At 42.1% G+C, this 109,685-nt stretch overlaps 3 protein-coding genes across 12 annotated transcripts; all 3 read left to right on the top strand.

Moving 5' to 3' along the window:
* The first annotated feature begins 12,577 nt into the window (after nucleotides 1-12,577).
* Nucleotides 12,578-19,226, top strand: MED7 (mediator complex subunit 7). 2 transcript variants are annotated; one of them, XR_007918516.2, is made up of 3 exons: nucleotides 12,578-13,284; nucleotides 16,989-17,054; nucleotides 19,021-19,226. XR_007918516.2 is itself a non-coding variant. In XM_051843559.2 (2 exons), exon 1 carries the CDS (start codon nucleotides 12,578-12,580, stop codon nucleotides 13,277-13,279), a length of 702 nt encoding a protein of 233 aa, XP_051699519.1. In that variant the 3' UTR covers nucleotides 13,280-13,284; nucleotides 19,021-19,226. The 2 variants fall into 2 exon arrangements, 1 of the variants encoding a protein (XP_051699519.1); XM_051843559.2 differs by lacking the exon at nucleotides 16,989-17,054.
* Nucleotides 13,215-57,727, top strand: HAVCR2 (hepatitis A virus cellular receptor 2). Of its 2 annotated transcripts, XM_008255320.4 has the most exons (9): nucleotides 13,215-13,284; nucleotides 16,989-17,054; nucleotides 32,742-32,804; nucleotides 34,180-34,518; nucleotides 35,386-35,469; nucleotides 41,110-41,150; nucleotides 43,614-43,740; nucleotides 51,618-51,654; nucleotides 54,005-57,727. In XM_008255320.4, exons 3-9 carry the CDS (start codon nucleotides 32,747-32,749, stop codon nucleotides 54,162-54,164), a joined length of 846 nt encoding a protein of 281 aa, XP_008253542.2. In that variant the 5' UTR covers nucleotides 13,215-13,284; nucleotides 16,989-17,054; nucleotides 32,742-32,746; the 3' UTR covers nucleotides 54,165-57,727. The 2 variants fall into 2 exon arrangements, with proteins under 2 accessions (XP_008253542.2, XP_069932482.1); XM_070076381.1 differs by lacking the exon at nucleotides 16,989-17,054 and having other exon boundaries at nucleotides 13,218-13,284.
* Nucleotides 57,728-73,487: 15,760 nt separating this feature from the next.
* HAVCR1 (hepatitis A virus cellular receptor 1) lies at nucleotides 73,488-101,424 on the top strand. Of its 8 annotated transcripts, none has more exons than XM_070076375.1 (10): nucleotides 73,492-73,672; nucleotides 75,903-76,244; nucleotides 79,012-79,101; nucleotides 80,562-80,645; nucleotides 82,064-82,147; nucleotides 85,621-85,728; nucleotides 91,452-91,507; nucleotides 94,921-95,032; nucleotides 97,000-97,036; nucleotides 100,171-101,424. In XM_070076375.1, the coding sequence occupies exons 1-10, from the start codon at nucleotides 73,627-73,629 to the stop codon at nucleotides 100,283-100,285; spliced, it is 1,074 nt and encodes a 357-aa protein (XP_069932476.1). In that variant the 5' UTR covers nucleotides 73,492-73,626; the 3' UTR covers nucleotides 100,286-101,424. The 8 variants fall into 8 exon arrangements, with proteins under 8 accessions (XP_008253537.2, XP_069932479.1, XP_069932476.1 ...); XM_070076377.1 differs by lacking the exon at nucleotides 73,492-73,672 and adding an exon at nucleotides 73,872-73,977; XM_070076380.1 differs by lacking the exon at nucleotides 73,492-73,672 and adding an exon at nucleotides 73,892-73,981.
* The last annotated feature ends 8,261 nt before the right edge of the window (nucleotides 101,425-109,685 follow it).

Genomic DNA, 109,685 nt, shown 5'->3' with positions numbered 1-109,685 from the left:
CATCGAGACAGTGTGATATTGATAAAAGGATGGAAAACAGATCAGTGAAGGAGACTAGAGAGTGCAGAATAGGCTCACACAGATATACTCAAGTGATCTTTGACAAGGGAGCAAAGGCCATTCGATGGGTAAAGGATGGTCTTTCTAACAGTCAGTGCTAGAAAAATCAAACATCAACCACCCAAAAAAGCAGGTCTTCATACAGACCTTATACCTATCACAGAAAGTAGTACAAAACAGATCACAGACCTACGTATAAAGTTCAATATTATCCAAGTCCTAGAGGACAGCATAGGAGAAAATCTCGATGACCTTCAGTTTGGCAATGAGTTTTCAGATAGAACACTAAGAGAAATGACAGATAAGCAGGGCTTCATTAAAATTGAAAGCATTTACTCTGAGAAAGAAACATTCAAGAGAATGATAAGACAAGCAGACTGAGAGAAATATTTACAGAAAACAAATCTAATAAAAGTCTGTTATCTAAAATACACACAGAGACACACCCCAACCTTTTAAAAGTCAACAATAGAGACCAGTGTTGTGGTGCAGTGGGTTAAGCTGCTGCCAGCATCACACGAGCTCCAATTGGAGTCCTGGCTGCTCCACTTCTGATCCAGCTCCCTGCCTACGTGCCTGCGAAAGCAGCAGAAGACTCAAATGCTTGGGCCCCTGCTATCCATATGGGAGACCTGGATGGAGTTGCAGGTGCCTGCCTTTGGTCTGGCCTGGCACAGCCCTGGCTGCTGGGGCCATTTGGGTAGTCAACCAGCAGATGGAAGACTACTGTCTGTCTCTCTCTCTCGCTCTCACTCTGTGTGTGTGATTTTACCTTTCAAATAAATAAATATTCTAAAAATTCAACACTAAGAAAGCAAGCAACATGATTAAAAAACAGGCCAAATGTTTGAACAGACACCTCAGCAAAGAAGATGTATAGCTGGGAACCAAGCACACAAAAATATATTCGGCATCCTGTGTCATTAACATGGTAGAGCAGCAATGAGATGCCACTACATGCCTATTAGAACGGCTAAACTACTGACAACAACATGTGCTTTTCAAGGATTGGAGCAACACTTTCATTCACTGCTGATGAAACTGTAAAATTGTACCATCTCCTTGGAAGACAATTTGGCAGTTTCTTCTAAAGCTAAACCTCCTCTTACCATTTGATCCAGCAATCATACTCCTTGGAATTTACTCAAATGAGATGAAAACTTGTGTCCCCCAAAACCCTTACACATGGATATTTACAGCATCTTTAGTCACAATCGCCAAAACTTGGAAGCAATTAACATGTTATTCCATTGGTAAATAGGTGAATTAACTGCAGTAATATTGCCAGCAGAATATAATGAAATGAAAAGATAAAAGGAGCTACCAAACACACAAAGAAATGAGGGACCTTAGTGCTTATTACGAAGTAAAAAAAAAAAAAATTCTGGAAGAGCTATAGGTTATACGATTGTGACTGTGACATTCTCGAAGAGGCAAGACTATGGAGAAAATAAAAAGGATCAGTGATCTCCAAGGCCTTAAGGGGACCTGGTGGAACCTGGAGGATTTTTAGGGCTGTGAAAATATTTTGTATGATACTACAGTAGTGAGTACATGTCAAAGCTCATAGAATGGACAGCACCAAGAGTGAACCCCAACATGAACTATGGCTGTTAGGTGCCAATGATATTTCAATATTTTGTTGACAGCAAATACACCTCTCTGGTGCAGGATGCTGATGGTAGGGGAGCCTGTGAATTTGAAGGGGAAGGGTGTGTATGCGAACTCCCTTTGCATTGTCCACTCAATTTTACTATTAACTTAAAACTATTCTAAAAGAACTGATTATAGGATCACAGAACTTTTTCTTTAACTCTCTTGGGAGGAAAGCTTTTTTTCTCATTGACATGACTGTTCAAATACTCTTTGAAATCTGTGAAAATACTGTTGCTAATTTGTAAATCATCAATGATATATAAAAAGGGAGATACTGATGTAACCAGTAAAGGTCAAATCTCAAGGAAATTCAGAAATAATAGACCCGGCGGTTTTCAAGCTTTTAGTACAGACTATTTTTTAAAGCATTTTAAAAATCTGAAATGTGAAATGGAACCTAGCAAACCAAAGAGATGAAGTTGAGATTAAAATGGAGTTGGGGTGGTAAGTCTGAAGTCCCATCAGCTTGGTTCCCCCTCTGCTTCAGTGGATACCTGGAAAACATTTTCATGACTTGGAGGTTACTGATTTTGCCCAATATTCTTATTTTCCTGAGAGATGTGGCTTGCCTCAGGTTAGCCAACAGGCTGGTTGAGCTCAAGTTTTTTTAATCTCAGGCCAGAGCTTTCTCTATTCTGTTCCATCTTGATTTATTTGGAAGGGTCCTCAGGCCAGGTTAACAGGAGTTAGAGAACAAAATGGACTCGGAGTCAGAGGAAGACAACAGTCAGACAAGGGAAAGTAGATTGGGAAGAAGAGCCAAATCCTGTGTAAGTCACAGACTGGAGTCTGGGGTAAAGGAACCCATAAAGGTGTGAAATCATCAAATGTGTTTCTATTCTTTGGAGGTCCAAGGATCTAAGAGAGATTCATCATGAATCTTAACCAAGCGAGAAAAGACTTTTGCAGATAATGGCAAAGGAGTAGCACCTGGACTTGTAATGGGTTAGGCAGCATCTAGGACAGGAGCTGACATTTCACAGGTGTGCAGTAAACACTGAGGGAAATGAACGACTTTATTAGACAATGAATGCATCATTACACTCTAAAAAGCTGTCTAAAGAGGCAATGCCCCCCATGCCTTCCAGAAAGTAATTCTGGCCTTTGAATGTTGTATGGAAATATCTCACCTCTTTAAATAATGGGATGTGAAGTACTGATCCTCTCCCTTTATTTTAAAAGGTATCATCTTACCCAGCATGGATTTTCTACCTTACTTTTAATTTTAAAATATGGAATTAAAATATTATTTGACTGCTGAGTTTTGCTCCCTTAATTTTCTACCTGAGGCACAAATCTCACATGCTTCACCTGAGTCTTGGTCCTTATGTGAAATGATATTGAAAACAGAAGGCTGGGACCAGCACTGTGGTGTAGCGGGTAAAGCTGCCGCCTGCAGTGCCGGCATCCCATGTGGGCACTGGTTGGTGTCCCAGCTGCTCCACTTCCAATCTACCTCTGCTATGGCCTGGGAAAGCAGTGGAAGATGGCCCAAGTCCTTGGGGCCCTGCATCCCCATAGGAGACCTGGAAGAAGCTCCTGGCTTCTGATTGGTGCAGCTCCAGCTGCTCTGGCCAACTGGGGAGTGAATCAGCAAATGGGAGACCTCTCTCTTTCTCTCTCTGCCTCTTTGTATAACTCCGAATTTCTTTTTTTTTTTTTTTGACAGGCAGAGTGGACAGTGAGAGAGAGAGACAGAGAGAAAGGTCTTCCTTTGCCGCTGGTTCACCCTCCAATGGCCGCCGCGGCCAGCGCGCTGCGGCCGGCGCACCGCGCTGATCCGATGGCAGGAGCCAGGAGCCAGGTGCTTTTCCTGGTCTCCCATGGGGTGCAGGGCCCAAGCACCTGGGCCATCCTCCACTGCACTCCCTGGCCACAGCAGAGGGCCGGCCTGGAAGAGGGGCAACCGGGACAGAATCCGGCGCCCCGACCGGGACTAGAACCCGGTGTGCCGGTGCCGCTAGGCAGAGGATTAGCCTAGTGAGCCGCGGCGCCGGCCAACTCCGAATTTCAAATAAATAAATCTTAAAAAAAAAAAAACAGAAGGCCAATCTTTGTACATACTCATAATTCGGGACACATGAGTAGGTTTTTCTTCTTTCTCTTGCTTTTTTTCACTACCCATCTTTCAACGGAAATATAGTCAGTATTAGTTATGCGAGAAGGAATGCTGGGGATTGTCATAGTTGACACCCTGAAAAATCAGCAAGTTAACTACAGTCATAGTAGTAAAGTAGGAGCATGATTTCAATTTATGGTAGAGAAATGCTGTAAGAAGTAAAGATGGAACTTAAAGTAGGGACTAAAAATGGCTTAGATATGGCCCAGAACCTTTTGAAACTGCATAGGAAATCAATCAGTTAACCAACCAATCACTGAAATGGGTAGATTTTGTGATGATCCAAAGAATGGGTATGACAATAGCATGACTATTTTTTCTTTGGTTTAATTCCACACAATAATGCAAAAGCAGACTTTAACAATAACCGTAACAATAAATAATTCAAAATGGCTACCTCTCTTTTTGTAGGATTCTAAATCCATTTTAAGTTCTTGAGTCTGCCAGATATAGCTGACACTGAAGGCTGTGGGATCCCATAAGTGAGACACACATCCTTCTGTTAGGAAAATTTAAACTAGGGATACAGTAATCCTCAAGTATGCCAGGGATACTTTTGCCCCCTGCTGGTATGAAAAAATATAGCAGGTACAGCAAACAGGCTTTTTTTTTTTTTTTTTTTTTTTTTTTAAGATTTATTTGTTTATTTGAAAGACAGAATTACAGAGATGGAGGGGAAAATAGAGGTGGGGGGAGAGAGAGAGAGAGAGAGAGAGAAATTTTTCATCGGCTGGTTCACTCCCCAAATGGCCACAATAGCCAGGTCTCAGCCAGGCCAAAGCCGGGAGCCACTAACTCCATTTGCATCTCTCACGATGGTGGCTGTGGCCAAGAACTCGGGCCATCATACATTGCCTTCCCAGGCACATCAGAAGGGAGCTGGATTGGAAATGGCACAACTGGGGCTTGAACCAGTGCCCATATGGGATGCAGGTGTCACAGGCTGTGGCTTAACCCATCTTTCTTGCCTATCTGCTGCACTCAGGTCTGCATTGCTTAGATTACTCTTAGTGAGAAGGTTATCTGTATTGATCAAGCAATATTAACAACAGAAAGACACTGATTAAAAATCGAAACTATACTCCAGAACTTTGATGAAAATGCATTAGTGATAACTTAAACTATATCTTCTTAAACAACTTTTAAAAAGGCTTGTTTATTTAAAGGCAGAGTGACAGGGAGAGTCAGAGAGAGAGAGAGAGAGAGAGAGAGAGAGAGATGTTGTCTTCTCTGGTTCACTCACCAAATGATTATAGTAGCCATATCAGGAGCCAAGAACCTCATCCAGGTCTCCTTTGTGGGTGACAGAAGTGGAGATTTCACTTTTATGAAAATGTAAAGATTATCCACAGATTGGGAGAAAAATGTTTACAGAATATATATCAAATAAAGGACTTATATCAAGGTGTATATGTGTGTGTAGACTCTGACACCTCCAAAGTAAGAAAATGAGCAAATTAAACATTGTGTATTTGAGCTGTTACCCAAGAAAAGTACATTTAGCAAATAAATCCATGAAAAGATCATAACATTAGGGAAATACAGATTGAAGCAATTACCCAGCAATTAGAAGACACAAGTAAGAATAAAAAGGACAATAACAAGTTCAGTATGAGGATGCAGAGCAAAGATAAGTCTCATAGATGCCTGGTAGAAATGAAAAATATAATAGTCTCTTTAGAAAACTATGAGGCGGTTTATTATATGGTCAAAAAATATAATTTTTTTTGACAGGCAGAGTGCACAGTAAGAGAGACAGAGAGAAAGGTCTTCCTTATTCCGTTGGTTCACCCCCAATGGCCGCTATAGCCGGTGTGCTGCAGCCGGCGCACTGCGCTGATCCGAAGCCAGGAGCCAGGTGCTTTTCCTGGTCTCCTATGCGGGTGCAGGGCCCAAGGACTTGGGCCATCCTCCACTGCACTCCCAGGCCACAGCAGAGAGCTGGCCTGGAAGAGGGGCAACCGGGACAGAATCTGGCGCGCCAGCGCCGCAGGCGGAGGATTGTGATTCTATTCCTATGTAATAAACCAAAGGAAATGAAACCATGTGCCTATACAGTGATCTGTATGTAAATGTTTATAACAACTTTATTCATAATTACCCCAAAGTGAAATAACCCAAAGTCTATTAACTGGTGAATGGATCATGGTACATGCATGCAATGGGATACTAGGCACCTATAAAAAGGAACAATATATTGACAATAAACAGCACCGATGGACCTCACAAGTATTATATGAAGTGAAACAAGCCATACAAAGTCTATAAGTTAATTCCATTTGGATGACATTCTGGAAAGGACAAGACTACATGAACAGAAATCAATCAGTGATTACTAGGGGCTGGATGTGAAGGGAAATGATTGAATACAAAATAGCACAAAAGGAATTATTTGGGTTGATGAAAATATTCGATATCTTAAATAGAATATATAAAATTTATATATTTTATATATTTATAAATTATAAATATATATTTATATAATATATAAATTATAAATTTATATATTTATACATATAAATATATAAATAAAATTGGTATAGTAATCAAATTGGTTTTATACCAATCTATAGTCATCAAAACTCATCTAATTAGATATCTGAAATTTATTTTACTCTATGTAAATTATGCCCCAATAAACCTAAATTTAAAAATTAACAGGGTGGATGAAAACTATGTATATTTCTTATTGGCACTTAGGTTCAAGTGATCATCATTATAAAGCGCCAAGAACCTAACCAAGGCATGCTGTCTTTAACTAACAAGTTAACCCCTACCTGTTTGTGCCCACTTATCTTCCCCTACTCATCCTTTGCTGAATACTTACAAAGCATATGGATTCTTTTCCTGTCTCTAACTCAGGAAGATTGTGATGGTCTCAGGCTCCTTGCACTTATTATCTCTGGGATCTCTTGCCCAATTCAGTCTTCAGCATTCATGTCATTTTTCCAAATCTACCTTCTTGTGCCAGGCTGTCCTAGCCACCCACTTATAAATTAGCTTCCTCCAACCCACTGTGCTATCACATCATTCTGTATTTTCTTTTTCCTTATAGCCTTATTTGCTTATCTGTCTCCCCACTAGAGGGTAGGACTCTTGTCTATCTTTTTAACCTTCTAGAAATGTGCCTGGCACAGCAGACACAATATAAACTATTTTGTTAAACTATAGTAGGTATTTTAAAAAATATTTATTTTTATTTATTTGAAAGGCAGAGTTACTGAGAGAGATAGATCTTCCATCCACTGATTCACTATACAAATGGGTGAAAAGACCAGGGCTGTGCCAGGCCAGAAGCCCAGAGCTCCTTCCCTTCTCCTACATGGGTGTGGGGGCCCAAGCAATTGGGCCATCTTTCACTGTTTTCCGAGGCACATTAGCAGAGAGCTGGATCGGAAGTGGAGCAGCTGGGTCTCTAAATGGCACCCACATGGGACGCCAGCTAGCAGGCAGCAGCTTTACCTGCTTTGCCATAATGTCAGCCCCTTTGGCAGGCATCTTTAAGAAACAGACTTTCCACTTAGATTCTGTAAGCACTGCCACATAAATCAATGTTTACTATACAGTATATTTTCTCTAGCCCTTCTCATGATATGTATTGCATCATTTGTAGTTAATTGGAAAGAACACTACCGTGAGAATCAGGAGTTCTAGATTCTAACCCTCACCCTATCAGTAACTATAAGACACTGTACTTTGCAAGCCAGTAGTTCCATCTCTAGACATTTGTCTTAAGGGGTAAACTGGGCTCAAATACAACCATATATGCACTAGGATATTCATTGCCCAGTGTACTTATAATAGAAAAAATTGGGGGGAAATAATTTCAAACGGCAGGAATTTGGCTAAATAGTCTGTGGTATAACTACCAAAGTCACACTGTAAGTTCATTTGAAAATGATGAGTACATTTTGTTCTTTATTCAGTAAACGTGCATTGAATACTTGTCACTGTCAATACTGTTGTGGGTGCTGCACATACAGCAGTGAGTGAAATTGATGCCCTATGCTAATAAACCTTGTGTTTTAATGGAGAAGGAAGACAACAAAAAATCAGATAAATATACTTAATAGGCTGATTTCAGATGGCAAGTTCTATGAATGAAGGGTCAAAAATAGAAGTAAGTATGGGATACCTCCCAAGTGAGTAATTGGCATTGTGCTACTCTATGTGGAGCGGCCAAGGAAGAATTCTCTCAAGTCAAATCTGCCCAGAAACCTGAGTGAAGTGAGGAAGTGAGGCATGGGGACAGCTATGGAAGAGCTCCCAAAAGCAAATGCTGGGAGGCAAGAGGGTGTTTGATAATTGTGAGGGAAATAAAGAAATTCAGTGTAGCTGGAGACGTGGGAGCACGGGAAAAAATGTGGGAAACAACATCTAAGAAGTAGACAATCCCTAGAATGTGCAGAACCTTATGAAGGTCATGTCGAGGACACTGGACTTGATTCTTAATGTGATAGAAAGGCTCAAAGAATTTTGAATAGAGGATCTGACTGGATTTATATTTTAAGACACTGTGGTAATCAAACTAAGGCATGACAAGCTGGTAGCAAGGAAAGCAGCGAGCAGGCTATTTTCGAAGTCCAGACGAGAATCATGGCATAGACCAGGAGCACAGCAGTGGGGATGGCGAAAATTAGTCATATTTGAGACTTTATGTTAAGTATGAGGGCGCTTCAAAAAGTTTGTGGGAAAATGGAATTAAAAGATAAATTTATTTTGGTGCAAAAAGTTTTTTTTTAAATCCATGCATAGTGTTTATACAATACACACCAATTTTTAATGAAAAAACCATACCTGGATTTCAAATTTCTTTTGCACCAAAATAAACTTAGCTTTTAATTTCATTTTCCACAAACTTTTTGAAGTACAAACACATTTCCTTAGATTTGAGCCTTTGCAATCTGGGTGAAAGGCAGTTGAGTAAAGATAGCTAATCCTGTTGGATTCAAGGTCTGAAACACAGAGAAGAGGGTATTCCAGGGCCCAGGTGATTGAAATTCCCTAGAAGTTATGACCCGGATGAAACCTGACTGAGAAGTCGTTCTAGAACTAAGCTCTCGGGCAATCCAAATGATCAAAGGTGCTGAACTGTGCAGACAACTGGAGTACAGTGAGAACTGAGAATGGCCACTGGGTGTCACTGGTTTGGGACATACTGCAGTGAGTAGTGGGGAAAAAGTCTTGATTGGGGTAGGGTCAAAAATGGGTGGATTTCTTCATGAAATAAATTGATGTGTGTGTGGCAGTAAGGTAGAGGGAATCACGATGGAAGAAGTCAACTATAGACTAAAAAAAAAAAAAAATTCAAGGCCACATTGGCCACAGCAGGCATTGTGGGCATTAAGCTGCTGCTTGCGATGCTGGCAAACCATTTCGGAGCACTGGTTTGAGTCCCGCTGCTCTACTCATCCATCTCCTTGCTTATGTGCCTGGGAAAGCAAGGGAAAACAGCTGAAGTGCTTGGATCCCTGCTATTCTCGTGGGACATCTGGATGGAGCTCTGGGCCCCTAGTTTCCGCCTGGATCATCCCCAGATATTGCAGCCTTTTGAGGAGTAAAATCAGCAGATGGAAGATCTTTCTGTCTCTCAACACAGCCTTTCAAATAAATAAATAAATCTAAAATACATACATAAAGGACACATTGGCCAGTAGAAAAAGAAGAGGCTTACTTGGAACCTGAGGCACTCAGAATTCAATTACTGGCCTGATATTTGATATTGTTAAATAATCAATTTATCTTTAAATGAGCGAATGGTTATACTAAAAGGGTCCTTAATCTTTTAGAAATGCACGTGCTGATATAGACACCATTTTTGAAATTGTGTGGTAAGTAAACTGGTTTCTGCAATTTCTTATATGATTGAATTTTCCATAATAAGTTTTTAAATAGTAAAGTCAAATAACTATTTTTAAAGAAGTCTGAATTTTTATCAGCAAAATTATCGTGCATTTTATTTGCAACGTGCTTTTGTAAGACTCCTACGACTTTAGAAATTTGTGACACTTCTTGTGAAAATAGCCCTCCAAAGAAACATTTTTCTCAACTTGGTAACTTGTTGCATAACAGATAAGAGATAACTGCTGCAGAATAGATAATAAATATCCCTGAATTCCCAAGTGAAAATAAAAGTGAACAGATGGTGAAGAAATGGAGATTCAGAATATATTGCTGATTCTCATGTTCACAACACTTCCAGATTTAAAGGCATATCTAAATAGCAGCGTCCAATATCATTTTTAAAATCGTATTTCCGACAGTGGGTTTGGAGTTGGAACGTTTAGAAACATCAGCTTGCCTGTGCTTTCCAACTTTTACTTAAGACATACAGATGCCCTGTTCGATTTCAAGCATTACATTTTAGAAATAAAAATAAGTAAACGGAGAAACCAGCTGCTACTTTTACTGATAAAAAGTACAGAGATCCAACCCCAGCCCGCAGGCCACTAATGGTGGGCGGGTTGTGGGGGTGGGACATACGCAAGCGCAGTACCGAGCTCTAGCTCTGGGGCGGGACTAGAGCCCAGGTGAAACGACAGCTCGAGCAGCCAATCAAGGGCAGCGTCGGTGGCTGCTTCCTGGGGAGGGAGAACGGAAGTCAGATTTCGGTTGCGGTGGCGAAGGTAGATTCTAGCGTCAACCAAGTGCAGAGGTGAGTGGGCGGCGTGGGCTTGGGGCCCCGCGTTCTTGGTTTTTCCTTCCGGACCCCGCTGCTTCCTCTCGGCCGGATTGGGAGTTCGGGAGGCCGTAGGGTCGGCCTACGAGGGCGCTCGCTGGTTTTCCTTTTCTGCGGTCTTCCAGGGCCGTGGCCTGGCTGCCGCGGAAGGTGCCCCGGGGCGGCGGGCTCCGGGTTTCCTCAGTGTGGGGTCGGCGCGGGACTGCAGGTTGGGAGGCGTGGGTTCTGGCCCCGGCGCAGCTGGTTTTCCAAGGTAGGGGCCCCCGGAGAGGCGGTTATCGCTGGCCACTTGTACAGTGAGAGTGCGCCTGTTCCCGTCTCTGAAATCTGCCGAGTTAATGAGGGGAGAGCGAGGGCGGCGGGTCCCAAGCCTCAGAATCGTCACATCCGCCTCGAGAGGTTCTAGAAACTCGGGAGTCCCATTCACGGTAGAGAGAAGAGAACCAAATCCCTGAGGATGGGACCCTAGAATAGCTTCCTTGCTTTGGTGATGTGCAATCTCCCCGCCCCCAGGGACCCCCCCCCCCCCAGCACATTCTAGAAGGTGGCTTTTCAGCCAGAGAACCGGTTTCGACGCTCCGCGCTGATCTTCCTGAAAACAAATAAAACAAACCTCCATTACTTTAGAAAAGTTCTGTCTAGAGAGGTGATACGGAATAAACATAAACATAATGGTGTTAGAGTCCCAAGTGTTTCTTGTACTCTTAGACGGTTCGTGGCTTAAGGATTTGTGATTGAAGAGATTTCGCGGGTTGGAGCTGAAAGGACGTGGGGTAGGAATTGCTGTTGTGCCGTTAGTAGTTATGCGATCTGCAGACACGTGCCCTTAAGACTTGGGATCCTCATCCGAAGAATAGAATTGATCGTGTACTTAGGTCATAGCTTTGGCAGGAAGATGATGTGGAGAGGATGTGAGACAGTGATGCCTCTTAGGGAGTTGACCCTGGAAAGATGCCAGCTGAAGTCGAGGGGTGCGCATCCGCAGAGGCACACGGGTACTTGCCGCCTCCTGACGTCGGAGGGGTGTGTCTTAAAACTGTTCAGATCGGTTTAAAAGAGCACTTGAGAATCTTCAGATTGGATGATAATACCTATGTTTAAAAAGGAGTAAGTAGAAGTGATTGTGGCCATAGAAGCTGTGGGTTTGAATTTGGGTTTCAAGTTTCTATAGTAGATACAGAAAGGTTAGTAAATTGTAGCATAAAATGTAGAAAAAAGATACAGACTTGGATAATCATTTCATCTAGGAGCCTTGGATGATACTGGGTATCTAGATTTTAGTAATGTTAATTTTGTCAAAATGTTTGAGTTATAAGTATTTACTTTGGGAAATCACTTCGTAATAGTAAAAGTGATTGTAGGGGCTGGCATTGTGGCGCAGCAGGTTAAATGGCTCCCTGCAACACCAGTATCCCATATGGGCACTGGTTTAAGTCCTGGTTGTTCCAATTTTATCTGGCTTCCTCTCATATGCCTGAGAAGGCAGTGGAAGATGGCCCAAGTGCCTGGACCCATATCACTCACAAAGGAGATCCGGATGAAGTTCCTGGATTCTACATGGCCCCGGCCCAGCCCCAGTCCTTAGCAGCTATTTGGGGAATGAAAAGGCAGATGGAAGATATCTCTGTTTCTCCTTCTCTCTCTGTAACTCTGCCTTTCAAATCAATAAAGTAAATCTTAAAATCATCTACCTTCTAAAAAAAAAAGTGATTGTGATATGTGTTTGGGCGACAGCATGTGTAGTTTTGCTATAAAGAGATGTGGAGAAATGGGACATAAAAGGTAAGTGGTGTAGAATCCAGAAGACTTTTCTTTATAAATGAAAAGGTACTCCAAGATATTGGGAGAGAAGTATTAACAGGGAAGGAAAAATAATGTGGGTTGTTGAGAATATAGTGCTTAATTAGAAAAGGGTGGCATCCATTCTGAGTTGTAAGTGTTAGCTTTGAAACTACCGGAAGAAAAGGGGAGTGCTCTGTCTGTAAACACTAAATGTGACAGGTTTGTTTTGTAGTTCTTCTGTGAATCTTTGGTTTGTTTTTGTAGGTGCTTGATCTTCCACAATGGGTGAGCCACAGCAAGTGAGTGCACTTCCTCCACCTCCTATGCAGTACATCAAGGAATACACTGATGAAAATATTCAGGAAGGTCTAGCTCCCAAGCCACCCCCTCCAATCAAAGACAGTTATATGATGTTTGGCAACCAGTTCCAATGTGATGATCTTATTATCCGCCCTTTGGAAAGTCAGGGCATCGAAAGGCTTCATCCTATGCAATTTGATCACAAGAAAGAACTGAGGAAACTCAATATGTCTATCCTTATTAATTTCTTGGACCTTTTAGATATCTTGATAAGGAGCCCTGGGAGTATAAAACGAGAAGAGAAGCTGGAAGATCTTAAGCTGCTTTTTGTCCATGTGCATCATCTCATAAATGAATACAGACCCCACCAAGCAAGAGAGACCTTGAGAGTTATGATGGAAGTCCAGAAACGACAGAGGCTTGAAACAGCCGAGAGGTTTCAGAAGCATCTGGAGCGAGTGATTGAGATGATTCAGAATTGCTTGGCCTCTTTGCCTGATGATTTACCCCACTCAGAAGCAGGAATAAAAGTAAAAACTGAACCAATGGATGCTGATGATAGCAACAATTGTACTGGACAGAGTGAGCAGCAAAGAGAAAATTCAGGTCATCGAAGGGACCAGATTATAGAAAAAGATGCTGCCTTGTGTGTCCTAATTGATGAAATGAATGAAAGACCGTGACTCATGTTAGTTTTCTTTTTTCCCTTTTGGTAAATAGTATAATATTACTGGTTTATTTTCTTTTGGGCAGTCTTAAAATGAATAACTAAAAGTTTAAATGGCCTTTTTCTTGACTCTCCAGCTTTTTCACTTACGTAATGCCATAGGCAGCAATTTCAGTATATAACAAGTGTAGGCAAACAGGGACCCGTAAATTAAGAATAGTGACCTGAAAAAGAAAATGTTTGCTGCAGATGTGTGGGGCATTCTTTTTTTTGGAGTTGGAGTAAAAGTTTGACAGTGTCCTTGGTAATAGCAAACTTTCATCCTTAAAAAGTAAATTTGTCATTTGCTTTAAGAATGAGGGATAGATACTCTAAAATGTGAAATTATGTAATATTTAAAAATTTACCTAATCTGCATAAGGTAGTATAGCATTTTAAAAGAGACCCATTTGTTATGAAACAAAAACTTTATTTTTCCTTGTGATTCTTGTAACTCTACTACCTCAGTAGACTCTTTTTCCTTATCTTGAACCTTGGTAGGTCCCATAAATTGGTTTTTCTCAGTCACTTGGGTAGAAAGTCTTTGGTCAGCTTAGTTAGAAATTTTAGATTACAGATTTTAGTAATTAAGAGGATTGAAATTACAGATTTTTAAAAATATTTGTAATTCTTTGAAATTACACATTTTTAAAGCTAAGCTCAGACATGATCAAGGCTGGTAGACTGCAGTGGGAGAAGGGTTTGGTGGGAGCAACTGCTCGATGTCCACCAGTGATTCGCGCTTCTTCTTGCTGAGATATCACTGTTCAGCCAGTGACCACATTTCCCTACTGCCCTATATCTGTGTGAGGCCATGTGACTAAGTTCTGGGAAATGGAGTCTGTGCCCTAAGATTTCTTGCACGATCTTCCATTCTGTTCCCCAGTCGGCTAGGTGTGTGCCCACACCCATGCAAGCCTGGTGACAACAGTTTATAGTAATTTGGTTCTAGAATGTGAAGATTAGGTCCTCTTTTAACTCCATTCTTCCTTCTACAGCTAACTTAATGTGAACAAGAAATAAACTGTCTTGGGTACTGAGATTTTATTTCTGTACTTTCTTTTCTCCTCCCTCCTTCCCCCTCCCGCCCATTGGCCTCATATCAGGATCTTTGCCTGCTACTCTCTGACAGAAGCCAGTGGTTCTCCATTGTCCTTTTGGACCAGCAGCATTAGCATCACTTGGGGATTTGTTAGAAATCAAGCTCCTCTGGCTCCACCCTGGACCTTCTGAACCAGAAACTTGCTGGTGCACAGGGCGTGGCAAGCTTGGTGTTAAGCCTTCCTCCAATTCTGATGCATGCTCAAGATTACCATCTGTAGAGATGGGCCTTTTCCTGGGTGATGTGCTTTTGATTTCTCCCTCATTTCCTGTTTACTAGCATAGGGATTTGCTGCATTAAGGTCTCACCAACTCACTGTAAAATGGTTACAGGCCAATTTCCCTGTGTGAAATATGCATTCTTTGCATTCAGACAGAGGCTGTTTCCAATTAACACTTCTAGCAGACAAGAACTAATTAACAAGTCTCAAATTTAAGGTTTTTTTTTTTTTTTTTTTTTTTTTACCAACTGGAATATGCTTGGTGTAGACCTTGGGACCAGAGACCCCCAAAGGACATTCTGGTTTCCCTTAATTAAATTAAATTTGTTCCACACCTCCTCCCTCATACCTTGGTCAGTGAGCAAGATGGAAATGGCTCTTGAACAACTCAACAACCGTTTCTCTTTTGACTTTTTAAAAAATACATTGCTGTGAGAGGAGTGTTGGGCTGAGGTACAAAACCAATTTGGGACCACTTTGAAAATCCTTGCATGTAAGAAATGAAATCATTTAACATTGTTAAGAGTCACAACAGTTACTTGTAAATTTGTGTGTGTGTGTGTGTGTGTGTGTGCGCATTGAGGGGAGAGGTATTGATGGATTGCAATGCCATAGGTTAGCTTCACTTTAGCCCAGAGCTAATCAAGGAGTTCTGTGCAGTTGCACCTGATGTAACTCTTGATATTATAGTGGAATGAAACGTTAATGTTCTGATAGTTGCTGCAATTTTAAAAGCTTACCATACATGGACTTTTACTCTTGTGAGGATTAAAACACATCTCTGGATGTCTGTTTATGCTGAATATTCCTGAAAGATTGATTTGCCAGGGCCAGTGTTGTAGAGTGGGTTAAGCTGCCGCCTGTAACACTGGCATCCCATACAAATACCAGTTCAAGTGCAGCTGCTCTGCTTGCAATCCAGTTCCCTGCAAATGCGCCTGGGAAAGCAGAGAAAGATAACCCAAGTACTTGGGCCCCTGCAAACCATGTGGGAAATCCAGATGGAGTTCGAAGCTCCTGGCATTGGTGTGGTCCTAGCTGTTGAGGCCCTTTAGGGAGTGAACCAGTGGATGGAAGTGTGCATGCTGTCTCTAACAGCCTTTCAAGTAAAATAATTTTAAAAAATTGATGGAACAAAGTAAAATGTCTGCAAGAATCAACGCAAGTTGTTCTTGAAATGCCTGATGCTCAAACTGCGGAGACATTTAACTTCATTTTATTGAATTGAAGGCCCTGGCATTTTGTTTTTAAATGAATGCTAGAAATTTTTTTAGATACATGTATTCATTTGAAAGAGGAGTAATATGGAGGAGAGAGAGAAAGATCTTTCATCTGCTAGTTTATTTTCCAAATGGTTGCAACAGCTGGGCTGGACCAGGCTGAAGCCAGAAGCCAGGAGCTCCATTTGGGTCTCCCATGTAGTTGGCAGGGACTTAAGTCCTTAAGCCATCATCTGCTGTTTCCTAGGCACATTAACAGTGAGCTGTGGGCTGCCAGTGTCCCCGGTGGTGGCTCAACGCACTGTGCCACTGAGTCCATCGCCTGATGTTGATTTAAAGAAATCTGCAGGTGGTTCTGCACAGTGGTTCAAGAGTTTTATTAATCAGTGTTCTGTTAATTGGTGACAAAATGTTATGCAAGAAGATGAATTTGTTGGAAGGATAATGGGATATGTTACATGACTGAACAAACTGAAGAGGATATGGATGGAATTGAGTTAGTTGCCCTAGAGACCCTCCTGATTAGCTCCATTCTCTGGACAGACCAACTTCTTTAATGATACGGGTGGAGAACATGGCTGCTAACAGGTCCCAAGTGTTAGGTCTTTTTCTGTCTTTCTTGTTAGCTAAGTTTGAGGAATTGGGGTTTGCATACCTGATTCCAACTGGACCAATCAGCTGGGGCCTGGATCCTGTAAAAATGAACAGTCCTCACTATGTCCATGTATGGAGAAAACCATCCATTTTTCAGAGAAAGGAAGTGGTGCTGAGCTGACAAACTGTAGCTGTACATGGCAAATTAAGCACATGCAAAGTTTGATATAAATAGCCAAATTAAACAGATTGTCACAATCATGTTCTTGGGGAGGATAGCTTCCCCCTGTTTCTTCACTCTATTCATTTAATGGATGTTTATTGTGGTTCTCTCTGCCTAACAGTGATTTAGGTTTTGGATGTGTGGGGAGGGAGAAGGAAAATGTAAGATAAATTAAAATTTGAAAGCAGTTTTTGTATTAATTACCCCACCATCACAGTACCCTCAGAAGAACCGTGCTGCTATTTATGTTCCTGTTTTACCTATTCAAAACAACTTGTCCACATTATCTTCATTTTAAGATATATTTGCATGTTCATGTTTGTTTAGGGCTTTGGAAGGCAACTTCAACTCACGTGCTGTGTTGTAGAGAAGATGCCTGTGCCAGGCTCTGAGGTCAGTGGAAATAGCAGATTTTCTGAGAAAGACCTAAAGTTGGTATAATTTGAATGAGAAAAGGTATCATGACTGCCGTATGGTGAGGGAGGAAGTTGGAGATAGAGAAGCAGGTGGATTTAGGTGGCCATGGGAAGGAACTTTTAGTCCTGAATCTGATGGGAAGTCACTTGCAGACACATGCATAGGATGTTGCTAGCATTGTTCTCATCACTACTACACAAGAGTCATTTTATCCTCACAACATCCCAAGGAAATCACTCTTAGGTTTATAGTCCTATTACAGATGAGGAACTGGAGTGCAGAGAAGTTACATAAGATTCCTGGGGCCATGCAACTAGTGAGTGGCAGCCCAGATTTTAGTTTCAAAGCTTAGCACTTGGTCTCCATACTCCATCACACTTCTGTTCCATCGTGTTACCGACAAGTCATAGAGGTGAACACACAGTAAAGTAGACAGTATTCTGACCCTGAAGGCTATGCTTGCACTTACTACATTGATACTGGACTGAAGGAGGAACAGGTTGAAAGGTCGAAATCACGAGTTTCCTTTGAACATGTTAAGACACCCACATCTTAGTTTAGACTTCTATGAGCATCTTTTTTAAAATTATTTTTTAAAGATTTATTTTATTTGAAAGGCAGAGTTACAGAGAGCGAGTGAGAGACAGATCTTCCATCTGCTGGTTCACCACACAAATGGCTGCAGTGGCCAAAGGTGGGCCACACTGAAGCCAGGAGCCAGGCCTTCTATGTGAGTGCAGGGGCCCAACCACTTGGGCCATCTTGCACTGCTTTCCCAGGCACATTAGCAGGGAGCTGGATTGGAAGCAGAGCAGCTGGGAATCGAACCTGTGCCCATAGGAAATGCTATCCATATAGCTCTAAACTTAAAAACCCTTTTGGATTTTGGTGTGGCTCAGTGCATTCAGCTGCTGTCTGTGATGCTGGCATCCCATGTGAGTGCTGGTTAGAGTCCTGGCTGTGCTACTTCTGATCCAGCTCCCTGCTAATGTGTCAGGGAAGGTAGTGGAAGATGGCCCAAGTGCTTGGACCCCTGCCACCCACATGGGAGACCTGGATGGAGTTTCTGGTTCCTGGCTTATCTTGGCCCAGACCAAGGCATTGTGGCCAAATAGAGAATGAAGCAGTGGATAGAATAGTCCCTCCGGCCCCTGGCTTCCTGTTCCTTTCAAATAAGTAAATAAATAGATCTCTAAGAAAAACTCTTCTTAGTCGGTATCCCAAGTTTATTAGTAATGAAAACTGGGGCTTAGGATTTGTAGTTTGCTCAGGTTGAAATTTAGATCGAGAACTGACAACTTTTGTAAATATTCAGTTGGTGAATATGTTAGGCCTTGAGAGCCACACAGTTTATGTTGAAATTATTCAACTGCATGGCTTCAAAGCCCAGTGGAATGGTTTTCTCTTCCTATAGATAATATGTATGCAAGTTATAATGTTGTGTTCTCATATAGCCTTATATATGCATGCTGACATTTGAATTTCAGTAATGTTCACACATGAAGTAGCCTTATGGCTTTGTTTGACTCTTTGAACATGTAACATTCTTAGCTATGGGAATACAACATCAGACAGCAGCAGACTGGATTTAACTGATACCATGTGATCTAGGTAGTTGAAATCTAACCCTGTAGTGTTTTCACAAAGCTACCGATAACTACACACAGTAAAAAAATTTTAGAAGTTTCTTCATAGGATTTTTCTAAGGTTTAAATGACAGACTGGGTATAATATACTTAAGAAAATTCCTAGTACTTGCTAAGCTATCAAAGTTCAGCTAATATCCTTCCTATGGGGTCTTCTGTCTTTTGACTACCACCGAGATTTAGAATTAAATCTAAGGGCTGGTTTGCGGTGTGAGGCAGTTAATACTCTTTTTGAGATGCCTGCATCCCGTATTAGAATGCGTGTATTCAAGTACTGGTTCTACTTCCTGTTCTAGCTTCCTGCTTATGTATGCCATGGGAGGAAACTGATGGCTCAAGTACTTGGGTTCCCGACACTCATGTGGGAGACCTGGATTGTATTCCTGGCCCCTGGCTTCAGTCTTGACCCAACTCTGGAAATTGTGACCTTTTGAAGAGTGAATCAATGGATGGGAGATCTTTGCCTTTCAAATAAAGTGAAAATAAAATTTAAAAATTGCAATGTGAGCAGGCTACCAGTAAGTGGCACTCTTACCTCAAGTTTAAGGGGCTATAGCAGCGGAGAGGATGAAAATGAAGAAACCTGGAGTTACCTCCTAGGGTACTCAAACTTGTGACACCCTAATTCCGAGTACTTTGTGTAAAGCATTAGATTGAGTCATTAGATCCTCATTGGTACCTGTTGTGTCAGAATGGGTTGGTGTTGGAAAACATGTCAGAATGTTGAAATTTGGGCTCCACCAGTTATTAACTGTGTAGCCTTGGTTTGGTGTATTATTGATACACCAAATTGATACACCAATTGATACTTAATTTCTTTAGCTTTGGTAATCACAGTACCCATGTCTAGTGTAGGTAGCATCTAATGTTGAGAATGAAAGAAGAGACTCCCACTAATTCTTTCTGAAGCTCTTTTGCCTCCAAGCCACATGCTCAGGTCTCAAGACTCTCTAATCACCTTTGCAGGAGGGAGGGACAAAGGAAAATCAATAGCAGAAATTAAGGGAGGGGGTTGCTACTATAGATATTGCAGACAGCAGAATAAAAGAATATTATAAATAGCTTTATCCCAATAAATTTGAAAACTTAGACAAAATAAATTCTTACAAAATTACTAAAACTAATTCAATAGGAAGCTGAGTAGTTTTCTAACAACTTAGAAAAAAAGATCAGTACTCAAATTTTTCTTATAATGCAGACCAAACATTGCCAGAAAACACACACTTAAACAATTCTAATCTATACAATCTCTCTTACAGAAGAGAAAAACAGTAAACATTACCCCATTCCTTTATGGGGATTGTGTAAATTAGCAAGTTAAGTCCGAAAATATAAAAAAACTTGAATGTTTCATGGTTTATCTCACAGTGCAGAATAGAAAATTAATGTATTCTATCACTATACTAAAGAAGACAACCAATTCAACAAATGTGCAAAAGGCATTTATAAAATTTAGCATCCACTCATTAAAAAGAAAAAACTCCTAGAACATTGAGTATAGAAGAGAAGGTCCTTAGTATAATAAATTATTCTATACAATTTGTAGCATGTATTATACCCAAATTAGAATGTGAAACCTTGCCTTTGAACTCTGGGAAAGAATGTATACTAGAGTTTCTAAGCAGCATAGCACAAGGAGAAAAATGAGAAGTATGAAAAGGAAGAAACTAAGTTATTAGTTGTAGAAAATAATTGTCAACATAGAAAATTCAATACAATCTCTGATGACTTATTAGAGTTTATGGGTTGCTGAGAAAAAAAACGAATATTCAAAAAATAAATTTCAGTATACAGCAGAAACAGAAAATAAAAATTTTAAAATAAGATACCATTTGAAATAGTATCAGGAATATATATAGTGCCCAGGAATAAATAAAAAAATGAAGACTTTTTGTGGAGAACATTTTTAAATGTTTTTAAGAGATGATAAACCTCAATAGAAAGGAAGACAAAATGTTTATGGGTTGAAATACTTAACATTGAAAGAGGTCAGATTTTGTCCAGACTAATCTATGGATTCAACATAATCTAATCATTTCTGCCAAGTTGTTTTTTTAATTTGATAAGATGATTCCAAAATTGTTGGAGTTACAAAGAACCTACACAGATAACCTCAAAAAAGGACAGAGGGGAAGGATTTTCCCTACATGACATCAACCTCTATTATAATGCTGCTGTGATTAAGACAGTGAGCACGTTTAGAGAATTTGAGTAGAATAGAAGGACAGGAATCAGATCCATGCTTAGATGATTTTTGAAATACAACAGAGATGATGTTACACGGTAGTGGGGAAATGCTGGGATTTTCTAGGAGAGGACATCGAGCCTAGTAGTTAGGAAACTGGCATCCTACACTGGAGTGCCTGAATTCTGTTCCAACTCTGGCTCCTGGTTCCAGCATTCTTGCTAATATAGACCCTGGGAGGCAGTGGTGATGTCTCATGTAACTGGAACACTCCTTGCCTCAGCCCCAGCCCTGGCCATTGCAAACATTTGAGGAATGAACCAGGAGATTCTCTCTGTCTCTCTCTGACTCTCAAATGAAAATACAATAAATGCTGGAACTTTCAATGAAAGGGGCTAGGATACAACATGAGAAATCCATTTCAGGAGGATTAAAACCTAACTGAAAGATAGAAGTACGAAGCTTTTCAGGCTAATGTGGGTAATAATTTCACAATCCTTGAATAAGAGAAAATTTTCTTAGGTAAAATACAAAATGCACTACTTAGAAAAGATTGGTCAATTTCACTACATTGAAATCAAGAAACTGTGTTCAAGAAAACATTCCATAAACAAAGTGAAAAGCAAAAGTGTGAGAGGAACTATTTGCAACAGATGAAACCAGCAGGGTAGTATAACCCAGGATACATAATTATTTGTATAAATCAATAAGAAAAATATCAACCCAGCAAAAAAAAAAAAAAAAAAATAGGCCAAGAAATTAAACAAGCATTTACCCAAGGAAAAAAAAAAATTCTAGGGGCTGGCATTGTGGTATACTGGGTAAAGCCATTGCCTGTGATGCCAGCATCCCATGTAGGCACAGGTTTGAGTCCTGCCTGCTCCTCTTCTGATCCAACTTCCTGCTAGTGCACCTGGAAAACCAGCAGAGAATGTCCCAAGTGCGTGGGCCTGTACATCCACATGGGAGACCCAGCCCTGGCTGTTGCTGCCATTTGGGAAGTGAACCAGTGAATGGGAGATCTCTCTCTGTATCTCCCTTTCTCTCTCTCTAACTCTGCCTTTCTGATAAATAATAAAATAAACCTTTAAAAAAAATCCAAATGATTCATAAACAAAAGAAAAAGTGCTTAGCCTGTTATAACCAGGGCAATGCAAATTAAAGTCAGAGTGAGATGCTACCATATCTTTACCACTTTAGCAAAAATGAACTGCAAAAAATGAAACAGTTAACAAAGTCATCTCTGGCAACGCCAAGTGTTGAAGATGTAGATAAGAAATTCTTACATGCTGCTGGTAGGAGTCTAGGAAACTAATCAGTGTTATTTAAGAAGGTCCAAGTTAGTTATACCCTCTGACTCAGTAATTCTACTCAGAAATATATCCCTGTGAAACTCATACACATGTGCTAGGATCGTCTATGAGAAAGTCCAGAATGGCATTGTTTATGGTAATTGAAATGGAAAATGACATGTCCATTTAGGATAGACTTAACAAAGAATTTGAAATAAATCTATTCTCAGGAAAATTATTTTATCATGTAAATAAGCAACCTACAGAAACACACTGGAGCGTAGATAGATCTCACAAGCTCACTGTCAAGTGCAGCACGTTTTAATTCATGCAGTGTAAAAACCAAGCAGACCGGCGCCGCGGCTCAACAGGCTAATCCTCCACCTAGTGGCGCCAGCACACCGGGTTCTAGTCCCGGTTGGGGCGCCGGATTCTGTCCCGGTTGCTCCTCTTCCAGGCCAGCTCTCTGCTATGGCCAGGAGTGCAGTGGAGGATGGCCCGGGTCCTTGGGCCCTGCACCCCATGGGAGACCAGGAGAAGCACCTGGCTCCTGCCATCGGATCAGCGTGGTGGAGGGTGAACCAACGGCAATGGAAGACCTTTCTCTCTGTCTCTGTCTCTCTCTCTCACTGTCCACTCTATCTGTCAAAAATAAATTAATTAATTAAAAAAAACAAGCAGAACTTTAGATACAATTTTGAGAAGTAAACATGGATGATGAAATTATACTCTATAGATGAACTTACATCTGTCTTTTATTATTAATGCTGTATAACAAATGCCTATACGACAAGGGGAAGGGAGACTGTGTGATTAGCAAGAGGTACCCATTCTTGGGGTGGAGTTGTCAGCACAACTTTAGGAAGCTGGCATCGTTTTATGTTTTGTTTGAGGACTGGTTACTTGAGAGTTTGTTTCAAAAGTATATGTAAGCTCTAAATTTATGTTACTGCGATGTTTGGTATGTCTTGTATTTCTATTAAAAGTTTAACCTTAATGCTATATTATGACATCATCATATTCTGTTGTATTGGGAACAGTTAAAATGTCTCACTAAAAATGAGTATTGTCAAAGACTTGGAGCCTCAGAAGCTCCTAACTGCCAATGGAAGTAGAAGCTGGAATAAGCGTTTTAGACAGAGGCTTAACATTACCCTTTGAAGGGGATGCCGATGAAAAAACAGAAAAATGAGAATGCAGGTCAGAGCTAGAGGGAAAAATAGTAAAATGATATAAAACAAGAAAGGGACCTCCTTGGGACTGATGGTGAGCATGTGAACTAAAGAGGACGATCAGCTGAGCTATGTGAACCCAGAGTAAAAGATGAACAAGAAGGGGCTGGCACTGTGGTGCAGAGGCTTAAGCCACCACCTACAGTGCCAGCATTCCATGTGGGTGCCCGTTTGAGTCCCAGCTACCTCACTTCCAATCCAGCTCCTTACTGCAGATGGCCCAAGTACCTGGGCTCCTGCACCCATGTAGAAGACCTGGAAGAAGCTCCTAGCTCTGGCTTCAGCATGGCCCAGCTCTGGCTGTTGCGGCCATTTAGTGAGTGAACCAGTGCATCTAAGATCTCCCCCACCCCTGTAACTCTGGCTTTTAAATAAACAAACAAATATTTAAAACAACAACAACAACAACAAAAGACCAGAAAACAGAAAGAAAGAAGAGATAGCATGCAGGGGAAGGTACTCTGAAGGAGGGAGGCCATTCATGTGCCCCTCCACCAGCAGGGCTCTTGCAGGGTGCACAGGGCCTGTTCTATCAAGAGAAGCCTGCAGGGGTCAGCGCTGTGGCACAAAAGGTTGAGTCTTTATCTACAGCACAGGCATCCCATGTGGGTGCCAGTTTGGTCCCGCCTGCCCCACTTCCAATCCGGCTCCCTGCGGGTGTGCATGGTAGGGCAGTGGAAGATGGCCCAAGTGCTTGGGCTTCTGCACCCTTGTGGGAGACCTGGAGGAAGCTCCTGGCTACAGCCCGGGCCCTTGTGGTTATTTGGGGAGTGAACCAGCAGATGAAGGATCTCTTCCCCTCCCTTTCTCTCTCTCTTTCTGCACCTCTACCTTTCAACTGAATAAATAAAGCTTAAAAAAAGAAAAGAACAGCCTTATCTGCAGAGCAGCTTTAAAAAAAATAAATAAAAAGAGGAGCCTGCCGAGGGACTTGGCACACTGACTCACCCCTCTGCAGAGTTTCCTTGCTGGTGGACTCCTTTTCTCCCTTTCAGTTTTGCTCACTGAGGGTCCATTTGGACCATTAAGGGTGTTGTTTCCACAGCGTCACTCTTTCCCCTAGCTGGAAGAGGTTTGGTTCCTCACGCAGTGGTGGCACTGCCTTCCTGTGAAAGCCACTTGCTGGGGAACTGTTGTGATGTCTCAGAGCACTGACTTGTCCTTGCTGGGCCGCACCCTTGGTGCTGTGGGGCAAAGAGCCCAGGAGAGGCTCTAAGCTGGCTCTGGCACTGTGTCGAGGGTGACCTTGACCCTCATCCATCTGGCTATCGCTCATGGTTACTAATACAAAAACTCTACAAACACACAAGCTCTTTATCTCTTGTCAGGCTTGTGAAGAACATATCCTGGTAAGCTTAAAACCATTGCATTAGTAAAATGCCATTTTGTTAGTAAGAAAAAGAAAACCTGTCTGGAGGGGCAGGTTTCTTTCCCTATCTCCTCATCTCATCCTTTTCTTGGAGGGAGTCTCTAGTGGTCGATTATTTTTGCTGCCCAGCATCCAGTTCTCTTCCTGCAATGCACTGTACCCTTCTTTCACTTTCAGGACATGAGGTTGGGGCAGATGATCCAGGCCTATGCTTTTTCAACCTTTTGGTGCAGTGACTGTCCAGGAACGAGTCAAGTTGAGCCTTTGAGGATGCATGAACCCCTGAACCTGTGCGAGAATAGCCAAGAGTTGTTCTAGATGTGTGCATGTGAATGCTGTAGGTGTGCAAGAGGGGTCCTCATGGAATCTGAGAAAGTAGCCAGCATTAGACAATCGCGTGCCTATTTCAGCTAGAATCTAGGTCCTCGGTAACTTCACTGGGGCCAGTGAATCAAACCATGATGGAATCTGGATTTTTCAATATTTTCAGCCACTCAATACATTTTATAGAGTTTAAGCTGCTTGCCACTGGGCTTTCTGTTATTTTCAGCATAAATAAATCATTGGGTCTTTGTTGAGACAGTTTACTGGCAAACACACACGCTAATATCCTGGTAAGAACACCCAGAGTCTTACTGTGAGAGAGAGTCAGTAGCAAAGGAGAAATGTATTTGTCTTTGTAAACGTTCTGAAGGCCCTGAGATTTCCTTCCAGGTATGTTCAGGATCTCATGGTCTGAAACACCCTTTACCTTGTGGGGAGGACAAAGGTGTCGAAAGTAACACACCACAAATGAGAGGATCGAGACCACAAAAATAAAATTATTTCCATCTGATGTAGTGTCTACAAACTGACAGAGACTTAATAGGGAATACAAAAATTGTTTTGTACCTTGTCTTGGATGCCTGTGTGTTCATGATGGTCACAGTTGTCTGCAGCTTTTTCTGATAATATACCCTTGGGACATACTGACATTAACAAGGAATGAAACATTTGTGAACATTTGGAGGCCTGTAGAAAAACAGTGGACCTGTTATGTTGAAAGTGGTTATCTCATGGTACTGGCATTATAATCTTTGTTTTATTGCATTTTTTCATATATTTCAGAATGTTCTACAGTATCTGTTACTTACATGATGAATTTTTAAAAATACTGTAGAAACACACCAGGTGATAAGTGCTTTTAAAGGGAAGTAACAAAACTCACTGCAATCTTGAAGTCAGAAGCTCTCTCAGAGTTGCTTAACTTAACCTCTTACCCTTGATAACTAACCTCAGCATTTCCCTCTATAAAATTCTGGGTCTGCTAGTCCATGTAGAATACTGATATATTGTACTTTAACTAATAATGGATTATCAACTCCAATCAAGTACATATACCTCAGTGATCATTGTGGTTACTCCCCAGTACCCACTCTACTGCCCTTCTCCATCACATAGCATAGATTCCAACTGGACTGAGCTTTCCCAGGTAGTCTCATTTATGTCAACCATGTTTTTCTGTCTCCTGACCAAGGTAAAATTCTTTACCTTTGACCTGATGAATTTTGTCAAGTGGTCCCTTAATTATCTATTATTGTGCAGTTCTAATTAGGCATAATTCTCATATTTTCATTCAGAGCATGGAGGCTATATTTAAGGAGTCTGAGATTTCCTCCACTTTTCTTGATGCCTAAAGGGTGGAAAAAAATTAACCTCTACCAAATATCCTTTTAAGTAATTAAAGCCAACATGTAACAAGTGGCCATTCAAAAATTTTGTGATTCAAGTTTCTAAACATAGTTCAGAAGCTAATTAATCATAATAGAAAAGACTTTGTCAGAAACATCCATACTTTCCTTTTTTAAAAAAACTTTTATTTATTTATTTTCATTTTATTTGAAAGGCCGAGAGAGAGAGAGAGAGAGAGAGAGAGAGAGAGATCTACCATCTCCTGGTTCATTACTCAAATGTCTGCAATAGCTGGAGCTGGACTAGGCCAAATCCAGGATCCCAGATCTCTGGATGGCATGGACTAAAGTATTTGAGCCACGGTCTGCTGTCTCTCAGGGTGCATATTCTCAGGAAGCTGGATTAGAAGTGAAGTAGCCAGAATTTGAACCAGGCGTTCTGATACGGTTTGCAGCAACCCCAAGTTTAACCTCTGCACCAAACGTCTGCCCTCAAAGGCTCCTTTCAAAAAGAAAACTCCCACTATGTGTAATTAAAAAACTGTAGACTTTGGTGGATCTTTCAGGATCACCTTTACAAAAAATTGAAGCAGGAAGAGTTCATATGAAAGGGAATTAAAGCTTTGCTATTTTCTCCCAGTGTTTTCCTCCACTGGGATTTTTGTAGGTGTAATAAAGGATGAGGATATTCTATGTGAGCTAAAATATAAAGAATTTAAGATTATAATGTTAAGTTTAAAAAGAAAGTTGCAAGTTGGTCAACCTTGACCTCTGAACATGTGGGGCAATAGGACTATTATGATGAAATATGAAGCACAGGTTACAGCTCTGAGTATTTTTGCCAAAAATTTAAACCTGAAAAGTTAAACCTAAACCTCGAGTGACAAATTTCATTTGCAGGAAATACAAAGAAAAGAATAACAAGGCCAATGACACCACAAGAACAGACAAACCCAGGATGTAGAACATTCCACAGGACAGCTGGTTTGTGTGAGCATAACCACCTGTGGCTGGTGGGTGGCGGGAAGACTGGCTTAGATTAAAAGAGACTCTAGAGACACAACAAATGCCATGTGTGGAGCTTGTTTGGGTCTGGATTTAAACAAACCAATTGAAAAAGGATAATCTGGGCAATTTGATTATGGGCTGCAATATGAGGTGTTGTGAGGGCATCTTTATTAACTCTGTTATGTGATACTGGTATTATGCAGCAGAATTCCACTTTTAAAAAAGAAGATGCACACTAAAGTTTCTAAGACTGAAATAACCTGTCTGGGGTTTTTAAAAAACACATCAGCAAATACAATAGCAAAATAAAACACAAGGTACAAAAAGTGTATGTGGTATACTATTTTGTCTAATAAAAGAGTTAATACAAATACATATTTCACTTTCTTATTTTTGTATTAGGAGTAGACACAAGAGACTTATGAAAACAGAAGCCTCAAGGGCAGGTGGGAGAAATAGGGAGGGGTGAGAGCAGGGCTTCTTAATATTAGCTTTTTATATTGCTCTGTTTTTTTTAGTCATTTGAGCATATTACCTGCTATGCTTTGGAGGTGGTTTGTCTTCCAAAGATTCATGTGTTGGGAGCTTGATATCAGTGTGGAAATATTCAGAGGAGTGGGAACTTTAAAAGGTGAGGCCAAGTAGTAACTGATTAGGCCATAGAAAGCGTTGCCCTTGGAAGGGATGAAGCTAGTTCTCCTGGGATCCAGAGTTTGTTTTCCAGAGGGGGTTATTTGGAGAAATCCTGGCCTCTCCCACACTCTGGTTTCCCGTCTCACCATGGGATCTCTCTCTCTCTCTATCTCGCACATGTTTTCACTGTGATGCCATCTGCCATTGGAAACTCATCAGAGGCTAAATCAATGGGGCTGTCTTTCAAGCTCTGAAACTGTAAACAAAGCAAACTTCTTTGTTAGGTACCAACTCCTAGGTATTTCATTAAAGCAATAGAAAAAGGGACTAATACAGAGAATTGATACCAAGGTGTAAGATTGTTACTACAACTGTTCCAGAAAATGTGCGAGTGGGTTTGGAACTGGTTAATGAGCAGAGGGTGGAAGAGTTTGGGGGAACAAGATAGAAAATGCTATAGATAGAGCATTATGGATGATTCTGCTGAGAGCTCAGGAGATGAGGACAAGGAAGCTACTCTCACGTAGAAATGAGGGTCCATTGGAAATTGGTAAAGGTCATCCTTCTTACATCATTGCCAAGAACTTGACAGAACTGTGTCCACATGCTTGAGCTTTATGGGAAGCTAAATTTAACAATGATGAACTAGTTTATCTGGTGGAGGAATTTCTTTCTTTCTTTTTTTTTTTTTTTTTGAAGATTTCTTTATTTGAAAGTCAGAGTTACAGAGAGAAGAGAGGCAGAGAGAAAAAGAGAGAGAGAGAGAGAGAGGTCTTCCATCCAATGGTTCATTCCCCAATTGGCAGCAACGGCCGGAGCTGTGCTGATCCGAAGCCAGGAGCCAGGAGCTTCTTCTGGGTCTCCCACACGGGTGCAGGGGCCCAAGGATTTGGGCCATCTTCTATTGCTTTCCCAGGCCTTAGCAGAGAGCTGGATCGGAAGTGGAGCAGCCCGGTCTCGAACCAGCGCCCATATGGAATGCCTGCGCTTCAGGCCAGGGCGTTAACCCGCTACGCCACAGCGCCGGCCCCATGGAGGAATTTCTAAACAGCAAATCATCCAGGCAGTGGCAATGGTAACATGGGTGCTTTTAATCAGATGCACAGTGAGACTTGAGATCAAAAGGAAACAGAACAGAAAGACTTGGGAAATTTGCAGGCAGGTCTGTGATGAGGGAAAAGGAAAAGGGTTAATGGATATGGCTGAGTGACCTGTTGCTGAAGAGAATAGTGCAGATAGGAAGGACTCGGTTGCTTTGCATCAGGACAGTGAGAGAGAGGCTCAGGGAGCATCTTGGGAATCTGTGAGATTGCCTTTCCCATCACAGACCGTGAAAGCTCTCGGAGCAGGATAATTTTACGAAAGTGCCCTGAGTGTCCTGCTCAGGCTTGCTGCCCCGGCTGCCTTGGGATTTACCTCTCTTCTTTTGATTGAAGTGCTCTGGGCTTTGGATATGTGATATAACAGGCCCAGGTGCCACTTAATTCAGGTGGCAGAACTTTGTGCTGTCTGTGTTGTGCTGGTTGAAGACAGAATCCAAGAGTTGTAGGGAGATGGCATTTTCTACCACAATTCCAAAGCCACCATGGGAAGCCAGGCAGAAACTGGCTCCAGGGACAGCATCCCTGCGAGATTCCCCACTGGGAGAGTGCCTTCGGGAAGCTCTGGGAGCAGAGCAACAGCAGACACGACAGCAAGGCAGAGCCATCAGCACCGGGCCGTGTCCGCCTCTTGCAAGCACCAGTCACAGAGGAGCTGTGTGGCCTCCAACCTGCAAAGCCACAGAAGCAGGGCTGCCTGAGGCCTTGGGGGCCACCCCACTGCTGCAGTCTGTACAGGATGCCAGACCTGGGACTTTCATATTCAATGTCTACCTTGCTGGGTTTTGGTCTTGCTCTGTGCTGATTCCTCCTTTCTAGTTACCTGTATTTTCCTCTTGGAATACGAATGTGTATCTTATCTGTGGGCTGCCATTGTATCTTAGAAATAGATAACTTGTTTTTCAATTATATAGGAACTCATAGCTGAAAGAGTTTTCCTTGACTGTCAGAGGAGATTTAAAAATTGGACTTTCGAGTGGTGCTGGAACAAGTTTCGACTTTGGGACTGTTGACACAGAAAGAATGCCTTTTGTATTGTGGAGACATGTGCTGTGAGGCCCAGGGATGAGTGCTATGATTTGGTCGTAGTTTGTCTGCCAAAAATTCTTCTTCTAGAAGCATAGTCTCCAGGTGGTGATGTAGTTTGTGAGCCTAGTAGGAGTTGATTAGGCCAGAGGGGACATCACTCCTAGAATGGGTGAAGATAATTCTCATGGGTCTCAGAGTTAGTTCTCAAGAGAGGCTGGTTATAAAGAAGGGAGGCCTGAACTCTTTCCTTCCTTAGTCTTCCTGCCCTACCATGAGGTCTCTCCCTCTCATGTAGACTTCCTTCCCTATGGTGTTATCCATGGTGAGATCATCACCAGAGTCAAGCTAATGCTAGTGCAATGCCCTTGAACAAGGAGCTAAATAAACCTCTTTTTTATTTTATTATTTATTTTACTTGAAAGTCACAGTTACACACACAGAGAGAAGAGAGGCGGAGGGAGAGAGAGAGAGAGACAGACAGAGAGACAGACAGACAGACATGTCTGCCATCTGCTGGTTCACTCCCCAGATGGCCACAACAGCCGGAGCTGTGCAGATCCGAAGCCAGGAGCCAGGAGCTTCTCCCAGGTCTCCCACATGGGTGCAGAGGCCCAAGGCCTTGAGTCATCTTCTACTGCATTCCCAGGCCATAGCAGAGAGCTGGATTGGAAGTGGAGCCACCGGGTCTTGAACCAGTGTCCATTCGGGATGCTGACACTGCAGGGCAGCTTTACCCACTATGCCACAGCGTGGCCCCTAAACCTCTCTGTGAGTTTTTCAGGTGCAGGCATTTTGTTACAATAACGGAAAGTGGGCTAGTACATTACCTGCACAATTTTCTTTTTCTTTTTCTTTTTTTATGGTTTAATTTTTTTTAACTTTTATTTAACGAATATAAATTTCCAAAGTACAGCTTATGGATTAACCTACACAATTTTCAAAAACATGTAAGAAATAGAAATTAACCATCCCTCCCCCACCACACACACAGAAAAAAGAAAGGATTAGAGCAGATCTCTAGGCTCCTTCATATCTACAAGTTAAGGATCAGGAAATCATTAATGTGTTAGAATGCAGCTCTCAGCAGCAATTCCAGAGATGCACAGACAAGAGAGTCATAAAGCCAGAACAAACATAGAAACTGAGGACTGATGCTCTCAAGACCCCTGCCCAAGGCCGTGCAGCTCGTAAATGTCAACCCAACCCCTGTTTAATCCACACTACCTCATACTTCAATATGGGCATGTGATGGTTGTTATTAGTTATGTGAGCAGACAAATTGAGGACAAAATTAAGTTTTGCAACAGTTTATAGTCAGAAAATTTGGAGCTTGGGGACTTGCATTCTATAAAATGGGGCAATTAACTAAGACCTCTTGAATACCTGCCATTCTATGACACTATAAAAGTATGCACTTGGAGCAAGTTCCATATTCATAGTAAATGCATTTAATAGCATAAAGGTGACTGACAAGGAAACTCAGCAAACCCAGACATTGAGAAAGGCCACAGGATTTTCCGAAGCCACTGTCTGTGGACTCACTTCCTTTTGTCAAGAAGCTTTGGCTCTTAAGGTATCCAGATAAAAGTCACCCTCCTTGAGTTAGAAATTTTACCTCAGTATAATGGATACATGGCTGGAAATCAGCGTTTTCTGAATTTCATACCTGAAACCTTCCAGGATGGGGGAAAATGGCCACCTGTGTGCATGAGAGGAAGATGGACATTGAGGTCCCCCCAGCTGCATCCAGGGCAGAGGGAAAGAAGCAGTGCAGAAGGAATACATCTTTCTTTAGATGGAAAGTTTGAGGGTGTAAATGTCAAAGTCAGAAAATGAGAGCTGAGAGGTGTCCATCTTCACCTAACACAATATCCCCATATTATACATGTTATAAATGAGGAACACAGATCTTGCAAGGTTATAGAACACAACCTTACCTGTGTTATCAGGCTCATGACTGGGTGTAGACGGTCAATAAATGTAGGGATGAGGTGCATAGCGGTCATTGCTGCACTTTTGGGCTCCTGGTCCAGGGTCTGGCAGCAAGCAGGTGCTTCCTAGACATTAGCCCACAATCTGCCTGGTGGACTGGCTTGACTGGATCGATGCATGAATGATACAGTCATACTCTGTGTTACCCCTTAGGCGGGTGGGCTGGTCCATTTCAGGCCTATTTCATCTGAGATTTTAGAAGGCTCTTTCTACTTGCCCTCACTAATACATTTCTTCCCCTCCAGTACTGCTTCCTCTTTGTAGACATCTGAGAATAAATATCAGAGTGCATACAGGATGTGTGTGGTGTGGCGTGACATAAAACTGGGGCTTCCCTTTTTTGTGACAGTAGACGTGGCAGCATCAGTACAGGAATCATTGGTGTGCTTGTGGTGATCCTCAAGGGTGACTACTGCTCATACGATTGTGGAGTGGAGACACAGGCAGAGGAAGCACTCAGTTCAAACAGTGCCTAACTAGAGCCATCCTTTGGTGTTTCTTCTGCAGAACCCATGTTTTCACATCTTTGCTTTGACTGTGCCTTGCTGCTGCTGCTGCTGCTACCTACAAGTAAGTATGGGTGTGGATATTTACAACGGGAGAATGGTGTTGTATGGAGTGCACGAGAGAGGGATATAAGCATGGCCATAGAAACACTGTTTGTGATAACAAAAGTTTTAAAGCAGCATAAATATCTGTAAGTGGTAGAGTGAGGAAATACATGTGATATACGTATGATGGGGCAATGAAGTTGACAAAACTTAATGGTATAGAATGTCTCCAAGTCGTATTGTTACTGAAAGAAGCAAAGGACAGACTGATGTTTGTTTTAGGTTTCTGAGTGTGTGTGTGCATGTGTATGTGTGTGTGTGTGCATTTACATCGCAGGGGAGCAGGAATATGTGGACGTTTCCTAATGTGTAGGTTCCAGGAAGAGCAGCTGGGAAATAGGAAAGAGGTGGGAGAGGGGATCACCATTTTTATGCTACTTGAATGGTTTCCTGCATATAGATGTATACATGTTATACTTTTAAAGAAATTGATTTTAAAATTCCAGGCAACTTGTGAGTGGTTTCAAATGTATAAGCTTATTTGGGCAAATGTTTTTACCTGGTGCTTTAAAGAAAAAAGTAAGAGAGAGGGGCGGCTGTTGAGGGATAGTGGGTTAAGCCGTTGCTTGGGATTCCCAAGTATTAGAGTGCCAGTTCGAGTCCTGGATACTCTGCTTTCAAATCCAGCTCCTTGCTCATGTACCTGGGAGGCAGTAATGATGGCCCAAGAACTTGGACCTCCACCACTCATGTAGGAGACCTGGATGGAGTTCCTGGCAGCTTCAGCCTGGGCTGGCCTGGCTATTGGAGCCATGTGGGAAGTGAACCAGTGTATGGAAGATCTCTCTCCCCACCCCCCATCTCTCTCTCTCTCTCTCTCTTATTCTGCCTTTGAAGTAAGTAAGTAAATAAACAGGTTTTTAAAATAAGAGAGCAATTTATGTTAGTGAAAGCACCGTTGGTTGATGAACAGACAAGCCCAGACAGGTGGGCCTTTTTCCTGGCTAACAATGACCCACTGTCTGATTTTCTTTTTCCATAGCCTTGTCCTCTCATGTTCACAGAGCGAGCTCCTAGAACACAGTTCTCTCCTAGGACAATGGTTCTGAAAATGATATTTCATGACCAGCCATATCAGCAACACCTGGGAGCTGTTAGAAATGCAAGTTCTCAGGCTCCACCCTAGACCAACTGGGTAGATGCGGAATCTGCATCTTAACAAGGCTCCCCAGTGCTTCTGATCTCTTGCAGATCACTGCCACAATTAGTCATCCTCCAAACTCACCAGTGGCAGTGGTTTCATCTTCATTCTGTAAAGCATTACCTGCCATTTCCCTGAGATGGGCCCACTTCACACGTTGCAAGGGACTTAATTTCTTTCCCTCTCCCTTCAGGGTCTTTGGAGTTGACAAACATATTCGAGGTGGGTCAGAACGCCCTTCTGCCCTGCAGATACACTCCAGCCTCCTCAGGGGATCTCGTGCCTGTGTGCTGGGGCAGGGGGGTCTGCCCTGTGTTTCAATGCCACGACATGGTGCTCGGCATTGGTGAGAGGAGTGTGAACTATCGGAAGTCCAGCCGATACCACCTAAAGGGAGATTTCCGCAAAGGAGACGTGTCCCTGCTCATAGAGAATGTGACCCCAGCAGACAGCGGAACCTACTGCTGCCGAATACAGTACCCAGGCCCAATGAATGATGGCAAATTAACCCTGGAGTTGGTCATCATACCAGGTGAGTGGGACTTTGCAGCCTTCTTTATGCATAAGATTTACCTATGGATCCTATTAAATATACTGATTATTTTCACCTCTGACCTCTTTAATTATGGCCCTGGGGGTTGGCTTTCAAGACTGAATATTTGACAGGGCCCACCAGGGATGCCCAGTGCTGTTTCATACCTTGCATCCGTTTTGCTGCTCACAGCCAGGATCTATGGAAGAAAGGCCTATACCTATGGTTCAGAACCCCAATTCTTCTATGGAATCACATGTAGAGTGTTTTTTTAAACAACTGCAGATGCCCGGGCCCCACCCTCAATCCAGAGAAATCAGCTTCTCTGCAGGCTGAGTCTGAGAATTAGTGTTATACAAAGTCTGTGCCAGACGCCACCTGGATTGTGAACCACTGGATTGTGCATGTGGGTGGGGGAGTGCATGTGATTGTATGTTTCAAGATTTACAGAGTACCTATTTTGTGCCCAGGTAAGGCAAAATTCAAATTCTGGTGTACCTCTTCCAAGCCATGTAATCTTGGGCAAGTATTTAAACTCTGTTCTCCTCCTTATAAAATATAAAATAAAATTTACCATTGAAGCCACCAGAAAGATTTTGAGATAATTTGTATTCAGGTGTTTTAGCGTAGCCAGGTGTGTGGTTGTTAGTTCTGTTAACAAGGAAACTGTAATAGTGAGGACTGCATCTCACCTCTGCCAAACAGTGGAAATGAGTGACGCCCGCTAGGTGAAGGTGTCTGGGTAGGTTTGGGAGTTGAGGATATGTTTCTCTTTATTTGTTGTCTTCCCGCCTCTCCTTTAATTCCCTGAAACAAGCTCTGTGCTCTCAGAGGAAGCCTCACCTTTATGTTGGCTTCTGTCATTAGCCAAGGTCACCCCTGCTCCGACTGCACAGACAGACCGGACTGCAGCCTTTCCGAGGATGCTCACCACCAAGGAACAAGGCTCAGGTAATAACGCACGGGACATGGGAGGAAGCTTTTAGCTGGTTTCTCAGTTCAGAGGGTTCTAAACATAGGAAAGGGTTGGGAAAACAGTCTAGGAGTCCAAATGTGAATGTTCTCTGTACCTGAGGTATGGCATAGTGTTTGAGGGGAGGGAGATGGTGGAGACGCACCTGTGTTGGGGAAAAGGCTCCGTGGGTTAGCATTCAGAGTTAGCCAGCCATGTGACCTGGGCCAAGGTCTTTCACTTCTCTGGAATACAGCTTCCTCTTCTGTCTAAGGAGTGGGCTCAGAGAGTTTTAAATTTCATGCCCCAGTAAAATTCCCCACTTCCCAAGAAAAAGTTTTGGTAATCTACATGTTTTGCCAAATAAGGGAAAAACAAGTCTTCTTTTCATGAAGCCATCCTTGTGCTAAAATGGACACTCTTTTAGTCATTATTTATGTTTTAACTTAAAACTAAATCAAAAAGCCGGCGCCACAGCTCACTTGGCTAATCCTCCACCTGTGGCGCCGGTACTCTGGGTTCTAGTCCCTGTTGGGGCGCCGGATTCTGTCCCGGTTGCTCCTCTTCCAGGCCAGCTCTCTGCTGTGGCCCAGGAGTGCAGTGGAGAATGGCCCAATTCCTTGGGCTCTGCACCCGCATGGGAGACCAGGAGGCACCTGGCTCCTGGCTTCGGATCGGCGCAGCATGCTGGCCATAGTGGGCACTTGGGGGGTGAACCAACGGAAAAGGAAGACCTTTCTGTCTCTCTCACTGTCTAACTCTGCTTGTCAAAAAAAAAAACAAAAACAAAAAAAAAAAACCCTAAATTAAAAAACAAGTCTTTTTCTTAAATATTAAATACATTTGATTTAGTGAAAAAACTGCTAACATTGCCGTTATCAATGTCTCATTTTCTCCTGGACTGGTGATGTTTTATCATGGATTGGCCCTAGTCTGTGTCTGGAGACTAATATGAGTATTTTTTTCTATATTTTCTTTTCCCCCAAAAGATTTATTTTAATTATTTGAATGGCAGAGTTACAGAGAGAGGGACACACACACACACATACATATTCAGAGAGAGAGAGATCTTACATTTGCTGGTTTACTCCCCAAATGGTCACAACAGCCAGGGTAGGGGCAGACCAAAGCCAGAAGTCAGGGGCTTCTTCCGGGTCTCCCACATGGATGCAGGGGACCAAGCATTTGGGATGTCTTTGGCTGGTTTCCCAGGCACCTTAGCAGGGAGCAGGATCAGAAATGGAGCAGCCATTACTCGAACCATTGCTCATATGGGATGCTGGCATCTCAGGCAGTAGCTTTAACCATTATGCCACAATGCTGTCTCCAAAATGACAGTATTTTAGGAAGTTCTTGGAAAGTAGAATTAAAAGATATATTTATTTTGGTGCAAAAAATTTTGAAATCCACACATGGATTTCTCACAATACACATTTTCATGAACTTTTTGATTCTCACTTCTTCTAACTGGGATAAAGCTCATCAGCTTTTTTGCATTCCCACCTTAGAAGGAGCAGCTGAGTGCTTCATGTAATTCTTTAAGAACATTCCCAGGGAAGAGAAGGGAGAGCAGAAAGGACAGACCTCAGACTCACTCACTGATCAAGGAGGTTAATCTTGAGTTATTTCTGGTCAGAGCCCTGGTCTCTCTGACTCTTTGGAGCTCTTTTTTTTTTCCCCTACAAAATGAGATGATAATTGGTGAGTCTATTAAAACCAATCTCATACGATAAGATTTAAATGCAAAGTTGAAAGTCAAAATTGCTTAGCTCAGGGTATGAGTACAGTGTACACTCAATAACTATCGTCATTAGTGCCATCAGTAAGATGATGAGGCAGAATGAGATTGTGGTTAAGTACTTCTGTAATAAGTGAGCAGGTTCTCAGTTCAGCTCTTCTCATGAGCTCTGTGAACTTAGTAAGGTTTTTTTAAACACTCTGACATCAGTTCCTTTATCTCTACCTTAAAGGGTTTTCCATCCATACTTTCTAAGGTGCTGTAAAAATTCAACATGAGAATGGAGGTGAAGTGCTCAGCAGAGTACCTTGCCCATAGGGAAGCACTCAAATATTAGTTATTGTTATAATAATAACACTTTACTTTTATTTTTAAGAAAGATTTATTTATTTGGAAAGCAGAGTTACAGAGAAGGGGAGAGGCAGAGAGAGGGAGAGAGAGAGAGAGAGAATTTTCCATCTGCTGGTATACTCCCCAGGTAGCTGTAATAGCCAGGGCTGGGCCAGGTGGAAACTAGGAGCCAGGAGCTTCTTCCTGGTCTGCCACGTGGGTTCAGGGACCCACTGCTTTTCCAGGCACATTAGCAGGGAGCTGGATTGGAGTGGAGCAGCTGGGGCTCAAACAGGCACCCATATGGAATACAGGTGCTGCAGGCAATGGATTAACCTACTGTGAAACAGTGCTGGCCCCTTAATTTTTAATTTACAAGGGTTCAGTACTATCTCCTGCCTCACCACCCCAGTGATGGGGAGCCAGCACATCTTACACAGTTGATGAAGTTAATTATGGTGGGAACAGATGATCACTCAGGTTTTGGGCTAATCAAGTCATATCATATTTATAGTATGTCATTGTTATATTTTAAAGAACTTAAATTCACAGGCATAGAAGGGACTTGAGGAGTTGTTTAGTTCCAATTTCCTATCCTGGGCTTCAATGAACTTTGCAACATCAGCAGTGAATTGGTAAATACTACATAATCTCATACATACAGGCATATAGGGATGGGAGTTCACTTCCTCATGGGACAGTACCTTGCCTTGTACTTAAGCATACCACAAACACAAGTCTCCTTCTCTGTAGTTCCTTCACTTCAGGGCAACAAAAATCAGGCTATCTATTGCATACGAGAATATTGGCTTAGTACATAGAGTCTGAACTTTTCAAGGATGTGGTTAAAAAAATATTTAAATAAGTAATGATTCAAAAATAGATAAAAACCGGAAATGAATGAATATTTAATGGCTTGTCTGTAACATGTAACATTATGTCAACTAGTCACCAGCAACTCAACTCTTAGGTAGTTAAATATAATTTTTTTTAAAATGTGGGATGTGGGTGCATCTGATAGGTTTGGTATAAATGCAGTGGAATCTTTAGAGTTCCAAGAGCTGTGGAATCTCCTAAACCCACCTTGAACACAGAACAAACACAGGCATTCTCTGTTTTGCCTGAAGAAGGCAGGACTGGGTCACAGGTGCATCTCCACCTCTGGGACAGAACTGTTCTGAACCCCAATTTTCCAATGAGTAGTTGTATGATCTGGGGCAAAGAAGCTCTCTGAGACTCAGTTTCTTCATCTGAGAAATGTGTGAAATAGTAGTAGGTCCTTATTGTGGTGAGCGTAAAGTTACATTGTGCTTTTATATTGCTAAGCGAAGTGTCTATCATGTAATTAGTTTTGAATGGGTGGCAACTACTAAGTTTTTGCAGTAATTTTATGAGTGTCGCATCCCATAGCCACTGCCTTACCCTAGCCAAGTCTTGCATTCTCTAAGAAAGACATTGCTCTTCCTCTCACTGCCCCATTCAGTGTGGCTGATGGCCAAATGTGTATGAAAGTAACTTGTAACACAACAGCGCTGTGTATTACTGATCAGTTTCATAACAAAGTTAAGTAAAAAAAAAAAAAAAAGCCTTCCCATTTAAACTAAGAGAAATGATTATTGGGAAGTAAGAACTGAAATTCCCTTTGAAATTCTTACTTGTGGTTAAGATTCATGTTTACTTAGAAGTTCTGTCTACATGGTTCCCATGCTTTAAATTTCTTCTGGGTAATAAGAGCAAAGGTAACTGAATCATTACCTCTGCCTTTTTTTTTTTTTTTTTTTGAATAGTTTTAAGTTTGAGACTGTGCCTTTATATGTAAATTATAGTATGCTAACTGAGCATTTGGTTGAACACTTTACACACATTAAAATAATTTAGATTTTAAAGCTTTCAAAAGATGATCCTTACATTTAAGGAGTTACAAATTCTCTGACTTAGCCAGAAAAATGTGTAACCATGTTTAGTTTTCCCAGAGATGACAGTCTATTTATTTTTAGAAGGCAGTATCCACAAGGTCAGGGCCTGTGTCCATCTAGTTTGCTTTTCTGTTCCCTGCGCCTGGCGTAGGGTAGAGAGGTACTGCATAGCCTTTGAATGACTAAGCAGAGGGAGAAATAAATGAACCCAAAGGAAAGATGAGCAGGCACCTGAGCATGGCGAACCTCTGCATAGTGTGACAATGCGAGGGGAACATTGTTGAAGGCAGTTTCGTTTAGAGTACATGTTTAAAGGCACATATGCTCAGTTGGAAGGCTATTTCTGTCACTCACCAAGCTGTGTGACCTTGGGTAAGTCACTTCCCAACTTTCCAGTTCATCTATATAAACGGAGTAAGGATACTGCAGGGTAGTTGTTTTGAATGCTAACTGAGATACTTCATTAAAATGTTTAGCATAATGCCTGACTCCTGGTAAATTACAGTTAGAGTTATTAGATATTATTTCCATTTGTAGGCAACTGAATACTTTCTTCTGATAAGTAACTGGTAAAAATTTTCAAGAAAATAATTTTCTGTTGTCTTTCAAAGTCTAATTTGAATTAATGCCTGAGTATTATCTACATCATTGGGTTTTTGTAGAACTCACACTGGTCCCGTGGGCAGAGCAGATTACATCTTCAACATAGGACTTCCTGACGAAAGTCTCCATTTCATCAAACATGGAACAGGGATCATTATCTAAGTGAAAAAATGTGATCAGACTAAAGTCAAGTCAATTTTGTTGGTCTCCCATGTATTACAGACAGTATGGAGTAAAATGAGTTCTAAATGAGTTATAGACATCTTCAAAAATTTTTTTTTTTTTTTTTTTTTTTGACAGGCAGAGTGGACAGTGAGAGAGAGACAGAGAGAGAAAGGTCTTCCTTTGCCGTTGGTTCACCCTCCAATGGCCGCCGCTGCAGCCGGCGCACCGCGCTGATCCGATGGCAGGAGCCAGGATCCAGGTGCTTTTCCTGGTCTCCCATGGGGTGCAGGGCCCAAGCACCTGGGCCATCCTCCACTGCACTCCCTGGCCATAGCAGAGAGCTGGCCTGGAAGAGGGGCAACCGGGACAGAATCCGGCGCCCCAACCGGGACTAGAACCCGGTGTGCCGGCGCCGCAAGGTGGAGGATTAGCCTATTGAGCCACGGCGCCGGCTTAAAATTTTTCAGATATAAGAAAATATTCTTTTTTTTTATTTTTTGACAGGCAGAGTGGACAGTGAGAGAGAGAGACAGAGAGAAAGGTCTTCCTTTGCCGTTGGTTCACCCTCTAATGGCTGCCGCGGCCGGCGCGCTGCGGCCAGCGCACCGCGCTGATCTGATGGCAGGAGCCAGGAGCCAGGTGCTTTTCCTGGTCTCCCATGGGGTGCAGGGCCCAAGCACCTGGGCCATCCTCCACTGCACTCCCTGGCCACAGCAGAGGGCTGGCCTGGAAGAGGGGCAACCGGGACAGAATCCGGCGCCCCAACCGGGACTAGAACCCGGTGTGCAGGCGCCGCTAGGCGGAGGATTAGCCTAGTGAGCCGTGGCGCCGGCCCAAGAAAATATTCTTAACTATTATTTACTGCTTCTCTCTCTCTCTTGTTGCAGAGACACAGACACTGTTGACTGTCCATGATAGAAATCAAATAGTAAGTAACTCTTTTGCCTGTGAGCCAATATAATGTTCAATTAAAAAAAAATCTGGTTTTAGACTGTCTTCATGCTTGCTGTCTGCTAGGGGCAGAGTCTGAACCTCCCTTAGCCTCAGGTTGCTGGGCTGTAAAGGTGGATGCTGACAGTCCTAACTGCATGGGCCCATCGCAAGGATGGAGCAAGGTTATGTGTGGAAAGTTCTTGTTCCACAGTGAGTGCTGGAAAGCCAGAAACAGGAAGCAGTAGAACTTTGTCCCTGTTCTCCACTTTCACAAAACTGTGTGCCACTGTGGAGGATTCAAAGACTGCTTCTCTGTAAAATACACTTCTTTTTGCTTCCATTGCAATCCAGTAAGAAAGACTGTTTAAAGTTGTTTACTTGCATGTGCTCAACACCAATCAGGAATATTAAAAGCCAAGAATTTGTGTTTTTAACCGTAAAGAAAACAGTACATCAATTAATCATGATTTTAGTGACCCCTACCCTCTCAGAATAAGAGGAAAATCACTAGACAGCAAGCTTGTATCAGTGACTTAAAAAATTCTTTGCAGAATTATCCAGGAAGCCGTATTCACTGGATTCTCTCACCTGCTTGGGTATTCACAACCCATGATCTGTATCTTTTGCTTGTCCCTCCTCTCTTTGTGATCAAAGGCTGCTTTTTAAGTACCTCTGAGTGCCCCCAGTGCTTAATGCACAAAACCTTGCATACAGGACTTCTGCTACTGCAGGGGTAGTATATCTGTGGAATAAATGTGCAAATGCGTTTTGAATAAGTGGAAGATTAAACTACCTTGACTTTTTTGGTTTAAAATTTTTTGAAAATAATATTTGGGAGATAGAGCAGCAGAGAAAGACAAATGAGAGAGGAAACTCCCATCCAGCCGTCCATTCCCCCAAATGTCCTCAGTTGGGTAAAAGCTGGGGGCTGGGAACCTCACCCAGATCTCCTGCATGGGCGGCAGAGACGTGAATACTTGAGCCTTCACCACTGCTTTCCAGGGTCTACGTTCAAAGCAGCTGGAGTGAGAAGCTGTAGCCCGAAATTGAGCCCAAATATTCTAGTGTAGCACACAGACATCGTAACTGCTAAGCTAAATGCCTTCGTCCTACAGATGTTTGCTATTATTGTTTTCAAAGAGAGAAAATGAACTAAAATTTTAGATATAGAAGTTTTTAAAGGTTTATTTAATAATTTGAAGGGCAGAGAGAAGAGAGAGAGAGAGAGAGAGAGGAAGTCCTCCATCTGTTGATTCATTTCCCAGATGGACGCAACGGCCGGAGCTGTGCTGCTCTAAAGCTAGGAGCCAGGAGCTTCCTCTGGGTCTCTCACGTGGGTGTAGGGGCCCAAGGACTTGGGCCATCTTCTACTGCTTTCCCAGACCATAGCAGAGAGCCGGATCGAAAGTGGAGCAGCTGGGACTCGAACCGGCGCCCATATGGGATGCCAGCACTGCAGGTGGCGCTTTACCCACTATGCCACAGCGCCCACCCCAGAAATAAAATTTTGTGTGTGACTTTGAATTATCAGAATATCAAACTGAGGGGCCAGCACTGTGGCACAGCGGGTTAAAGCCCAGGCCTGCAGTGCTGGCATTCCATATGGGCACTAATGGGTATTCTAGCTGCTCCACTTCAGATTCAGATCCCTGCTGACGCACCTGGAAAAGCAGTGGAAGATGGCCCAAGTGCTTTGGCCCCTGCACCCATGTGGGAGACCTAGATGAAGCTCCTGGCTTCTGGCTTCAGATTGGCTCAGCTTCGGCTGTTGCGGTCACTTGGGGAGTGAACCAGAGGATGGAAGGCCTCTCTGTCTCGACCTCTTTCTGTGAATCTGTCTTTCAAATAAATAAAATAAATCTTTTTTTAAGGAAAAAAATCAAACTGAATAGTAGCCATAGTAACTGTCATTTACTTCATCATGTACTATGCCCTGTGCTAAGCATGTTGTACTTTTTGTCATTAATCCTATCAGTAATTCTACAAGGTTCCTGGGCTCATGCTGATAGAACAGGAAGTTCAGCCAAGGACTTTCTGGCTTCAGAGTGTTAGGTCTTAAGTCACTGCTTTTGTGTGAAAATGGAGATTTCGATGTTTAGAGAATAGGCCACTCCAAAACTCTCTATGGAGCTCCAGGACCTCCTGAAAGAACAAGACTGTGCTCCAGCGCCCACCTGTGCTTGGGAAGGAGCAGTCTATTGACTAAATGCTCCATCTCTGTCTGGTGCACAGAAGGGCACGCATTTTTCCCTGCTGACTCCAAAAATTAGAGTAGCCCTTTTCTTAGGGTGGTACTTTGAGGCCTCTCTTCAAGAGAAGAGATCAAGGATGGTTTTAAGGTCCCTGCAATTCTGTGATACTGTGATGATGGTGGCTTAATTCTTAAATCATGAGATTGACTGAGTGTACAACCAATTCCTGGCTTTTTGTTACTTAAGTTCTGTTTATGTCTTAACAGCAAGGATTCACACTGGCTAGTGAATTCCAAGGTTCCAAAGCAACCACCAGGATCCATGTCTACGTTGGAGTAGGAGTCTCTGCTGGGGTGGCTGTCATTCTTGTTGTTGGTGCTTGCATTCTTAAATGTAAGTCATTTGATGTTCCTTCTCTCTCCCTTGATTGGGAACCAATATAAACTTAGATAGAAATACAAGTTTATAGGGATATCGGAGGATGATCAGGCTGAACACCTGTTCATCCTCTAAACCCTAGCAGTAATAATAGCCAGTTTTTATTTCTTTCTTACCATGTGCCAGTCAGGCATTGTGTAAGAATGTTTTACATACATTTTATCCTCATGAGACAGTATTGTTATGCCTGTTTTACAGCAGAGGAAAATAAGGCTTTGAGGCAGTAAGCCGCTTCACTAAGGTTCCGGAATCAGTAGGTGCAAAAGCTGGAGTTCACATTCAGGGTGTGCTTCCAGATCCCACTTTCTTTTATTTGGTTAAGAAAACTGTTTTCCACTCATGACCATGTCTAGGTGTGTTTGGAAATAATAACAGTAATAGCACCCGCTCAGCTCTGGGCATGGGACTGTGATTGTTTCTTAGGCAGAGTTCTTTACGGAGGGGTCCCAAGCTCCTTGAACACTGGGTCATGACCAGGGTTACAGAATTTGTTTTTCTCCATCATGGCACTCTTCACAGACAGCTTGTTCCAAGCCTCTTATTTACATTGAAAAGACCTTTTAAAAGTGTAGTTTACAGATGATAAACCGTACTTTTAAAGTGTGTTTAATGTATGAATTTTGATGGGTGATTACACTGAGAACACCACAACCAAGAGCAAAATATTTCCACTCACACCCATTGACAGTCATGACATACGCTCTTTTCTATCAGGGCAGAGGCTGAGGTCTTTTTTTTTTAATATTTATTTATTTATTTATTTATTTATTTATTTTGACAGGCAGAGTGGATAGAGAGAGACAGAGAGAAAGGTCTTCCTTTACCGTTGGTTCACCCTCCAATGGCTGCCGCGGCTGGCCCACTGTGGCCGGCGCACCGCGCTGATCCAAAGGCAGGAGCCAGGTGCTTCTCCTGGTCTCCCATGGGGTGCAGGGCCCAAGCACTTGGGCCATCCTCCACTGCCTTCCTGGGCCACAGCAGAGAACTGGCCTGGAAGAGGGTCAACTGGGACAGAATCCGGCGCCCCGACTGGGACTACAACCCGGTGTGCCAGCGCCACAAGGTGGAGGATTAGCCTAGTGAGCCGCGGTGCCGGCCGAGGCTGAGGTCTTATACCAGCTTTTCTAGCTAATAAAAAGCAGAAAGCAAAGCAAGGACTGTGAATGTAGATGTACCCACCATCCCCGATTTACCTAGGACTGCAATGGATTTCTAATATATGAGACTCCCAGTGCTGAAAGTGGGGCATTCCAGGGAAAAGTGGGATGAGTTAGGCTGCTTGATTTATCTTGGCTTGAACCTGCCAAGTTCTATATATGCATTGAGTCTTGCATTCACCACATGAGATAGGTACAGAACTTATTCCCATGGAGAACCAACATGTGAAAAGTGAAGTGCCTTGCCCAACTTTACACAGTTGATTGATTGGGTGTAGGATGTGAAACAAGGGCTATGCTGTTTCTCACCACTATGTTTTCTGTCCACAGAAGCTAGTGGAGTTTGTGGATTGGTCATATGAATGTTTTTTGAGAGGTAGTGTTACAGACAGAGAAAAGTCTTTGATCTGTTCACTGGTTCAATCCCCAAATGGTCGCAATGGCCAGAGCCAGGCTGATCTGAAGCCAGGAGCCAGGGGCTTCTTTGGGGTCTCCCACGTGGTTGCAGGAGCCCAAAGACTTGAGCCATCTTCTACTGCCTTCCCAGGCCATAGCAGAGACCTGGATCGGAAGTGCAGGAGCTGGAACTCGAACCGGTGCCTACATGGGATACTGGAACTATAGGTGGAGGCTTAGCCCACTACACCACAGCACTGGCCCCAAATATGCAGTTTAAGGTCTGTTAAGGTGCAATAATAATTTTCTGAAATCTGTGAAGTTCTTCATCTAAGGGACCACCCTAGTTTGTATAATGGATAAGAGGTGTGGGAGAAATCTATCACTTTGTATACACATAGAAGTGGCTGGCCAACCCTGACAGTTCTGCATTTATGGTTTCATCTAATCTCAAATGGAAAATAATTGAAAAAAATTAGCATGTGTACTTAACATATGCAGACTTTGATTACTGGCTGTTATTCCCTAAATGATACAGCACGACAGTTATTTACAGAGCATGTACGTTGCATTAGGTATTTTAAGTAACCTAGAGGTGATTTCAAGTGTACAGGAGAATGGACATGGGTTATATGCAAATATTAGGTCATTTTTTAAAAAGGCATTAGCTACCTGCCAGTTCTGGTGTCCTCTTGAAGTTCTGGAACTAGTTCCCCATGGATACTGAGGAATGACAGTGTATTACTCCCCAAACCTAGCTATTCAAAAGAACAAACATGAAAGTGCTGTTCAGTGTGCAACCTTTCCCCTGCAACCTTCTCTGGAAAATCTTACCAAAAAGCTGATGGGTTTTTAAGTCATGGTCTCAGTACCTGAATGTCCCCCGATAATGCCTGGCAGTTGTGTCGCTTTCTAGTGCACTCCCTGAGATGACCTTCCATACCTCACTGCCAATGCGTGTGTCTCCCTCTACTAATGAGCTCACGTAGGCCTGTGCCATGCCTGTTGTCTCCCTAGAGACTTTGATACTCTTTGTATGCCTTTCTTCTGACTCGTCCATGCCTCCTTTTCTGGTTATGCGGCTTTGGTTAACATAAAATATGTCCTGGTCTGTACGCTTCTCTGCAGCTGCTCCATCTGTCCATGTCCTCCTCAGCCATGCTTCTTGAATGGGTTGTGCCCACTTCCCACCCCTCTGTGCCCTCTGTGCTCTTTGACCACTGTCATCTGGCTTCTATCCCTTTGGCACCATGGACATAGTTTTACTCAAGTTCACTCATGGCTTCCATTTTTGCTAATTCTCAGACATTGTTGTCTTCCTGGTAGCCACCCTTTCATTTTTCTCCCAAGTTGAGTCCCACTCATTCTAGAAAGTCTTTCTTCTCTTGGCTTTAGGAACACTGTTCTCCTGCTTGGTTGGTCATTCCCTTTCAATTATTGTTCTGTTTCCTCTTCTTCTGCCTGATATTTAGATGTCAGTGTTTCTCAGGGCTGGGCCTAGCCCTCTCTTGAAGCCTTCTAGATAATACATATTCCTATGGATTTAGATGTCATCTTTAATTTCTGTCTCCTTCTATTTTTAATTTTCTTTTTAAAAGATTTTATTTATTTGATGGGTGAATTATGGAGAGAAAGGTCTTCCATCTGCTGGTGCACTCACCAGATTGCCACAATGGCCAGAGCTGAGCTCATCCCAAGCCAGGAGCCAGGAGCTACTTCTGGGGCTCCCACATGGGTGCAGCGGCCCAAGCACTTGGGCCATCTTCCACTGCTTTCCCAGGCCATAGCAGAGAGCAGGATAGGAAAGGAACCAGTGCGTATATGGGATTCCAGCGCTGCAGGCGGAGGCTTAGCTCACTATGCCACAGTGCCGGCCCTCTTTTTCTTTTTAATTAACATGTAATGATTGTATATATTTATAGAGTCCGGTGTGATATTCCATGCATATAATGTACACTGGTAAAATCAGAGTAATTAGCATTTCTATCTCCTTACTTGTCTTTATGTTTGGACATTTCAAGCTGCTCTCTTCTACTTTTCCATAAAATATACACAAGTTACTGTGAGATCCTCTGTGTTGTGGAACTTGAGAACTTACTCCTCCATTCAGTTCTATTTTGGTACTTTTTATCCTTCCTCCCTATAGCCTTCGTAGCCTCTAATAATTACTAGTCTACTTTCTTCTATATTGAGATCAAGTTTTAACTTCCACATATGATAGGAAACGTGCAGTATTTGTCTCTGTGTATGAATTATTTCACTTAACATAATGTCTTCTGGATCCATCATTGTTGCTGAAAATGGCCAAATTTCATTGTTTTCTGTGGCTGAATAATATTCTATATTATGCCTGTACTACATCGTCTTTGCCTATCCATCTGTTGATGGGCACCTAGATTGATTCTGTATCTTGGCTGTTGTGGATACAATAAGCACAAGAGTATAGTTATCTCTTTAATATGCTGACTTCCATTTCCTTTGGATATATACCCAGGAGTGGGGTAGCTGGATCATACTGTACATTTATTTTTAGTTTTTTAAGGAGCCCTATGTTTTTCTGTGGTGGCTGTGCTAACATTTCCACCAGCAGTGTATAAAGATTCTCTTACACATTCTCTGCCTTCTCATCAGTGCTTGTCACTTTTTGATAATGGCCATTTGGGCTGAAGCGATGCCTCACTGTGGTTTGATTTGTACTTCCCTGCTGAGTTTTGTTTTCATTTGCTTGGTGATCACTTTCACTTCTTGTGAGATATATCATTCAGATAATTTGCTCATTTTAAACTGGATTATTTAGGCTTCTTCTTTTTTTCTTTCTTTCTTTCTTTTTTTTACTACCTTATATAACCTGGATTCTTTATAAGATGAATAGTTTTCAAACATTCTATTCCACTATATAGATTGTTTATTCGGTTTGTTGAATGTTTTCTTTTTTGAATAGAAGCTCCTTAGTTTACTAAAATCCTTGTCTTTTTTTTTTTTTTTGCTTTTATTGCCTGTGTTTTTGGGAACTTATCAAAAAAAAATACTGTCTATAATAGTGTTTTAGGAGGCAGGCACTGTGGAGTAGCGGATTGGACTTCTGCCTGTGGTGTTGACATCCTGTTTGGAAACTTGTTCAAGTCTGGCTGCTCCACAATTGTTCTAGCTCCCCGCTAATACGCTTGGAGAAGCAGCAGAGGATGGCCCAAGTGCTTGGGCCCTGAACCCACTTGGGAGACCTGGATGAAGCTCCTAGCTTCTGTCTGGCCCAGTTTCAGCCATTGTGTCCATTTTGGGAGTGAACCAGTGTGTAGAAGATCTCTCTATCTCTCCTTCTCTCTGTAACTCTGCTTTTCAAATAAAATAATTCTTTAAAAAAAAAAACAATGTTTTAAAATGTTTTCTCCATGTTTTCTTCGAATAGTTTCATAGTTTCAAGTCTTACTCTTAGGTCTTTTGATCTATTTTGAGTTGATCTGTGTATATGGTGAGAGAGATGGATCTAGTTTCATTCTTCTATTGTGAATATCCAGTTTCCCCAGCACTGTTTATTAAAGAGTCTATCCTTTCTCCAAAATATGTTTTTGGTCCCTGTGTCAGAAATCAGTTGACTGTACATGTGTGGATTTATTTCTGGGATATCTTTTCTGTTCCATTGTTCTTAGGTCGGGTTTTAATGTTTTTTAACTTCTTGGTTACTATAACTCTGCAGTGTTTTTTGACTTCAGGTACTGTAAGTACCACTGGTCGTTTGATGGAAACTACATTGAACCTGTACATTGTCTTCTATAATATGGGCATTTAAAGGTATTTATTTGAAAGGCAGAGAGACACAGAGGGTGAGATATAGACAGTCAGAGAAAGATCTCCCAACTCCTGCTTTGCTTCTCACATGTCTGCAGCAGCCAGACCTGGGCCAGGAGCTCAATATGCGTCACCCACATGGGTTTAAAGGACCCAGCTGAAATTGGAGATGACCCCCTAAAGTCTACATCAAAATGTGGCCCCTTAAAGTTCCCCAGAAGTGCGATCTGGGGTGCCACATATGCAACTGGAATGTGGGGTGCCATACGATTTATTAATAAATCCCCAATATTAATAAGCCCAAGAGGGTTCTTGCCTAATATTAAATACCGGCACAGATAAACGAGGCAGCATGGACATTTTTGGCTTTTATTAAGTGCCAAAGGTGCCTAGGAAAGTGAGGGCTTTAGTTCAGTTTGAAGAGGGGTAAATCTGGGAACTAGGGTAATGTCCATACCAAGCAGAGAGCAGGCCAGAAGCCATGTGCAGCCAGTGCCTTGACCTGCTTTCCACTGCTTATCACCAGCAGAAAGGCAGAGACAGAGCCTTTTGGGATGCTCCTTGCCTTTTTATACATTTTCTTCAGGGGAGTGTCTTGTGGGCAGGTGGGCGCTCAGGTATGGTCAGGTAGAGCCTGATGTCACATGGGGGCGTGGTGAGGGTATCAGGTAGGGTGTTAGGTCACATAGGGGCATGGTGAAGGTGTGGTCTTCCAGCTCACAAACCTAATCAATTTTAGCCTGTATGCCTGCCTACTTCACAACCACTTGAGCCATGATGCGTTGCCTCCTAGGGTGTACGTTAGTCAGAAGTTGGAATTGGGAGTGGAACCAGGATTCAAATCTAGACACTCTGACATAGGATGTAGCATCCCAAGTGTAATCTGACCACTGTGCCAAATATCTACGCCATGGACATTTTAACAGTAGTAATCCTTTCATTCCACAAACAAGGATGGTCTTTCCATTTTTTTCCTGTCCTGTTCAATTTCTTTTAGTTGTGTTTTATAATTTTCATTATAGAGGTCATTGACCTGCTCAGTTAAATGCTTTGTTATGCATTTTTTGTAGCAATTGTGAATGGAATTGCTGTCTTTATTTCTTTTTGAGCAATTTGTTATTGTCGTATAAAAATGCTGCTAGTTTTTGTATTTTGATAATGTATCCTGCCATTTTATTGAATTGGTTTATTTGAATTCTCATTTAGAGAAAATATGGCTGCAACCAGAGACAAAAAGAAATAAAAGCGGAACCCTCCTCCCAACACAGACCTTGAAAAGTGGCTGCTCACAATGAACTAGTGAAGCACTGCCCACTGTTCTCTTGTCTAGGGAGGGAAGATGTCCTACGTTCTGCTTCTGTAACCTCCAGTCATAAACCTGTCCAATAAATCTGCCCTGGTATCTCTTTTACAAACATACCAGGCCCACTGACCTTTGGAAGTGTGGTCCTAAGTCACATGATCTGCAATTTAAACCCACCAATGCTGTAATAGCTAAGGTATGAGGCTGATGAACCTATAAATATTGTAAGGACCTGGGGATTGTTGCTCAGTTCTCAGGAAATGATTCCAGTTGAGCCCACGGGTGTAAATGGATTGTCTCGGGTGCCTGTTTGAATGGAGAGAATTTTCCCACCTCAGATTTCTGTAACACTAACAGTCTTTTGATAGCATCTTCAGATTTTTCTGTACATAATATCATGTTATGTACAAACAAGGATAATTTGATATTCTATGTTCGTTTCTCTTGGCTAATTGCTCTGGCTAAGATGTCCAGTACTGTAGTGACTAAGAGTGGTGAGGTGGACATCCTTGTCTAGTTCTTGATTGTGGCCAAAAACGTACTACAGCATCCTGATCCAGTCCACACCTCAGACCTTCTCTGGGGCCTTTCTCTTATTCTAGCAGTGTTTTCAGTGTCAGACATTCATCAGGATCTTTACTATTGATTGCCCCTATTGGGAGAGCTCTCCCAATAGTTCTTTTCTCTCACAACTGAGCTCAAAAGCCATCTCCTCTGAGAAGTTGTGCCTGACTACCGTCTCTGTGGTCTCTGTGATCTGTTTCAGTGTTTTGTAAATTTCCTTCATAATATATCACCATTAGAAGTTATCTGAGTTTCTTATTTACTGTTTTCTTTTAAAATTCTCATTATCTCTCACTCTCCTCCCTCTGTCTCTTTCAGTAAAATGCAACTGAAGGCTTTCATGAAGTTAGGGCTCACAATTTGCCATTGTGTCCCTCGTGCCTAGAAATCTTCAGAAACATGTATATGTTCCATAATAGTTGTTAAATAAGAAAAATCCATCTTTGTTACTTTCAAGCACCAACCATATAGTCAACTAAGGCATACGAGGGAGTTTGTTTTAAATCAGACTAAGATGAGAGCCAAGTTCCCTAAACAACTTTTGCCTCCAGTGAGTCTGTCTTATTTCTTGTCTCATTTACTTCATGAAGGCATTTGTATTGACTTTTCTTCCCTGTTTTACTTAGGGCATTCTCATAGCAAAAAGAAGTTACAGAATTCAAGGTAAGAATAATGGAATGGGGAAGGGGGATGGGAAGTCTTGAAGGCCCCTACTCTAATATGGCTTTGCTCTGGAAAGTTCTGCTCTGGGGCTTTGGGACCTAAGCTTACACTTGCATTTTGCCCTAGCTCTAATAACAAAATGAAAAATTCAGCATGCTGCTCCAGTTCCTTCTTCATACCCCTAGTGGCCTGAGCCAAGTTAAAGTATAAAATTTATCTCTCTATTAATAAGAAATGCTTATGAATCTGCAATGGCTTTTTCCCAATGAGCTGAACTTTCAGCTGTCTGAGCTGTCTGAGTAGCCAGGAGCTGGGCTGTACTTTGAGGGTAAACAAGAAGCCTAGAATCTGTTCACAGGGTTTTTACAGCTCAACCCGGGTTATTTGCAGCTCTGATTGCCTATTAGGATCACCTGGGCACTTAAGCGTACCTGTGCAGGATCAACCCTAGAACTATTCAGTCAGCGTCTCTGGGCATGAGGCCTGAGTGTAAGTATGGCTCATGAGAGCTCTCTGGGTGATTCTAGTAGACAATCAGTGCTGAGAACCACCAATGTCTTACTCTCTATTCCTGACTCAAAGAGCATAACTTATGTAACTTTGACTAGATTTCAGAGTTTTAGTGACATTTGGTATAGAAATAAAATATAATAGCTTTGGGGGAAAAAAGATCCTGTCCATCAAATTCTATCTAAACCACTGATAATTTTAGACTAATAAAATATGGAATACAGTTAGCCATCTCTATCTGTAGGTTCTTCATCCTTGAATTCAACAAACTGCTCATGAGAAACAAAAGTAATTGTGTCTGTAGAGTACACAGACTTCTTTTCTTGTCTTTATTCCCTAAGCAATCTATATATACAGAATATACAGATTACAAGAGGTGTGATCACTAATCTAGAGATTATTAAAAGTGTTTGAGAGGATATGTATAGATTATATGCAAATACCATGTCATTTACATAAGGGACTTCAGCATCTGTGAAATTTGGTTCATGCAAGTATTCGAAGACAAAGTAATCTGAAGTAAAAGTCAAACAGAGGTGTGGTGTTTAACTGAACAGTTAAGCTGCCAGATAAGATACTCAAGTGGGTTCAGTATCTGCCTCTAGTTCCTGGCTCCAGCTTCCTGCTAATGCAGACCTTGGGAAATACCAATGATGGCTCAAGTTCTGGGGTTACTTCCACCCACTTGGGAGTGCTGGGTTGCATTCTGAGATATCCTGGCTTTGGCCCCTGGCCCTGAGGACGGTGCAGGCATTTGGGGAGTGAACCAGGGGAGTGTGCTTGCTCGCTCTCTCTCTCTCTTGTCTCTTCCCCTCCCTCCCCCTGTCTCTGCATTCCCTGTAACTAAATAAATGGCAACTCAAAGTATTTATTTATCAATGCTTTTAGATTATCTGTGTATTCTTTATTAGAACTGAAACTTGGAACTATGATAACATTCATCAATAACATTTATAAACATTCATTCATTATCCATGAAATCATGGCTGAGGTTCATCTCTAACTATGAATTGTAGAGTCCATAGCATGTCAGAACTGGTGTGCCATGTGAATAACTATCCCCACTACAGTTCTTGGTACTTAGCAGGTGCTTCATCAGTGTGGGTGGTTGAATGAAAAACAACTTGCCAAGCAGTCCCATTAGGCAGGGCTCTCTCTATCCTGTTTGAGAGCTTAACATGTTTACACGCTGTGTCTATGGAGTTTTTGTGTTTTGTTCACTTCTGTATCTCTAGATGCACAAAAGTGTGTACCACACTAAATATTTCTCAATGGACTGAAGGAAAAAAAGAAAACAAAACAGATTTGCCCAAAGTCATATGACTGGCCAATGACAGAGAATTAAAACTCTAAAAAAAAAAAAAAAAAAAAAAAGAGAGAGAGAATTAAAACTCAAGTGTGATTCGATTGAGACATCCATTTCTTTGTCTTTTTCCTTTTGAAATTTCTCAAGCCAAAAAAAGAATTAAAATAACAACAAAGAACAATAGAACATTTTACCTAAAGTCCTCATTTGACATTTGGAGCAACTTGCGTTTTCTAGTTCTCTATGTATATAATTTTTTTTTCTGAACCATTTGTAAGGAAGTTGCAGACACTTGGACACTTCACCTGCAACTCCTAAGAAAAAGGATATGCCATTTTAAAGACTAAGGAAATAAAACTTCCTCAATTGTTTTCAAGTTATGTTATAGCCATTTTACGGCTTTCCCTCTTAGCCAGTTACTGATCATGGTTTGTGCACTGCATTTGGTTGCTCTCTCTTCAAAACCTCTCCTCTTAATCCTATTCTGTGTTACGTGGGAAATACTTAACTCAGCCTCAGCCTTTACTTCCACAGCCCCATCCCCTTGGCCAACGTCCCCCCATCAGGGTTAGCAAATGCAGTGGCAGAAGGCATGCGTGCAGAAGACAACATCTACAGCATTGAGGAGAACGTGTATGAAGTAGAGGATCCTGAGGAGTATTACTGCTATGTCACCAGTGGGGTTCAGTGTTGACTGCTTCTGGGTTGTCACCTTTCACCTCCATCGCATTTAATCACTCCAGTTTTGATCTTGGCATTGTTTTTTTGAAAAAAGATGAGATCCGTCAGCTGACTGATTTTGGAGGTGCCATCTGTCTGAGCAGAATAATCCCATTTTCTGAAGATCGTTAGCTCATGTGCAGATGGGACTGTGTTACCTGCACTGGACTTACACAGGCAAACCATTACCTCTGTATGTAGCCAACAGAGCTATGCAACCCCGGGAATGCTAATCATGGATGTTAAAGGGCAAATGGGCTTTTCATGGATTAGGAATCCTTGATACGAAATCCCTGGAGTTCGAGGAAATTCAAGCACAAAAGCTATCCATGAAGCTGCTGAAAATGTAGGTAAAATTATGTTTTGGAATGTATGCATGTGTTTGTGTGTGTGTGTATGTGTGTGTGTGCAGAAAGATGGAAGAAGCCACTGACTTTCATAGAGACTCGTGCTCCTTAAAAAGTTTAGAGTTGACTGGCACAGGACCACACGATCTTGAAGATTGCCTCTGAATTATGCCTTTTTGAGTGTTGCATCTGCAGCAGTGTGTGCCAGCGCACAGATCTCCTTTGCTTCACTTAAGGACACTGCTCGGCGGGAGTACCTGGAGAAAAGGGAAGTGTGCTTGTTGTATGTTGCTAAGTCTTTTTTGTGTGCTTGAAGAGCAACAATCTCTGTCCAACTTCTCCGTTTGTGGAGAAGACTGGAGCTGTATTTTTCAGAGAAGCAGCAGCAGTGACTGGAACATAAATTCTGTTTCCTGGTGGAAGGAAGGCAAAGGTCTCTAGCAATTTGTATTGCTAGTGTCAGGACCACTGATGGAGACAGTGGTCCCTGAACTTGAATTCTGACACGGTGCAGACAAGTCTGTCCTGCTTGTTGTTGCCTCCCCAGGGCCTGGCGTGGCTTTGACACATATGGAAACTTACTGAATATCTTCAGAGTGAAAAAAATCAGATGAGAAAAAAGGTAGCTTTCTGAGAAGACTTCTTCACTGGCGAGCTCAGACATAGCCTGCCTTTGTAACTTCTTTCTTTGGAGAACTCACAGATAAACTGAAGCTCCCCTCTCTGCTCTTATCCATGCCAAAGTGGCCTTTGATTCTCAGCATCTCCCAGCTTGAGGCCTTGGGAGTCCATTTCCTTGTTCCTGCTGAGCCCTCCTCAGCCCACAAAGAATGAATCAAGAATATGGATCTGTCACTGGCTGAAAACTGCTCAACCCCACATGATGCTGCCTGCAGCAGATGTTGGTCATGGAGGACGCAGGCAGCCTGTTCGTTTCCAGGAGGTTTTTTGCTGTCTTGTTATGTGAGTGGCAGTGTCAGAGCTGCATCTGGATAGTTTTGTAAGACACTGGCTTTTACAGCAGGATAAGTAATGGAGATCATTTCCCAAAGTTAATTATAGGCATCAGCTTCCATTCAGGCTGAGAAATTAATCTCAAGTATTTTGAAGTCATGCAGTTCAACTGAGAGGAACTTCAGAATATATTGTGATCAAATCCATGGTTTCCCTAGGAGGAGATTCTTATCCTACAAAAATCTTTAGGATGATCATTGCAGTAGTGTTTTAAGACTTTTTACATCAGTAGTTGCAGTAGTTGATTGTGTTATGGTATGTCAATACACTGGTGTAGTTAAAAATAATTAGGAAGTTTTGCCAATGAGCTGTTTTGCTAATTCAACAAATACTTAGTAAGTGCTTACCATGTGCCAGCCACTTTGGTGCTGGGACTACAAAGGGGACCCAGTAGACACATCCCTGGTTCCATGGACGTTCTAGTCGATCTGACAAGAAGGAGGATTCATGTACACTCATTCATTCAGCAGACATTTATTGACATCTCTTTTGTACTGGATACTGTTCTAGACTCTGGAAAAGTAGCAGCAATGCTGCAGGCAAAATCCCCGCCAGCAGTGGCTTTCAGCACTGTAGCACAGCCCTGGCCCTGAGTATGCACACGTTAACATGGTTACCCCGTGGGGACAAATGGTTAAGACCAACTTTCATATTTTTCTTTAATATACCTCTGCTTCAGTTTGAATTCTTTACTTTCTTTTATAATTAAAAATTAAATTGAAGAGTTGTAGTGGTGTTTTCCTGTTCACCCTGCTCGTGATAAGAAATGAAGACCTGGATGGGTCATAGTCCAGAGCAGAGCGTGGTGGCAAATGAGAGCTGGAACCCTGGTTTTCAGTGTAGGGGCCGCTCTGCATCAAATATTTGGAATGGGGAAGATGGCAAAGATAGCAAAACAAAATGAGCAACAACAAAACCGAGCAAAGGAAAGTTATTACAACGGGTCCAGGAAACAGCAAATAGTAACCTAACTGAAAACAGTGGTAGGAGTGAATGTGTGATTTGTTCTCCCAAGTACCTTGGGATTTTTCTTCCAGACTTGTCAACAGAGAACACACAGGTTCTGAACAGAGATACAGGAAAGGTACCTGATTTTTTTTTTTTTTTTTAGACTGAGAAAAGTGAAGTCTTACTATGTTTTACCTGCCTATTGCTTCATATAGATTTGGAATTCTCAAGGCAGAAATTCCAAACAATTTAGTTTCTCTCTAATTGGTTCATATAACCTTAATTTATATAAAAAATTAGTTTTTCCCTTTTTTAATGTCATAAAAGGATGGATTTATGAAAATATCTTACTGATTTTTAATCAGAATAGTCATCATTTACATACAATAAAAACACTCATTTTTTTAAGTGTACAATATGAGTTTGACAGATGTGTGCACCTATGTAAATCACTCCAAGCAAGATATAAAGCATTTCCCCATCCCAAAATATGTTTTGAATGTCCAATGTTCTTCATGCCTCCTTTTCCCAAAGGTGATATCTTGATTTAAAACACTAAACTGAACACAAATTAATTTTGTCTCCAGATTTCTATGGAAAAAAATCTGGATTGTTCTGGAAATAAGTGGAGGTGGTCTTAGGGCATTCATTTTCGAAATTCTCTCTTGTGCTTTCCTGGGACTTAGTTGGGAAGAGGGGAGAGGGTAGGGATGGCTGGCTGTTCAGTTGGGAGATTCTCAAGCTTGAGGAAGGCTCAGATTTTGGTCTATGCTTGGTGGGAAACTGCCAAGGGAGCAGTATGAGTCAGATATGTTAGTTTCAGGCTTCTGGATCCTCTTAATCTCATTCTCAACCACACTGACCACAGTAATAAAGGTCATTTCAAGTCCCTCATTTACTCATAGTGGTGAATTTATTTTTTGAATTCTTATTCTAATTCCTTCTGCTTATGGTGTGACTTTCTTTTGCCAAAGAGAGCAGTGAGATTTTAAAAACTGGCTGTTTAAACCACTCATGTACGATTGTGGTGGAGGACATCTGTCTAAATATACACATTATTAAAATAATGTGTTGGGAATGGGTCACCTTTGGGAAATATTTCATTACAGTTTTATATCCCATGTTTGTAATCTGCTTTGTGATGTTATAATTTCTATATTGTGTACTTGTACCTTTTCACTTTACTTTAAACTTAGTGTAAGTAAAATAAAAATACTTTACGTGCCAATGCATTGTTAATTTCTTTTTGTCAGTTTTGAGGGAGCCGTATATCTCCATCTAATCTTTTTTCTTAACTTTGTTATCTACAATTGTACTTGCCATTAAGAATCAAATGCACACTGAATTTATTTCTTCTTAGAAAAACATATAAGAATAACAACTGTATAGATATAGGTGAAATTATTTCACATATTTTTGTTCCAATATTATAGGTTTCTTGTTTCATTTATTTATCCTCATGTTCACTACAACAAGATTTTAGAAAAAATTCTTTTTATGAAAAGTTAGACAGCAATAAGGGAAGCAGAAATCCAACAAGATATGCGTCCTTAAACAGAGACGCTTACTCAGGGCCCAAAGTGCTATAAAGCAAATTCTTTCAAGTTAGCTGTCCCATCCTGTGTCTTCCTTGTATACATATTTGCTGAATTTCCCTGAAATCCCGTCAATTCAGAAAAATCCTGTCTCTTGAAGAGATTAGAGGCAGTTAGGCTTTTGTTTTGGAGTAGGAGTGTTGGAGAGAAAAATGAAAACTGCAGAGAACATCCCTGAGGCCTGGGAAACTGGGAGTTTCTAAAGCTCCTCACAGCGGATCTTCATGTCAACCCTCAGACCTGGTCAATTCTAGGGTCAAAAGATTTTTTTGCTGGGCCAGCACTGTGGTTGAGGCACCCATGTGGATGCTGACATCCCATGTGAATTTCATTTTGAGTCCTGGCTGTTCCAATTCCAATCCAGCTCCCTGCTAATGTGCCTGGGAAGGCAGCAGCAGAAGGCAAGGGGCCCTTGCCACTCACGTGGGAGATCTGTGTGGGGAGCAACTGGGAGCGACTCGGACTAGACTAAGTTACTGGAATTAAGACTTATTTTGTGCATCTGCTCTCCCACAATATGGCGCTGGGAGAGAAGAAAACAGCTTTTACACAGCTGCCTCCAGTTCAGCCAATAAACTGTAGGACTTGCTCCTGATTGGAGGAGAGCAGCGTACTCGGTGTGTGGGCAGCTGAGTTAGGATTGGCGGAGGAGGACTATAAAGGAGGAGAGAGACGGCATGCACCAGGAACATCTAAGAGGAACATCTAAGGGGAACATCTAAGGGAACACCTGTGCAGCCCCCAAGAGAGCCGGCCGGCGGTGTGCCACTCCCCTGCGGAAGTGGGGAAAGTGGCCAGGGGGAACCGCCCTTCCACGGAGGTGGAAGGGACAGTAGCCAACCCGGGAAGAACCAGCAGCAAACCCGGGGAGGGCCGAGCAGACAAAAGAACAGCGCAGGGTCCTGTGTCGTTCCTCCACGAAGAGGGGGAGCGACAATCTGGATGGAATTCCAGGCTCTTGACTTTGTTGTAACCATCTGGGGAGTGAACCATTGAATGGAAGAATAAAAAATAAAAACAAAAGTAATAAAATACAGATGAAATTGATTTTAAGACTATATTTCATTCACTTAGTATAGGTGGGGAAACTTTTTTTCTGCCAAGGGCCATTTGAATATTCATAACATCATTTTCAGGCCGCATAAAATTATCATTTTGGGCGCTAGTGTTCTGGTATAACAGATTAAGCTGCTGCCTATGACACTGGCATCTCATATGAGCACAAGTCAAGTCCTGGCTGCTCCACTTCCAGTCTGGCTCCCTACTTATGTTCCTGGGAAAGTAGTGGAAGATGGTCCAAGTATTTGGGTTCCTGCACTCAGGTGGGAGACTCAGATTTACCTCCTGACTTCAGCTTGGTCCAGCCCTGGCTGTTGTGGCCATTTGGTTAGTACACCAGCAGATGGAAGCACAAACTCTCTGTCTCTCACTCTCTCTCTGTAACTCTGACTTTGAAATAAATAAATCTTTAAAAAATTATTAGCTTTAAAATTAACCTGATAACGATTTATTTAATTTTGATTCCCACTTAAGGTTGCCTTGGCAGGATCAAGCCAAATGATTTTATGGGCTTTACATGGCCTGCTGGTTGGGTGTTCCCCACCCATGAAAAGTAATGTCATCTCTGTGTAGAATAAATATAAAATTGTTAATAAGCATTTATAGTCTTTCTTTTGTTTCATTGTAAATCTCAAGAGTTCATTGTGTGTCAGGATTCTTCAAGTAGTCCATGGAAAATGCTTTTCGTGAAAAAACTATGCATGAATTTTGAAATTGTTTTGCATCAAAATAAGCTTAAGCTAATTGTGAGAACATGTTGGAATGGGATCTGGTCTGAGATACTAAGGATAAGATATTAGTTTGAAAAGAGCCCCCTATCACAGCAATATGAATTCTGCTTTTACAGCAGTATCAGATTTATGGTGAAGAGTAGTTGGAAGAATGTTGAATTTGTTGATGCTTTATGAAAAATTTATAGAGATAACAACCCAAGAAATTAATGGTTTACAAGTAGGTAACTCATTTTTAAAAAGTTTTTATTTATTTTGGAAGTCAGAGTTAACAGAGATAGAATGAGAGAACAAGAGACTGTGATCTTCCATCTGCTGGTTCACTCCCCAGCTGATCACAATAGTCAGTGCTGGGCATTGCTAAAGCCAGAAGCCAGGAGCTTCATCTGGATCTCTCACGTGGGTGGCAGCGCCCAAACACTTGGACCATCTTCAACTGATTTTCCCAGGCCATCAGCAGGGAACTGGATTGGAAGTGAAGCAGCTGGGACATGAACTGGTGCCCAAATGATATGCCAGCATTGTAGGTGGGAGCTTAACCTGCTATGCCACAATACCAGCCCTGACAACTAGTTTTCAAAGGAATAAGACCATTGTGAAGATGAAACCTGCAGTAGTATACCATCCATATCAACCTGTGAGGAAAAAAAATTATCTTCTCTGTGCCCTAATTGAGGAGTACTAAGGAGTAATAGCCAACTGCTCAGCTTGCACAGTCTGGCTGAAAAAGTTGAGCAAACTTTGTTCTTGATGGATGCCAAAACAGTTGTGACCAGGTCAGTTGCAGACAAGAAAAGACCTTTCAAAAGAAATTTGGAAGTGGAATAAAGATCCTGAAGCATTTCTTGGGAGATGTGTAATAGATAAAAGATGGCTTTACCAGTATAATCCTGAAGACAAAGCACAAACAAAGCAATGACTACCAAGAGGTGGAAATTGTCCAGTCTGAGCAAACATAGATTACTGACGAGGAAAGGTCATCACAACAGATTTTTAGGATGCTTAAGGCATTTTGCCTGATGATTTTCTGGAGGGCCAAAGAATGATAATATCTTCTAATTGTGAGAGTGTTTTAGAGAAAGTCAAAGCTTTCACATAAAAATGTCTGAGAGAGCATTAGACACTTTCTCACGCTGACAATGCTCTACTCATTCCTCCCAGTAAACAATGGCAATTTTATGTGAGCTTTGGTGGAAAATCATTAGGTATTCATTTTCAATTCCTTATTGGCTCCTTCTGACTACTTGTTTTCCTAATCTTACAAAAGCTTTAAAGGACACCCATTTTTCTTCAGTTATTTGTGTAAAAAGGACTGCATTGACATGTTTAGGTTTCCAGGACCCTCAAGGTCCTTATGAGATGGGCTAAGTGGCTAGTAGCGTCACTTAGAAAAGTATATCTTAAGAACTAAAGTTTTTATCTTTTATATTTACTTTTAATTCCATTTTCTACAACTTTTTGAAGTACCCTGATATTTTTCACTTATAATACCTCTAAATTATGACCAGTCACATTTCAAGTGCTCAGTAGCCACATGTAGTTAATGGTTACATTTTTAGCACAGTTCTGGGCCATTTTCTCTCCTTTCTCACCCTCTCCCTCTCACGCATTCAGACTGTAACTTCCTTCTTTCTGCTCTCTGTAAAAGATCAGTGATACATGTCACAGTATTTTGGAGAACACACTTTATATAGTTGTGTAGTATTAAGTAGAGCAAATTGTGCACACACTCAGTTCTCTTTTCCATTTCAAATAAGCCAGTGAGGAATATCCTTAAACAAAAACTTGTGTGCAGGTTACTAACCACACCAGCCAATCATGGGCCTCCTGTGGTGAGCCAATGAGGTGGCCCCGCGGGGCACCCTGCAGAGCCTCCATAGTCGCCCCACATGCCATGACCCAGTGTCTTCGCAGCAGGCTGGGCATCGCTGCTCAACGTGGAAGAGGCCCAGGAGACCCGCACCCTGTCTCCTCCAGGAGCTCAGGCTCAGAGTCGGGGACGCCAAGATGTTCTCTCTCAAGAAGTGGAACACGGTGGCCATGTGAAGCTGGGACGTGGAGTGTGATACGTGTGCCATCTGCAGGGTGCAGGTGATGGATGCCTGCATTAGATGTCAAGCCGAAAACAAGCAGGAGGACTGTGTTGTGGTGTGGGGAGAGTGCAACCATTCCTTCCACAACTGCTGCATGTCCCTGTGGGTGAAGCAGAACACTCGCTGCCCGCTCTGCCAGCCGGACTGGGCGGTGCAGAGAATCGGCAAGTGAGCGCACACAGGCCTTCCCAGTGCCTTGTTTGGAGCCCTGCTGGATCTTGTGACCAAGTACCCTACAAAGGCCCGGCGCAGCGGGGGTTAACTCTTCACATGGGAGCCCATGGATCTGTGGGTTGTGGGACTCCTCAAAGGCCCGGGTTCTCATTTTGTCAGGTTCATTTTCAGAAATTTTTGACAGTTAAGAAGATCATTTATTAAAGATGTTCTTCCCTACCTCTGTGGTCTGTGTTGTGCACGATGTTTATAAGTGCTCTCAAAGAGGGGGGAACTCAAAGACCTTTATAACTTACCTGTTGACATACGAGAGGCAATGGACCAGTTCCATTCAGAGCAGAACTGTTTGTGTGCCTGTGGTTGATTGGTTATCAAAAAGAAAATGTTGTTGTTTAGCAAGTGCAGTTTAAAACCTAGCTTTTATCCCTAAAACAACCAAACCAAACAATAACCTGTGTTCATTTCTGCCCTTTCAATGCATAGAGTTCTATACACAAAGTTATTGTGTCCGAAGGTATGTTCTGTTGAAAGTAGGATTATAAAATGAAAATTATGATTCACTTATGGGTGTGTAGCTAAATATACTTATTTTTTTCAAGGCAATCATTTTAGAAACCAAGTTTTTATTCCAGTAAGTTGCTTTCACTAAACATTTATTTCAGTTTTTACTGTTTGAACTTTGACTTAAGAATCAGTTTGAGGTAAAAGCAAGAACAAAAACAAAGCGGAGTGCCTCTCCTGGGGAGTGTTGTTTTGTAACCAGTTATTTTTACTCCAATTCGTCTCTTCCTTCCTTCCTTCCTCCTCTTCTCCCTTCTGAGAAGTAGCTTCCTAACTGGTAGCCTTCTGTCCACTTTCACTCTCCTAGGAGTATATTTATTTATTTATTTATTTTGGTAAAAAATCATCAGTTGGATTCACTCTCTCTGTTGTTTGAGATTTGTTTGCAGCTTCCTGTGGAACTGACTTTCTGCCAACTTCACCTGTCTCTCCTTGCTCTCTGCTTCAGGCCCATTGGCATCGTTTCTGCTTCGAGAACAGCCCTGTTTCTCTGGGTTCCAGCCTCTTGGCAGGGGCTCCTCCCTCTCCCTGGAACACTGCAGAGCTGCCCTTTTCTAGTTTTCCAGTTTTCTAGTTTATATTTCATCTAAGAGATTCCCCCAACCACCCTGTCTAAAGTAACAATCTGCCCATCTCTAGTTCAGTTTATTTCCTGCATATCTGAACTTCTCTGAATTTGTTTTTTAAATATTTTTTTGTAACTTGTCTGACCTAACCCTCAGCTAGAGAGCAAACACTGCCATTCTTGCAGTATCCCAGGGGCTTAGTACAATGCTTGAGTCACAGTGGGTACTCAGTAAGTACCTATAAGTTGACTGAAAGGATGAACATGTGCCTTCTCTGTTGCAAACTCGAGCTGGGATATAGCTGCTGCGGATATAAAGATTCATAAGTGTTTCCTTCCAGGCAGTCAGAGTTCATCAGTCAAGACCAATATCTGAGCAAATAATTATAGTAAAAGGCAATAAGTGTAGAGCAGACCTGCAAATTATTTGATTCTAAATGATACAGAAAAGGAATTTGGGGTGGTATTTCCTTCTTAGCTTTACCACTGACCAAACATATCAAAAATGTCAAATGACTCATAAATAAGGATAGCCTGACTCATGGCAGGTATCTCATAATTATTAACTGATGATTTCATGATGTGACCCAGTTGACAGTGACATATGATCCAACAGTACTGACCTGATGTAGTTCCTGCTTTGTAGATGAACACAGGCTTCACAGTGTTGCCCTTGCATGTTTATTAAAGTATTATTTCAAAATCTTCCATCTTTCTGTCTGCTTGCTGATGTCTGAGTGTAGCTTTAAGCAACTTTTGTTGCTTTCTTTTGTGTCTTTCTGGGATAAAGAAAAGTATGATTGACATCTGGCCATGAAAACTTTATCATTATTATAACATTTCCATTTTTGTAGAAATGCACAGTTTTAGGACTTGTTCTTTTTTGATTTGAAAATTATTTTAAAATATTAATTTATTTGAAAGGCAGAGTGACACACACACACACTCACAAATATCATCCATCCACTGTTTCATTCCCTGAACACCTGCAGCAGCTGGGTCCAGGCCAGACTGAAGCCAGAAACCAGGAACTCCCTCTGGGTCTCCCAGGCAGGTGGCAGAAACACAAGTACTTGAGCCATTTTCTGCTGCCTCACAGCTGAATGAGTAGGAGGCTGAATCAGACGTGGAGGTCAGACCCAATCCCAAGTACTCTACTATGGGATGTGGGTATTCCAAGCAGCAGCTTAACTTGCTGTGCCACAACACCTGCCCCTGTTTGTTTTGTAGTTAAAACATTTTATATACATTATACAATGGCACCATGAAAAATTCATGGAAAAAATTGAACAGTAAGTTTATTTTTTAACAGCAAGAGTTAGACAGAGAGAGACAGAGAGAAAGGTCTTCCTTCCATTGGTTCACCTCCCCAAATGACTGCTATGGCTGGCGTGCTGCTCCAATCCGAAGCCAGGAGCCAGGTGCTTCCTCTTGGTCTCCCATGCGGGTGCAGGGCCCAAGGACTTGGGCCATCCTCCACTGCACTCCCGGACCACAGCAGAGAGCTGGACTGGAAGAGGAACAACCAGGACAGAATCTGGCACCCCAACCGGGACTAGAACCCAGGGTGCCGGTGCCACAGGTGGAGGATTAGCCTATTGAGCTGTGGAGCCAGCCAAAAGTACCCCTTTTCTTAGTTTGCTTCCCACCAAATAGGATACTCTGAAAAGCTTGGTGGGTTCATTCCCATGGCATTTATATATATGTGTGTATGTAAATATATATATATATATATACACACACACATAAATATGCTGTCATTTGTGTTTTGAAATAAGTTGTTATGTGAATTTTTTTCATTTAATATCGGAAATACTTCCATGTTAGTGTCCCAATAAAATGCTGACTTTATAAATTTCTTTTATTTATTTACTTGAGGGGGAGAGAGAGAGAGAGAGAGAGAGAGAGATCTTCCATCTGCTTCTGTCTGATTCACTCTCCAGATGGCTGTAACAGCCAGGGCTGGGCTGAGGTGAGGCCAGGAGCTTCATCCAGGTCTCCAATGTAGGTGGCAGGGGTCCAAGCAGTTGGGCCATCTTCCACTGCTTTTCCCTGGCCAGTTGTAAGGAGCTGGGTCAGAAGTGGAGCAGCTGGGACACAAACCAGTGCCCACATGGGATGCTGGCATCACAGGTGTCTTTACCTGCTATGTCACAATGCCAGCCCCAGAATACTGACATTTTTAATCAACCTGTATTGTTAGTAGAAGAGTCAACGTTGTTCAAAGTCACAGTACACACCACCAGCACAATGCCTTGATGAAAGTTTTTAGCAGAACTCAGTATCGGGGTTGCTGCTAGCATGGACTGTTCAGATTGGTATTGGTACCACTCCTGTGGGGAGTCCAGGTTTGGGAGTGTACAGAGTTCTTTATGAAAACTATGCTAACGCCATCTGACAAAAGCCTAATACTGCTAAATCTCTTTGGCTCGTCTGTCTTCAACAAAATGTGTATTGAAGAGATATATTATCATATTAGTGATAATAAGCAGCAGGGATCACTGGTTAAAAATGAAAGCTTTAAAGGATTACTTGAGAAATCGAGCTTCCATCTACAGGTAGACTACTTAAGTTCCCACAAGAGCGGGAGTTGGACCAGGCTAAAGGTGGAAGCCAGGAAATCAATCCTAGTCTCCTGTGTGGTTGACAGGGAACCAACCACCTGAGCCAACAACACTGCCTCCAAGCATGTGCGTTAGGAGAAAGCTGGACTCAAGAGCGGAGCCACGTATTGAATCTAGGTGCGCTGAAATGGATTGTGCTGTCTCAATTGGCATCTTCACTTCTATGCAAAGCGCCTACTCCAAAAAGTTAAAGTTATAATCCTAAAGCAAACCCATGGTGTCATCTTCAATGTCTTTAAATAGACAATGCACATTGTTTTTATTTATTTTTTATTTTTTTATTTATTTTATTTTATTTTTTATTTTTTTGACAGGCAGAGTGGACAGTGAGAGAGAGAGACAGAGAGAAAGGTCTTCCTTTGCCGTTGGTTCACCCTCCAATGGCCGCCGCGGCCGGCGCGCTGCGGCCAGCGCACCGCGCTGATCCGATGGCAGGAGCCAGGAGCCAGGTGCTTTTCCTGGTCTCCCATGGGGTGCAGGACCCAAGCACCTGGGCCATCCTCCACTGCACTCCCGGGCCACAGCAGAGGGCTGGCCTGGAAGAGGGGCAACCGGGACAGAATCCGGCACCCCGACTGGGACTAGAACCCGGTGTGCCGGCGCCGCTAGGCGGAGGATTAGCCTAGTGAGCCGCGGCGCCGGCCTAATGCACATTGTTTTGATTTCCTGATTCCTTGGGGACACATTCTGCTCTACACGGGGTAGTGCCTGCAGCTGCCTGGAGAGAAAGTGATCACATTCAGTTTCTTAACATCCTTGTCATATATACAATTCAAAATCTAGGAGGTCTTGTGAGCATGTTTATAACATAAATTATGCTGGGGCATCATGTAACTCTGCTTCCATTTTTAAAGATGACAGCTTATTCCCTAAACTTGGGGAGGCAGGAACTGTTGGTTTGTTTCATTTGGTTAGCATGGTCCCTGCTTAGTATGGGGTGCTCTGTAAATACTTGCTGAAACAATGCTTGGTTGAATAGCAAGGATAATGAACTAGAAGTACTGAAGCCTGGCTTTCACTTCTGCATCTGCCCCCGGTGGCTTCAATGGGTCCCATACTTTATTCCTCTTTCTGGACTTGTTTATGCACTTATAAATTAAGGGAGTTGGCCACAGGTGGTTTAAGGTCACTTTGTGTCCTGGAGTCCTAAAATCAAGACCTTGGCTGAATGCGTAGAAATAGTTCAGCAGAGATCAAGTACAATTTCAGCACAGTAATATCACTCTGGAATCTGTTTATGTTGTAAGTGGGTTAAATCTATCAAGAAGATTGACTGGAGGTCTTTGACTCTCAAGGTAGCTTTTTTTTTTTTTAAGATGTATTATTTATTTGAAAGGCAAAGCTACAGACACACACACACGAATGCACACACACACACACACACACACAGAGAGAGAGTCTTCCATCTGCTGATTCATACCCCAGATGGTCACAACTGCCAGATTTGCACCGATCTGAAGCCAGGAGCCAGGAGATTCTTCTGGGTCTCCCACGTGGGTGCAGGGCCCAAGCACTTGGGCCATCTTCCACTGCTTTCCCAGGCACATACATCAGCAGGGAGCTGGTTTGGAAGTAGAGCAGCCAGGACTTGAACTGGCAGCCATATGGGATGGTGGTGCTGCAGGTAGAGGCTCAATATGTTGCACGATAGTGACAGCTTTTGTTGGTTCTATTGGTGGTTTTGTTCTTGGATATTTGTGATTTGTAAAATTGAAATAGCTGTAAAAAATAGCTCATTGTATAAGGTGTCATGATCAGGGAAGGAGGAGCCTAGGTTTGGCTGCTGACTTTTAAAGGTTTAGTGGCTGTCTCTTTGTGTTAGAAACTATGGATCCAGCAAAGATGAGTCTCCGATAGGTTTTATTTGGTTGGGATTTTGTATGTGTAGAGTAGGGAGTGTCTGGCAAGGCTGAGAGGATTTTTCCAGGAAGCTGGAGACCTTCATCTTCATCATCATCATCATCATCCTCTCTCGCTATCTTGACCTCTACCTTAGTGACCTACAAGTGTTACTGGGCCCTGTGGGTCCTGTATTAGTTTTTAGTCCATTTTCTATGTGCAAGCTCTCTTCAAATCCTCCAAAGCTCTTCTCCATAGCCACTGCCAACTTTGGACTGAGTTTCCTGCCTTATTGAAAAAGCGGTCAGTCCAGTGCTTCCCTGGACTAGACGTGTCCACTGATGTGGTATCCCAGGACATGTCTAAGATGAACCCTCTACTTCAGCACTGGCTTCCATCCCTCTGCTGTTCAGCTCATTTTCCTGTCATCAATTTTTCTTCCTCCCTTGTTCATCTCCAGATTGTTCAGAGAAGCTCTTATTTTTACCATTAAAAAAACACAAAACATTTTCTTTACCCTATTCGTCCACCTGCCCCTTCTGCTTTTGCTCTTCATTACAAAATTTCTCGAAAACATTTCTGTTTCCAATTATTTGCTGATTTTCTTTTCCCTTGCAAACTCTTTTCTGGATTATAACATGCTAACGTCACTAATGCTGTCCAGGTTGCTCAGCTCTGTGTGCAGATCTCCTTCCTTGTCTATGTGTTGTTGGACTCAGGGTCATTAGCAGCTAATTTTTAGCTTCCAAGACCCCATTTACCTAATGCTTTACCTCTTGCCTCCTTGGCCCGCTTTTATTTGGGTGTTACAGCCTCTTCAAATTTTAATGGTGGAAGGCCCCAGGATCTAGTCCTTAACCACATTCCTTTCCTTGAGTATCCCATTCAGGCTCAACGCTTAACTTTCCATTTCTTAGTCAGTGACTCCCCAAAATGTATTTTTAGTTCAGATTTCCCTCATGAATTCTAGCATTCTGCACTTGGGTTTAAAACGTGCCACATTTAACATGCTCTAAACCCAGCAATACTTCTGTGGCGCACGCAGCTTTTGCTGTCTAAGTGATGTCTCCAGTCATTCAAATGACTCAAGCCAAACTCCTTGTAGTCTTTTTCAGGTTTCCCCTCCTCCTCACGCTGTCCTGGAAATCCCATCTCTTCTACCTCCTAAGCATGCAGAGCCTGAGCACTGGGTGTTCACTGGTTATGTCTGCTGTCAACCCTCCCCTTCTGGATTCCTAGAATAGGCTCTCAACAAGTCTCCTTGCCTGTCAATCTATCAGGCACAGCAGTGCTTCTCAAAGGACATCGCATTCCATCTCCTTCTGTCTGTGCAGTTCAGCTCCTTTTCAGATGGAGTGGAAGCCCATGTCCTCAAAAAACGGCTCCTGAGCCCCACATGTCTGTCTGTTCCTAGTGCCAGTCTGGGGTTCAGTGTGACTCACCCTGTTCCAGTCACCCTGCCCCACTCCCCCACTCTCTGAACACAACAGGCACCCTGCTGCCTTGAGCCTCTGCCCTCTCAGTTCCCTATTTATCTTTCTGGCATGTGCCAACTGCTTTTTGTGTTCTTTGTGCCGAAATACGTTCTCTCAGAAGTAAGAGTGGGAGATGCTTTCAGCAGACCTGATCATTTGATTGAAAATTGAAATCCACCCTCCTCTCCCTTTTCTTTTTTCTCCCACCAGCACTCAACATCTTGTAATGTGCAAGATGTTGCTTATGTCTTTAAACTTTACATACTTGTCTTCTGGTTACACGTAAGCTACATGAGAGCAGGGATCTTTCAGACATTCCAAATGAATGGAATTACGTCTAACGGATTGCAGATAGTCAAGTATTTGTGAAATGAGTATATTTTTAAAATTGTTTTTATTTATTATGATAAATGTGAGTGCCTTGTAATTTTTATATCTGTATAATGTTAAAAATAGGAGCATCACATGGGGATGCTTCAAAATAGTTGTAGACAAGGCTAGGCCAAACCAGCAGCCAGGAGCTTCTTCCAGGCCTCTCACATGGGGGAAGTGGCCCAAGCACTTGGGCCGGTTTCTGCTACTTTCCCAGGCTCATTAGCAGAGAGCAGCCTGGACTTAAACTGGTGCTCATATTGGATACCCGTGCTGCAGGCAGCAGCTTAACCTGTTATACCACAATGCAGGCCCCAGTTCTTGATTCTTGTTCATCATTTCTTCCACTAACACATTGCTTACCCATTCTTTTCCAACTATTAACCTTACATGCCACTTTTTTAGGGATTTCCTCCTATTCTCTTCACTGGCCAACTCCCATCAATATGAATGGTCTCTTTAGTGTCTTTCTGCTTCTGTTTGTTTCTCTCTTTGATCAGCACTTAAATTGACTTAAAGAAGTTTGTGGCCTCGAGTTGGGTGTTGCTCAACACAGTAGTACGTGTGGAAACTTAATAATTAAAATCAAATTAAATGAAAATAATTCAAAATTTCTAGGATGTACTAGGAGGAAATGAAGTGCTCTGGGATTGCAGGTGGCTAATGGTTACTGTGCTGCACAGTGCCTGTGCTGAACAACTCCATACAGAATAATTCCATAATCAAAGACTGTTCTGTCCAGGAGAGGAGAAAGAGCCTACACCATCTCACTCACACAAATAAACACATTAAAGGAAATAAGACAGTGCTGCATAGAGAATTGAATTGGGGTGATGATAGAGAGAAGCACTGGTTGATTGATTGGATATTTTAGAATTAGGGGTCACAGGAAATATTCCAGAAGTGACATATAAATCAGGGATCAGAAGAAAAGGGAAAAGTGTAAAACAGTAGGATGAGGAAATGGGAAGTGGAAGACACAGCCTAAGTGGCTGTGGCCAGGGTAGAGGGGAGAGAGGGAGAGAAGAAGAAACCTGAGAGGTAGATAGGGGCCATATCACTGGGGTTTCTGAACTCTTGATAAGGAGTTATGTTTTTGGCTTTTTTGTTTCATTTTTGCTTTTGCTGAGAGCAGTGGGAGAGTTGACCATGGTGGTGTGACTTTTTCTGATTATGTATTTACACTTAGCTCATTGTGCTTCAAATTATTAGTTACTTACTTATCTGTGTCTCTCCTGGATTGTACAACCCTGGATTTTTCACATCCTTAGTATATTGAGTCATGCCCTGTTAGCCTCTGTACATTAGTAATAATTTGTAGAATTGAGTTAAATTTAAAACAATTTGTATCATTGGCCTACTGGGATTTGGCCCAGCGTCAGAATAATAAGACAGGATTTAATTCTTTGTGAGCCATTTCAGCATTTGTCACCTAGCCTTGGGGGGTTGACATGGGATTAGTAGTGTCTCTGCCATGCACATGATAGTACTTGTGGAAGTTCATAGGTTGTGGAATCAAAAGATACTGTGCTCAGGTAAAAAAAAAAAAAATTTGAAATCCATGGATAGTTGTTTTATAAAATACATTTTTCATGAACTCATTGAAGTTCTCTTGTATGCATTGATTTAAAAAAATTGTGCACCAAAATAAACTTACCATTTAATTCTACTTTCTATCAGCATTTTGAAAGAGCCTCATATCAAATAGGGGATAAGAAGACAGAAAAATTTCCAGAAACATGCTTATTCTTTGGTAGAACTCATCTTATTATTCAGTTGAATTCAAGAGGCAGGAAGATTTGCTATTTTAAAGCAGAAAGGATTTTTTAATGCCGTGGTCCCACCCCTTCATATTATGGAAGAGCAGAATTTCAGCCAATAGGACGTGGAACAGCCCGTGGGAAGGTTGGTGACAGGAGAATAGCTTGTGTTCAGGATAATGGAGGAATGTCTAAGTCAAGATCCTCCTTCCATCCAAGGCCCAGGTAAGTCCGTGAAGCTCCCAGGTGGAAATAGGGCAAACTGGAAAACTCTAAGTGGGTAGAGTGGTAAGGGCTATGTGTTGTCACCTCATTTTATTTTGCAAAAGATTAAAAATCCAAGTTTCCTGTGAACTCTCTGAAGTTTTAGATTTTGATCATTGATTAAGGAGTACACTTTTAAACACTGTCATATAAAATACTTCTGAAGGTCAAATCCAGTCTTTGAGCCCCTAGTTTGTAGCTTTACGCTTCGTATTCTATGTGTGGAGACTCCTGGAGTCAAGAGTTCCCCCTCTGAAGTGGCGAGTGACTCATGGCCACAGTATGCTAAGACCATCTTCTTCTACATGAAGTGTGACCATCAGGCTGGAACTGGAACACTATTGCCTCCCTGGAAGTTACTGAATCTTTAGGTCAGAAGGGGAGTTAATGAAGTACTAGGCAGGCTTACTCATATTAACATGGATTAATGATTAAGAGCCAATGTTCAAAGCCAGAAGCCTGGAATCTAAGCTCATTTAACCTCTGCAAGCCTCAGTTTCCCCCTGTCACCTGAAATTATGAGGTCTGGCTAAAAAAATAAAAACTGATGTTTATTCAGCTAGTGCAACAGAGGATCTGAATTTGGAAACAAACCAGTCAGTTGCCTGAGTTGGCTGTTCCACAAGCCTGAATTTGATTACAGCTTTTAACCTTTCAGGAAGGGTATATGAATTGAGCAAGGTTTAAACAATACAGATTCATGTGTGGTTATTGGGCACATTGAAAATCGCAGGGATCAAAGGGTGCTCACTGACAATCAAGGAACACATGAAAATAGAAGAGCTGATCCTCAGTTAGGGGGTGCGTTGCATTCCCTCACTCATTCCCACACTGGATGTGTTCTGTATGCAGGGAGAACAAGCAATGGCGTTAATCACTGTTCCTGCAATGATACAAAGACAGAAACCTCGCTCCTTTTATTTTATTTTTTGAAAAACTGTTTACTTTTTACAATATGATATGCAAGTTCATTTTTAATGAACATTCCTAAGGTACAGTAGGTGTTTCTTTGGTCATGGTTTGAGTTAGTTGAAAGGTTGTGTTTCCTGGGAACCAGCTGCAGGACAGTGTCACAGCACAGGACAGTATCCTGACTGACTTAGGCCTCTGCAGTAATCATTCCAGTCTTAAGTCCACACCCCTCCATCAACGGGGTTAGTAACAACAGCACCTCCTTCAGGAGGTCTGTGGGGAGTAAATGCATGTGGGTGCTTGGCGTACCTTGCAGTGTAGTAAATTTTCCAACAATTTTAGCCAATGTGATTAATGCATGTGAAGATTTAGTTTCCAAAGTTCTCTCCTAGTCCTTCGGCTCATTATACCAATCCTTTGAGAAAGACAGAGTAAGTGGTTTTTCATTCATTTTTCTTTGTTCTTGCTTTCTTACAAACCAAATCCAATCTTGGACAGGCTCACTGATTCTCAGGGCTACTTAGCTTTGTGAATGGCAGAGTTCAGCTCTGAACCCAAATGTGGTCCACACTTCTGCTTCATGAAGACTTCTCTTGGCAGCCTTCAGCAGGATGCAATCATAGTATCCTGTAATATGAATGGTTAGGCACAATGATTGACTCATGTTCTTGCTCAATTCATCCTGCTAATGGCAAACTTGGCCACATGATTCTCTGGTTGAGGCTAGGGACTATTAACCATGGTGGCTCCTAAGCAGAAAAAGTTCTGCCACTGAGCTGTACTCTATCTCTGCCTTCAGTTTCCTTTCTGTTTCCTCCCTTATCTGCTGTGTCAGGATTCGAAGTCACTTTGGAGGTTATATATAGGGAAGGAGCTGTTTCTAAGGATATTTTTCTCCGTGTTTTGCAAGCTGCAGAACCCCCAACCACCAGGAGCTAACAGAGCCCTGAAGCCACTGTGAGTGGGCTTTTCTCGTCTGCAGCACAGTAGGCTCACGTGCTTCCTCTAGTCAGGGTGAAAGGAGAAGTTGCAGTCTAGAGCTAAGACGTGCTGAGACCATCCAGCCAGTCTGCCCATTCCTTTTCCTTCCAGCTGACACCATCATGTTGCCCCAGATATTCACTTTAAGCCTCATACTACTTTTCACAGGTGAGTCGGTGGGCTGGGGGTGTGGAAGCCCGGAGAAAAGGGCAGGGGAGAAGGGTAGGAGGTGGAGCAGAGGAGGGAGGTAGATGTGCATCTGCCTTGGGGCTTTGTTGAAGGGCTATGAGTTAACCAGTGAGCAGCAAACCAGGGTGAAATCTTAATCCAAAGAATTTGCTAAGCAACTAAGAATTACAAAATCTGTGGCAAAGTGAACAAGGAAACATGAAGAGCAGAGTAGTGTGTCACATGCTACAATTTGTGTTTGAAGAAAAGAAAAAGAATGGGTGGATATGTGCACATAGGCCAGTGTATGTAAGTATAGCAACTGTGGTTTCCATAGAGTGGGGTGAGGCATGTGGGGAAGAGCTGGGAATCAGAGGTGAAAGGGAGAGTTAGTCCTTCTGTGTGTTACTTTGTGCTTTCTGGACAAAAAAAAAAAAAAACCATGTTCAATTATTGTGTTAAACTAATTTGAAAAGTGGAATAACAGTGAGAGAGAGAGAGAGAGAGAGAGAGAGAGAGAGAGAGAGAGAGGAGAGATTTTCTATCTGCTGTTTCATTCCCAAAATGTTTATGACAACCAGAACTGGGCAAGACTGAAGTCAGAAGTCAGGAACTCCATATACTTGAGCTATCATCTACTGTCTTCCGAGGCTCATTAAAATATTCTGTGAAATAGTACGAAATGTTGGAATAGACATATCCTAAATTTTAAAAACTAATCTCTGGAGGGTGGGAATATAGGGAATTTTTTGTTGTTGTTGCATATTGCTATAACCTAATTATAATGTCTTACATGTGTAACCTACAAAATATTAGGCAGAATTCAATTATAAGAATTCCAGTGAGAAATAAACTCTTATTTTGTGAACCAGTGGGCATTTTTTCCTAGAATAGCTCCAAAAGTTACAGCCCAGTACCAAATATGTTTAGGTAGTGAATCCTCTCACTTTTCCTTTAAGGGTGACCTTGAATGCATTTGGCAACATGATTTTAATGCCACTATCTCAGAGATAATTTTGTTTTTAAGTGGCATGATTTAGTACTTGATTGGGTATTCTTCAATTCTGTGGTTTCACCTGGGTAAGTGGTTCTTACTCAGTCACTAGGCTGTCATCAATTTATGACAGAGAATCACTGCTTGGAATTTTTTGTCTGTCTGTTTAGGTGAGGACAGATTCAAAAGCCCATAGTAGCCCAATTCCTGCTAAAAGTGTTATAAACTCATTTTCTAAAAATTGATTTCTGAATAGTTTACTAGACTTCTGCCTTCAAGTCAGCAATGCTTTAAATAAAATATTAGCTCTGCTTTTTAGGTGATCTTATTTGCAATAACAATTTAAAAATTATAATAATTAAAAGTTTGAAATTTAAATGCAATAGAATTTATTTTTTAAAACAAATGTCAGTGGATACAGTGAATGAATCTAGGCTAGGAGCCTGGGGCCCTAGAGAAGGAGGCAGACTTTTCACTGCAAGGCCTTTGGTGCTGTCTTCATTTTAAAAAGCCACACACGTGGCCAACGCCATGGCGCAGTAGGTTAGTTCTCCACCTGCGGCGCCAGTATCCCATATGGTCTCCAGTTCTAGTCCCAGCTGCTTCTCTTCCAATCCAGTTATCTGCTGTGGCCTGGGAAAGCAGTAGAGGATGGCCCAAGTCCTTGGGCCCCTGTACACTTGTGGGAGACTGAGAAGAAGCACCTGGCTCCTGGCTTTGGATCGGTGCATCTCTGGCTGTTGCGGTGATTTGGGGAGTGAACCAACAGAAGGAAGACCTTTCTGTCTCTCCCTCTGCCTGTAACTCTACCTCTCAAATAAATAAATAATCTTAAAAAAAAAGCCACATGTATCTATTACCTATTATAAAAGTAGTAACAGTAGATGTCTGGCAAATACAGAGCAAAATACACATTCGTGTTTTCACATAACTGTCATTTGTTTCAAACTTAGTGGAAAGCCATTTGACCATATTCATCAAAAGGCTGAAAAGACTCCTGCCCTTTGTCCTGGTGATTTTCCTCTTAGACATCTATCTGGTAGACATCCTAAACACAGAAAACTGTTATGTAGAAAAGTTTTTTGATGTTATTTCCAGTGGTAAAAATCACAAACAACCTGAGTATCCTACAGAATAATATGTTGTTTTATTTACAAATATATCCATTAAACAGTCAAAAAATACTTTAGGAAAATAATGGGACCTCATTCTCTGTTTATCTTCTCTTTATTGCAGGTGCTGTAGTTTCTTATACGCAAGTGAGTGGAGTGGTGGGTTGGCCGGTCACACTACCCTGCACCTATTCAGTAACAAATGGAGCGGTCACATCCATGTGCTGGGGTAGAGGGGCATGTCCTACATCTCGGTGCTCAGAGCAGCTCATCTGGACTGATGGATCCCGTGTCACCTTTCAGAAGGACATGCGTTACAAGCTAAAGGGGGATATTTTGCAAGGGAATGTGTCTTTGACCATAGAGAATGGTAATGAGGCTGACAGTGGCCTCTATTGTTGCCGTATTGAGCACTGGGGATGGTTCAATGATAGGAAGATCACCCTATCATTGGAGGTTAAACCAGGTAAGCTTATCTTCTTTACACTGATATTTTGTGTGGGTTAACTGAATTTTCTGTTACGGAGTAATTTTCTTTTTTCCTTTTATAGGGTAAAAGGAAGTTCCTATAATCCCATTTTCCAATAAACTCTGGCTCTTGGGAAATAGAGTAACTTTTACTTGTGTGGATGCAATTGTAAAAGCAACCTTGATCCGAGGCCAATGGCTAGGATCAGCAAATAACCTCCTAAAGCAGGACTTCAAGCAAGCTATTTGTCCATGAGATAGCATTCACTGTTCCAGAGGGAAATATAGTAAAAATTTTTATCAAGCTGCATTTGTTCAACTTAAAGAATGGCCCCCTTTCCTTGAGATTCTATCTCACAAGAATGTTACAATGTCCTTGTATAACATGTTAAGACCACAATGGGATTCACACATGAAAAATAGGCAATATAAAGTATTACTCTGTAGATAAATCATTCAGGTTTAATAGTTGTTGACCGAACTTTGTTGAGCATATATATTGTATAAGTATGTAATTCAACCACCTCTCCTGGCCCTATGGAGGATTTTTTTAAGTATATCACATCATTGCACAAAAATTTATCCTTTAAAAATGTAAATGACCTTCTATGAAAAGATTTGCATTCTAAGAACTGTTCACTAGTGGCTTTTAAGATGTTCACCAGACAAAAATACCTACATTTTCCATGTTGATGTGGATATCCTAATTCTCTCTGTTTGATGAAGAGTAGGTTCTTGAGGATTTCCTGGTTTCTGCTATTGTTTCTTAATCAATCTCTTTCTATAAAGGCCTTCTATTGACACTAGAAGCCAATACTTATGGCCTTAATAACCTGCTTCTTGTTTTTCCTTCTCTTTTTCTAATTAACAGGAACATTATTTTGCAACCTATTGGCTTTTGGACTTGGTTTATTTCCTGTTAAAGACAGGAAAGAAAGATGAGGTTAACTCTGATGGAGCTGACTCTGGGGAAACTATGTCTGGGAGGGAATTTAGGGAAACCAGAAGAGGCTGGTGGTGTCATGTGCTATGCACACATGTTGGGGGTGGCTTGTGGAGAAGAGTAAGAGAGTTATGTCTGCACACTTCATGGAGCTGTGAAGTGACATTACCAACCCAGCTGAATTTTAAAAAGTGGCATGGAAATTAATTAGTAGAAGACTTCCATAGTGCTTAGAAATTTTTTATAGGTGAATATTTATGAAATGATTTTGTATCCATTTGGAAAGAAGGTCCAATCAGATTAAGTAACTAAGCACAAGTGTCTCTCTGCCTTGCTCCCCAATGACCAACTCTTTGCTTAAGTTTTCTTGCACTTTTCCAATGCCAAGCTCACTCTTCAACTCTCTTAGCTCCTTCCAACTTTATAGTTCCCCAGCTTTCTGGGGAAAATGCTCCTTTGGAAGAAAAGTTCATGAGTTGATGAAATTTCATCATCCTTTATTCTTCCCATTATGATCCATTGATCAGAACTTTTGCATGCTAGCTTTTCCCTGTAGATCAGATTTTAAACTGTTGAGGGAGAAGATTGAATTGTACCCAAATCTCTGACTACACATTAGAACTATAATGAATAAACTATAGCCTCAGGACCAGATCAGCTTATATAACGAGCCCATTAAAATTTCAATAAATAAGTTTTATTGGAACACAGCCACCCTCACTCATTTACATATTGTCCATGACTACTTTCAGATAGAGTTGAGAGTTGCCTCTGAAATCACAGGCCTACAAGCTTAAAACATTTATTAATGGCCCTGTATAGCTAAGTTTACTAACTTGTACTTTAACTAATGCCTTGTACCTAACAGGTACTCATAATAATAATTTTTCTCTTTAAGACAAATACTGACCAGATCCCAAATTAAATTTTATCCCTCAAAAGAAGAGTTTTCAAACCCACTTCCAGGGAACTGAGGTTTTACTTTATAATTAGTAGAGTGGAGATTTAAGAAACGTTATAGGAAAGATATGTGCCTGCTTAGAGAGAAGTACATGTTTACTCATTTACTCTTGATCCAGCCCATCATTGGCTCTGCTTTTGTAGTCTTAGTGTTTCTCTCTCTCTCCCTCTCTCTCTCTCTCTCTTTCTCTCTCTGTTTCTGTCTCTCTCTTTCCTCTCTGAATAATTCTCAGACCTCAATAGCTGTTTGGATTCCTCTAGCTCTTTTGAACTTGGAAGAGGTTATTAGCTCTTATGAATTTGTAAATGGTCTCAGTGGGAAGGAACCCTAGAAGGGCTTGCCCACCTTCTAACTCTGCAACAAATCCTTTGTGGTGGCCTTACCTGTGATTGGCATGGGTTAGTGGGTGGGAGTTAATGCTCTGCTAGGATGCAGGTCCCTGGGGAATGTACCTCAGGACTGACTGAATTGAACTGTCTGTATCTGGTCCACACACCAGAGTTACAAGTCTTAGTCCCTGAGAGCCTACAGGGCAGCTCCTGCACTAACACTCTCTCTTATTTCACAGATGTTTGTGAGGACGCACAAGATATGCATGACTGGTTTTTAGAAAGTGCTTCAACACAAGTAGGAGGTTTCTGTTCTGGCCTCCTGAATATGGATGTGTCAGGGCAACTGCTTCCTTTTTTATGAGCAGGTTTCCAAAGCCCTCCTTTGTCTAGTTGGCCAATGGCAAAGAACAAGAGAGTTCAGGAGAGACAATTTGCCTGGGGAGTCTCTATCGAGTGCTGGGCTACAATTCCAGCATGAAGCTCTGTTTCTTGCCGCTTGATTGATCTTCTCTTTCATGTTGATTTCTAGCTCCAGCTGAGGATACAAGTGTTCCAACATCACCTAGGATCTCTACCTCTGCTTATCCAACACCAGCACCCACTCAGAATCACAAACCAGGTAAAACAAATATCTTTCTGAGCTCAGAAGCCTTCTGATGCAAAGCTGTAGGCCATGCAGGGCATCCTGTCAAGGCAGTGGTGTCATCTCTGTAAAGGTCCTTACCTGGGCTCAGTGTGTGGGCCTCACAGGGTCTGTGATCCTCCTCGTTTCCCAAGTCATTATTTGTATGCATTAGTATTTTCAGAGTGAGGGCGTCCATCACATTTCATCAGACTCTCAGAGGGACTCCATATTAGCTAAAAACAGATGGACTCCTGAGGTAGAATACCCACCAGGGTTCTGGATCTCACCCAAGTGGCTACAGATGTACAATGAAAGTGTAGGGAATGTTAGAGAGTAAGGATCCGGTTAATGATATTCTGTCCTCCCAAGGAGGTCTGAAGAGAGACCATTTAATCTGCTCTGAAGTGGGACCCAGGACTAGAGGATAAGAGTTCAGTGATAACCTTTACTATTTCCTATATAGCGGGTACCATGCTATAATGCTTTAAAATATTGAGGCTGGCACTATGGCATAGAAGTTTGAGCCTCCATGTGCAAAGTTGGCATCCCATTTGGGCACCAGTTCAAGTGTGGTTGCTCCACTTCCAATCTAGTTTCCTGCTACTGTGCCTGGGAAAGTACTTGGGCCCCTGTATCCATGTTGGAGACCCAGAGGAAGCTCCTGGATCCAGGTTTCAGCCTGGCCCAGACCCAGCAGATGTGGCCACGTGGGAGTAAACCAGAAGAAGAGGAGTAAGCCAGCAGACGGAAGATTGATTCTCTCTTTCCCTTTCTCTCTCTCTCTCTTCTTTCTTCTCTAAATAACACTCAGACCTTCAATAGCTGTTTGGATTCTGTTAGCACTTCTGATCTTGGAAGAGGTTATTAGTTCTTATGAATTTGTAAATGGTCTCAGTGGGAAGGAACCCTAGAAGGGCTTGCCCACCTTCTAACTCTGCAACAAATCCTTTGTGGTGGCCTTACCTGTGATTGGCATGGGTTAGTGGGTGGGAGTTAATGCTCTGCTAGGATGCAGGTCCCTGGGGAATGTACCTCAGGACTGACTGAATTGAACTGTCTGTATCTGGTCCACACACCAGAGTTACAAGTCTTAGTCATTTATCCCTGAGAGCCTACAGGGCAGCTCCTGCACTAACACTCTCTCTTATTTCACAGATGTTTGTGAGGACGCACAAGATATGCATGACTGGTTTTTAGAAAGTGCTTCAACACAAGTAGGAGGTTTCTGTTCTGGCCTCCTGAATATGGATGTGTCAGGGCAACTGCTTCCTTTTTTATGAGCAGGTTTCCAAAGCCCTCCTTTGTCTAGTTGGCCAATGGCAAAGAACAAGAGAGTTCAGGAGAGACAATTTGCCTGGGGAGTCTCTATCGAGTGCTGGGCTACAATTCCAGCATGAAGCTCTGTTTCTTGCCGCTTGATTGATCTTCTCTTTCATGTTGATTTCCAACTCCAGCTGAGGATACAAGTGTTCCAACATCACCTAGGGTCTCTACCTCTGCTTATCCAACGCCAGCACCCACTCAGAACCACAAACCAGGTAAAACAAATATCTTTCTGAGCTCAGAAGCTTTCCGGTGCAAAGCTATAGGTCATGTAGGGCATTGTTTCAAGGCAGTGGTGTCATCTCTGTAAGGGTCCTTACCTGGGCTTAGTGTGTGGGCCTCACAGGGTCTGTGATCCTCCTCGTTTCCCAAGTCATTATTGGTATTTTCAGAGTGAGGGCGTCCATCACATTTCATCAGACTCTCAGAGGGACTCAATATTAGCTAAAAACAGATGGACTCCTGAGCTAGAATACCCACCAGGGTTCCACCCAAGTGGCTACAGATGTACAATGAAAGTGTAGGGAATGTCAGAGAGTAAGGATCTGGCTAATGATATTCTGTCCTCCCAAGGAGGTCTGAAGAGAGACCATTTAATCTGCTCTGAAGTGGGACCCAGGACTAGAGGATAAGAGTTCAGTGATAACCTTTACTATTTCCTATATAGCGGGTACCATGCTATAATGCTTTAAAATATTGAGGCCGGCACTATGGCATAGAAGTTCGAGCCTCCATGTGCAAAGTTGGCATCCCATTTGGGCACCATTTCAAGTGTCGGTTGCTCCACTTCCAATCTAGTTTCCTGCTACTGTGCCTGGGAAAGTACTTGGGCCTCTGTACCTATGTGCGAGACCCAGAGGAAGCTCCTGGATCCAGGTTTCACCTTGGCCCAGACCCAGCAAATGTGGCCATTTGGGGAGTAAACTAGCAGACAAAAGATTGATTCTCTCTCTGTTTCTGTCTCTCTCTTTCCTCTCTGAATAATTCTCAGACCTCAATAGCTATTTGGATTCCTCTAGCACTTCTGATCTTGGAAGAGGTTATTAGCTCTTATGAATTTGTAAATGGTCTCAGTGGGAAGGAACCTTAGAAGGGCTTGCCCACCTTCTAACTCTGCAACAAATCCTTTGTGGTGGCCTTACCTGTGATTGGCATGGGTTAGTGGGTGGGAGTTAATGCTCTGCTAGGATGCAGGTCCCTGGGGAATGTACCTCAGGACTGACTGAATTGAACTGTCTGTATCTGGTCCACACACCAGAGTTACAAGTCTTAGTCATTTATCCCTGAGAGCCTACAGGGCAGCTCCTGCACTAACACTCTCTCTTATTTCACAGATGTTTGTGAGGACGCACAAGATATGCATGACTGGTTTTTAGAAAGTGCTTCAACACAAGTAGGAGGTTTCTGTTCTGGCCTCCTGAATATGGATGTGTCAGGGCAACTGCTTCCTTTTTTATGAGCAGGTTTCCAAAGCCCTCCTTTGTCTAGTTGGCCAATGGCAAAGAACAAGAGAGTTCAGGAGAGACAATTTGCCTGGGGAGTCTCTATCGAGTGCTGGGCTACAATTCCAGCATGAAGCTCTGTTTCTTGCCGCTTGATTGATCTTCTCTTTCATGTTGATTTCCAACTCCAGCTGAGGATACAAGTGTTCCAACATCACCTAGGGTCTCTACCTCTGCTTATCCAACGCCAGCACCCACTCAGAACCACAAACCAGGTAAAACAAATATCTTTCTGAGCTCAGAAGCCTTCTGATGCAAAGCTGTAGGCCATGTAGGACATCGTGTCAAGGCAGTGGTGTCATCTCTGTAAGGGTCCTTACCTGGGCTCAGTGTGTGGGCCTCACAGGGTCTGTGATCCTCCTCGTTTCCCAAGTCATTATTTGTATGCATTAGTATTTTCAGAGTGAGGGCGTCCATCACATTTCATCAGACTCTCAGAGGGACTCCATATTAGCTAAAAACAGATGGACTCCTGAGGTAGAATACCCACCAGGGTTCCGGATCTCACCCAAGTGGCTACAGATGTACAATGAAAGTGTAGGGAATGTCAGAGAGTAAGGATCCGGTTAATGATATTCTGCGCTCCCAAGGAGGTCTGAAGAGAGACCATTTAATCTGCTCTGAAGTGGGACCCAGGACTGGAGAACAAGAGTTCAGTAATAACTTTTACTGTTTCCTATATAGTGGGCACCATGCTATAATGCTTTAAAATATTGGGTCTAGCATTGTGGCATAGAAGTTTGAGCCTCCATGTGCAAAGTTGGCATCCCATTTGGGCACCAGTTCAAGTGTGGTTGCTCCACTTCCAATCTAGTTTCCTGCTACTGTGCCTGGGAAAGTACTTGGGCCCCTGTATCCATGTTGGAGACCCAGAGGAAGCTCCTGGATCCAGGTTTCAGCCTGGCCCAGACCCAGCAGATATGGCCATTTGGGGAGCAAACCAGCAGATGGAAGATTGATCTCTCTCTCTCTCTTTTCTTACTTCTCTGTATCTCTGTCTTTCAAATCTGTGAAAAATATTATATCATTAATTCTTAGAATGATTATACCCATTTGATGCAGTCTTATTTTATTCTTGTGGGAACACAGAGTCCAGTGTTCATTGCTCAAAGTCATATAAGATAGAAAGTCCGGATTCAGTCTCTTGATTTGAATTTGAGGCTGGTGCCTTTAAATATTGGATCTTGCCTCCTATCATGAACTCTGAGTTTATGTCTGGGTAACTTTGTCCTGATCTGACATCCTCACTGAGAAAGACTTCATACAACAGGGCAGTCAGTGACTTACATAGTCTTGCTTCAAGGGTTCTTTAATGTAGTTATGTAGGGTAGAAGTTGCAAAAGATGCTATTTATACTGATGAAAATGTAAACATCAGATTTAAAGACTGCAGGGATTTAGAATGTATATGTCTATTTATTTTTTTTTTTCAATTCAGCCCTCTTTGCAGTTGAGGACTAGATGCAGGCATCAGGGCTATACATAATCTAATCAAAGTTTTTATGAACACACGCCATTGGTTAACTTCTAACACCTCCTGAAACCCTTCGACCCTTGAAGTGGCTCTTGATTCTGAGTAACAGAAATGACATAGCTCTTAGCCAGAAATATCTGATGGAATATATTGATTTCCCTTGACTGCAACTGAACCATGTGTGTATTTAACCAGGGGAGATCTGAGGGGTTGTGCTATGAGCTGAGTTTGGAAGAGAGGGCTTTAGATTGTAACTTGGATTTTAGAGTCAGAAAAGTTTAGAAGAAAACTATCTTTGTTTTAGGCAGCTGAAAACACTGCAGAATCCATTAGACTTTCTCAATAAAACTCTTTAATATTGAGTTTGTGCTTGCTAAAGTAGATGGATGAATGGACCTGGTTTGGAGAAAATATATGTTACTGATTTCACTTAAAGCTGAAATTCAGAAGGAAAGTGTTGGTTTATATGTCCATATGACCTCCTAGAGGTGATATTAATGGAACCTTATTCTTAATCTGATAGTTTGCTAAGGAGCTTTGAGTTTGAGTTGAACTTTATAGTACAGGGTAATGAGCACTGTAGTTAATCTAACGCAGGGACATTTATCATTACATGCATCCCTCTCTGTGCTCCTTCTAGCTGCCTAAAATATTCATGGAACAATTGGATGTCAGATTATAAAAGCAAGGGAGAAAATAAAAAGATGTCACAGGATCCAAACCTGAAATAGAAGTTAAGCTCAAGAGGTTCTTTAGCATAGAACTAAACTGAATACTGACCGTCTGACTCTTTTGTGGCTGTCCTGGCTTTAGTTCTGAAAGAAAGCCACTTCCTCTAACAGATTTGAGCTCTAGAGGAAAGCAGTTCAGAATGTGAGAAGACAATGTGAGACTGTAGTGAGGAACGGTAACTAGGAAGACCAATTAGCTGCAATTAGGAAAGCCTAGGCTGGGAATTCTTCGGCAGACACCATCACTAACTTTCTCCAAAATTCCATGGTGCTTGAAAAGAAGGAAATCATGTAAAGTCCTTATAAAGAGGTGAATCCTCAACTCTGATGGTAGGGTGAGCCATTTGACCAAAAACAGAGGAGAGACTCCAGGACAGGAAAGGGGAATGTAGCCCTGTATTGGAGCATTCCTAATGGCAACTTTTTATTAAGAAGTAGAAGCTGAGTCAGACAACACAGGAAATCCTTCTTTAAAAATGAATGGCTAGAATGTAAGTGTAAAAGGAGCTGGGATCAAGTTCTACCAAGAATTTTGCTCTGAGGGTTGCAAATCATTACCAAGCCCAAGACACTGGAAATGTTGTCATCTTGAAGAGATCTTACTGAGTTAAATACCTTGAGTATCTGTTCTGTGTTGGTCAATAATCTGTGTCTCCTGAGAAAATGTGTGTGTAGTGTGGATTTGAATAAGGACAGGAAATCTGAAAGGAGGAGGAAGTCAGTAGAAGCTCCCAGGCCCTGTTCCCTGAAAGTGAAATGTCATTTGTATAAATACAATAGATGATTCGTTGAGTGTTACACATGGGATGTTGTTAGGCTTTATACATTTAGAGGAAACCAAGAAGGGTGGGAAAGGTAAAATATTCTCATATATTGAAAAAACTGTCTAAAATAATATAGAGATCACATTTACTTGTGATAATGAATTAACTTTTTAAAAAAATATTTATTTTATTTATTTGAAAGACAGAGCTACATAGAGAGATAGAGCCAGAGAGAGAGAGAAAGAGAGAGGTCTTCCATCTGCTGGTTCACTCCCCAAATGACTGCAACTACCAGAGCTGAGCTGATCTGAATCCAGGAGCCTGGAGCTTCTTCTTGGTCTCCCATTTGGGTTCAGGGGCCCAGAGACTTAGGCCATCTTCTACTGCTTCCCCAGATCATAGCAGAGAGCTGGATTGGAAGTGGAGCAGCTGGATCTTGAACCAGTGCCCATGGGATGCTGGCACTGCAGGCAATGGCTTTACCTGCTACGCCGCAGCACTGGCCCCTGAAGTAACTTGACAACAGTACAATGTCTAATGGCCAGCTCTAAATTAACTTCCAGTGGGCTAGAAATGAGTAGGTGGGAGCCTAGCCTCCAGAAGGCTAGGTGAATACACTGTGGGAAGTTGATGGTAATTCCTGATTTTATTTTAATCTTTGTTGTGGGTATGAATTTCCTCCATAAATGGGACATAGTTCTTCCACTCTTTTCATTCTAGTCACTACTTCATCTTCTTCAACTCAGCAAACAGAAATCCAGTCTACAACACTACAGGGAACAAGAACACAACCCACCAGCTCACCTTCCTTGTATTCTTGCCCAACAGGTAACTGTATTCTCTTTCCTAGATACTTGAGAGCATTCAAATATTGATAATCATGGACATTGTTGAGAGCACACATTTTGGGATACACATTTCTAACTTGAGTGTGGGCACTGTCCACTCAAATCAGCTGTGTGATTTATATAAACATCCACCCTTTCTGAGTCCATTTTATTATTTGTTAAATGCATATCATACCACTGGTATTGAAGAATGCTTCTGAGGAATAACTGAAATGGAGGACTTTGAACATAGTTTTAAGGATGAGGAGTAAGTTATAGATACTACTCAGGATATATAGAATCCATATGCCTGTGTGGTACAGGTAGTGTGTATGATTTGGGAACATCTATGTCCATATTAGTATATTTTTAAAAATCATATTACCCAGTCTTGACTCCAGGTCTATCACTGGGTTTAATCTTTTGGGCCAAGGCCTTAAGCCCATTAAAATCAGCCCTCTGGTGTAGATCAAACTGGTCCCAGGCTTCCTCCCTGTCCTTGACCCTAAATACAGTCAGGAGCTTCCCATGCTGCTTTATCAAACTTGTATTGACACGAGCATTCTGATAGGCTGCATCCTGCCTATTTGTGTTTATGTGCCCCGCAATAGTCATATATTGATACGTAATCCCAATGCAATACTATTAGCACCTAGGGCTTCTGGGAGGTGATTATGTCATGACAGTGGATTGCTCATGAATGTGCTTAGTGCCTTTATAGGAGTTTGCTTGCCCTTTCCTCCTCACCAGATATCTGGTCTGCTTGTGCCTTCATCTTGGACTTTGCAGCCTGCAGAACTATAAAAGCAATAAATTTCTGTTGTTTAGAAGTAACTCAGACTAAGGTATTTTGTTAAAGCAGCCTGAATGAGCTAGGGCAGATGGGCTGACATCCTGCCGTGGCCCCCCTAAACTGTCTCCAGGTTCTGGACAGGTCCCTTATGATATCTGCTCTTTAGAAATGTAGAACTGACTCCTCCTGATTAAGCTGGAGACAGGAGAACCCTGTCAGCTTTCCCAGATAACTCTCTGTCACCCGCAGAGGTGAGTTTTGGGAGTGTCACATGCTAAATCCTTTTGTGATGCAGAGCTGGCTGTGTCCTTGTGCCTGTGTTCATCCAAACCAGGTCCAGTCTTGCAGGACTCCTCCTGGGTATGACTCATCCTGCTCAGTCCTTGTGGGTCTGCATCTCCTTCTACCTGCTTTGGCCTACCTTTTGCTAATCATTCCTGGAAGCTGATTAATTTAAAATGGACTTGCGATGAAATTCACAGAAGGACCCATTCAGTTGGGATTAAATAACGGTGACATTTGGTTTTGAAAATGGAATCCGTGGTGGGAACTGTTTCTGGGCACAAAAACAAAATGAAAATAGATAAAAACACAAGGTAGCAGCAGTAGGAGCAGCTGCAACCCAGTCTTTCAGGGTATGTGGAGGAAGACAGTAGGAGTGGGAAATCATTCTCTAAAATATCATGTCAGGAAAACCTGGTCAACGTAGAGCTTTCCAGAGTGGAACAGACATCGGAGCAGCTGTGTCCCCAGGACTCATGTAAATGCTGCCATTTTGGCCGAACATTGGAGTCTCTTGGGCCAAGTCCTCACTGTGTTGATGTCAGCCCTCTGTTGGCTAAGACTTCATGGAAGCAAAGCATGCGAGGCCTGGAAGGTATTATTGTGGCTGTCATAGGACCTGCCACCCACCTTTGATAGATGTATGGGGCACAGCACTCATACACATTCTCATTTAATTCTTTCAAAGCAGCCCACCTTGATTGCCATTGTCAGGTTGGAGACACCATATAGATCTGCTTTGGAGACACACGGCTCCCCATTCAGCTGCCTCTGACTAGCTGCCTTTCCATGGACACGTTGTTGAACATCCCTCTCAGGATGATTAAAGTAAATAATACTTGGAAGGTGCATTGCACACGATCTCTTCCCCCTCTTCACTGCTCCTTTCCACATACAGACAGTAATAATAGCTGATATTTTTCTAACATGGTATCTAGTGCTTTACATGCATCATCTTATTTCATTGCAACTTTATATGTAAATTGTGTACCTTTTAAAAATTTAAAAACTATAGATATTTGAGAAGCAGAGGGAGAGAGAGAGAGAGAGAAAGAGAGAGAGAGACAGTGCCGATCTGCTAGTTTACTTTCCAAATGCCAGAGGCTGGGACTGGGCTTGGTTGAAGCTGGGAACTCAATCCTAGTATCCCATATGGGTGGCAGGAACCCAATCATTTGATCCATCCACCATGCTTCCCAGGATCTTCATGAGCAAGTAGCTGAAGTCAGGATCTGGAACCAGGTACCAAACTTGGGTAATATGATATGGGACAAGTGCACCTCTCTCTCTCTCTCTCTCTCTCTGACTAGCAGTAAGCATGCTAGTCAAGTTTAAAGAGAAGTAATGAAGACAGTACATGTGACAGATCAGGCAGGCATTGTGCTAAGAGAGCTGGGACAAGAGCAGATTAATCACTGGTTGAATTCCCACCTCTAAGTTTGGTACTAATAGTTTGTAGCTCGATGTTATCCCAGCAACAGATATACAGGGGTACTTTAAAAAGTTCATGTAAAATAGAATGAAAAGATACACATATTTTGGTAGAAAACTTTAAAAAGCCATGCATAGAAAAGATCCTCAACAAGTTCTGAAAAATGCATATTATGAAAAAATTATGCATGGATTTCAGAATTTTTGATCCAAAATAAGCTTTTTTTCCATGTACTTTTTGATGTAGCTGTGTGTCTGCCTTCATATATATGTACATATATACATATGCATGTATGCAAAGGAACTTGAGTATGAAGGTTACATTAATAATGGACATTGTCAGTACTGAACTCAAATTTTATTTGACTGAAGTCTATATTATTTTTATTTTATCAACCAGTCCTATTCTTGAAGGTTTTATTTAAGAACATAACATAAATCACAAACTGACCTTGGATTAGATATTGCCTGAATCTAGATATTACCTTTGATGCTGTATTAGGTAGTCTCAGAATGATTGAAATGTAAACACAGTAGTATACATTTTGGGGGATATCATTAGTCCAATTTTATTCATGTTGGGACTCCCTGGCTTTGTCAGTAGTTACGACATTTTGTAGAATATACTATGTACATTTGATGGGAGTGCAATGTATGTGGTAGTTTGCAGAAAAGGCTTTTTTTTTTAACTTTTATTTAATGAATATAAATTTCCAAAGTACAGCTTATGGATTACAATGGCTTCCCCCCCATAACGTCCCTCCCACCTGCAACCCTCCCCTTTCCCACTCCCTCTCCCCTTCCATTCACATCAAGAATCATTTTCAATTCTCTTTATATACAGAAGATCAGTTTAGCATACATTAAGTAAAGATTTCAACAGTTTGCTCCCACACAGAAACATAAAGTGAAAAATAATAGATGATTTTTTAAATGATGATGAAATCAGATCAGACCTATTGTCATGTTTAATCCCAGTGAGAGTCAAGTTGGGAATTGATAATTTCTTCTTTTTTTTTTTTTTTAACAGAAGATCAGTTTAGTATACATTAAGTAAAGATTTCAACAGTTTGCACCCCCATAGAAACACAAAGTGAAATATACTGTTTGAGTACTCGTTATAGCATTAAGCCTCAATGTACAGCACATTAAGGACAGAGATCCTACATGAGGAGTAAGTGCACAGTGACTCCTGTTGTTGACTTTACAAATTGACACTCCTGTCTATGGCATCAGTAATCTCCCTATGCACCAGTCATGAGTTTCCAAGGCTATGGAAGCCCCTTGAGTTCTCTGACTCTTATCTTGTTTAGACAAGGTCATAGTCAAAGTGGAGGTTCTCTCCTCCCTTCAGAGAAAGGTACCTCCTTCTTTGAAGACCTGTTCTTTCCACTGGGATCTCATTCACAGAGATCTTTCATTTAGGTTTTTTTTTTTTTTTTTTGCCAGAGTGTCTTGGCTTTCCATGCCTGAAATACTCTCATGGGCTTTTCAGCCAGATCCGAATGCCTTTAGGGCTGATTCTGAGGCCAGAGTGCTGTTTAGGACATCCGCCATTCTATGAGTCTGCTGAGTATCTCGCTTCCCATGTTGGATCACTCTCCCCTTTATTTATTCTATCGGTTAGTATTAGCAGGTACTGGACTTGTTTATGTGCTCCCTTTGACTCTTAGTCCCAGAAAAGGCTTTTGTATATTGCAAGCTTGTTTACCCACTCCCTGTCTGTTTCTTCTCATTAAAATGGGACTAAGGAACCAGTTTTTAGGATGGAAAATGCATAGAATATGGTGGATATTCAGCAAAAAGAAAATTCTGTATTTGATCTACAGTTGCCTGGAATGGTCAGCAGAATACATTATCTTTCTTTTTTAAAATATTTATATATTTATTTATTTGAAATGCAGTGTTACAGAGAGAAAAGGAGACACACACACACACACACACACACACACAGAGAGAGAGAAAGAGAGAGAGAGAGAGAGATCATGTATCCACTGGTTCATTCTTTAAATAGCTGCGACGTTCAGGGCTGGGCCAGGTCAAAACTAGGAGGCAGGAGCTTCATTTAGGTTCTGACGTAGATGCACGGGCCCAAGCACTTGGGCCATCTTCCATTGCTTTCCCAGGAACATTAACAGGGAGCTGGATTGGAAGTGGATCAGTGGGGAATTGAACTGGTACCCATATGGGATGCTGATGCAGGTGGCAACTTATGACACTACCATGCCAGAGCGTTATTCTCTCTTTCTTTCTTTTTTTTTTTTTAAGATTTTTATTTTATTTATTTTGAAAGGCAGAGTTACAGAGAGAAAGAGGAAGAGAGAGGGGTCTTCCATCTGCTGGTTTACTCCCCAAATGGCTGGGCCAGGACAATGCCAGGAGCTAAGAGCTTCATCTGGGCCTTTCATGTGGGTGCAGAGGCCAGTGCAAATGGGTCATCCTCCACTGCTTTCCCAGTTGCTTTAGCAGGGAGCTGCACTGGAAGTGGAACAGCCGAGACTTGTAGCTTAACCTGCTGAATGACAGCGCCAGCCCCCACATTGTCTATTTCAAGATAGGTGAACACTTCCAAAACTTTGAGGGTTCAGAACTCTAAGAATATTATGTCTTATACTGAATAAAATCCTAGTCACTATATGATATAAGATATATTGGTCTTGTGGCTAATATATTTTCTAAAGTACTTCTAGACACATTGGCATATAATATACAAGTTATGTGTCACCTATCTTGGATAGCATGGTACATTTTACCCATATTCTAAAGGTAAAGGCAATGTAATGTCCATTCTGAATTGGGTGGTTCTGCTCTTTGGATATGTGTATGGCCTTGGAGTTCTCCTCTATGACTTTTTAGCTGCCATGAAAATGTTGATTACCTTTAAGAGGCTTTCTTAAGCTGGTTCCATGAGTGGACCTCTATGATTCCCATAAAATTGTAGGTAAAACCTCCTGTGTACATGGCTTTTTTTTCCATGAAGAATAAAAGGGGTCTATTTTCAAAGAGCCCATTACAAAAAGGTTGCAAAACACAACTTTACTGGATAAATTAATAAAATGTTAATAACTTGGTATGGCTTTTGAAATGCACGCAGCTTTTGATCATATTATAATTCAACTTTTCATTCATCACCAGAAGGCAAAGTGAATATATTTAGTGTCTGCAGTAAAAATTCAATATTTTTGTAATTCTAATTAATTTTTCTTCTTGTTGAGCAGATGGGAATGGCACCATGACACAGTCTTCAGATGGCCTTTGGCATAACAATCAAACTGTAAGCATACTCTTGCCTATTTTATTAGCCAGATTACTTGTACATCCTCCTGGAAGCAAGTTGCATTTTAAAACTATTTCTGTAAGACTATCCCACAGATTGATATCTTCTCTACTTAAAAGAAATGAATTTGCTTTTACAAAGGATAATTTTGAAAGTTCATTTAGGTGAACTTGTTTGCTAGAAATGCCCAGTAAATGCTATTTTACTGAATCAATCTCTCTCTCTCTCTCTCTCTCTCGCGCGCTCTCTCTCTCTCTCACACACACACACACACACACACACACTACTCAGACGATCCTTTGGTGAACATGTAGAAAAAGAGTATGAGCTGTTGAAGGAGTACAAGTTAACGTTACACTCCAAGGAGGGCCTCAATTATTTTTAGAGAAACAACATGTTTGAATCAGTGGGATATAGTAGAAGTCATTTTAAACATAAATATGATGCAGGTGAAAGTATGCTTATATCAAGGTAGACTCTAAATCCTTTTCTCTGACAACAGCCATTCTATATAGAAACATCTTTTTATTTGACAGGTAGAGTTATAGACAGTGAGAGAGATACAGAGAGAAAGGTCTTCCTTCTGTTGGTTGACCCTCCAAATGGCCGCTACGGCTGGTGCTGCATGGATCTGAAGCCAGGAACCAGGTGGTGCTTCTTCCTGGTCTCCCATGCGGGTGCAGGGGCCCAAGCACTTGGGCCATCCTCCACTGTCCTCCTGGGCCACAGCAGAGAGCTGGACTGGAAGAGGTGCAGCCGGGACTAGAACCTGGTGCCCATATGGGATGCCAGCACCACCGGCGGAGGATTAACTAAGTGAGCCACGGCGCCGGCCCATATAGAAACATTTTTTAAAAATATTTGTTTATTTCTTTAAAAGGTTGGATTAGAGAGACAGAAAAATACATCTTTTATCTGCTGCTTCACTTGCCAAATGGCTGCAATGACCAGGGCTAAAACAGAAGCCTAAAACTCCATCTGGATTTCCATTGTGGGTGGCAGGGAACCCAATACTTGGGCTAACTTCTGCTAATTTACCAAGCACGTTGGCAGGGAACTGGATGGGGAGTGGAGCGGCTGGGACTTGAACTGGTTCTCATATGAGATACTGGTGTTGCAAACAGTGGCTAACCTGATATACTACAATGCCAGCCCCTCTCTATAGAAACTTTGAGGCCACTGTTGATTTTTTTTCATGTGTAAATCTTGCCACATGATGACTTATTAAAGTATTAAGACTTAACTTTGGTTCTGTGAGTTGTTCTTATAATTTTCTCACAATATTCTTGAGAAAAAGCTGAGCGGCCATAGTCTTAAGCTTATCAGAGTCTCATCTTTACAAATTATTGAGACAACTTTATGAATAGGACCCTTTTTTTGGCTGAGAAATAATTTTCCTTTCAGTATGAGCAAGTAGCTCTTAGAGGCAACACCAAAAGAAATTATTAGAATAATCCTTCTGATAGCAGTTGTGAGAAATGATAACATGGCCATTATAAGAGAAATTTAAAAGGCTCAGGCGTGGTGGGGCTGTTTAGGGCAGGGCCAAAAGTCCTTTCACTGGACCTTAGTGACAATGAGAATATTACCACATAGGGGTGATATCAATAATTTTTGGAAGATTGATTTTTATTTATTTTAAAGGCAGAGTTACAGAGAGAAAGGAGAGAGAGAGAAGGAGAGGAGGGAGAGAGAGAGGGAGAGGGAGAGGGGAGAGAGAGAGAGAGAGAGAGAATTCTTCCATCCACTGGTTCACTCCCTAAATGGCCACAATGGCCAGGGCTGGGCCAGGACAATTCTAGGAGCCAGGAGCTTCTTCCAGGTCTCCCACATGGGTGCAGGGGCCAAGCACTTGGGTCATCTTCTGCTTCTTTCCGAAGTGCATTGGCATGGAGCTGGATTGGAAGTAGAGCAGCCAGGACTTGAATCAGTGCTAATATGGGATGCCAGCATTGCAGGCACAGGCTTAACCTGCTGAATGGACAATGCTGGCCCCAATCCTGGACCATAAAAGGGGGAAAAAAAAAAGAGTGTCACCGCAGGGAACCTGCTGACTTGGGAAGGTGTGGGTCACCATGTATTTTTAGGTGAGAATAGCAACTTCTACAATAGAATATATACTGTAGTATACATAGAATTTAGTAGTTGTTTCCATTAAATAACCCCTGAAGGATAAAATTCTAGAGAGTATATAAAGCAAAATGGTAATAGAGCTTGTTTCTGGATATTAAGGTTATGGTTGATTTTGGTTTTGCTTTTTTATGCTTAGCTGCGCATTCTAAAATGAATATGCAGTGTTAATGCATTGTAATTTAACAATAAAAGCAAAGCTTCCCTCCAAAAACACATCTTCCATCCATCTACTCACTCCCCACTTTGGTAAGGAAATAACACAGTTTTCTCCTCCTAGATATGGGCTATGACCCCTCTAGGTAATTAATGGCTCAGATGTCATTACCCTCCTCTATATTCTTAATAGTGTTCCTCAGGAAGTACCTGAAAGTACCTTACCCAAGAACTTTTCTGATTCTGCTGTTTACAGACACTGAAACAGAAACTGAGAGAGGCTAAATAACTTATCCATGTCATGCTGCTGCTAAGCAGAGGAGGTGGGATTCTGACTTCACAGTTTAGTTCTTGCCTGCTGGAAGAGACTTGATCCTCTAGTTCTCTACTTCCTTTCCGTTAAAATACCTGCTCTGTGGGATGACTTGGGGGTCAGAACTGAGCTATGAAAAAGTTCTAGTGTGAACCCTGACATGTTTTAGTCATGTTCCGGGAGGTAGCGATTGCTTAGGATGTGCACTAGGAGGTTTAAAAACAATTCTGTGTTCTTGCCTGATTGCACGGCCTTAACTTGTTCATCAGCACCATGTGTGGGAGAAGCTGCTTTGCAGTCTATGTAGGCAGACATAGAGAGCATCTCGAATTACAGTTTACAAAACAAGTAATGGCTGTAGTCAAATTCACGAGTTGAGCACATTTAGATATCTTTAGATCAAGTCAACATATATGAACAAAAATTGTTTCTATTCTTTTTTATTATCATAGGAGGACATATTTAATGGAAATAGCTGGTTGATTTCTGAACTAGATGTAATTTACATACATTATGTATAAACCCATTTTAAGCATACAGTTTTTAGTTTTGACAAATGTATCCACCTATGTAAATACCACTCTAAGGAGGATATAAAACATTTTTATCACCCTAGAATATGTTTTGAATTTCAGATTGTCTCAGAATTTCACAATACAGTCATAACCTCAGATTATTTAGTTTTACCCTCACATTCCAGAAGTAGCCAAGGGCCAATAAAGATAAATGTGTCTGGATAGGTTAATCTAGGGGATGTTTTCCATTCATAATTCTAACAAGGTACTTCTTCCATCTGCTGATGTTTTCTTAGCAAGCATTCCCAGCACAAAATCCATGGATGACCACCACGAAGGGAATCTATATTGGAATCTTTGCTTCTGCCTTGGTGTTGCTTGCTGTTTTTGTTGTCATGCTCATCAAAAGTAAGTCATTTCAAGACTGTTCCTAAGGGACTTGAGTGCCTGGATTCAAATATCCCATATGCAACATGATTGTGATTTTTATTAGCTCCTCCATGTCCCAAAATTCTCATCTGTAAAATGCACTTGGCACTATAGCACTGTCTACCGCAAGGGGGGATATGAGGTTTAAGTGCATTAGCACCTCCAGCGTACTGAGCGTGGTGTTTGGCACACGGTACATGCACAGCAATCTTAAACTGTTATTATTGTAATAGAAAACAGCTTCTGTAATACTCTCTGTAAATCTCATGGAGCTTATGTTTGAGAGGAGTTCTTGCTTAACACCATTTTTTTCTTAACTGTGTTGTTCTTCATTTTTCAATTATAGGCCTTCTAAGGAGAAAAACTAAATTTAAATTCCCCATAGGAGAAATTAAATTGTTATCCCTCCCTGTTGCTGAGGACTGGTTCCAGGACACTCCCTCCCCTTTCTCCTCTGGATACCCAAATCCAAGGATGCTGAAGTCCCTTATAGAACATGGAATTGTATTCACAAACAACCTATGCACAGCCTTTCATATACTTTAAATCATATACAGATTATTTATAATACCCAGTACAATGTAAAAGCTATACAAAGAGCTGTTATACCATTTTGCTTAGAGATTAAGAGCAAGAAAAATATCTGTATGTGTTGAGTACATGCACGTTTTCTGTTTCTGAATATTTTTTTTCTTGTAAGATTGGGTTGAGTCCATGGGTGTTGAGCCCATGGATACTGAGGGCTGACTACACTAAGAAACAAGTTGGGAAGGGTTAGATGGCAACAAAGCACTGTAATATGTGAGATTTGTTCTCTTTCTAGGATCCAATATTTGGCCCTAAGGGGTGATGGTGCTGAAAATGGTACAACAGCCATTTAGCAGAGGAGGCAAATGAGACAGTGCAAGGGGGAACTGGTCACAGGACTGAGTCTAGAGCAAAGGGCTTCAGAAGGCAGCCACTTGGGCTCTATGTCCGCCTTCTGCCAGTTGTGCGTGTGTGTTTCTCTCAGTATAACCTGCCCCTGTGAGAGAATCCCAGTCATCTATTTTGCAAGACCTCAATTTTGAATCCATTATTAGATTTTATGTGTCTGCGCAGAGGAGAGTTAACAAATCTAGGAAATTCTCAGCATGTTAGTCAGTATAACTATTAAGACAATGGAAAGATTTTTTTAAAAAGGTGGATGGGACAACTTTTGACCTAGCGGTTAAGACACCTGCATCCCACATCAGAGTGCCTGAGTTTCATTGCTGGCTCTCGCTCCTAACTCCAGATTCCTGATGCCGATCCTGGGAAGCAGCAGGTGATGACTCTAATAACTGGGTTCCTGCCACCCACTTGGGACACCTGAACTGAGTACCCAGTTCCTGGCCAGGCCAATGCAATACAAGTGAACCAATGGATGAGAGAGTTTCCTCTCTCTCTCCCTCTCAAATAAATTTTAAAAAATTTAAATAAAAGAAATTGTGAAAAATGCCTCAAACACATTTCCCCCCTTAGCTAAACCAATTCTCTAATCCCCCTTTAAGGGAAGGGATGACTGATGGTGTAAAGTCTGGCAAAGTTGGGCGTTGATAGAGGTGCCCATAGAATGACCTTACTTCCTGGTTATCCCAGGACAGCCCTGGTTCATGGCTGCTCGCTGGCAACCCATCAGAAAACTCCTGGGCTTTTCCACTTATTTTTTAAATGAAAAGTGATTTAGCAACAGTATTAAAGTAAGTTAGGGCATGTGGCAAGTGCCCCAGACCTTAATGAAAATGAGGTGGTGAGCAGTGAAAGGCCTGTTTGAGTGCTCCATACTCACAAAGGGAAAATGGAAGGAGTTAGAGGTTACTGGGGAAGGGCCCAGGTAAGAAGAGGAATGATACACTTGGCTGGAAGCTGTCCGAACACTGGCTGACATGTTTAATGTTCTCTTTAATTCCCCCTTCCCCATGCAGAGTATTTCTACATTAAAAAGAAAATGCAACCACTAAGGTAAGCTTGAGAAGGTTTGTGTCAAAGCCTTCTGATGTTCCTATTCTAGTAAAGAAAAGGATAATGTTTTCTGTCCTGCTCCTCTTTTTCTCCTCAACTTTCTATTTTATATCCTGGATCTTCAAAATCTAGTTTAATGAGCACCTCTATTGTTAGCCCTACTTTCCATTGAAATGTTTAGCTTTCTGTGTTTCCCAGAATTTTAGCAAAACTGGTCTAGAAAGAGCACCTAATCCTAACCCACTAGAACAAGAGAGCTGAATAGTAAATTTTTGCTTGATGGAACTGAACTTGCAGTGAGTTGCTTTGGTTTGTTCTTTCATTTCAGTCATGTCCCTTTTTATTGAGCATTTGCTGAGTGCTTATTATAGTCCAAAGAATTGAACAAACAGAAAGCACATAAGCAAATAAATGGGGTCCTTTTAGGGGCTTCTAGACAACCATCATATTATAAAGCAGGGCAATGGGCTGTCTGAATTCCAAGCAAATACAAGACTTGGAGGAAGAGAATGTCTGGCCGAAGGGGCAGGAAGGCACTGAGGAGGGCAAGTGTCTCCAGCTGCCCCAGCTTCTGTCACTCCCTGCTGCTCCGTTCCGAGCTCGTACCACTCATTTAGGAGTTGTCTGGCCTTGTAGGCGCTTGGACTTACTGTATTTGTGAAGATATTTCAGTCCACCCTGCTGCCCCGATAAAACGTAAGACCCCTTTACTCTGTCTGTGCTCCAGTGCTTGCAGTGGTAGGGGATGGCTACTTCGTTCTAAGGCCAGCCAGTGTGCTTCATTTGGTTCAGGCTGAGCATGAACACATGACGTTTTTGAATCAAGATCCACCCCTCGTAGGTCGCCATCCGTTTTTGTTAGTTCTTCATCATTGGCTATTTATACACAGACTCTCCTGTATCTGAGTTAATTACATGAGCCAATCCATAGAACATGGCTCCAGCAGGTCCAGGATATTGTAATTGTTCAGTGTGGCTTGGCTTTTATTATTGCAACCATGCCCTTAGCAGCAATAAAAACTTTGAGACATCACTGCAATTATTTTCATTTTAGAGATTAGAAAATAGGTTCAGAAATGTGAGGTGACGTCTAAGGTCACAAAACACATCCTATAAAGGACTCTATCTTGAAGATCCAGGCTCATAAACAGTTTTGACGAACAGCTCCTGAGGGTGGGAAGGAAATGCTCCTCATAGGTAGAAAGGCGTGGAACAGCATCCTCTTAGTTCTTTAATTTCTGCCCCTGTGGTAACTTACTATTTTTTATTTTAAAAAGTTTGCTTTTTATTACTCCATTACAAAGTAAAATATTGGGGAAAATGTAAACTTTTGAAAAAATAAGCTGCTTAACATACGTGCGTTCCCTCACGACATTATCTTCCTGGCACTTACATCAGTTGTGCCACACTGACTCATTTGAGTTTATTGACACCTAAGTGAGTGCTTTCACATGTGTGTGGCTGACGTGTTCCAGGCCCACAGAGTGGCTTGGTCTCTACGTCTCTTTAGATATGTTCAGTGGGGCGTGCTCTTGGGTAATAGAGCAAGTCACCATAAATAAATGCCAGAACATCAGTTATAACACACTGTCTAACACTAGCTGGTGTTTCGTCTGTTTTCTGCCCTTATACCTCCTTGATTGCTCCAGAATCCAAATGTCAGTTCCCTCTGGCCGCCCTGAGCAGCAGGAAATGCCCAACAAGCTCCTGAAGCAGTCGCAGTAAAGTACATCCTGTAACTTGGCGTGAGAGGCAGACACACAGAATACCGAAAGCGCTATGCAAAAATTAATCCTTAGTCTCCAACGCCTGACCCTTTGGTACACTTGGCAGATGTGAGTTTATGTGTTCTGACTGCAACTGGGGATGAGTATTTGGCACAGTGGTTAAGATGCTGCTGGAGATGCCTTCAGCCCCTGTCAGGGTACCTGATTTGAGTCCTGGCTCCTCTCATGCTGCTCCCTGTTACTGTGCACCCTGGGAGGCAGCAGCAATGGCTCAGGTACTTTAGCCCTTTCCATCCTCATGGGAGACCCAGGTTAAGTTCCTAGTTCCTGGCTTTGGATTGGCCCATCCCTGGCTGCTGCAGCATTTGGGGAGTGAACCACTGGATGAAAATTGATTTCTCTCTCTCTCTCTTCTCCCTCTTTCTGTCTCTCTCTCTCCCCCTCCCTCTCTTTCTCTTTCCTTCTCTCCCCTCCTTCTCATTCAAATAAAATTAAAATACATAAAGAAAAATTTGAAAAGTTAACCTAATCCTAGCTTTTGAAATTTGACCCACCAAGATTCATTTTTTAGCACCATGGCCCAACATACACTTTTTTTCTTAAAGATTTATTTATTTATTTGAAAGTCAGAGTTACACACAGTGAGAGGTGGAGAGAGAGAGAGAGAGAGAGAGAGAGAGAGAGAGAGAGATTTTCTTCTATCCGATGGTTCACTCCCCAATTGGCCACAACAGCCAGGAGCTTCTTCCGGGTCTCCCACATGAGTGCAGGGGCCCAAGGACCTGGGCTATCTTCTACTGCTTTCCCAGGCCATAGCAGAGAGCTGGATTGGAAGAAGAGCAGCCGGGACTAGAACCGGTGCCCATATGGGATGCCGGTGTTTCAGGCCAGGGCGTTAACCCGCTGTACCCCCAGCGTACACTTTTGAAACAGTACTATTTTCCTGCATTCTTATTTTTCTAGTCTATATTAAACACAGGATGTATAGCGCCGAGTGGGTTTAATAGCATTGCAAAGGGTCACAATGTATAGCAAGAAAAGCTCTGGTCAGTAAGTTCTTAGCCATAGTTGAAAATAAGCACCTTGATTTAGTAACTCAGTTTGATGTCAGATATCTGTTTTTAGATCTTCTATTTTTATATTCTCTTATATGAGTCTCCCAAAGGAGAACAGTCTGAGACTTTTGAGTACTTCTTAGTTTGTTTATACGCTTATAAAACAGATTTTTACTGCAACTTAATACTCAGGGCCACACTGCTCACAACCCCAGAAAGTGCAATTTTGTTCATAGTCTGTATGAATGGGGCTCCTAGAAATGCAGATAATCACTCTTGCCTGATCATAAACGTATGCACTGTGGTCTGGTTTTTCCTTCCTCACGCTACTTTTCGACAATTCTTTCTGCAGTATGGTTTCATTTAATACCCCTCAAACTGGAGCTCCACAAACTGCAAATAAAGTGCGAGTCCGAGCAGAAGACAATATCTACATTATTGAGGATAATCTTTATGTTATGGAATAAGACCTGGCGCAGCTCTCCAATGTGGCATGGTGATTACAGAAGACACTTACCAGATGTCACCATGCTGGATACCCGTTAACTCCAGGACCATTTTTCTGTGTCAGTTTCATTCGACATTCCAACATGTCAGCCACAGGGCCTGGGAGACCCTAACTGAAAACTGTGTATTGTCAATGTCATTGTTAATTCAGTGCTAATTTGTATACTAAAACTGTCTCAATCTTTCTGGTCATTGCAGAGTTCTCTCTCAAACAAGAACATTTTTGAGTTATTTGTTCCCTCTAGACCCCGTGACTCATGTATCCATCAAAGAAAATGGTAACTGGAAGCACAGGAAATGATTGCCCTGGTCCCCAAAATGATCAAGAGGAGGGGACTAGAACTTAAAAATCAGAAAATCCAATTTGAGATTCATTTTGGAAGCATTTGTTGATTACTTTTTTTATTGTAATATCAAATGTTGCAATATCAAATGTCCTTCAAGGGTTTCAAATCACAGGAGAGCACATGTCTATTTTTCTGTAGGCCGGCAGGAGTTTAATTCACCATTACAGGTGTATCTACTTTCTTAACAGCCCTGGATGCGTTAAGCGCTTGATCCCTGGATCAGGACGCCTATTTTAACAATCAGATGACACTATAGTAGTGAGTATGGACAAAATAGATACCAAAGAAAGGAAATAATTGATGCTGTGATTTTACACATTTGTGCTGTTTCTACTACACTTGTACCACCTACTACATCTGCAGTGCGGTGTGGGTGATGCTGGGCCTGGCTGGGGGATTGCCTGCCTAGCCCATGCGGGAGGTTAGAAGGGCATGGCACGCCACGCCTTCCCCAGTGGCCTGACTGCCGGCAGGCAGCAGAGCCCCACGAGCATTTGCCCCACCCCGCTCCCTGTTGAAGGGTCTTGTAATTATCAATCAGGTAAACAGCTCCCAGGTGTGGGCCAGGCCCATTAGGACCACCTGGAAAGCTACGTAGCCCTCGTGACCTTCCAGCTGGTTGGAGAAGCTTATCGGCACCAATATCGGCTCTATCCTATAGAATTAGTGTTGCCCTGAATGAGCTACGCCCCCTCTGCCTGTCCTTTAAAAGGTGTGCGTGGTCGTTAATAAAGTGTACATGTTCACCAAAACTTGTCTCCGGTGCTTCTTGTCGAAGAACGCCATCGCCCTCACGATCCCGGCGGTGTGCAGGCCTCGCAGGACGAGTCTGCGGTGTGGTACAAGATGCTTCCCTAGGTAACCAACAGAATCTTGACGATTTTTAGAATGAGAGCAGAAATGAAAGGGGAAAAAAGGAGGGAATACAGAAAGAGGCTTCTGTCTCAGCAAAGTTTTATTGCAATTATAATAGTATTTGAACCAACATTTGAAATTTCTTAATTGTCTCCAAACTACGTACATATTTAACTTTGTTTCAGAAGGGTAAAGATTCTTTTTCAAATCTAATCCATCTAGCTCTTTTTCACAATTCAATTCAATTTTTGGCTTTGCCAGGAGAGCTAAAGGCTTCTTTGTAAAGATATTTCAGTCACCTTTCGATGACTTAGAAGTGAAGATTTGCAAGGGCCAGAGTTGTCGGAAAAAAAAAATATTTCTACAGTTAAGCAGCCTGGGTGTTTTTTTTCTATTTCAGTTTGAGTAAACCTTGGAGTGATTTGCACTCGAGGTTCAGAGCTCCTGACACCATGGTGGTCCAGCAGGGCAAGATATTTGCTGTTAAAGGTCACGTTTTTGACACTGTTCTGTAGAGTTTGTGAAAATGAATGGGCCCTCTGCATTCAAGTTCTGTGGCAGATAAGATTGTGCCACACTATGTGCCAGGTTTCCAAATGGGCCAGCCTAATTTGGCCCAAACATTGATTAGGTTTTTCCCCCTTAATTTTGAGGCAACATGCCCAAGCTTGGAGGTTTGAAATTAAAGCCCTGATTTGCAGCTTCTCTGAAGAGACTTGACAACACTGAATTGCATTCCTTTGGGACCAGGCTACCTGCTGAGTAGCTTAGGGCCCTGAGTTTATGATGCTGGCTCTGTTCCCCATGCCCTTCCTGGAGATTGATGATGCACAGTAGGGGCTCTGGGATTCTGCATACCTTTGTTGAATTCAGTGTTTCTCCGACTTGTTTGAACATAAGAGTACTGTAACTCATGGCATCCTGTGAAACAGTGTATGAGGGCTTTGGGGAAGGCAGGTAGTATACAGGGCTAAAGATAGGACCTGGGTTCTAATCCCCACTCAGCATTAGCACTAGATGACATTGAGGGAAATTATTCTTTTTGCCTAAATTTTCTCTTGTTTTATCATTTCCATATCTATCCTGGTGTATAGTGGTAACTCCAATGAATTGTTGTTTGTGAGAAATTTTTTAGAAGTGAAAAACATTACAGAAATGAAAGGTTTTTTTTTTCTCCAATAGGTTCTTTAGTAGATGTAGCATGAATCTTGGTAAATAATTTCAGTGGTTTACTGATCAGTCTTTTTTTTTTAATTTCTTTGCAAAATTTGATTTTGGATAATGTGTCACTTTATAGTAGAAACAAATTGTCAATATCTGAGTGGGAGAATGGGTAGGAAGAGAAGGGGAGGAAATTAGTTAATACATATTTTTTGTAAATATCAGTCTTTAAGAATTGTGAAATTATAAGTATCAATCTTATAAATCATACTGAACTTTGGTTTCTGATCCTTTGAAACACAGTTGAGATTGCATTACATACAATTTATCTTGGGATATGAGGGCACTGGTGTGATTCAGACTATATATTTAAACCCAAGAAATTTCATACATCTTTAAGAAACAGCCATGTCACTATGTTTACTGATGGTGGTAAAGATGAATTAATTTTCTGAGTACTTGCAAGTGTCAAGGGTTCTTAGTGGTTGTGCACGTTCAGGTGAATGTATACTCATTAATAAAGGACTTTTGTTTTCTTTGGTCTGTTTTCACTTGAAACCTAACTCGCCAGCTCCTGAGGCCCCCCAGTTTGGGCCAGGCTGAGAACTCTGGCTGTGAACTCCCAGGACATAGTTTGTTGAGAGTCAAGCAGGTGTCATATTCTTCTAGGTTCTGGGGCAGAGAGCACAGAACAAACCTAAACGCCAGTTCCTGAGAAATTCCGATTTAGTTGGAAAGAAACACACAGGAACCACCATTGCTGGTATATTGAATGTTCAGGAAAAAATACTGTGACAGAGGCTGGCTTCTCAATTATGGCTTTTGGGGCCAAGAAACTCGGTTGTGGGCTACCCTGGGCGTCACCTTTTGTCCCTTCTATGAGAGATGCCAGTCATAGCCTTCAGCTGGGACTTGTGAAAATGTCCCCTGAGGGGCAGCAACAGCCCTAGCTGAGAAACCCTGTGTAGCGGGCAGGGGAGCTAGGGGTGGGGAGTGAGGGAACTTCAGCTAGCTGGCCGGAAGGGGTGACCTGTGGGAAAAAGGTGATATTTGAACTGCAACCAAAAGGAAGTGTGGGTAGCAGCCATATGAGTATCTGGTGAAAGGAAACCACCAAATGCAAAGGCCCTGGGGCAGGAAGAAGTGCATGTATTAAGAGAGAGGAGGTTGTGTTCTAAGGATAAAAATGCCCCTGGGAGAGCAGCCAAGTACGTGAGGAGGGTAGCAAGGTGGGCAGTGTGCCTCTCCAGGTAGGAAGGGCTCCAGGAATACATCTCTTTGAGAAAGGGGTCCCATGCTTAGAAAACAAAGCCCATTAGCACATTCATGGTTAACATTATCCATCACCAAACTATATTTGGACATCTATTAACATCTCTCATTCTTTACCTCCTTTAGAAGTTCAGGTATGGCTCACTGTGAAAAATTCAGGGTGGTCACGGCAACAGAAGGGAGGCAGGTAGGGGAGAGAGGGCAAGGGCACACTTCGGCGGCCAGGGGCATTGCACAGAGCTCATCCAAGCCCAAGAGGGGCATCTGCAGGTAGAGAGTGCGGGTAGCAACGTTTGGCTCTGACTGCATTGGACCTGCAGCAGCTCTTCTCACATCAGCAGCTTTGGGAGGCAGTAGGCAGGAGCCCACTTAAATTGGTCCATAAATGGATCTTAAAAATAACTATTTGTGTATTTTTAAAAAATGCATCAAAATCAATAATTTATCAGATATTATTTAGGGCAAACACATTTTTAAAGTTAAACCTGAGTGAATAGTAGCAAATGGCAAAGTTCCATGGATGTCTGAAGTCGGGGAGGAAATGTGTTAAATCAGCTGGGAGTTTGTGAAAATCCCAGCACTGGGCTTGACTCGCAGAGCTTCTGACTTAGTAAGACATGTGGGGCCTAGGGATTTTTGTTTGTTTAAATGCCCAGAAGATAACACTATTGGAGTTGTTCTACACTTCAACAAGAACACTCAGATTTCACAAAAGAATGTGAAGAAATAAGGACATACACTAACCCCGATTTTTACTCATTTCAGAGGTAAATCCCAGGAAAGGAATACCAGAAACTTTTTGTTTTTTGAACGTGGATGTGTTAAGATGCCACTTTTGAGGTTAAATCAATATCCTTACTCAGAGTTCCAGAAACATAGAAAAGCCCTAAGAGAGGCATTGAAACATTGAAAGCCCTAAGCAGGGAGGGCTATTTACAGTGCGGTTTTCATAGCCAAGTTTCTGCAGAAATGTTTCTGCTGGGGTCATTGTGCTCTCTGGAAGGAGAGGAGTGGCCGTGTGCCATTCTGTCTCCTGCTGGTCCAGGTCCTCTTGTGTCTGTTGGTTGTGAACAGGTTTGGAGGGTATTAAGATGTGTGTCCTCCCAAGAATCTTTCTTGTCTGACTGATGGTGGTATCTGATTTTCTAAGGAACTGCCCTACACACACACACATACATACACACACACACCCCATGGCTCCATCCACTGCAAAGGTTAGGAGAGCAAACCGGAAACTCAAGGGGTGCAGAATGTGAGCAAGGTGTGTAAGGCTGCAGGATAGAGCTGAGCCATCAGGACTCTAAGGAATCAACTCCTCAGGTCCCTTTGAGGATCCCTTGGTACACCAAGGGCCCTTCCAACTTTGCTTGTCTTAATGGTCATTTGTTCCTTTCCTGAGTTCCCCCTGTGACCTTGCACCATATGGCCTGGCTACTGGTATCATCTAGAAGCCAAGATCTGCTTGTCTTACATCTTACCTGGAAATCCTGCAACTGCTCCCCATTGGATAAAAGTCCCAAGTCCATCATTAACTCTTCAGTGCTTGTACCCCACTCAACCTGCCTGCCTCAAGGGGTCGCTCTGTGCTGTGCTTTAGTGGATATAAATGACTCAGGTATCAGATGCCCACTGTCCACTCCACGGAAGAATGCTCCCCTCCTGTCTCTCTGAAGGCCATGTCACGCCTCAGACTGAGCTCCAATATTACCTAGACGGCATCGCTGTGGATAGAATTAATCCCTAACTCCGCACATTTTTATATAGATCCTTTTAGTTAGTGTGGAATAATTGTGTGCCTGCTATGTGTCAGGCATGGTGTTAGTGCCTAGCTTGGTCATTCTGCATGAGGCTCAAGTCTGCACTTGAGTCTACTGTGTGGTACCTTTGAGTGAATTACAAAGAGCACCCCCTACACACACCTCTACTTCTGGCTAACACAGCCCTGAACCAGGACAGCATCTTGTCAAATGGAGTCTGACCCGAGATCTTGTATGAAACATATGAAAACTATAAATGGTGACCCTATAACTTAGTCCCTTGTATTAGACAGGTTTAGGTTGACAGTGCTTTTGATAAGCAACTCTTTTTTTCAGCATCCAACTTAGTGGTGCTCCAGACACATCTGCTAAAATTCTGGAACAAATGGATGAAAAATACTTCCTGGAATCTTCCTGGATGTGCTGAAGATGAGTAGGGTGGGAAAGAGTGTCCTTAAACTGATTTTACAAATCTATGTGACTGGCTGGAGGGTGGTGCCTGTGAATCCAAAGGGCTCTCCAAGACCAGAAGCTTACAAGCGTGGTTACATGTTAGAGTCACCTGGGAAGGCAGTAAACTGATCCAGATCCAGGCCAACTGAATCAGAATCTCAGGAGGCAGAGGCCAGGTGTCAGCCCTTTTTCAATCTGCCCAGGAGATTTCAGTGTGTAGCAGAACTTAAAAACCACCGACCTAGAGACTTGGGGAGGAGAAATGACAGCGTGTTTTCATGATCGTTATGTCAAGTGCTCTGGAAGAACAGAAAAGACACAAAATAAAACAGGAAGATATCAACGGTGGACTCGGGCAGGTGAACTTGCAGGTGTGGGGAAGGGCGGGAAGCCTGAGACAGCAGATCCGCCCTGTGTCTTGCTTCCATGGCAACAACAGTCTATCCGTGTCTGTTCTGGGAAAGGAAGTCTGAGTGCCGCTGTGTTTTGTTGCGCTTCCCAGAGGCTGGCTCACAGCTGGCTGTTCAGCTGACTTTTTCCCTGGGCCCTCTAAGAGCTTGAAACTGTAGAAATAAGCAAAGAAGAAAATCCCCTTTAGTCTGCGAGGAAATGATCGAAGGTAACCTTCTCTGTTTGATAGTGTGGATTGCTGAGATGGGGTTTGTTCTGTCTGGCTGTCCCTGCACCTGTGGGAGTCTAAAAAAATACTATGATGATGGCTGATTGATGCATTTCTTAACCGACTTTCTTTAGTTTTTTAGAAAAATCTCAGGCTCACAGTAAAGTTAAGTGGAAAGTACAGAGTTCCCATACAACCACGCTTTCCACCCAACACATTCACAAGGCTTCCGCGCCCTGGTCGTCAACATCCTCCACCTGTGTGGTATATTTGTTACAATTGATGACTTAGCACTAGCACACCACTGTCAACAGACACTCACAGTACATATTAAGGCTCATTCATAGCGGGCGCCGCGGCTCACTAGGCTAATCCTCCGCCTTGCAGCGCCGGCACACCGGGTTCTGTCCCGGTTGCCCCTCTTCCAGGCCAGCTCTCTGCTGTGGCCAGGGAGTGCAGTGGAGGATGGCCCAAGTGCTTGGGCCCTGCACCCCATGGGAGACCAGGATAAGTACCTGGATCCTGGCTTCGGATCAGCGCCGTGCGCCGGCTGCGGCGGCCATTGGAGGGTGAACCAATGGCAAAGGAAGACCTTTCTCTCTGTCTCTCTCTCTCACTGTCCACTCTGACTGTCAAAAAAAAAAAAAAAATAAATAAATAAAAGGCTCATTCTTTGGTGGTTTATATTTTCTAGGTTTTTACAAACGTATTATGACATGTATCCACCACTCTAGTATTACCCAGGGTAGTTTCCTTGCCTTAAAACTATTCCATATCAACCTAAAAATCCCCTGTAATCCACCTGGCGAACTCCCTCTCCTTCCATCCCTAGAAACACTGACCTTTGAACTGTGTCCAAAGTGTTACTTCTTCTATCATGTGATACAGTTAAAGTCACACAGTGCTAGCTTTTTCAGACTGGCATCTTTGACTTGACAATGTACATTTGCTTCCTCCATTTCTGTAATTAACTTCATAGCTCTTTTTTATAATGAATTAAAATATCCTGAATAATATCCTATTGTTTGGCTCTATCACAATTTGAATATTCATTAGTCTCTATAGGAATATTTGTGGCTTCCAAGTTTTGGTAATTATTAATTAAGCTATTATGAACATTAATGTGCAGTTTATGTGTAGGCATAGTTTTCAATTGATTTGGGTAATTTTCAAGGAGCATGATTGCTGTATCATCTGAGTAAGAAAATGGTTAGTTTTGTAAAAAACCACTAAAGTGTCTTCCAAAGTAGCTGAGCTGTTTTGTGTTTCTGTGACTAATGAATGGAAATGTGTTTCCATGAAACGTGAATGAGAAGAGTTCTTGTTTGTCTATGTCCTCACCAGCATTTGGTGTTGAAGTTTAGCCATTCTGCTAAGTAATGTAATAGTGTCTCACTGTTGTTTTAATTTGCATCCCTAACGTATATGATACTGAACATGCTCTCATATGCTTGCTTGTCATCTGGATACCATCTTTGGAGAGCTGTTGATTCTGACCTTTCAACTATTTTAAAATCAACAGTTATCTTACTGTTGAATTTTCAGAGTTCTTTCTCTATATATTGATATTTTTTAGACATTAGACAAGTACTTTGAAAATATTTTCTCCCAGTCTATGGCTTCCATTCTGTTGAAAGTGTTTGAGAACAGAAGTTTTAAATTTCCAACTTCACATTTTCTTTCCTTTTGTGGTCCAGGACTTTGGTGTTGCATCTAAAAAGTCATAACCAAACCCAGGGTTATCCAGATTGGTTTTGTAGGCTATTTAGGGACATGGCTCCCTTGGAGTTAATTTTTGTTGAGAGGATAAGGTCTGTGTCTGGACTCACACGTGGATGTCCAGTTACTCCTGCACATTTGTTAAAACTCATTGCTCATTCTATTGTTTTCACTCCGTTGTCAAAAGTTGGACCATATTTATGTGGGTTTACTTCTCCGTTCTCTGTTAGGCTTACTTCTTTGTCTATTACTTCACCCATAACACACTGTCTTGGTTACTATAGATTTCTAGTAAATTGAGTACTCTCATTTCTCTGATTTTGTTCACCTCTTCTAATATTGTGTTAGTTACTTAGGATCATTTGCTTCTCCATGTACATGTTAGAATCAGTTTGTCAGTTTTCTTTTTAAAAGATTTTTATTTATTTGAAATGCAGAGGGAGGAGCAGAGAGAGAGAGAGAGAGAGAGAGAGAGAACTTCTACTTGCTGGTTCACTCCCCAAATGGCTGCAATGGCATGGGCTGTGCCAGGTCAAAGCCAGTAGCCCAGAGCTTCTTTCAGGTCTCCCATATGGGTGCAGGGGCCAAGAACTTGGGCCATCTTCTGTTGCTTTCTCAAATTAGCAAGGAGCTAGATTGAAGTGGAGCAGCTGGGACTTGAATTGGTGCCCATATGGGATATCAGTGGCATAGGTGGAGACTTAACCCACTATGCCACAATGCTGACCCCCAATTTTCTTTTTTTTTTTTTTTAGGATTTATTTATTTTATTTGAAAGGCAAAGTTACAGAGAAGCAGAGGCAGAGAGAGAAGGAGAGGTCTTCCATCCACTGGTTCACTCTGTAAATGGCTGTTACAGTTGGAACTGAGCTGATCTGAAGCTAGGAGCCAGGAGCCTCTTCTGGGTTTCCTGTGTGGGTGCAGGGGCCTAAGCACTTGAGCCATCTTCCATTGCTTTCCCAGGCCATAGTAAAGAGCTGGATTCAAAGTGGAGCAGCCAGGACTCAAACCAGCACCCATATGGGACATTGGCACTGCAGGTGGCGGCTTTACCCAATACTCCACAGTGCTACCCCTCCCAATTCCTTTTTCTTAAAGTTATCTTTTACTTACTTAATTTTATTTTTTAAAGACTTACTTATTTGAGAGGAAGAGTTAGAGCGAGAGAGGGAGAGAC

Source organism: Oryctolagus cuniculus, chromosome 6, assembly GCF_964237555.1.
Source record: "Oryctolagus cuniculus chromosome 6, mOryCun1.1, whole genome shotgun sequence".
Classification (NCBI taxonomy): Eukaryota; Metazoa; Chordata; class Mammalia; order Lagomorpha; family Leporidae; genus Oryctolagus; species Oryctolagus cuniculus.
Note: the sequence above shows the minus strand (reverse complement) of the source record. Positions and strands in the feature narration are given on the sequence as shown.

Excerpts from the sequence above, each read along its gene's own strand:
- HAVCR2 (XM_008255320.4), top strand. The coding sequence starts at position 32,747 with ATGTTTTCACATCTTTGCTTTGACTGTGCCTTGCTGCTGCTGCTGCTG. Across the intron at positions 32,805-34,179 it reads GCTGCTGCTGCTACCTACAA|GGTCTTTGGAGTTGACAAAC; the intron begins GTAAGTATGGGT and ends CTCTCCCTTCAG. Across the intron at positions 41,151-43,613 it reads TCCATGATAGAAATCAAATA|CAAGGATTCACACTGGCTAG; the intron begins GTAAGTAACTCT and ends ATGTCTTAACAG.
- HAVCR1 (XM_008255315.4), top strand. The coding sequence starts at position 73,627 with ATGTTGCCCCAGATATTCACTTTAAGCCTCATACTACTTTTCACAG. Across the intron at positions 80,646-82,063 it reads CACTCAGAACCACAAACCAG|CTGAGGATACAAGTGTTCCA; the intron begins GTAAAACAAATA and ends TTCCAACTCCAG. Across the intron at positions 82,148-85,620 it reads CACTCAGAACCACAAACCAG|TCACTACTTCATCTTCTTCA; the intron begins GTAAAACAAATA and ends TTTTCATTCTAG.
- MED7 (XM_051843559.2), top strand. The coding sequence starts at position 12,578 with ATGGGTGAGCCACAGCAAGTGAGTGCACTTCCTCCACCTCCTATGCAG.